Source organism: Maniola jurtina, chromosome 14 (genome assembly GCF_905333055.1).
Source record: "Maniola jurtina chromosome 14, ilManJurt1.1, whole genome shotgun sequence".
Classification (NCBI taxonomy): Eukaryota; Metazoa; Arthropoda; class Insecta; order Lepidoptera; family Nymphalidae; genus Maniola; species Maniola jurtina.
Window position 1 is genome coordinate 1,927,508 of NC_060042.1, and position 138,862 is coordinate 2,066,369.

The 138,862-nt window shown below is 37.1% G+C and overlaps 19 protein-coding genes across 30 annotated transcripts; 9 read left to right on the forward strand and 10 right to left on the reverse strand.

Moving 5' to 3' along the window:
• Window positions 1-4,764: 4,764 nt before the first annotated feature.
• Window positions 4,765-9,382, reverse strand: LOC123871613 (RING finger protein unkempt). The gene is made up of 5 exons (XM_045915521.1): window positions 9,011-9,382; window positions 8,698-8,907; window positions 7,435-7,718; window positions 6,199-6,299; window positions 4,765-6,022 (listed from the first exon to the last, which is right to left on the reverse strand). The coding sequence occupies exons 1-5, from the start codon at window positions 9,067-9,069 to the stop codon at window positions 4,901-4,903; spliced, it is 1,776 nt and encodes a 591-aa protein (XP_045771477.1). The 5' UTR covers window positions 9,070-9,382; the 3' UTR covers window positions 4,765-4,900.
• A 539-nt stretch (window positions 9,383-9,921) lies between these two features.
• Window positions 9,922-11,148, forward strand: LOC123871626 (histone H3.3A). The gene is made up of 3 exons (XM_045915541.1): window positions 9,922-10,091; window positions 10,229-10,516; window positions 10,607-11,148. The coding sequence occupies exons 2-3, from the start codon at window positions 10,235-10,237 to the stop codon at window positions 10,733-10,735; spliced, it is 411 nt and encodes a 136-aa protein (XP_045771497.1). The 5' UTR covers window positions 9,922-10,091; window positions 10,229-10,234; the 3' UTR covers window positions 10,736-11,148.
• Window positions 11,149-12,044: 896 nt separating this feature from the next.
• Window positions 12,045-13,295, reverse strand: LOC123871627. Its single transcript, XM_045915542.1, has 2 exons — window positions 13,163-13,295; window positions 12,045-12,505 (listed from the first exon to the last, which is right to left on the reverse strand). The coding sequence occupies exons 1-2, from the start codon at window positions 13,186-13,188 to the stop codon at window positions 12,121-12,123; spliced, it is 411 nt and encodes a 136-aa protein (XP_045771498.1). The 5' UTR covers window positions 13,189-13,295; the 3' UTR covers window positions 12,045-12,120.
• Window positions 13,296-13,475: 180 nt separating this feature from the next.
• On the reverse strand, window positions 13,476-16,762 carry LOC123871624. Its single transcript, XM_045915539.1, has 5 exons — window positions 16,747-16,762; window positions 16,387-16,523; window positions 15,193-15,395; window positions 14,598-14,860; window positions 13,476-13,632 (listed from the first exon to the last, which is right to left on the reverse strand). Exons 2-5 carry the CDS (start codon window positions 16,484-16,486, stop codon window positions 13,575-13,577), a joined length of 624 nt encoding a protein of 207 aa, XP_045771495.1. The 5' UTR covers window positions 16,487-16,523; window positions 16,747-16,762; the 3' UTR covers window positions 13,476-13,574.
• Window positions 16,763-17,143: 381 nt separating this feature from the next.
• LOC123871618 (UPF0193 protein EVG1 homolog) lies at window positions 17,144-19,871 on the forward strand. The gene is made up of 5 exons (XM_045915530.1): window positions 17,144-17,434; window positions 17,818-18,010; window positions 18,769-18,929; window positions 19,312-19,524; window positions 19,661-19,871. Exons 1-5 carry the CDS (start codon window positions 17,311-17,313, stop codon window positions 19,804-19,806), a joined length of 837 nt encoding a protein of 278 aa, XP_045771486.1. The 5' UTR covers window positions 17,144-17,310; the 3' UTR covers window positions 19,807-19,871.
• A 578-nt stretch (window positions 19,872-20,449) lies between these two features.
• Window positions 20,450-22,575, reverse strand: LOC123871610 (ATP-dependent DNA helicase Q1-like). The gene has a single exon (XM_045915519.1). The coding sequence runs from the start codon at window positions 22,509-22,511 to the stop codon at window positions 20,604-20,606; it is 1,908 nt and encodes a 635-aa protein (XP_045771475.1). The 5' UTR covers window positions 22,512-22,575; the 3' UTR covers window positions 20,450-20,603.
• Window positions 22,576-23,002: 427 nt separating this feature from the next.
• Window positions 23,003-24,507, forward strand: LOC123871686 (N-acylneuraminate cytidylyltransferase A). Its single transcript, XM_045915595.1, has 4 exons — window positions 23,003-23,192; window positions 23,303-23,505; window positions 23,628-23,841; window positions 24,336-24,507. Exons 1-4 carry the CDS (start codon window positions 23,161-23,163, stop codon window positions 24,505-24,507), a joined length of 621 nt encoding a protein of 206 aa, XP_045771551.1. The 5' UTR covers window positions 23,003-23,160.
• Window positions 24,508-24,631: 124 nt separating this feature from the next.
• LOC123871685 (sorting nexin-8-like) lies at window positions 24,632-35,691 on the forward strand. The gene is made up of 8 exons (XM_045915594.1): window positions 24,632-24,925; window positions 25,019-25,141; window positions 25,421-25,632; window positions 31,494-31,719; window positions 32,724-32,829; window positions 33,349-33,481; window positions 33,961-34,186; window positions 34,554-35,691. Exons 3-8 carry the CDS (start codon window positions 25,433-25,435, stop codon window positions 34,707-34,709), a joined length of 1,047 nt encoding a protein of 348 aa, XP_045771550.1. The 5' UTR covers window positions 24,632-24,925; window positions 25,019-25,141; window positions 25,421-25,432; the 3' UTR covers window positions 34,710-35,691.
• Window positions 35,692-37,223: 1,532 nt separating this feature from the next.
• LOC123871645 (raffinose invertase-like) lies at window positions 37,224-38,917 on the forward strand. Its single transcript, XM_045915559.1, has one exon. The coding sequence runs from the start codon at window positions 37,228-37,230 to the stop codon at window positions 38,752-38,754; it is 1,527 nt and encodes a 508-aa protein (XP_045771515.1). The 5' UTR covers window positions 37,224-37,227; the 3' UTR covers window positions 38,755-38,917.
• Window positions 38,918-41,865: 2,948 nt separating this feature from the next.
• LOC123871646 (glutaminyl-peptide cyclotransferase-like) lies at window positions 41,866-52,214 on the forward strand. The gene is made up of 5 exons (XM_045915560.1): window positions 41,866-42,117; window positions 44,141-44,471; window positions 46,129-46,361; window positions 49,373-49,598; window positions 51,776-52,214. The coding sequence occupies exons 1-5, from the start codon at window positions 42,025-42,027 to the stop codon at window positions 51,925-51,927; spliced, it is 1,035 nt and encodes a 344-aa protein (XP_045771516.1). The 5' UTR covers window positions 41,866-42,024; the 3' UTR covers window positions 51,928-52,214.
• Window positions 48,482-66,374, reverse strand: LOC123871643 (MATH and LRR domain-containing protein PFE0570w-like). Of its 8 annotated transcripts, none has more exons than XM_045915552.1 (7): window positions 65,789-66,374; window positions 64,964-65,135; window positions 63,799-63,976; window positions 62,944-63,140; window positions 61,897-62,082; window positions 57,494-61,177; window positions 48,482-48,498 (listed from the first exon to the last, which is right to left on the reverse strand). In XM_045915552.1, exons 2-6 carry the CDS (start codon window positions 65,117-65,119, stop codon window positions 57,518-57,520), a joined length of 4,377 nt encoding a protein of 1,458 aa, XP_045771508.1. In that variant the 5' UTR covers window positions 65,120-65,135; window positions 65,789-66,374; the 3' UTR covers window positions 48,482-48,498; window positions 57,494-57,517. The 8 variants fall into 8 exon arrangements, with proteins under 8 accessions (XP_045771508.1, XP_045771512.1, XP_045771511.1 ...); XM_045915556.1 differs by lacking the exon at window positions 48,482-48,498 and having other exon boundaries at window positions 57,196-58,120; window positions 61,040-61,177; window positions 65,789-66,364; XM_045915555.1 differs by lacking the exon at window positions 48,482-48,498 and having other exon boundaries at window positions 57,196-58,120; window positions 61,010-61,177; window positions 65,789-66,364.
• Window positions 66,375-67,274: 900 nt separating this feature from the next.
• On the reverse strand, window positions 67,275-73,152 carry LOC123871771 (probable enoyl-CoA hydratase, mitochondrial). The gene is made up of 6 exons (XM_045915708.1): window positions 72,909-73,152; window positions 70,876-71,052; window positions 69,248-69,396; window positions 68,539-68,743; window positions 67,927-68,114; window positions 67,275-67,557 (listed from the first exon to the last, which is right to left on the reverse strand). Exons 1-6 carry the CDS (start codon window positions 73,012-73,014, stop codon window positions 67,492-67,494), a joined length of 891 nt encoding a protein of 296 aa, XP_045771664.1. The 5' UTR covers window positions 73,015-73,152; the 3' UTR covers window positions 67,275-67,491.
• A 692-nt stretch (window positions 73,153-73,844) lies between these two features.
• On the forward strand, window positions 73,845-83,004 carry LOC123871584 (nucleoside-triphosphatase THEP1-like). Of its 3 annotated transcripts, XM_045915458.1 has the most exons (5): window positions 73,845-74,023; window positions 74,111-74,367; window positions 75,230-75,427; window positions 76,095-76,214; window positions 82,987-83,004. In XM_045915458.1, the coding sequence occupies exons 1-4, from the start codon at window positions 73,981-73,983 to the stop codon at window positions 76,164-76,166; spliced, it is 570 nt and encodes a 189-aa protein (XP_045771414.1). In that variant the 5' UTR covers window positions 73,845-73,980; the 3' UTR covers window positions 76,167-76,214; window positions 82,987-83,004. The 3 variants fall into 3 exon arrangements, with proteins under 3 accessions (XP_045771414.1, XP_045771413.1, XP_045771412.1); XM_045915457.1 differs by lacking the exon at window positions 82,987-83,004 and having other exon boundaries at window positions 73,847-74,023; window positions 76,095-76,235; XM_045915456.1 differs by lacking the exon at window positions 82,987-83,004 and having other exon boundaries at window positions 73,848-74,023; window positions 75,227-75,427; window positions 76,095-76,235.
• On the reverse strand, window positions 80,825-86,702 carry LOC123871581 (probable enoyl-CoA hydratase, mitochondrial). The gene is made up of 6 exons (XM_045915451.1): window positions 86,459-86,702; window positions 84,426-84,602; window positions 82,798-82,946; window positions 82,089-82,293; window positions 81,477-81,664; window positions 80,825-81,107 (listed from the first exon to the last, which is right to left on the reverse strand). The coding sequence occupies exons 1-6, from the start codon at window positions 86,562-86,564 to the stop codon at window positions 81,042-81,044; spliced, it is 891 nt and encodes a 296-aa protein (XP_045771407.1). The 5' UTR covers window positions 86,565-86,702; the 3' UTR covers window positions 80,825-81,041.
• A 697-nt stretch (window positions 86,703-87,399) lies between these two features.
• LOC123871583 (nucleoside-triphosphatase THEP1-like) lies at window positions 87,400-98,654 on the forward strand. 2 transcript variants are annotated; one of them, XM_045915455.1, is made up of 5 exons: window positions 87,400-87,573; window positions 87,661-87,917; window positions 88,780-88,977; window positions 97,465-97,619; window positions 98,422-98,654. In XM_045915455.1, exons 1-5 carry the CDS (start codon window positions 87,531-87,533, stop codon window positions 98,588-98,590), a joined length of 822 nt encoding a protein of 273 aa, XP_045771411.1. In that variant the 5' UTR covers window positions 87,400-87,530; the 3' UTR covers window positions 98,591-98,654. The 2 variants fall into 2 exon arrangements, with proteins under 2 accessions (XP_045771411.1, XP_045771410.1); XM_045915454.1 differs by lacking the exons at window positions 87,400-87,573; window positions 87,661-87,917; window positions 88,780-88,977 and adding exons at window positions 96,061-96,278; window positions 96,800-96,918 and having other exon boundaries at window positions 98,422-98,638.
• Window positions 90,592-96,650, reverse strand: LOC123871580 (leucine-rich repeat protein soc-2 homolog). Its single transcript, XM_045915450.1, has 5 exons — window positions 96,640-96,650; window positions 93,958-95,326; window positions 93,358-93,443; window positions 91,597-91,874; window positions 90,592-91,320 (listed from the first exon to the last, which is right to left on the reverse strand). Exons 2-4 carry the CDS (start codon window positions 95,040-95,042, stop codon window positions 91,609-91,611), a joined length of 1,437 nt encoding a protein of 478 aa, XP_045771406.1. The 5' UTR covers window positions 95,043-95,326; window positions 96,640-96,650; the 3' UTR covers window positions 90,592-91,320; window positions 91,597-91,608.
• Window positions 98,655-99,930: 1,276 nt separating the features above from the next.
• Window positions 99,931-102,385, forward strand: LOC123871586. 2 transcript variants are annotated; one of them, XM_045915460.1, is made up of 4 exons: window positions 99,939-100,253; window positions 101,154-101,277; window positions 101,935-101,961; window positions 102,235-102,385. In XM_045915460.1, exons 1-4 carry the CDS (start codon window positions 100,172-100,174, stop codon window positions 102,347-102,349), a joined length of 348 nt encoding a protein of 115 aa, XP_045771416.1. In that variant the 5' UTR covers window positions 99,939-100,171; the 3' UTR covers window positions 102,350-102,385. The 2 variants fall into 2 exon arrangements, with proteins under 2 accessions (XP_045771417.1, XP_045771416.1); XM_045915461.1 differs by lacking the exon at window positions 101,935-101,961 and having other exon boundaries at window positions 99,931-100,253.
• A 1,246-nt stretch (window positions 102,386-103,631) lies between these two features.
• Window positions 103,632-105,874, reverse strand: LOC123871582. Its single transcript, XM_045915452.1, has 3 exons — window positions 105,577-105,874; window positions 104,778-105,019; window positions 103,632-103,968 (listed from the first exon to the last, which is right to left on the reverse strand). The coding sequence occupies exons 1-3, from the start codon at window positions 105,660-105,662 to the stop codon at window positions 103,694-103,696; spliced, it is 603 nt and encodes a 200-aa protein (XP_045771408.1). The 5' UTR covers window positions 105,663-105,874; the 3' UTR covers window positions 103,632-103,693.
• Window positions 105,875-107,229: 1,355 nt separating this feature from the next.
• LOC123871585 lies at window positions 107,230-109,337 on the reverse strand. Its single transcript, XM_045915459.1, has 4 exons — window positions 109,303-109,337; window positions 108,762-108,885; window positions 107,919-108,155; window positions 107,230-107,392 (listed from the first exon to the last, which is right to left on the reverse strand). The coding sequence occupies exons 1-4, from the start codon at window positions 109,321-109,323 to the stop codon at window positions 107,238-107,240; spliced, it is 537 nt and encodes a 178-aa protein (XP_045771415.1). The 5' UTR covers window positions 109,324-109,337; the 3' UTR covers window positions 107,230-107,237.
• Between the last annotated feature and the right edge of the window lie 29,525 nt (window positions 109,338-138,862).

Sequence of the window (138,862 nt, forward strand, 5' to 3'; positions counted from 1 at the left end):
TTCACAAAGCCTGCTCTTTAAAAACACAGAACGTTATTTTAGTTTTATATGTAATTTGTCTTTATTTTAGAGCCCTTTTCACTTATCACTCTATGGGTTGTAAATATTTTAGACTTGTTGTTGACTTAAATATTTTAGAAATCAATGTACTTATTGCGCGAGGGATTTGTTAAGAACTAAATTAAATCTGGCTTCAGTTGCATCTTTAGTTGCAATTTCCAAATAATATAACAACCACTAAAAAGGTAAGCTGTCAAAAAATCATGTTGAACCTCAAAAATAATGGATACGCTCAAAGTAAATAAATAAATAAAATAATTTTATTATTCTGTCAATTTATTTATTTATATTTAACTAAAAATGCAGCCCTTCTCATATTCATCTACCACAGTTTAGCAATTGTACAGTTCAACAACGCCGTTGATTAAAGAACTGCCGCTCTCATGTTGGAATTTTTCTAACATTTCTATATGCGTTGTTCTGTGGTCTAAAAAACTACTTTCTAAGCGAAAATTTCTTGAAAATTACCCTTAAGGCTCTTCACGCACTACATCGGACCTAATCCGATCTTAAGCAAATGCCTTACCCTTAGCTAATCCTTGATAATTTACCGAAATCATCATTTATTAGGGTTCCGTACCTCAAAAGGAAAAACGGAACCCGTATAGGATCACTTCGTTGTCTGTCTGTCCGTCTGTCCGTCGTGTCTGTCAAGAAACCTATAGGGTACTTCGCGTTGACCTAGAATCATGAAAGGCTGATAGGTAGCACAAGTACAGGAATAAATCTGAAAACTGCGGATTTGTGGTTACATCATTAAAAAAAAAATTAAAACGTGTTTCAATTTTCAAAGTAAGATAACTATACCAAGTGGGGTATCAAATGAAAGGGCTTTACCTGTACATTCGAAAACAGATTTTTATTTATTTTTATGTATGATAGTTTGCGATTTATCGTGCAAAATATTGGAATAATATCCGAGTACGGAACCCTCATTGCGCGAGTCTGACTCGCACTTGGCCGGTTTTTTTAATTCATAATGTTTTGAGTAGGACTGATGAGTCGCGTAGTAGGACCGTTGAGTTGTTACAAAGTAAAATCGTTACCAGAACTGTTTGATTACTAAACTGTGCTTACTACAGTGAAAAATGAACTAAATCTCTTAAGATTTAATTAGGAATGTAACTTAAAAATGCGCTATGTATAATAAAATGTAACAAAATAAAGAACATAAATAGTAACTTGATTCTTAAAAATTTTTTTGAATGCTCTATACGAACATCAATGATTAAATGCTTAGCTATGAAAGCTATTATTCGTCAATTTTAATTTTTGTTCATAAAGAAAATAATAATAATATGCTTCAAATTGAAATCCCCCGTTTTTAAAGGTGATTAAAAAGACTTATTCCCACGTTCGCGTTAAGACAGTAAAAAATTCAAGGTCAAAAATAGGGTTATTTTCGAAAATGTTAATAATCTCCATAAAAATATCCACTTTCAAAAAGAAAACTTATTTTTTTAGTTAATTATAATATATGTATTATTATTAAAACAGCAAACTTTTCATGTCTCGCAGTTTTTTAATTTGATAGAAATCTTCAAAGTTGAATAAGAATAATGTGAGGCAACATTGATCAAGTATTGGTCCTTAAAAGCCTATTCCAAGCCAGTCTATTGTGCTGTTCAAAGGGTATTTCTACGTTTACTTCTTATATATTTAATATAGTATGATTACTTAGAAATGTAAAAAAGTAACAATCAACAACTTCCGGTTAATGCTTGATTATTCTTATGATATAACATTTATAACCACATTTTATGTTAATAATAATAATTATGGTGTATACATGATTTTTTCAAGACAGCAGTATGGGATAACTGGGGTGGGGTTAGAAAGAGACGGCAGTATGATAGAGAAAGATAGATGTCTAAAGGCGGGAATCATAATGCTATCTCAAATAATATTAATTTAAGCTTCGAATAACGGTACAGTCAAACGAATATATGAATTAATCAAAGGTGAAAATATTATATATTTAATTAATTGTTCAAATTTTTCTACTGCATAAATGTATATAGTACTGACTGAGCAGATTTTTTTATATTAATTAAAAATTAGTGAAGTTGCTCAAGCCATTTCCCAAATATAATTAAATATAATTATGATATAAATACGCGGAAAAATAAAGTTTGAACTTAATTAGAATTCACCTGAATTTCACGCAGGCCGAGGGACAAGTATTTACTAGAAAAATCTATTTTAAAGAAATAATTATGTATGCCAATTTTTCCATCAAAAAATCTAAATACTATTCCAAGTAAATACAACAGAATATAAATTATTCATACTTATATCATGATCAAAGATATAAAACTCCAGGAAGGCAAAGCGCATACTTCACTTTAAGAAAGTTGTCCAATTCGTACACTTGCTAATAATTGCTCGCTTGAGTATTGACTACTTAAATGGCGTCGATTGTGATGTCTTTCTCTAAACTAAATTTATCGTGCCTATCTGCAAATAAATTTTAAACTAGCAACTTAAAATTTTAGTGCTACTGAACTTTAAACGCTTTGCTCAAGAATGGCACTTAAAGTCACGAGGCTAACAGTTTTAAATTAATACAAGTTCGTCTGTCCTTTTCTTATTACATTAGTAAGAAAAAGATGCGAATACTTAAATGCCATCATTTACCATAGAGTATAGACAAATGGCGCGTTAACGCACCTTTGGGTAAAATTACGCAATGGTTTAAAACATGGTTGGGACTTCGTCTGTGATGACGTTTGCTGGCGCGCGTGCTGTGCTTGTTTGGAGTGTTTTTTTTTTTGTTAAGAGTGGCTGGTTTTTGTGTTAGTTGGTGTTTTTTGGTGGTGGAACTGACTGGGAAGCGCTCTAGGGAGGCGCCGCGCGTGTGTCGGCGGGCGCCGGCGCAGACGGAGTCCATACTTGTATAAATTCAATAACTTGAAATTATCTACAAACTTGACATTGGCTAATCAGAGTAAAGCCAGATTTAAAGAAATAAAAAAAAAAACATGGTGACTCATTACCAGTCTATAGAACTATTTGATCATGATAATATGTATAACTTATAGGATCATGCCAAACATTTTGAATATAAATCTATATCTACTGATTTCCATAAATGTCAAGGTCAATGGTCACTAATCCTAATTCTTCAATTCTTTCATCATCATTTTCTTATTTTATTAAAATTATAATTTTTCAATGCAAACTTTGATTGATTAAATTATTTTTTAAGCAAATTATAACTGTACCTATTCAATGCCAATTGTTTATTTAATATTTAATTTCTACCATAAAGAAGTAGAATTAAAAACATATAAAGTTTTATTCATTTAAGATTTCTTGTAAATTGGAATCTTATTTTGGTATAATTTGAGAGTTTTTAGTTTATAGTAAACGAAACATAGTTGATAGAGTAAGGATTTACTTGACTGCTCTTGACTGAAAGTGATGAATGATGACGCATCAAAATCTCTAATAGAGCATGCTTACTAAAAGAACACCTATTCACTCTAATTTTTTTCAAAGATACCTATATTATAGATAGATAGATGCTAACAAAAGAACTGTTTATTGTTCAATATAAGATCTCATAAGTCGCTATATTAGTATCATTTATCAGCCAAAAGCAAGAAGTCCACTAGTACACAATCCTAAATAAAATGTATAAAGAGGGGTCTCTCCGTCACTCGCTTCATACAAACGTAGTTCCAATTTCATTTGAATATTAAGCAACCAAAGTCCATGAAATTTTGCAGACATATTCTAGAAACTAATATCTATGTCTGTGGTTTTCCAGATTTCCGTTAAAATATTCGGTTTCAAAGTTACGCGGTCTTAAAAATTTACATACAAATCTTTGAGCCCCTGTAATTTTAAAACTACATATTTTTAGAAAAATCTAAAACTCCACAGGCACAGATATTAGTTTCTAGAATATGTCTGCAAAATTTCATGGACTTTGGTAGCTTAATATTCAAATAAAATTGGAACTACGATTGTATGAAGCGAGTGACGGAGAGAGCCCTGTTAAACATCAAAAGCATATTTAGATATGAAATGTCAATTCTACAGTGTAATCATGCTCTACATAATAACAATTTATGTATTTGTTTATGAAAAATATTCAGTACTTCCTATATTTTAGTAGACAAATATAAAAACGTATGCATCTATCTGTATTAGACATGCCTCCTTCATCAATTATTTACTTGTGTAGCTTTGGTGTATATAACATTCCATCACCACAATATTAACATCGTTAAAAAGGTTTTGAAGCTATACCTAATAAGATAATGTATATAAACGCCTCTTATTCATTTCGGTTACACATAATTTGCCATTCTATTGTTAAAATATACTATAGAGTAGAAAAAAGTTAAACATTTATTAATAGATTCTAATAATATTCGTTAGAACTTATATCCAATGATTGTTTAAATTGTCTCTATCGTAATAATTTTATCAGATGCATCAGAGCAATGTATCCAGTTCGCTCTGACCCTTAACATTAGATAGAAACGTCAGTGGCAGTAACTTGAAATCCTTTCTCCTGCGCGTCACGTTCTCCACCGGAATAAGTCACGCTCTTTTACTAACGTTAAATATGCCCTACATACCATCGTACACTTCAACATATCCGTATATAAAAATATCAAGGAAATATTTATTAGATTTAGTTTTCATAGGTAGCTCGGAATACAATTTTTAGATATTCATTTGGTTGCTTGGGATGTTTCGCAAAGATGCGCCAGAACAGGTAGAGAGCTATCGTCGGGGGCTCGTCTCATCTCGCGAGCTCGGCCTTCCGACATACGGGGAACAAGTTTACAACAACGGTGTAGTTACGAGTGTACCTCGGGGCGCGCTAGTGGTGGTGCTGCTTGCCGGGCAGCGCGGCCTGGCAGTAGGGGCACTCGCTGGCCGTGGCGGCGCACGCGTCGCACAGCACGTAGTGGTTGCAGGGCGCCAGCGTCACGCTGCGCGGCTGCTCCTCGCACACCATGCACTTGGTGGCCGTCTCCAGGTACAGCACCTTTTCGATCTCCTCCAGCTCGGCGCGCGCCGCCGCCTGCAGCGCCTTGAGCGCGCCCAGCGGCAGCCCGCGCAGCTCGCGGCGGGGTGCGCGCGCCGCGTCCAGCTCGCGCTTGAGCTGCAGCGCGTGCGCCAGCGCGTCGTCGCGCTGCCGCTCGGCCAGCGCGGCCGCGCGCGCCGCCTCGTCCGACTCGCGCTGCCACGCCTCGCACGCCGAGCGCGCCTGCGCGATGCGCTCGTCCCAGCGCGCGGCCGCCAGGCGCGACGCCGCCACCTCCTCGCGCAGGCGCGCGAGCTCGCCGCTGCCACCGGGCGAGGCCGCGAAGTCGAAGCCGCCGCCGCCGAAGCTGCCGGGCTGCGCGTAGCGGAACAGCGGCGGCAGCGGCGAGCCGGCGGGCGGCGGGCTGAAGGGGCGCAGCGCGCGCGCGGGGATGTTAACGGGCGCGGAGGCGGCGGGCGCGTCGTCGCGCAGCTCGCGGTCCAGCGCCGCCACGAGGTGCAGCGGGTCGTCCAGCGCGTCGTCCAGCGCGTTGCCCACCACCTCGTGCAGCACGGCCGCGTCGAAGGGCGCGCGCGGCGGCCAGGCGGCGGCGGGCGGCTTGCCGGCGCTGGAGCCGCCCGACGACGTGGACGCGCACTCGGAGCCGTCGCCCGAGCCGTTGGCGGGCAGCGCGCCGAGCAGCTCGGCGAGCGGCTCGGGCTCGCGCTCGGGGTCGGGCTCCACGTGCGCGAAGGCGCAGAACAGGCCGCGCGGGCAGTAGCCGGCCTGCTGCACGTCGTTGCACTTGGTGCTCTTGTAGATCTCGGGGTGGAACTGCTGCTCGGTGCGCGTGTGGCAGTAGCCGCAACCGTCGCCCGCCTCGCAGTTGGAGGGCTCGCCCCACTCCTCGCCGTGCTTCACGTTGGGGCACGGCGTGCTGCGGTACTTGTACTTGCGCGGCGAGCGCCGCTTGTCCTGCGCCATCACAACACAAGTTACTAATAAAGAACATTTATGAAAGAAACAAAATTAGTTATATTTCTAACAATAATATCAATAGTAAATGATCCAACCGATATAATCATTATGAAATTAGACTTGAAACTCATTGCACTAAGAATCATAAACATAATCACAGCATGTTAACTTACTTTACTATTGTGATATTGAGGGCAGGCATAACCTTGTCTACATAACCTAGGTGGTCTTTTACAGGGCTCAGTTTTATATGATGATAATACATAATTCGTATCTGAAAATAAAGAAATAAAACATTTATTTTTTTACTATTAACATCTCATTCAAACAAACTATCAAATTAATTTTCTTTAATAATAATATATTCATAATAACATATTTAAAGCTGTTTATAATAATCTTAATTCTAGTAAATTTTTAGGGTTCCGTACCTCAAAAGGAAAAACGAAACCCTTATAGTATCACTTTGTTGTCTGTCTGTCCGTCCATTGTCTTTCAAGAAAACCCATAGGGTAATTCCCGGTGACCTAGAATCATGAAATTTGGCAGGTAGGTAGATCATATAGCACAAGTAAAGGAATAAATCTGAAAAACCGTGAATTTGTGGTTACATCACAGAAAAAAAAATTAAAATGTGTTTTAATTTTCAAAGTAAGATAACTATACCAAGTGGGGTATCATATGAAAGGGCTTTGTATGTACCTGTACATTCTAAAACAGATTTTTATGTATTTTTATTTCTTAATCTTTTTCACCTTTAGTCCAATAAAAAATTTTCCACATAAACCATGGATTTTTACGGGATGAAAAATAGCCTGTGTTAATCCATTTATCATCTATCTCCATTCCAAATCCATCATAACCCCACAATCCACAGTTGTATCTATTATCATCATCATTGTGATCAACCCATCGCCGGCCCACTACTGATCACCAGTCTCCTCTCAGCATTAGAATCTCACAAAGTTTTCTTTTACCGTTAAAACAAGTGATATTTAATTGCTTACAACGCACATCGCTTGAAGAAGATTGAACCGCAATCCCGAGGCTCAAAAGAGCTAGAATGCAGAGCTGTAAAACCAGTTAAAAAACCCACCCAATCTCAAGACTGAAAGGCAGATGTTTTAACCATTATCTATTAAGCACCCAGTACTATCCATACTAAGGTTTAAATTCATTCCCTCGAAATGTAACAAAGGTACATAATAGGTTATTTATTTTATTTATTTAATTAAAAAATATTTAATGAAAGTGAACTTTTTACACCAAACTGTGTAGACCAAAGCACTAGATAAAAACTGAAACTGGTGTTTGCAATTTGCAGCACAAATATTTCCCACAGGATTTTTGAAAACCATAGTGAGCAATATCACTTGCTGGCTGGTTTAGAAAATTGGTTTTTGACTAACCTTGCCACTTAGGGTCTTCATTCATTAAATTCCTTTCCCTATCTAATGCATTTGGTGCGGCCACATCCCCATCAGTGCCGTCCGGGTTGTCCAGCGCCTGCAGTTCCCTCATGTCCAGCACGGGAGGGCGCAGGTCCGGGGCTCCGTGCGCGAAGGCGCAGTGAGCCCCGTTCTTAGTGCATAGCCCTCTAGCATCAGTATCGTGAACACACATACAAGTTTTATAGTAACGGAGGTGATATCGTCGTTCTGTGTCGCCTGCTGTACGATGTAGGTAAGGGCACCTAAGGAATAAGTTTTTATTATAACTTAAAATGCAATGTAGCTAATTCTGTGGTACAAAATCTGTAACCTAAATTACAACAGTAGGCATTAAGCTAAAAACCCTTCATACTGTGCCCTGCGGAAAAGGATAGTAGTAGATTTAGGCCTGTCAATTACTTTTTATTGGATTACAAGTTTAGCCCCTGAAATCAAACCTGGTGCTTACATAGAATAAGTGATTATGTAGTACAAGATTGTAGTAAGCTAACTAAGTGGTATGAGAGTTTTATTATCAGTTAACATTAACATCATACAGGAATAGAAATGCAGGGTAGTAACTAGCCACAGCCGAGGCCTCCCACCAGATTAGAATTGTTTAGTTTAGAGATTTTGTACAACAGAATTAGTCACATTGTATTTTGAAAGCAATTAAGTCTCAGCATGAAATATATTCTTCAACTTCAGTGTAGAGTAGTTATTGAAAAGTAGGTAATTATCATTACCAAATATTGTGAAAATAAAGCTACTAAAACTATTGTTTAGTATAAATTGACTCTTACATTAGAACTACTAACCAAATAAATAGAAACTTGGCTTCCTCAAATAATAATATCGTTTTAAAGGTTATTTCTGTGTGAAGTTTGTACACCTTATTGGAATATCATTATCAGCAGGCCTGTTTAACTTCAAGTCTTCAACATAATCTCAACAATACTATTTTAAACTATTTTCATGAAAAGCATAGTGAGAACAATGGAACCTATAAAGATGTTATGTGGATGAAATGCAGAGTACCTTACTGACATGTATACCATAACATTTGTACAGACTTTCTCTTCCGGTCGGATTTTCTTGTTAGTAAATATCTCTATGATTATATTAATACTGCTTTTGCTTGTTTTAGTAACTTTAAATGATAGTTTCTTGTCAGGAAAATACGTGACGAAGTTTGTAGCACAGAGTACAGTGTACCTAACAAAAGTTTCGTAGACTACTCACTCGTCCCCATCTTCGCATATTCCCGATGTCTCGTTATATTTGGTACAATAGTTATCCGCGCTATAGTTAAACGTGCCATCCCTCTTCCGGACGGGCCTTCGTCTTCTTTGATTATTAAAATGCCAATGAAAACATGTGAAAGGCCTATGTTGTGTACATTTGTGTTGTAGGAACGACGGGCACTGCTCTACTCGGAATTCCTTCAGATATCTGCAAAATGAAGTCACCGGACTTAATGAATTGTACACCACGGGAATCTACACAAACTGCACTATCACTTTTCACAAAAACTAGGCTCGTAAAGTATAATTACTTATAATGATTTGGTTTTTCTGTTTGGGCTGTCAACAAAGGCTTAGATTCCGACGGCATTTTTGTGAACTATTATTGCGCCTCTCGCGTCGCGCAGGGCACGCTCACCGATGGCCAATTAAAATTCAATATAGGGTCACGTGATACTAAATATTGTCATTAAAAATGTAAATAGAGGTCATAAAATTGGTAAAATAGCTTCGAAATCACAGCACATTTTAGAATTTAAGACCTTGAACTTAAAAAGAAAGCTTATCTCATAGTCCAACTTTCCAGGCAATTGGCAAACACAAAAACAAAAATGTTCAAAAAGTCAAAACAATCATTAAATGACAGATGTGTCACGTAGTGTTTTCTATTTGTTTCATTCACACAAATGCGTCATGCTTCACACAAAATGAAACGAAAAATAGGTCGTCTTGTCTTCTTCATAGAGAGAAAAATAATGAACGAAAAGCCCTCAAGGTTTTTTAAAATTTCAGATATGAAATAAGAATATGAAATAATTAAAGCATGTGCTTAGCGCAAAATGTATTGCTTTTAGATAATTTGATATTTTTTTTTAGAATAAAACTGATTCTAAAAACAATACCGAACAAAACAATCTTCTAAAATCGATTGATTGAACTCGGTATAGTTCCTCTGGCTCGGTTAATCTACCAAGGAGGATTTCTGAAGGATTTCTGAGTGGATTTTATTTTCTAAACTTCACGATAAAAACTTTTCAAAAGAAATATATATTTTTTTTAATTTTATTTATCTATAAAATAAGAAAGTTGTTGCAACACTGAATTATCAGTCATCCAATAGCAGAAGCCTGTCATGTCATAGTTTCTGTGACCAATCATAAGCGCTACATTTCCACCAATGCTATGTTTCAAATCGAATCGGGGTTAACCAATCCAGTTATCAAAAAATAGCGTCGCTGTTCGCCCGCCATTCTCTCGGCGCCATCTTGAAGTGTATAGTGAGCTCGAGCATATGATCTTTGTTGTTAGCTCTCTGTTTAATTTTTAAATAAATAACATTCCCCTCGAACTTTTTAATAAGAACTGTGTAATTTCGCTAAACCTCTATCCAAGGTAAGTATTTTGATTAGTATTTAAAGTGAAACCTGCGTTTTCAGTCCAAGCTAACAATTTTTAATTACCAATGCCAACAAACTGTCGCAACATTGTTTATGCACAAGCGAATTCTTACTTTCTTTTTGGTGTTTCAGTAAACAATGGCACGTACCAAGCAGACCGCGCGTAAATCCACGGGAGGAAAAGCTCCCCGTAAGCAGTTGGCCACAAAAGCAGCGCGAAAATCGGCGCCAAGCACTGGTGGCGTAAAGAAGCCCCATCGTTATCGTCCTGGTACAGTGGCGCTCAGAGAAATTCGTCGTTACCAGAAGTCCACCGAGTTGCTCATCCGTAAGCTGCCATTCCAGCGCCTGGTGAGAGAAATTGCTCAAGATTTCAAGACCGACCTTCGGTTCCAGTCTGCCGCTATTGGCGCTCTGCAGGTGAGATTATTACGTCATCATTGTTTTTTCATCCCAATGATGTGAGTGAGAATGATATAGTTACTGAATCAATGTTATTTCTCATTCCAGGAAGCAAGTGAGGCTTACCTCGTGGGCCTGTTTGAAGACACCAACTTGTGTGCCATCCATGCCAAGCGTGTAACCATCATGCCTAAAGACATCCAGCTGGCAAGACGAATCCGTGGAGAACGCGCTTAAATTAGCTTTAGTTGTAACTTTAATCATAAATTATTTGTAATCCGAATAGACAAATTCTATCTCTTCTGTTCGTCTCGCGTTTAATTCATTAACGTCTTATAATTAATCATTAGTGTAAGGTGGTATCAGAACTGAATTTTTTTATATATTCTTATTCTGTAAGTTATGTGGTTAAACTATGTTGTGTGTGCAAGATCTCAAACTTTGTCAAAAACAAATTGTTAGTGACACGTCTTGTACAACAGTATACTTAAATCTCGTTTGTAAGTCGTGGTGTGTCTAGGTAGTGTATTAGGCAATATTTTTAACCACATTTGAATGAAGCCCATGTTTCAAGTAAGAATAGTTGATGCACTATGTGTAATGTAATGATATGATTTGGTGTTAATAAATATAATTTTAGAATAACTACACTTGTCTGTATTTTATCTTAACTTCCCTGTCACTAAAATCAATAATTTTGGAAAGTGTGAGTTGAAAAGTGAAATCTATCAGTCATAGGTTCCCTAGTAGCCATAGTCCATGCTGACCAAGTGAGAAATAGTAGACTTCATACCCTTTTGAGAACATTATGGAGAACTCTAAGGCATGCAGGTTTCCTCACGAGCAGCTTGTATTTAAACTTCGAAAGGTAGGTGCTCTGGATCGAACCCCCATCCCACTGCTGCATAACCTAAAAAAATGGCACCCTGCACCTTTTATCTATTTACAATAATTATCTAGTTAGTATAGCACCAGTCCAATTTCTGGATGTTTAATGATATTTTCCAGTATTATTGCTAAAAACAATCCTCTTTCCGCATCCACCCACTCCCCACTATCCTCTTAAGGTTGTCAGTCCAGCGAGTCGGAGGTCATCAGTTCTGCAGCAGACGTGGCCTGCCCAATGCCACTTCAGCTGGCTAATTCGTTAAGCTATGTCGGTCACTGGTTCTATGGATTTCCTAGCTCAGAGAGATCCTCAGGTGGATGCGGAAGGTGGAGGATCATGTATGGTGGCGCGCTCTTGGGAAGCCTATGTCCATCAGTGGACACAAACAGGCCGATTGATTGATTGATTGCTAAAAACAAAAATGATTTATGGTGAGAAACAATCTTGGGTCTCCAGTGTTTGCACAGAGAACCCTGAAGCAGTCCTGCACTCACATATTGGTAAAAATGCACTATACAAGTAGGTATATGTATATATTGTAGTCCCATGTTTCTGTTATCTATAGTCAGAACTCACTGTTATCTATAGTCAGAACTCAGAGTGGACTTTGCAGAGGGCCTCTTTGTTCTGTACTCAGAAGAAATAAAAGCAGTTCAAATTATGTAATTTTTTTTTATATATTCTTTTAAGCAATAAATTATATTAAACCTACTAAATCAACATTTATCTTAAACTATGCTGCAAGTTTTGCCTCTTCTATTTCTATTTCTTTTAGTCTCTTCTCAATATCTGCAACACTTAAGCCATTTTCTTTGTTAAACTTGTAACTGATTAGCAATTGTTCCTTTTCTAAACCTTTGACCCTTTCGTACAATGTTTTTGTAAACTCCTTATCAACATCATTTTCTTCCCGCAGCACACAGAAGTAAAATAAAAAGACAGCAACGCTGCCTACAACGCTGTATGGTTGGTACCAAGGCATACTATCAGCTTTTTTATTTCTAAATACTGAAGGGAGACTCCGTTTTGCTGCATTGCTTGTGGAGAATTTTATTGGTTCATTTTCTTTAATCTCTGTACAGTAGGGCTGATGAAATCTGTTAGGTTTGATCAAATTTCTGAAAAATAAGTTATTTTAAGATTATACATATAACAAGTATAGTAATTATACATTGCATTTATATTGAGACATCTTTAAAGTAAAAAATATGCAGGTGAGATAATTATTTTATCCATGTTAATATTAATATTATAAATGAAAAAGTGGGTCTATCTGCTAGCTTTTCACAGCCCATCCATTAAACCAATTTTGATGTGTATACAATGTACAGAGTTAGCTTAGGTGCTGGGACAGACAGGAGTACTTATTGTCCAAGAAATTCAGAGTTCCCACAGGATTTTTAAGAACCTAATTTCACATGGACGTAGTTGTGGGCATCATCTATTTGTCAAAAAGATAGCTTGCCTGATATAGGCATCTTTTTATTCTGGAAAATCGAAGTTCCCTTGAGAATTAAGCCAAATTAAATAACCTCAGATTGATGACATGAAATAAGTGTCCATGAATTAATTATGGGGTGATAAAATACAACTAGCAAGTGGTTTTTCTGTGTAAGAATCATTTGTTAACTATATGTGTTCTTTATCATTTTATTTATGCAAATAAAAGACAAATTCTTAGTGGCCAAAACAATATTATTATAGAACATCATAACCTGTAATTTAAATTGTGAAATATGTTGCAATAAGTTTAGAATAAAAGCACTGAATCATACCTTAAAATTATAACATTTCTATTCATTTTGTTTAGGTTTAGGTCAAAGTTTTATCCAAAATGTAGGAATAACGAAAATCAAATTATTTACACCATCTCATAGCTGTCAAAATTTGACATAGACAGTTTACGTAATAAAGAGGCACAGACTATTGATAGATCAAAGATAAAAACAATATCATTTTGTCACACATATGCACTGGCCATAGAATTTTTGAGTTCTCATTTATTTAAGGTTCTCATCTCATTCCATAGAGTAGGATGTATATTGTCTCATTCTCTCTCATGGTGGATACTAACTAACTATACTTAAATCTATTTAAAAAAGGAAGGATAATTTTAGCGCTATCATATCAACTGTATAATATCAGGAGTAGGTACCTCGTAGCTGTATAATTAGTGAATAATTATTGTTATTTATTAAGTTCTTCAGCTATTTTGTCCAAGGAATAATGTAAGGCATTCCTTATTCTGTAAAGAGAAAGTTTGAAATGTTTTTATGTTGTAGTTAGTGGTAAGGTACCGCCCAGGAGGGCGGTACCTTACCACTCCTAAATATATGTATAACTAGAGCGAATCCTAAATATATGTATAACTAGAGGATGCCCGCGACTTCGTCCGCATGGATTTAGGTTTTTAAAGATCCTGTGAGAACTGTTTGATTTTCCGGGATAAAAAGTTGCCAATGTCAATTACAGGGACGCAAGCTACCTCGGTAGGTACTAAATCGGCTAAGCGGATGGGTCTTTAGAAATCCCGCGGGAACTGTTTGATTTTCCGGGATAAAAAGTAGCCCATGTCCGTCCCCGGGATATAAGCTAGCCCTATACCAAATTTCGTCAGAATCGGTGTAACGGTTGGGCCGTGAAAAGGTAGCAGACAGACAGACAAACACACTTTCGCATTTATAATATTATAGTAACTAGAGGATGCCCGCGACTTCGTCCGCGTGGATTTAGATTTCTATAGATCCCGTGGGAACTGTTTGATTTTCCGGGATAAAAAGTTGCCTATTTCGATTACAGGGACGCAAGATACTTCGGTACCAAACATACAAATCGGTTCAGCGGTTGAGCCGTGAAAACGTAGCAGACAGACAGACAGACAGACACACTTTCGCATTTATAATATTAGTATGGACTAGTTATGGATGAAATACGAAACAACTGTTCACTACTTCGATTAGTTAGTTAGGTAACTACGAGTATGTTCGGTAGGTAGGCTTTCGCCACTTGTTGTGATATTAATCTTTATATCTAGCTGAGTTTGTTGTAGGCTCTTTTCAGACTTGAGCGCGTTTGGTAGGTACCCTTGTAGCTTAAGTTTTAAGTTATCACCATCATGTTATAAGCCCAACAATTGACAATCAAAGTGTACGATGTAACTAATAGTTACCCTATTTTGAATTTAATTTGACTTTGACTATAGGTACCTACCTCATAAATTCTTCTCCATTTTCAGGTTCTGTAGACAAGCGATCTCGCTCTGCCAATACCTTTATGCGCCTTTCAATAGCGGCCTGCAATCTTTTCTCACTCTCTTGACTAGGCATCTGGACCTCTTTCGGCACGCTCCGAGACGCAGGCTCCGCGCCAACCGGCTTCGTTAGTAGAGTCCAAACATCGCACGCATCAGAAACCGAGTGGATTTCTTTGCAAAAAGACGAACGCATTTCCCAAACCTTGGAAATTTCTTCTTCCTGAACCACGGAATAATTGACAAATAAAATGTTAGGTAGTCTTTGTAATATTATTAGGGGTTTTTTTTTACAAAATGGATAATTTTTAGCTGAAACTACAATAAACGACTTTAGATGCTAAAGTCCGTTTAAATATTAATTTTATTATTAGAAATTTACACAATCCGTTGTTCCCTTGCGACATGGACAAAACCAACAAATTCCATTCCAATTCCAGGTCTGTTATACTAATTTTGGGTTGGTACAATAAGTACTGATATTTTTTGAATTTGCCACGCTTTTGCAGTACTTTTGTTGGACTCTAGTCCTATTAAAGTAGGTACACAACTTACGGATTTAGCTCGCAACTCTTTCAATTTTTTTTGGAACGAGCTGAGCTGTGCCAACAACGTGTCCCGACGGCATTCCGCCAACACTTTCTGTTCATGAAGCGAGTCTGTACTCTTAACTAAATTTTCTTGCACCTTTTCGGATTTTTCAGCCTGTGTTGTAGCGTCACGAATTGCTTTGCTCAGAAATGATATGGTGTTTTCCTCTATAAAAATAAAATAAAACAAAAAATGCATGCAACCCTGCTAACGGGGTGCCATTTTTAGGGTTCCGTAGCCAAATGGCAAAAAACGGAACACTTATAGATTAGTCATGTCTGTCTGTCTGTCCGTCCGTGTCACAGCCACTTTTCTCCGAAACTATAAGACCTATACTGTTGAAACTTGGTAAGTAGATGTATTCTGTGAACCGCATTAAGATTTTCACACAAAAATAGAAAAAAAACAATGTCCCCATACTTAGAACTGAAACTCAAAATATTTTTTTCATCAAACCCATACGTGTGGGGTATGTATGGATAGGTCTTCAAAAATGATATTGAGGTTTCTAATATCATTTTTTTCTAAACTGAATAGTTTGCGCGAGAGACTCTTCCACAGTGGTAAAATGTACATTACCATCCAAACTTCCACCGAAAATTGGTTTGAACGAGATCTAGTCAGTAGTTTTTTTTATACGTCATAAACAATTAAAATATGTTTAAATTTTCTAAGTAAGATAACTATACCAAGTGGGGTATCATATGAAAGGGCTTTACTTGTATATTCTAAAACAGATTTTTATTTATTTTTATGCATAATAGTTTTTGATTTATCGAGCAAAATGTCAAAAATACCCGAGTACGGAACCCTCGGTGCGCGAGTCCGACTCGCACTTGGCAGGTTTTGAAGGTTCCATACAGGAAGAGTGCCAACGAGACTATTACTAAGCCTCCGTCGCCATCTGTCTAATATCTATAAAAACGCATTTCAAAGATATTTTCAAGTAAAACCTGGAGAAACAAAAATAAATTAGGTACCTATAAAATATTAAATTGTCATCGTTAATAGATTGGTAGGTATATGGGTATAGTTACGGTCACTGATCAGGGAAAGAAAAGCCTTATCTGTGGTTGTGAAAGTTGCAGTTCGTAAGCTCTTACATGGGCACTTTGAAACCCTAGAAAGTCAAAAGTTTAACTAAAATCACCTACTTACGTTCTCGTTTTTCTTTAAGTTTAGCTTCTTTCTCTTGTTCCTGGAGTTTAACCTTTTCGAGGGTTGTAATTGGGGTAGAACTATTGACAGGATTTTCCATTTTCTTAGCGGTGCTGTAGCGGTGGTGCGGTGATTTACTAAATATAAAATTTTTACTTGCAAAATCGGTAAGTACTTAGTGTGACAAAAATTGTATTGTAGTCTCAAAAGGTTGAAAAATCCTACTCTTTTGTTTTTCTTTTCTAAAATAGTTCTCTTCTTTTCCTTCTTCAAAACTTCTTATTAGCACAAATTTTATTATTATCTTATACTTTGAATTGAATTCTTAATAGCAGGAATTAAAAGAAATTAAAATCTAACTTTTCCTCGCATCCAGTTATTTGCCGCCTTTTCTCAAAGTCATGTTTTTTGCTTCCGGTCAGCCGTCGGAGCCCGCCATGAGCCCGCGATAAAAGGAAATCCTCCATCGAGTTTGCCTTCTAGAAAAGTCATAGACAATATTATTATCGAGTTCATGCTACATCCACACGTTGGAAATTTATCATGGCTTGGCAAGTGTGTGAATAATGTGTGAGTTGTGAATGTACCAATATTTAAACTACCTATTATATCAAATCAATGATTTATTTAAGAAAAACCAATCTGCAGGATTCATATTTCAGAAACAGTAAGGTGCGCTAACTTTCCGAGAGTGTAGATCATCCCCGAGATTCGCGGCCATGCATGTTGAAACCATCGAGTTCAACAATTTTTTTTAAAATTAATATCTCTATGAATCTATGCCCTTGTTGATTCAATAACGTTGCCCGGGTAATTTGAAAACAAATAATTTGAGTTTTTTTCCTAGCTTTCTTTATTTTTATTGCGGAGAACGAGCAGTAAAACATACATCGAGTTTTAAAATGGTATTAATCTAGATACACAATGGAGACACCTGACGCCAAAGGATTCATCAATATTACTTGGCCCAGCAAGAGCGTGCCCCATGGGGGAATATTTCATTCTAGATTGGTGGAACGCTCTTCAGCCCAACAGGAATTTCTTAAAGGTACGTATAGAGCTCTTGTGAAGTGTTTTTTTGACTTCATTTTAGGCACACGCTGGACCATAATCACACCTGATGGAAAGTGATGAAGTGGCCTAAGATGGGACGCACTTACCTAGAAGACGCCTATTCACTCTTGATTAAAGATGCGTGGATCGTAAATATCCAAATTCCAAACCTTAGCCATTAAAACGACGAAACGATCGCGACGCCGTGCTTTCGTGTCGTGGCTAATGTGAACTTTATCATCATCATCATGATCAACCCATTGCTGGCTCACTACTGAGCACGGGTCTCCCAGAATAAGAAGAGTTTCCGGTCTCTTCATAAGACCACAGCGCTTACCATTGCGCCAAGGATGTCAGCACTGCTCTACTCTTTAACAGTCTTACAAGAAGAATCCAAGTTAACCATCGCTCAGCGTCGCAAAGCAGCGTGGCAACTGCGCGAGGAATCCAGCAGAGAAACTGTAGTGAAACAAAGTACCAAAGCACCGCAAGTGCCTATAGTTCGTCCCCACACTTCTCGGCGCCGCTCGCTGTCTGCTATACGGGAGTCTGAAGCACTTGACGTCAATCAGTATGTTTTGCTTGATCTAGTAAATCTCTATCCACGGAGAGAAGTTAATATGTATGTATAGTACGCGACAGGTTGAGATGGCAATCGGGATATGAAGCGAGTAGACGCCCCGCATACTCGCACGGCACAGGCGTTCACCTGCAACGGGTTTGCGGGGCGTCCCTACCCCGGTTGCCATCTCAACTTGTCGCGCACTATTAAGGCTCTCTCTGTTGCTGGTGGCTTGTCTTTGTCATTTGTATGGGATATACAAATGACAAAGACAAGCCACCAACTAATCACACACGAAACTATGTTTTCGAAGTTTTTTTTTAAAACATGTTTGTGATAGATTGGCAACTCAAAATGAGGATTTTGTTTTTGTCATTTGAATGGGACAGAGAGCTCTATACTAACTTCTCTCCGTGGACGGAGTAGATATTATAGTAAATATCTACTAAGCATTAGACAGGTCATTTCTCATGCCGCACAATAATTTTTGCGGGCTGCAATTCGTTTTTAACCGACTTCCAAAAAAGGAGGAGGTTCTCAATTCGTCGGAATCTTTTCTTTTTCTAGCTTACACCGGATGTCTTACAATGTCATACTACCTAATTTTGATATAATAGAATAGAATAGATTTTTATTCAAGTAGACTTTTACAAGTGCTTTTGAATTGTCAAAGTAATTTACCACTGGTTCGGATACCTATCTTCATATAGATATGAAAATGCCTGGGAAAAGTTTCAAAAATGGGCATAGTAAAATTTGTTTTTCAGCTATCGTCCGCCAAAACTTGGCGAAGACAGGGAGAAGTTGAAAGAGCGACTGGCCAACAGCATGACTTACGGAGACACTGGACAAAACCCACCGAATGTCCCAAAACCCTTAACAAAGCCTGGACCAAAATTACCGACCAAGAAAGAACAGTGGAACGAATGTAAGTTTGTCTTTTTGCTCGCGACTTGAGGTTTTGAAAAAAACCACCTAACTGCCAAATTTCATGATTCTAGGTTAACGGGAAGTACATGTTCCAGGACGGCTGGACGGACAGACAGACAGACAGACAATGAAGTGATCCTATAAGGGTTCCTTTTTCCTTTTGAGGTACGGAACCCTAAAAATTAAAAAATCCTCTGTTCGAGTAGCTCAGGTTTAGAAAAAAGTTCCGTACCATCGTAGAAGAAATAACTTTTATTTGTGATGTAACTACAAATTCAAAGTTTCCAGAATTTCCCCTTTACTTGTGCTTTAAGACATTGCTCATAATTCTAGGTCAACGGGAAGTAGGTACCTGCTCTAGTAGGTTTTCTGGATTCCAGTGGTCACACAAATTCGGGAGCGTGCGGAGTGGCTGGCAGAGATGGAAGAGCTGGGCCACGCGGGCCCGCATCGAGAGCTCATAAAGGACCAGATTGCGGAGCGACTGAGGGGTTTGGACGCTTTGGGTGTGGACAGCCAATGCTCGTCCGCTAGGTCTATTGCTTCTGGGTTCAGCGGACGGAGTGACCACTCTGATAAGAGTGTCAAGTCCAGTAAGTTTTTTTTATTAAGTACGGTCGGCCTCAGAATTCGAGTACCTAGCAATTCTATTTTTTGTTATTTAGTTTTTATACCTCTATCATCAAAAATTTGGTAAGTATAAATAATTTGTTCTATTTCAATTTTCAGCACATTCAAAGGAAAGTCAAGGTTCCCGAAAAGACCGAAAGTCGAATAAAAAGAGAAGCGCAACAAAACACAGAAAAGAGGAAGAGAATGTGGCGGCATATGAGAAACTATCGCCGTTGCAATATTCACCGAGACGTCGAGTTTGAACTACTTAGGTACCTAGCATAATAAAATTTGGAAATAAATAATTTAATAAATTGGTTTTTTAGTAGATGTTTGTTTTCTTTGTCGACAAGCCAAAAGAACTTTAGCTTGGGCCTGAGCAGTGGGCGATTTGTCTATCTATTAGCTGATGCCCGTGACTTCGTTCGCGTGGATGTAGGTTTTTTAAAAATCCCATGGAACTCTTTGATTTTCCGGGATAAAAAGTAGCATATGTGCTGATCCAGGGTATAATCTATCTCCATTCTAAATTTCAGCCCAATCCGTCCAGTAGTTTTTGCGTGAAGGAGTAACAAACATACACACACATACACACAAACTTTCGCCTTTATAATATTAGTGTGATAGTGTGATTCGGTGGTACGAATTAGGACGCGACAATGGAGACTGGAGCTGCCTTTCACTGGACTGTGAAAGACAGCTCCAGTCTGAACCAAAATGTATAACTTGATGGTCAGAGTCGTACTAATTTTACACAGCTTCACAGAACAGAGACTTTTTTCAGAATTACCCCTCTAGTGCGCACTAGGCACCTACATAAAGTGAGAGAGTGCTTAAAAAAAATTTTTTTTTGCAGCTTTCTGAAGTAACGAAAAATTTACATCATTTATGGAATAAAATATCAGAACAATTTAAATAACTATTTATTAGGTACAAATTCAAGCATTGAAGTCAATGATAATAATCTTCAACATGAATTATGCTGAAGATTCCCCCATACATTATGTGAATACCTTGTATTCATAAATGTAAGGATGACGCTAACTTAATTATAGCTAGTTTAATCATCCTCATCATCAATAACAATTGTCTTGGATTTTTTTGGTTTTTGCTCAGAACTGGACTTTCTTTTTTTAGATTGTTTACCTACCTCACTTTTGCCATTTACAACTAATTCATCTTCAGTTGGTGCTGGTCTATCTAAATGGAATTCTGTAAACTTTCTTACAGGCATTTTTAAAACAAAATTTTCATCCTCAATTGCTTCCATATTTGGACCTTTCCTAATGTAGGATATTGTGGAATATGCAGTATAATGAAAATCTTCTATTAAGTACCCTTGAACCAACAAAAAAGCAATCACATCTTCACCTATAGCTCTAGAAAAGTTGGGTTCTTTACCTTTATGCCTTAAAACAACAGGACCTTTTAAGAACCAAGCATCAAGCAGCTTTTGAGCTGTTAATTTTGTATCTTGTTTGTCAGCATTGTCAATAATGCTTGATATAGTCTTACAATGTAGTTCTAAACTTATTTCTCTACTTGAAGTGTTCATATTTGAACACACATCACACATTTTGTTACAGTCAGCATCACCCCAATCTTCATCAAAGTGCTCTGCTATTAGTTGCCGCCTACAAAAAGTTCCATTTAAACAATACTTGACCATTCCATACAAATGATCTAGTCTCCCGACCGAGGAGAAAACCATTGAGCTCACTTTGAATATATCTTGCATTCTGTATAAAGTTACACATTCCGCCCTGCGGCTATCTCTTCCAGCTCTCCCACTCTCTTGATAGTAATTCTCCATGGATTTACTAATTGTGTGATGAATAACAAACCTAACATCTGGCTTATCAATACCCATACCAAATGCAACAGTAGCAACAATTGCTTGATAGTATTTTTGATGCCATTTCAAATGGACCTTTGATCTTGTTTCAGATTCCATATTTGCATGGTAACATCCAACTTTGAGCCCTCTCTTTCTTAACCCTTCTGCAAGATCTTCCGAGTCTTTAATACTGTTAGTATAAATTATACCACTCTCTCCTTTGTATCTATGCTTCAGCAATTTTTCAAGTATAGTTAAACAGTCATCTTGGGATGTAGGCTTTTCTAATATCTTGTAATATAAATTAGGTCTATTAAATGTAGACTTGATAACCAAACATCCAGAGATGTTGAGTATTTTTTGTACATCAGTCAAAACATGTGCTGTGGCTGTCGCAGTTAAACCGAGAATCGGAACATTGGAGAACATATTAGACAATATACCTAGGTATTTGTAGTCTGGTCTAAAGTCGTGGCCCCATTGTGAACAACAATGGACTTCGTCAATAGCGATTCTCTGTAATCTACCATCAGCATGACACTTCTGTAGGTTGGCCATAAAGCGTTTACTTTTAGCTAGGCGTTCTGGTGTGACGTATAAAAGCTTTATTTGTGTATTTTTGTCTTTTAGTGCATTCAATGCGGCAGCAGTGTCGTCTTTGGAGCTAGTACTAGTCATTAGCATTGCTGGAATGTTCTTGTTGGTCAAAGACCTTACCTGATCCTCCATAAGTGATACCAGAGGAGATATGACAAGAGTAATGCCTGGTTTGACAAGTGCTGGGAGCTGGTAACAGAGACTTTTGCCGGCACCTGTCGGCATAACCACTAACGCATGTTGTCCACTTAACGTCGAATTAATCGCACTTAACTGCTTTGGTCTGAATGAATCGATCTTGAAAATATCCTTAAGAGTCCTCTTAACGTCTTCTGACCATTCATAAGTATTCCCTCCCCAGTCGACACTGGCTAAAGATTCAGATTTCAACTTGTTTATAGATTTTTTCAGCGAAACTTTCTTCTCGTGTAATTGCCTCTGTAGATTTTTCCATTTGGCCAACTCGGCGTCTACTTTTATAAGCTCTTTATCAACGCCTTTTATTTCTTTTTCTAAATCTTCAATTGTTTTCATAATTATTTGATAATAATATAAAAAATCAGTAGGTATATAATTCGCCTCTGTGCACCGCAATACATTTACTCTTTGGCACCGCACAGCTGTTTTTTCTTGTTTCATGTCAACCGTCAACGTGATGTATAGTTCCACAGCTGTTAACTGTCAAAACTCAAAAGTACAATATTTTTGTCTATGGTGTTATTGATCCTTTAGATATTATCTGACTCACTGAATAATTTAATTTTCACGCATAGAGATAGTATAATCCTTCCAAGTTTTCACGAGTCTAACTTAATCAGTTAAAGATTATAAAGCCATAATTATTAAAAATAAAAATACCACGTCAGGTGCTTGCAGCCAGCCTCATACACCAGTACAGTACAGAAGCAAAAATAAATAGCATGGTGCACTTGCCTCGAATTAAAGATGAATTCAAACCCACGGCTTCCGCATAGTGCCTACCACTGAGACATCGTGGTCCGTCTTATTGTAGGTATAACAGCAGTAGACAAACACTTTATCTTATCCTGTGCATGTTATATTCTTAGTAGGTAGGTAGGTACACAACTTTCGTTATGTAGTTAATACGGAAACAATTCATTAGCGTCAATTTTCTTGACCCTCGATCGAATGAGGACGCCTGTATTTTTTGTTTACCCATACAATGTGGATGAGGAGTGTTGTGATGTTTTTGCTGTATGTATTAACATAATATTATATTTTAATTAATGTTACTGAATTGAATATGTAACTAAGATCTATTGAATTATATTTGGTACTTTGTGTTTTTATTTTTTTTATTTTAGTCTTTACCAAGTTTCAAATGCGCAAAACACATCAGTTCTTATTCTCGCTAGAGGAGGTTCGAAAGGGATAAGATTAAAGAATCTTAGCATAGTAGGCGGTATAAGTTTGCTCGCTAGGTCCATTTTAACTGCACGCGCAGCTGGTTTTGAAGATATTATTGTGTCTACAGACCATCCTTTAATAGCGCTAGAAGCATTAAAATGTGAGTAGTTTCACCTTTAGTTTAATACCTAGTTACTATATAATTATTATTAATGTTACCTATCTAATCCGATTAAGTTATTTTGCATGAGTCGTTATTGATAGAACTATTTTTATCAATAGATAATGCCAGGGTATTTAAACGCAGTCATGCTACATCTACCGATTGGGCTCCTTCAATGTGGGGAGTATCAGAATATATCAACACAAGAGCAGACATTGATATTTTAATTCTTCTTCAAGCTACTTCACCATTCGTCAAAGCTAAACATCTTACCTTGTCCATACAGAAACTAGATAATCCTAATTCATTTGACTGCATTTTTTCAGTAACGAGGTAAGTGTTACTTGCGATTGCATACAATCTTATTACCTTTGGCCATCGATGCCTTTGGCATTTTAAAAAGTAGCTCTGACATGAACCTGCACAGTGGGTGATTTTCTGCTACACGTTTGGTTTCTTTCATTACTCTCGCAATATAAACGAACCGTGAGCCCTCCAGTGTCATCCAGAGCTCTTTTTACCTGAAACCAACAACCTGATTAATAATAATTTATCTTTGCGTAGGAATATACTTTTATTAACATCATAACCCATCTAGTTAGTCCAGTAACCACAAATCGGACTGGGATTGTCCAGAAATTGGATGTAAATAAACTGTTCAGCCTCCTTTGTGTTTTCTCCAAACAACGCGTCTTTGGCGAAGTGAATTGTGCTATGTGGCACAACAAAAAGCCACTAAAATAAACAACAACAACAACAACTACTACTTCGTACATATTATTTCGTTCGTACGTAGTTATTTGTGAAATAGTTGTAATTTATTTCAGAAGCTACAAACTTCGATGGAATTATAATAAATTGGGTATTTATCCTGTAAATTTTGAATATAATAACCGACCAAGAAGGCAAGATTGGTTTGGTGAACTTTTAGAAACTGGGGCGTTTTACATTTGTCGAAATGAACTTATAAAGAAGGGATATTTACAAAACAACAAGTAAGGCTTTTTCAGAACAAATCAAAAGAAATAAAATTATTAACACATAAGTTTTATTTTTTCCAAAATAAAAATACTTAAATAAAATTAGTTACTTTACTCGGATCTGTAGTAATTTTTACTTTAGTTATTTTCCTTTATTAAAATATATAATTCTCCAAAACTCTTCAGTGTGAGTCTGGAGTCTGGGGCTGGAGCTGCATGATTTCAGGCAAAATAATTAGGTATGGACAAAAATGTGCCATACTTTAGTCTATGGTATTTTCATGACAGTTTGGATACTACATTACTTACTCTGTGGTTTCCGGTTTCTTTCCGGACGTGGCAAAACTTTCCACTTCCACACACAACAACAAGCAAAAATTCCATTTTCCAAAAAGCGGCTTTTCTTCCCACCACAATATTGCGAAACTTTTTTGTGTGTTTGTATTTGTTTGTATAATTGATTACGTAAAAAATGTGGTGTAAGTGAAGTGGTACATAAAATTACTGGCACTTTAAGTGATTATTTACAGTTGCACCGTATGGGAAGTTTCGCAAGCCGAAAGTTTGGAAGTCGATACGAAGTTCGATTTATATTTGGCAAATATTTTAGTGGCGAATAATTTGTACACATAATAAGTTAAACCAGAAAGCAGGTGAGTGTGTATAATTATCTAATTTTTAATGAACAGAATTTCTTTTTATAAGTAGTTACTTGGATATCTATTTTATACAGAATAAAATAAAAAATTATACCTCGAAAAAGGAGGCAGGTTCGCTTCCGCAGTACTATGTTTTAAAGTAGGTATGATCATAAGATCAAAGCAAGATTGAAATACATATTTATCCAATGTACCACAGTTTAACTGTTTGTAATTATTTAAACTAAGGTAGGTATGTAACCTTTCAAATAATTCAATTACCTACAATTTCAGCTATAAACAACAATGAATACAGAAGAAGTAACATTCGAGACTTTAGAAACCACAGATGTTATTAGCGTGGAACTGGTGCCGGAACGCAAAGGACTCATACTGAAGCACTGTGAATACTATGTGAGCTCCCGACGCCATGGAACTACTGTTACTAGGAGATACAACGAATTTGTGCAGCTATATGATGTTCTGTGTGCCAAATATCCTTATCGGTAAGATTGCCTAACCATTTTTAGAGTTCTGTACCTCAAAAAGAAAAATGAAACCCTTATAGGATCACATAGTTGTCTATCTGTCAAGAAACCTATAGGTTACTGCCCATTGACCTAGAATCATGAAATTTGGCAGATAGGTAGGTCTTATAGCTCAAGTAAATGTGGTTACATACCTATATTCAAAACTAGCTATGCCCGTTACTTTGTGCATGTGGACTACACAAATTTCAAACCCCATTTTATGGGTTGAATTTGAGTAACCCGATCCGACCAGTTGTTTGAGCTGTGGGTTGATAGATCAATCAGTCAGTGACCTTTTATATATTTTTTTTTTTTTTTTGAGGGGTTGCCTTATCATGCGATCAGTCGGTGGACTATGAGCAGATTGGTTGGAGGAAGTTGGCGTTCATTAGGAGATAACTTCCCCAGCGGGAAAACTCCATAAGTCTCAGCTAAATGTCTAGTATATGCTTTCTCTTTAGTCGACGGATTGCCTGTGGCATTGTCAGCTGCACTGCCAGGCGATTTGGGTGGTTAGTAAGCCTTGTTTTGTAGTTGCAACTATAAGTTAGAATTTCTTCCTTTACTGTGTTAATGTTTAAGTGCTCATGAATTTCCGATATTTGTAGGAACCATGGCGCGTTGGACAGTTGTTTCAAAATATAATTTTGAGCTCTTTGTATAATTTGAATATTGGAGTTGCATGCTGATCCCCAAAGTTGTATGCCATATGACCATATTGGCTTTATTATTGCTTTGTATATCAGTAACTTGTTGTCTAGAGAGAGTCTGGAGTTCCTTGAGAGCATCCAGTACAGTCCTCTATATCTATGATAGATCTCATCCCTCTTTATTTGGACATGTTTCTTCCAGGTTAGCCTTCTATCTAAGTGCATTCCCAGGTACCTAACGTTGTTGCTTTGTGGTAGCTGATTGTTACGCAGCGAGACCGGAGGACAGTTTCCTCGACGAAGAGTAAATGTTATATGGACTGATTTTGAAGCGCTCGTTTTTATCCTCCATTTTGACAGCCATTTGTCGATCTCATTTAGTCCACGTTGCAGAATAGCTGAAGCTTCTTCAGGAGATTTACTGCGAGCAAGAACAGCTGTATCATCCGCAAATGTAGCCACAGTGACATCGTCAATTTGAGGTAGGTCACTTGTATAGATTGTGTAAAGCACAGGACCTAGCACTGAGCCTTGTGGCACGCCAGCTGTGATTGGGTGAAACGGTGAAGTGTATTCACCTTCTTTGACTTGAAATATTCTATCAGTCAGGTAGGATTTCAATAGACCGAAGAATGTATGAGGTAGTAGCGATTTAATTTTGAATAGTAGTCCTGTATGCCACACTTTATCAAATGCTTGCTGCACATCGAGGAAAGCAGAAGAGCAGTATTCTTTGTGTTCCAGTGCATCTCTTATTGTTCTGCATACCCTATGTACTTGCTCAACAGTTCCATGATGCTGCCGGAAGCCAAATTGATGGTCTGGGATGATACATCTTGAGCAGAGTTCTTTCATAAGCCTGTGCAACACAACTTTTTCACAAATTTTTGATATCACCGGTAATAAACTGATTGGTCTGTATGAGGTTATTTCTTGAACGGGTTTACCAGGCTTTGCTATCATTATAATTTGCGAGACCTTCCACAGAGCTGGGAAATAACCAACACGAATGATGCCATTAAATAAAATGGTGAGGAACATAATACCTTTTCGCGGTAGTTCCGATAGGACTCTTTTATCAATTAGATCAAAACCAGGCGCTTTCTTGCCATCCATACGTTTTATTATGTTAATAATCTCATTTGGGTTGGTTGGCGTGATGGGCAGATCCAACTGGAAAGGCTGACCAAGGACGTCTTCTATATCTGTCTCGTCACTGTCTGGATCAGTTTCATTTGGTGTGAATATTTGGGCCAAGTGGTTTCCAAAAGCATCAGCTTTTTGTTGCTGGCTTCTGGCCCATGTGTTGCCCTCCAATCTAAGTGGTGGCTTGGGGTCTGTAGGCTTATTTAAGTTTTTACACGCACGATAAAGGGAGTAATTAGTAACACTTGTTGCTGTCAACGATTCCAGATATGATTCTGTTAGAGTATCCTTTGATTTAGCTATGGCGTCTTTAAGGTCCTTAATTGCTTTGTTAAGTACTGTTTTGTCTTCTGGGTGTCTACTAATGTGCCATACTCTTCGTAGTCTTCTTTTTTCCATTATTTGAAGTTTAATTTCGGATGGAACTGATTTATGTCTCGGTGAAGAATTGGATATTTCTGGTGTACACTTCCAACAAGCTGACTGAACAGTAGTCATAAACTTAGTAGTAGCATTATCAATGTCTTCCTCAGATTTAAGCGCTATTTGTAGTTGAAGCTCATCATTTACTATACCACGAAACGCCTCCCAGTCAGTTCTTTTGTTATAAAGTTGTAGCCTTTTCATACTGTTTGTTACTTGGGCACTCATGGTCAGTATCACTGGGATATGATTTGAGGAACCATCTAAGGTTGAACTGATTGTGAAGAAGAGTTGAGACAATCCCTTATAAATGAAGAAGTCTAGAACATCAGGCAGTCTATTTGGGTCTGTAGGCCAGTGCGTGGGTTCTGGTGTTGCAATAGTAGTAAGGACGTTTTTATCCACACTCTTCTTTAGTTCCCTTCCTCGAGTGGTTATTAGCCTGGAGCCCCAATGGAGATGCTTGGAATTCCAGTCACCACCAACAACAAAGCGGTTACCAAGGCTACCAAAGAACTTTGAAAATTGTTCCTCAGATATCCTGTGTTTTGGTGGACAGTAAACAGCTGAGATATTAAAAGGGCCATTTTTGTCCGAAATAGATACTGAAGTTGCTTGGATTTGTTCAGTGCTGTATTGGGGTAGTTCATAGTGCTCTATTGTTGCTTTTATGATGACTGCAGTTCCTCCATGTGCAGTTCCATCTGGGTGATTAGTGTGATAGATATTATACCCTTTTATCTTTATCAGACTGTTACTAACAAAATGAGTTTCTGATATGAGGAAAATATCAAGTTTGTGCATATGAAGTAGTATTTCTACTTCATCTTTGTTGGGAGATAATCCATTAATGTTCCAAGTACCGTCGTGTCCCGTTACTTCGCCTGGTTTTTGACAGTTTTTGTCTTCCCGCCTAGAGAGTGTTTTTTATTTCAAGTCCTGCTTTTAATATATGGTGGCCTTTAGACATGACTATAAATTAAGACTGTTACGAAAAGTAATGCAGTTTTTAGAATGCCTCAAAAACTGTTTTGACTGAGCTAGGCGAAGTAAGGGCACAATTCCTAACTTCGCCTAGCAGCGTTTCTATGTTTATTGTCTATAATAACTGTCTCTGAAAAAGCGAAAGACCTATAGATTATGCCGCAAAATCATTTTGAAATGTATATGGCAGAAAACAAAGTTCATTTTAGAAAAAAATTATCGGTAGGCGAAGTTAGGAACCCAACTGCCGTTGTTTCCATACATTTGTTCTTTTTTGCTAAGGGTTGTCAAAAGAAAGGAATAATAAAAAATACATATTAATACTGAACATGGTTTTCATTAAAAAAAAATACAAATCCTTAAAAGTTTTTATGAAATTTTTAATGAGAAAACTAAAACCAAAATTAAATCTAAAAACTAAATCAGTAGAAGTACCATAAAAAATCAGGCTTTTTTAGAAGGTAGGAAAGCGCACAAAACAAAAAATGTTGCAATAACAAATAGAAACAATAATTTTTGAACAAATTAAGTGTATATAACACAATAAAAGTAAGTAGTAAAAATTTTGATTGCCTTTATTTTATATACAAACAGAAATAAATCAATATTTTTTCTTCTTGAACAGTACAAAGTACGAACCCACGAGACAGTTTTTTTTACAGTTTTTTTTAAAACTAAGATTTGTTTGTTCAGTTGTATTGTTGTATTCAGTTGGATAAGTGCCTATTATTATCTATACTAATCTATCTATACTAATAAATAAAATTGAAGTGTCTGTCTGTAATTTCGAAATAAGTACCTCATATTAAGCTCATATGGTTATTTGAACGATACCATAACTGAATTACAATTTTTGAATTGTCTGTCTGTCGGTTTGAACGGGCTGATCTTCGGAACGGCTGAACCGATTTTGACGGGATTTTCATAGACAAGTAGAGGGTTGACTAGGAAATAACATAGGGAACTTTTTAACACACTTTCAAAAAGGGAGTTTTGTTTTTCTACCTATGTACACCGAAATCTCCAAGATTTCTGAACCGATTTGTGTATTTTTTTTTATCAATAGAGGAACTTTGCGACAATGTTTCTAAAAAATTAGCATTCCAACTCCTCAATCCTGATGCTGCAGGGGACCTGACCACCAAAACTGATAGGTACAAATGAATTTATCAAAGATTAAGTGACAACCCTAGGGTTAGGCGAAGTACGGGACCATCATGGTGGCCGCAGTTACCTTGTTGATAAATCTTGATGTAACTCATTATCTACATAAGATATATTGAAAACAATTGTACAACATAAAAGACGATAAAGTAGTGATTTTATTTTACAATAAAATTTTGCCATACTTGTCGTAGATTCTTGGCGGCACGTAAAGTTTTTGACCGGTAGAAAAAAACATCTCACTTCCCGCAGCAGATAAATGGCTCTGGTCGCTATTGTTGTAAAGTTAGTTACAAATGGTCAGGAATAGTATTGCCGTAGATAACACTAGTATTGTATTTGGTAGGTTTTGAGCTGTTCGGTTCCCAACTTTAGCAGATTTTTCGATGTTTTTAAAATTAGGCGAAGTATGGTTTAGCAGGCGAAGTAACGGGACACGACGGTACCTATTTTTAAACCTATTTTGGTGCCTTTGAAATTAACGTTGTTATGAGTTGAAGCAAGGTACTCATTTGTTGTAGGAGAAAATCATTTTTTTCAGATTGCTTGATAAACATGTGTTCTAATGTGTTCTTTTATATATTTAGATATACATAAAACCTATGTTATTTCTGAATTCCTCTAAAATGATTAAAATCGGTTGAGTAGTTTCAAAGTTTACGGATTACAAACAAATAAATAAATCTTTCCTCTTTTGATATGTCTTATCGAATTCGAGATTGATATTCTCTTGTGCATTGTCCTTATAAAAACCTGCTTTTTTATTGCACAGATAACAACATAGTTATGATTAATTATATATAGCTGGTATTATTTAACATGTGTTAAATAATACCAGCTGCATTAAATCTAACAAATGGCCAAAGTAGGTATTCATGTAACTGTTTGACCTTGTGACTTTAATGTTAGTTGATAAAACTTTTAAATTCACATTTCATTTATAATTGTTATCTGAGTTATGAATAGTTTTTATCTCAAATTTTATATGCTCAATTGTTTAATGTTTGATACTGATGTAAGTACATACAATTAAAGCAAGTTTTATTGTTAGAATTTATCCCATGTTTTTTTTTTATTTGATGATATGCTATTATGTAATAGCTTAGATATTGGTTAAAGACATCAGCTTCCTATTCGAGAGGTCTAGGGTTCAATCCTGGACACGGTTCAATCCTTTCGTAGATGCCTACATAATAATAGCTATTTGCATGCCAAACAGCTTGATCACTCCAGTAGTTTGAGCTGTATGTTGATAGATCAGTCGAACAGTCAGTCACCTTTTCCTTTTATATATGAATTAATTAATGAATGAATGAATATAGTTTTACGGTACACGAAATTAGTACAGAAAAACACATACAAAGCAAAACAAAAATATAGGCAGGTACATTTGGCAGCCTTATTGCTACCTAGCGATCTCTTCCAGGCAACCAAAAATATATATTAAGATTCGTTTGTATGAACTTTCAGTGCAGTATGCAGCTTACCTCCTAAACGCGTAGTAGTGGGAGGTGGTAGTCCACTGTTCCTTCAAAGACGGCGTGCAGCGTTGCAACGCTGGCTAACCCTGGTAGCTCGTCACCCCGTGATAGCTCATGATGCAGATCTGAGGACCTTCTTGTGTGAAACCTCACCAAGGCTCGACAAGCCCAAACATGACGAATTTATACTGGCTGGCACTCAGGAAGATAATGCAGTAAGGATTTTAGCTTCTTATCATAGATGTTTCACTCTACAATTCTGGTTAACCCTGGTAGAGATCGGCGATTGTTGCAAAAAAAAAAAACAATCGAATGAATCAAACAAGTGAACAATCGATAGTCGATTTATTCGTCTTCACAAAAGTCAAAAAAGTTAAAAGTCAAAATCATTTATTCAAACTAGGTACAATTGTACTCCTTTTGATGGTCGGAATAGTTAAATTTGTACGATATAGTGGTGATAATTAATTACGTAACTTAAAACTAAAGTTGCGTGGGTTCCAAACGCGCCCAAGTCTGAGTTAAAATTGACAATAAAAATCGACAATCGATCCTACGAATGCGAAGCGCATGGTCTGGAAAATAAAGCAATTGCGCCATTTCAGTTGATTTTCGATTCATTCGTTCCAGATCCGCGCGTCCCTAAGAAACAATTGAACAATTGAAGAGAATCGATTGTTTTACGATTATCAACAATCGAATAGTTCGATTGTTATTCAAATAAATCGCCCATCGCTAAGCCCTGGTAGCTCAACACCTTATAGTTTACGGTAGTCCACGATGCAGATCTTACGACTTCCTGTGTGAAAGCTCACCCAGACTTGATAGTACAATATAGAAGTATACTCGTAGTTTTATAAAAGCCTTAAAAAATATTTTCTTGCTTCTTTCAAACATTTTAAATGCCGAGAAAAGATTGTGAGTACCTACCTAAGTAACTAAAATAATCAAAATTTCATAGTCTTAATTTCATTTATATGTAATACTAGCTGATGCCCGCGACTTCGTCCGCGTGGATTTAGGTTTTCCGAAATCCTGTAGGAACTCTTTGATTTTCCAGGTGTGTTAATCCAGGGTATAAATCTATCTCTATCCGAATTTCAGCCAAATCTGTTCAGTAGTTTTTGAGTGAAAGAGTAACGAACATACACAAATACACAAACTTTCGCCTTTATAATATTAGTGTGATAAATATATTCTATGTTGTATTCTATTGTAGAGAGAAATGAGCACAGATGAGATGCAGGACACCTTCGTCTCGGAACAAGAGCAGCTTAGATTGGCGCAACTTGGTCTGGGAAGGTTGTTCAAGATTATTGAAAAAGGTAGGACCTACCTTCAACTGGATTAAATCTTACGTACCTACCAAGAACTAATTTTTAACCAACTTCAAAAAGGAGGAGGTTCTCAATCTTTTATTTTTATTTTTTATGTATTTTCCCCGATTACTTGAAGATGCCTGGACCGATTTGGTTTTTTTTTGGTTCAAATGGATATACTTCCCAGGTGGTTCCATATTTTGGTGAAGATCTGATGAATATTTTTGGAGATGGAGAACATAACTCCTCAATGGATAAGACTAAATTGCTCCCGATCAGTGTAATAGCTTAGTAAACAGTAGGTTTTTAATAAGCATAGCATATTTTAATTCAGTGGGGCCACCAAAAATTAAAAAAAAACCGACTTCAATAACCATAAACACTAAAAAGTAGAAAAAATATTTTTTATTTTTGTGTTTGTGGTTATTGAGGTTGGTTTTTATTGCATTTTTTTAATGTATTTCATAGTTTTAAGTTTTCAATTTTGTTCGCGGTCCCCGCTGCCATTTTTTTCTTATATTATAGTTGAAAGCCGTTGCGAAGCGGAACGTACAGATATCCGCGAGCTGGGCGCGGCGCTCAACGCACTCAGTTCTCCTTCTCCCGCCGACAGCGTGCGCTGGGCTCGCATGAGAGAGGGAGTACGCGCGGCCGCTGAGTGAGTATACTCCGCCATAGTCGTGAGTCGAAGCGCACATATCGCCTATTGTACCCAATGCTATTGCCTAAGCCTTAAAACAACTATTGTTACCCGACTGCGGCAAAGCCAAAAGGAAGCGTCTTGATTTAGCAGTCTATGTATGTATGTAAATATGTATGCATGTATGTTTGTATCCAGATTCTGTGTGTTCCACCGCAGTGCCTAAACTACTGGGCCGATTTTGATAAATGAGATGTCAATTGATTCATTGCAAAGGTCTGGGTGACATAGGCTATATTTTATACGAAAAAATTGACCTAACGGATATTACATCAAAAAAAGTAGAGGTTTCCAAAAATTTTCTAATGTATATAATTATGTAAATGTACAATAACATTAAAATATACCAAGCGACTGAAAAACAATTTCACTCTAATATTTCGGCGTTTATTAAGACAATCGCAGTCGAGTTTTAGTTTTCAACTTTTTTTATTCAGATTAGCAATTGAAATGGGAGACTCAACGCCCGAGATCACAGAAGACGAGGCCATGGACCGAACTCTGTTAGCACTAGACGCTCTGGGCGCCTACAGGCAGCTGTGCTCGCGGCTCACGAGGGGCTTGCACGCGGAGAGGTCGGCCGCGGCCGCTGCAGCGCCCCACTCTGCCGCGTCGCACGTGCTGCGCGCCAGGCACCGATATGCGCTGCGCTGCGCTGTGGAGGTAAGTGTCCTCAAGGCGAATCACTTGGTGTTAAGTGATTATCGCCGCCCATGAACATTTGCAGCACCAGAGGTACCGATGGGTTGCCTGCCTTTCAGGAATTTGTTGGTCCGCTCCTTGAATAACCCCATGTTGTAATCTAGTGGGAACACCGCCGATGAGAGTAGATTCCACAGTTTGCATGTGCGTGGAAAAAAGGGTCTGGCACAGCGGGCGTCGATGTGCACCAGACACCCAAGTGGTGACAGATTGATCATATTATAGTTTTTAAACTCTCGTGCACAAAAAACCCCCTGAAAATTCCATATCAGATTTTGCATTGATGCACAGGGGTCGATGTTCACTCAAAAGTACTGAACGCTTCCAGGAGGCGCGGATAGCCCGCGCGTACGCACTGTCGGCGCTAGAGATCCTCCCAGAGCTGCTGCGTACGCAGGGCACCTCGCACGCGCGCGTCGCCGCGCTGTGGGCCGACTTACACACTGCCCTACGACACCCCAACTCTAAACCTACTAACAAATGACACCAATGTTTACTCATCTCCATTATGGTACTAACTAAACTATTGTCCATCATCAACAAAACACTACAGCCGTGGGCTTTGGGAAGCAAACTTCTCCATCGAAGCCTGTCAGTATAAAACTCCTCCACGCAATGAATCTCCTGAAAATTCCCAATCACATTTTGCCTTGATTGAAGTAGATGAGCGCTCAAAAGTACTCAAGGAGGCGCGAATAGGATCCCGTGGGAACTCTTTGATTTTCCAGGATAAAAAGAGGCCTATGTCCGTCCCCGGGATGTAAGCTGACTCTGTACCCTAAATCCTTTCATCAAAATCAGTTAAACTGTTGGGTCGTGAAAAACTAACAGACAGACAGGTACACTTTCGCATTTATAATATCAGTATGGATAATGTGTAAGCAGCTTTGCTTTTTAAGGTTTCGCTCTTGTAAGGTGTTCTACGGCAACTCATACACAAAAATAAAAGACTGACAACTCAGCGACATAACGTCACATATGTATGAAAGACAGTGATGACGCTCTAAAAAGCTAAAGCTGCCGATTATCTCTTTCTACACCTCACTGTGAAATATTTAATACCGGGCACTGTAAATAAAATCGTATGTTTATCGTACGCTGCTGTTGTTAGTATTTTATCATCCAAAAGGATCTATTGTAAGTTTGTTTACGTTCAGGAATCTCCAGTGAATACAACCAATGTATTAAGCGTAGATCTTTTGCTAGTACAGCTACGAATCTCTAAAAATGACTGCTATAACTTCTATAAGTATACCGTTTTACTGAGACTGTAGGGTGCGGGTAGCGGGAGTGTGACAGGTTTTTTCTACCAGAAAGAATCATTATACAATGGTAGCTACTGCCGTCTAGTCTGTGGTTTTTTGTATTTGTAGTTAATTTTTTTTAATTACATTACAATTACAAAGGAAACTATGTTTTCGAATTGAATTTCGAATGTTTTTTTGAAAACATTTCCAAATTCAATTTTGAATGTTTTTTGAAAACATATTTGTGATTGATTGGTGAATCAAAATGGTTAATGCCAGCTGAATTTTTTTGGCTCTGTCATTTGTATGGATTTTTTTGGCTCTATCATTTGTATGGGATTCCGCAACAGAGAGAGCCCTATTCTTCTCTCCGTGGATAGAGGATAGAGTTTATATATGATTGATTTCTATAATATATCTATATTCATATATAAATTAAATATTATTTGATTTATTTAAGTGAGAAAACGTACAAATCAAAGAATTCAACGTTGCTGTCACTCTCCTGCAATCCGAACCCACCGCGTGCAGTCTTATTCAAATGACACCACAAGTTATAGTCCGTATAAAACGAGAACTCATTCACCATTTTAGCTCTATGTGCCAACTCGGTCATGTCAAAAGTACGGTTCACCTTTAATACTAAAAGTAAGGACTAAAATTGTACTTTTGCCATGACAGTTGACACAAAATTAAAATGGCGAGTGAGATCTTATTTTGTATGCATTATATAAGCTTACATGCTCTTAATAATTATTACTATTGGGTGCCTCGAATGTTTCTTCTCAATAGTTAAGTATATTTGACCACAAAATATGTAGGGGTACTTTGGGTACTTATGCTGAATTTTACATTATGCTCAAGGATTTCATGGTACATACTTTGTATCTATTTATTTAAGAATAACCAATAACAACACTTCCTTTGTGGTACTGCTATATCTACTAATGTAGAAAATAATTTTTAATAAGTAAAAATATATAAAATGGGTTTTTTGTGTATTTTCCGTTATTTTTTAATGATATAGTCGAATTTTTTAATGATATAGTAATAATTATATCATTCAAGTAAGAACTTAGTTATGTATAATTAACTTGACTGTTACTTTTTATATTTTTATATATGAGTACTTTTTTACCTTATATTTAATTGTTGTAGTTAATAAGTAATAAAAGTTATTGTAAGCATGTACCTACTGACCTTATGAAATAAATATACATATTTTTATGTGAAAAATATACCTTGATAAATAACTGTAGATATATTTTTGTTAATGTATATCGGTGGCAGGTAGGAATAGGACCAAATCGTTCATTTTACTGTGATATGTATGAATTTCTATGCAATTACAATATTGATGCAAAGCAATAATCTAGCATAATAAAATTAAAATTTAAAATGTATTATCTTGTATTTAATATTTTTATACAAAATATACTATTGTATTTTACCAATATCAGATTTTTTTATTTATTTGTTTTATTTGATGATAACCTTCATGACGTTGATATAGGGCAGAAAAAAATTAGGAAACCTATTTAATATGAAGTAGGTACTAGAATTATTAGAAAAGAATTAGAATTTTCTATCTAGAACGGGTACTTATTGTATTTTGCATGAAATGACTGTTTACAATAAACCATTATAGTATCGATCATAATCGTGGATTGTGTAATTGTTATTATTAGACTATTTACAAATATATCTATTGTTGTCCCATTTCATCAAAAACATTTCATCACCTGGTCGTCAGTCATGCATCAACCTCTAACTTTAATGGACGTGTTAAAACTCATGTCGTGGTTCTGCGCGCTCGTCGCCAGTGTCAACAGTGACTCCAGTCCAATAGAGACTTATCTGAGGCAAAAGAAAAGTTTCCTGAAGAAAAAATATCGGCCCATCTACCACTTGACAGCACCAGAGGGATGGATGACCTATCCAGCCGGCATCACCTTGTATAGAGGACAATACCACATGTTCTATCAATTCCATCCCTATAACGGAGCGTGGGGACACGTGAGCTGGGGCCACGCGGTCAGCACCAACCTCATCGATTGGGTGCATTACCCAACAGCACTTATACCCAGCGATTACTACGACAGACATGGGTGCCTCGCCGGTTCCGCTTTAGTTAACAGGAACTTCCTCACGCTCTTCTATACCGGACATGTTATCTCGGACAATGTAACCTTTCAAACCCAAAACATCGCCATGAGTGGTGACGGTGTGATCTTCAAGAAATATGTTTTCAATCCCATCATAAGAGGATCCCCCATTAGAATAGGAGACACAAGAAATCCCAAAGTATGGCGTTTCCAGAACCATTGGTACATGATTTTGGGGACGACTTCGAGACAGGGGAACGGTGAGCTACTCCTGTATACGTCTCCAGATATGTTTAGTTGGAAACTGAACGGGTCTCTAGTAAAATCGTACGGGGATATGGGTTATGTTTGGGAAAGTCCAGATTTGTTCCGATTAGATGGACATCATGTTCTGCTTGTGTCGGCTCAAGGAATAGAGATGGATGGGCTCAGGTTCAACAACCTGTATCAAACGGGATACGTTCTGGGAAGATTCAACTACTTCAAAGGCAGATTTGACGATTTGGAAGTATCAGTTGCTACGTTTCATCAGCTGGATTACGGACACGATTTCTACGCCGCTAAAACGTTCTTCGCTTACGGAAGAAGGAGGGTTTTGATTGCGTGGATGGGCATGTGGGAGAATGACTTCGTAGAGTCCTCGTTAGGGTGGGCGGGGATGACGACAACACCGAGGGAGCTTCGATTGAATCAGTTGGGACGACTTCTCATGACGCCTATTAAAGAAATGATGGATTTACGCGTGGAAATGCTGGAGAATGCCTGGTACACCCCTGGGGAAGCGTTCCAAGCTGGGTCTAAGTCTTTCGAATTACTAGTGAATTCCACAACTCCTTTCTCTGATGTCGCCCTAATATTTGAATGGCGTTCAGGAGGTTTCAGTATCGCGTACTCAGCGGACCAGGGGTATATAAGCGTCGATCGGGGAGGCACGGACGGCGTGAGGCAAGCGTATTGGTCACCCGAAGAACATATTTACCTGCGAGTATTTGTCGATTTTAGTTCTATAGAAATCTTTTGTGGGGACGGTGAGGTGGTGTTTACGAGCCGCATATATCCAAAGTCTATGAAAATCCGAATAGGGGGCAGCTCGAATCTCTATATCATACAGTACCGATTGCGTGCTAGCGTTGGCTTCGACGACAGTCTGACAAATCGGTTGAAGAAAACATATTAGACTTGGCGGAGAGAACACTAAAGAATACGATATACCTACTTACTATGATGGACCTCATTGATTTTGAAAGAGCCACCAGGATTGACCTAGTAGTGGACAAAAGACTTTTTAGTTTTCTAATTTGTTAGTTACCATTGACTTATTTTAAACGTACTAACGTAACTTATTCAACTGTGACGCAAATCGAAATACATATACCTATCGTAAAGATCCATAGGTACCTATCGGTACCTATATGGCAAAATTCTGGGAGTGATGCTTTGCAAACCGCAGTCGGGGTTTTTGAAAACTTTGAATTACTTGTTTTTTTATTATTTATTTATTTTACCAGAAAGACTACGCAAGAAGTACCAGAAAGTTGTAACATAAAGAGAAAGAAAAAGTGAATTGAGTTAAATACATCTCTATGAGACATCTCTACCATGTCTTTACCAGTGACAGTGGGAGAGTGTCCCTACTACTATGGTCCCTTTCAGAATGATAAGGATTTAGGTCAAAGTCCATCACATGGCCAAGTGCGGATTATCAGACTTTACACACCTTTGACGACATTATGAAGCTATCTCTTAGGTTTCTTATGAAGGTTTCTCACGATGTTTTCCCTCACCAATAAATCAAGTTTTGTTTTGATTGCTTAATACGCACTTAACTCCGAAAAGTTATAGAGGAACCTCCGACCTTCCTATTACCTAAGTAAGTAAAACGTAAGGTAATACCTAGGATTAAAACCTAGAATAATCCCTGAACTATCGAGCTTTATAGTTTACACGCTCTCCAATAATAATCTTAGATTAACATGGAAATTAGCATTTCACGGTTACGTAGGCGTTACTTATTTGCATTAGACCCATTACTCACGGTCGACTACTCAGTCGACGACGACCGTTAGAATCTAATTTATATGTTCGCACGTAGTCGTCCAACTCCGTGCGCATAGACCTCGATAGCTCAACGGTTGAGGAGCGGACTGAATTCCGAAAGGTCGGCGGTTCAAACCCCACCCGTTGCACTATTGTCGTATCCATTCCTGGCACAAGCTTTACGCTTAATTGGAGGGGAAAGGGGAGTATTAGTCATGATTAGCATGGCTAATATTCTTATTAAAAAAAAGAATAAAAAGAAAAGACGCGTCCCTAAAGCACACAATATTATAAAGGCGTTTGTGTGTATGTTTGTTACTCTTTCACGTAAAAACTACTAAGTAGATGGATTTGGCTGAAAGGAATGGAGATAGATTATACCCTAGATTAACACATATGCTACTTTTATCCCGGAAAGTCAACGAGTTCCCACGGGATTTAAAAAAGCCTATATCCACGCGAACGGAGTCGCGGGCATTAGCTAGTACTTATATAAATTACTGATTCTAACGGTCGCCGTCGACCGAGTTGCCGGGCGACTTGTCGGCCATGCGTAATGGGTCTAAATCTCATTATAAAACTGTCGCTCGAATATCTTGGGACTTTCGTGTGCTTTCGGTTCCATTTTCCTTGTGACGAGACAAAGGAGGCCGTGGGAAGCTAGTTGACAGCGATATAAATGTCCCACTAGATGCGCCGCTTCATAGTAACATGTTCCAACGAACAGCGGTGCCCGCATTCCTGTCAATCGTATGTACCTAATCCGCTTAAAGCGGTCACACACTCATCCGATCCGAGTTTGTGAAAATACGGATATAAAAACTCGGACTGAACTCGGATATCTTAAGCACTAATCCGATCTCTGATCCAAATCCAAGCTATTCAGTGAACATCTTTGACATATCTAGGTCATATGTCTGATTTGAATCTGAGGCACATCCGAGAATTATTCTCACGGATGACGGAAGTCGGAACTAGTGCGTAAGCTACCATACAAATAGTTCTATGATTACTTCGGAACGTATTTTCACGGATTTCTACAAACATACTCGATAAGTTAGATGTTAGAACAGTAAGTAGGTACGGTCGGCCTTAGAATTCGAGTAGCAATGAATTATGAAGCGCCGCATCTAGTGAAACATTACATAATATCGCTGCTTGTTAACAATTTCACCCACGTAGTCGTGTTCACTGGTTGTTTACTGAAAATAATACAGAATTGCAATTTCATTATTAATTTTTGTTTGTCGTTGCTATATTGCTAGGGGTTAAGATTTATTTTAGTATTTTGAATCTTATTACCAGCTAATAAGGTAAGTTATTAAAACACTTTAAACCGGCCGTGGGGAAAGGGAGAGAACTGAGAAGCCGTTAGGTACGTACGTCACATTTTATGACGTCACTACTCCGTGGCATAGATTAAAAGAAAAAGCAGACAATCAAAATGACTTGGATAATAATATTACTTTTTATCTTATGTATTATTACCTACTTATTACAATAAAATTAGGTAGTAATGATCGATTCCTTTTATTCCTTTGTGAGACTTAGGGCGCATCAGTTGTTTTCCATGTCTCTTTATCTTTGGCTGCATTGTTGTTTATAATTGTTCACATTGTTCCACGAGAGTCCCACTCTTTTAAGGTCTGCTTAAAGCTGCTTATATTGATACAAAAAATTGCTACCGTGTGGACGCAATCAACAGTTATGTCAACATTTGTGGTGAATGTCAGTGTCGTCGTGTATGCTTAGCTTGCCAGCGCTTTTTGTTAGTAAATCAGAGAGCATAGGTAGTTCTGTATTCTTCATATTCTTTGTCTGTCAGTGTTGTAAGCTTATAAATTTACCCTTTTTATGTTTTTACCAAACAATATTGAAAAATTTAAGAAATAGTTGGCGTCAAGTGAAAAGAGCTTTTCAGCCTTATATTTACTGGTAGGTATAGCTTTTACAGCACGTTGTATGAAAGTTTAACTTAAACTAATAGTGCGGGGAGCCCTACCCTACTTGTTGCAAAGCATCTCAGGCTCCCACCAACAACATTAGTGTTTTGTGATTAGTTGTTAGTGACAAATCTTGTCACTAACAGCGACAACGACAAGAGTGTTCTTTAATAATATAATATTATGTAACTAGGTACCTTTAAAGAATTCCCGTTAGCTTTAATTTTAATATTAGGTCGAAAAAGAATTTCTACGAGGGCAACATTTGTGTGGCTGTCAAATTACAAATGTCAATTTTCTTCTCGAGTGTCGACTGTCGTGACATTTCACAGGTTGAAAGTTCTTAGTTCACACATTCGAATTTCGAAAATATGTTGTTCATTTTTTTTATTATTCGTATTTTGTAGAAAGAATAAGAGTCTGTAACATATGTTTAATTTCAGTTAATTAATTAATTGTAAAACAAAATGGCCAAATTAATTAAGAGTTTACTGTTAGCTGTGCTCAGTTGTGCATTCGTAAACACAGATACACCAGTTTTGAAATTCTACCAGGAAAAGGTAAGTTTTGATGGTATTTAAAAGTTTGAAAACTTTTTACTTTTAAAACCCAGAGTTTTTTCCTAAGACAGACAATTAAGTAGGTATAATATACTGTATATGAGTGATTTTTAAATGAACGTACATTAAAAATAAGTTATCAGAGATTGTATTTCATAATATCAAAGGGTTTTAGTTTTTTTTTGGGTTTTCCTAAAGTACGGCTACTGAATCCTTAATAACTCATAGAATTTATCAAACTTATTTTTCTAAAAATTATTAAGTAGGTATGTAATAGTTAGTCTTGTTTAACATGGCTAATATTCTTCAGGGCTCAAAAAAGACTGCATTTTGACCCCAGCCAACTGCAAAATTTCAACGTGAACCACCTGTGTGGGGTCCAGTAGTGGGCACAAGATTTAGAGCCAGGGTAGGCAGTAGTTAGATAAACCTATTTACTAGCCGAAATCTAATGAATAATAAACATTGAGCTAGTACAAGTAGGGTAAGCAGTGCTTTTATGACTCTGTGACTTACACACTACAAGTGTGGACACTACAATATAAACATTAGTTATAGCCAGATATGTTTTTCGGGGTATACAAAAAAGCGGTTATAGCCTAGACTAGTGGCTTCTCAAAGGTGTGTGAAGTCACCAAATGCCAATCCACACTGAGATAGCATGGTGATGGTCTAAATCCTTTTCATTCTTAAGATCTGAGACTCTTGCTCAGTAGTGTGCCGGCAAAGGATTGAGTTGAGATTAGAGAGAAATACAGTTTTGTTTGGATAATGCAAACAACTTTGTACAGCTTTGAAAAGGTTTTACACTGAAAGACAATTCAAGCTATTTATACACTTCCTATACTCTATAAATAATTATTTCTGCTATTATGTATAATTTACTCGCATCATCAAGACAGGGTCAAACCATATTAACAATGCAAATATTTATTCATTGAATACTATCGCTTATCGCCATGGGCTAAAGTTCAATATCCTAAGGATAAACTTTTTCTAGCACAAGCTATAACAACCTTTGATTCAATATGGCATGGATAGGACACTTTCGCTGTTCGAGCCAAGGTTTTATGTAATGGTGATTCTAGTTAACCATGAGTTTGCACTGAAAAATATTAAACACTAGAGAATGCCTGCGACTTCGTCCGCGTGGATTTAGGTTTTTAAAGATCTCGGGATAAAAAGTTGCCTATGTCAATAACAGGGACGCGACGCAAGCTACCTCAGTACCAAATTTCATACAAATTGGTTAAGCGGATGGGTATTTGGGAATCCCGTGGGAACTCTTTGATTTTCCGGGATAAAAAATAGCCTATGACCGTCCCCGGGATATAAGCTAACCCTGTACCAAACGTCGGAATCGGTTAAACTGTTGGGCCGTGAAAAGGTAGCAGACAGACAGACAGACACACTTTCGCATTTATATTAGTATGGATTTAAATGTTTGACAAGTGTATGTGCCTAATCCTAATCAGTAATCTCATTAATTGTTATGTTGAATATCCGTTTGCACTGCACAAATTCAGGTAAATTTTCTAATGGTACAGCTTTACTATTCGAATTCGGCAATTGTTCGGCAAATATTCGAAAATCTCGAATTGTTTGTGGCGCACATTCGCGCTAGTCTGAATGTAGGGTAAAGGCTCCAATGTATGAACAACAAATCACATGTTACTAGTTTATTACAAATATTAAGAGCTGTAATAAAAAACCGGCAGATATACATTTTTACGAAACTGTAAGGGTTCTAATTAAGTACGGAACTCTATGAAGGATTGTCACATAATCTAGATAAAACTACTTACAAAAAAATCGGTTATTGTACAATTTTCGTGATGATATTGAAAACTAATGTGTTTTATTTAACTCTACATTGTTATATGGAAAGGATCCAACCCACATGAGTTAGGTTTTAGATATTAAACCTTAAGTCCAGGCCTTAAAGTTGAAAATCAAAAACTAAACTTGTGTGGCTTGGAAACTTTCCGCGTAACAACGTCCGACTTATCACACCATCTTATAGGCCTTCCACGAAGCACAAGAACTAACGGACAACAACATCAAAGATATAGCAAAACTGTCCGATAGAAATCACTTTAAAAAAGTACTAGACGAAATCTTAATACCAAGAGTGGTAGGAACGCCGAATCATGACAAAGTAGGCGACTATATAGCCAATGAAATGAGAGGACTGGGATGGGACGTAACTGAAGACGTGTTCCCGGACCATACGCCGGTGTTTGGCACGCTGAACTTCAGGAACATTATCGCGACGTTGAACCCCAACGCTGACCGGTATTTGGTGCTGGCCTGCCATTACGACAGTAAATATACGAGGGAACATGTCTTTGTTGGTAAGTTACTCCATTTAAACTTTTTATACAACTGCCCAAAAAAGAAGTGCAATGTTTTCAGGGTTCACGTATGAATGAGAGTTTTTTATTCTTCCATAACTTTTAAATGCCTGAACATATTTGGATGTATGGAGTATAGTTAGAATCCTTACATAATCCTGAGTGGCACTGGTCAAAATTTTTTTGGAAAAAATATGGCAGGGCAGTTGTTTTTAATTTTTTTTTTACTTGTAGATCTAAAGGATCTAAGGCCGTCGTATTACATTGAGGCTTAGGCTACTATTTGTCCCGTGAAATCAAAGAGTTCCCCACAGGATTAAAAAAAAACTGTATATGAATGAATGAGGATGAAGTCGCAGGCATCATACTTACACTGAGTATTATATCCTATGACCTACATTATAATGAATAAAGGGACGAATTTCTGACGTCAACAGAGTTTGGTAAAATAGCCACATTGACCAATGACCTTGTTATCTAGTGAAAGATTGTATAGAGAAGGTTTTTGACACTAGAAAAAAACTGTGACTCAGAAATGTTTATTTTAGCGCGAATGAATTTTTTTAATCGATTAGGTACAAGTTAACTCGATTGTTATCGATTTAAAAAAAACCAGTCAAGCGTGAGTCAGACTCGGACACGAAGGGTTCCCGCTGTATTAGGTACAACAAACTTCAAACTAGTCTTGCAAGTTAATATCGTGTGTCGTAGATATCTTAATGTGATTTAGCAAACCAATTAAGTAATTCCGAAGTCGGAAACCGCAATTTTTTTTTGTGATGGAACCACGAATTCACGGCTTTTGGATATTTCCCTTGACTTGTGCTATAAGTCCAGGCTACATGCTAAATTTCAAGATTCTTGGTCAACGAAAGTATCCTACAGGTTTCTTGACAAACACGACAGACAACGTGAAAGTGATCCTATAAGAGTTCCTTTTTTTTGCTTTTGAGGAAGGAATCCTAAAAACCTTAAACTCGTCCCGCACGCAATTTTATGACCAATCTAGCAGCCGACCCCTTTTTTTTATCGCTGGGGAATGTATTTACGCATCCCTCCCCGGGAGCCAGCCAGCCAGCCGCAGACCAACCAGCCAGCCAGCCAGCTGAGGGAGGGTATGTGGGACGCCGAAGCAAACAACCGCGACCCAGCCAGCGACATCCGCCGAGGCGGATCCTCCACCGGGAACGAGGTCCCCTACCTGCACGTCTGAGGCGCACCCATGAAGTGCGCTTGCCAATCCGGGGACTCAACGGGCGACAACAGACCGATCACCCGGAGTCCCCCTGCCAAGGCGGCAGACGACCATCCCACCCACGCCGCCTGCGTCCCGGCCTTCGTCTTCATCCACTGTGCCCTCTGCTAGTCAGAGGGACACGCGGAAAAACCTCGTCATTAGCCATAGCCAACAATATCCCCGAAGAGAAATTGTTAGCCATGTTACCGGGGTGCACCGGCCCGAATACTGCTCTTCCCCTCGGATGACTTCAAAAGGGACCAGCAGCACCCAAGCACACTGGGAGTTTACCTGGCTGGGCACCCCAGCAGCCGACCCCTTGAAAAACTCTTCCCCTAAGCATTATGAGATATTCGTCAAAAATCTTTCTACCATAGGACCACGTCATCCTACACATTTTTACTCGTAAACTTTCAACAGGGGCCACAGACTCAGCGGTTCCCTGCGCTATGATGATCAACCTGGCAGCCGTGATGGCGAAACAGTTGGACCCCTTGAAGAACTCTTCCCCGAGCCTCATGTTCATATTCTTTGATGGAGAGGAAGCGTTCAGGCATTGGGGTCCTAAGGACTCCATATACGGAGCGAGGCACTTGGCCAAGATGTGGCACGGGACCCCGTACAGGGATGGGGCGAATCATCTGCAGAGGCTGGTAAGTAATACTTACGTAGTAGGCAGTATTGAGAAAAAACTTTTTTTTTTTTAAATCTCGTTTCAAACGACAAAAATTAAAAAAAATGCATTTCTGGAACAGTGCCCATTTATAACCGACTTCAAAAAGGGAGGAGGTTCTCAATTCGTCGGAATCTTTTTTTTTAAATGTATGTTCCCCGATCACTCAAAGACGCCTGGACTGGTTTGGAATTAAAAAAAATAATAAGTTCCAATATAAAAATGCAAACATAATAAAAACCTTAAAATGATAGTTTTCTTTTTTTTAACACGTGTATTTAAAAAAAAAATAGCGCATACACTATAATAATATAATATTGTGAGTACCGTATTCCTACACTAGTTTACGAAATATTTTTATTGCTGCACTGAGTAGGTATTATAAGTCCATGGCTGCACAATAATTATTCGTTCTATTAGGTATTGCATCGTTTAAGAAATGATAAGTAATTAGTAAACATTTTTGTAACTTGAATGTTCGTGGTTTTTTTCATAACGAAATAATTATCAATACCACGATAATAGTATTCGAAAATACCTAATTTATAATGGACTTGTCTCCATTATAAAACAATTATGATTTATGGAGATGTAAATTTTTCTTTTAGAAGGTTTTTCGGGGGTTTCTTGTTTCGAAAGTTTCGGAATAATTTTTCGAATGGCACCACACAATATGATACAAAATGCTTGAGGCATGTTGGGCTTTAGTGGTGGAAACTAGGGATGTTATGGATATATAATTTCGGATCCGGATATGGATATGGATATTGGTAAAAAATAATATCGGTTTCGGTTACGGTTATGGATATTAAATTATTTCGGATTATCCGATAGTTTCGGTTACGGATATTAATTTTTTAAGGAACTGTAAAATGTGAACTGATGAAGGTGTCGCATTCCAGCGGAGTGCACAGTTAATTCGTACGAGTGTAGTATTTAGTTAGACTCCGCCCTATCCGAAACTATCCAAAACTTTTTACATTACACTACATAAATTACGGATTCAGTTACGGTTACGGATATATTTTTATTTCGGATATCCGATAGTTTCGGTTACGGATATGGATATCCATAACAACACTAGTGGAAACGCCGGGATTACCAACTCTTAAGGGCGAAGTGACCGGCCTGCCCGCGAAATTCAAATTTAATTTGGTTTTTCGCAATTTATAAACCAATACGACAACGTACGCTTATGGCATTCTGATTCCGACAGTGGTAGTATCATCCTCACAGGTTTATATAAAAATCTTTACTTGAAAAGGTCCAGTTTAAGAAATTAATCAAAGTATCGTCTATTCTCACAAATTAGTCGATACTTTAATTAATTTCTTAAACTGGACCCTTTCAAGTAAAGATTTTTATATAAACCTGTGAGGATGATACTGCCATTGGCGCAATTTAAGTGCCATAAGCCTACTTTGTCGTATTAGTTTAAAAATTGCGAAAAACCAAATTAAATTTGCATTTTGCGGGCAGGCCCGTCGCATCCACCTTAAAACATCTTATTGTACCTAACTATTGAGCTTAATGTGAAATTTTATAAATTACTCATGTCATACCTACAAGATTTAATTTCAATTTTATATCGAGAAATTGCTCCAAGGCAAATTTTGATAACCTCTAGGTTAATTTAAAAAATTGTATTAGGTACTTTTATGATTCACTTGTATTGAAAAATAAATATTTACTTAGGTATAATTTCGAATAATATCGAAATTGGTAATTGACTTGTATACTTATAAAAAAAATAAGAAAAACGAAATATGTATATTTCAAAGTCAAAATCATTTATTCAAAGTAGGCACAATTGTACTCTTTTTGATGGTCGAAATTGTTAAATTTGTGCGCCACTATATGGTGATAATTAATTACGTAACTTAAAACTAAAGCTACGAGGGTTCCAAACGCGCCCAAGTCTGAGAAGAGCCCACAACAAACTCAGCCGGGTATCAGATAAGGTCAAGATCTTGTTGAGTAGTTGAGATGTTTCTCACACCTATTTTTTTTCTCGACTAGGAAACTTCTACTAGATCATCAAAATCATGTTTATTGCTGAAAAAGCATTCCAAACCAGTGGTAGATTCATTTATTTATCAAAATATATACCTACATTTATCCAAAAGCTGCCTTGAATAAAAAGTCTGCTCGTAAAAAAACGAAGCCCAAGCTTGAAGCGTTCAAATAGGTGTAATAAATATGACCAGAAACGTAATTTCGTTTGTGCATCTGCCTCTTTCTAATAAAATCTAATAAAAGTACGGAGGTGGTCGAAGATATTGAATTAAATATTGTTTTTTGTATAATATTATGTATGAGAGATTAGGTACCGTGTTTTATTTAACTGGGATGGTATCCCAGATCTAAAACCCAAGGAATAATTACTGCTGAGAGAAAACTGCCTGAGACCTGCGCTCGTCTGTTCCTTGGATAACACTATTGTTCTTCACAAACAAACCCTTATTTTACACCTTTAGGGAATGAATTTTCAAAAATCCTTTCTTAGCGGACGTCTAGGTCATAATATGCCTGCATGCCAAACAGCCCGATCCATCCAGTAGTTTGAGCTGTCCATTGATAGATCAGTCAGTCGCTTTTCCTTTTATATATTACTAGAGGATGCTCGCGACTTCGTCCGCATGGATTTAAGTTTTTAAAGATCCCGGGGGAACTGTTTGATTTTCCCGGATAATAAGTTGCCTATGTAATCACAGGGACGCAAGCTACCTCAGTACAAAATTTCATAAAAATCGCTTAAGCGGATGGGTTTTTGGGAATCCCGTGGAAACTCTTTGATTTTCCAGGATAAAAAGTAGCCTATGTCCGTCCGCGGAATATAAGCTAAGTTTGTACCATATTTCGTCAGAATTGGTTAAACTATTGGGCCGTGAAAAGGTAGCAGACAGACAGACACACTTTCGCATTTATAATATTAGTATGGAAGTATGGATTTAGATGAAATCGCTCTAATCTCAATATTTTCTTCCGTAGGATGTATTAGTTCTTCTAGATCTTCTGGGCACGCCAGACCCGGTTTTCTACAGCTACTTCAAATCCACTGAGAAATGGTACATTCGCCTGGCGAGCGCGGAGCAACGGCTCGCAGAACTGGGACAGCTCTCTGCATATTCTCCGGGCAAAGCCGAGCAGACGTACTTCAGGTTGGAAAGCTCCAATGCTGCTATTGAAGATGACCATTTACCCTTCATGAGGAGAGGTAAGACAAGTTTTTGCTAGTACAGTAACTTTCAGGTAATCAAGGGTAAGGAGAATTGGTATTCGCCGGGCAAAGCCTCAATAGCTCAACCGGTAAAGGAGTGGTCTGAAAATCGAAAGGTCGACGGTTCAAACCCCGCCCGTTGCACTATTGTCGTACCTACTCCTAGCACAAGCCTGACGCTTAGTTGGAGAGGAAAGGGGAATATTAGTCATTTAACATGCCTAATATTCTTTAAAAAAAAAAAAAACAAAAAAAAAAAGCCGAACAGACGTGTGAGCCAAGGCTCTATCTCAGGACCCATATTCTTCCTAATTATGATAAATGATCTTCCAGAATGTATTCTTCCACAATGTACTTCGGGCTGGAAAGCTCCAATGCTGTTATTGAAGATGACCATTTACCTTTCATGAGTAGACGTAAGACAAGTTTTTGACGTGACAACGTCTTATAATTCGATGGAGCCGGCTGCACGCACGAAAAAACATGACTCATGCGGCGTTACCTCGCTCTGAGGCGTTCCATGTAAGGCTTGAAGTGCAAGCGAGAGCGCGGAACGAGCGACAAAGAAGCACAATCGGCCTTTGTTGTCACGTTCAACTATCGTCAGTAAACCGACTTTACAGACAACCAATTTTTTGTTAGTACAGTAGCTTTCAGATACTCTAGTCCATTGAGATGTGCTACATTGTTTTTTTATAAAGAATACTAGCCATGCTGATCATCATGACTAGTACTCCCCTTTCCCCTCCAATTAGGCGTAAAGCTTGTGCCAGGAGTGGGTACGACAATAGTACAACGGGTGGGGTTTGAACCGCCGACCTTTCGGAGTTCAGTCCGCTCCTCAACCGTTGAGCTATCGAGGCTCTGAGCCTGCCTGCCTGTACCCAGTGCGGATTGGTAGACATCACACAGATTTGAGAACATTATGGAGAATTCTCAGTTATGCAGTGCAGTTTTCCACCGAGGGGGTTTTAGTCGGTAGAAACCCCATATAACCCGATCCGAGTATCTTAAGAGGAAAGAAAAAAAAAGGTATCACTGATGCCCGCGACTTCGTTCGCGTGGAAATAAGTAGGTGTTTTAAAAACCCGTAGAAACTGTTTGATTTTTCGGGATAAAAAGTAGCCTTTGTGTAAATCCAGGGAATAATCTATCTCCATTCTAAATTTCAGCCAAATCCGTCCTGTAGTTTTTGCGTGAAAGAGTTACAAACATACACACAAACATTCACTTTTATAATATTAAGTGTGATTAGTGTGATATTATGGTATGAGATTTAAAAAAGTTCTAGTAACTCGGTAATTCTAACTAATAAATGATTGACGGTGTTATCAAACAAGCTTATCGTGAAGAGTTTCCGATACCCACTAAACCCCTTTCAGATTTTATGTGATTATCGATAGGATTTTAGTAGGTATGGCCCGCGTGTTTGCTCATAATATGTTTGATTGAACTACTGTCCACGGAATTCTCAATCTATACATAAAAAGTGATCAAGTACGGGTCGGAGTCACACACAAAAGGTTCCGTACCATTGTGCGAGATATAAGGAGTACCTAGGTATTAGACATGATTAGCATGCCTAATATTCTTTATTAAAAAAAAATAATAACACTATGTCCTTTTATGTAACTATAGCGGCAATAGAAATGCACACTAAAAATTTCAACTCTCTACCTAATATGGTACTTAAGATTCAGCACACTGACAGATAGATGGTTTCGTTTAAATCGTTTGAATGGGTGTGCAACCTCAAGTTCAGTCAGATGTTTTATTTGCATCTTATTGTAAACTTTTAAAAGGACTTCGTCTGTGTTGGCGTTAGCTGGTGGGCGTGCTCTGCCTTCTTGGAGTATTTTTTTTGTTAAAACTGACTGGAAAGCGCTCTAAGAGGGTGCCGTGCGTGTGTCGGCGAGCGCCGGCACAGACAGGGTCCATACTTGTATAGTTTAACTAACTTGTTACAAATAACTACTAACTTGACATTGGCTAATCTTTGTAAAGCCAGACGAGAGAAAAAAAATAAAAAATTTAAAAATACAGGAGTTTTTTTCGTGGTTTTTTTATCATATCAGTAATCATCTAGTACTATCACCTGTCTTCGTTCATGTTAGCTTCTGGTTACATCCTGTAGATTATGTACAGTAAAACATATTTTAATCTTTACTTCGCAGATGTTGACATCCTCCACATAATTCCGAACCCGTTCCCAAGCGTGTGGCACACCGCGCGCGACGATATGAGCGCGTTGGACTTCAACACCATCGACAACCTCAACAAGATCTTCCGCGTGTTCGTGGCCGAGTACCTGCACGTCTCCCCCTAGCGCCGGTGGCGGTTCCACACTCTACTTGTCATATAACCACAGATCACGACAGCTGCTATGAAACATAACAAAACGTCGAGGCTGACTTCGGCTGTGGTGGCGTTTGCTGGCGGTTTTTGTGTTTCACTGGTGTTTTTTGGTGGTAAAACTGACTGGGAAACGCTCCTGGGCGCCGCGCGTATGTCGGCGAGCGCCGGCACAGACGAAGTCCATACTTATATAGTTTCCCTAACTAGTAAATAACTACAACCTTGACATTGGCTAATCTTTGTAAAGCCAGGAGAGAAAAAAAAGTCGAGGCTTTACTAAGCCCTAATTCACACGAGCGTTATAAAAACGTTGCGTTAAAACCCGGCGTTGGCGGGCATTAACGTTGTACGCGTTAAAAAGCGTTGTCGTGTGAACAGATACTTGGAAATGCATTTGTTCTATTTGAACGCTTTTTTAACGGGCGTTAAAAAAGCTCTCGTATGAATGAGGCCTTAGGTTGAAATATATAGAGCGCTCTTTGACTTTGCTTAGACTTAAGTCTCAGTTTAAACGGGACAGATTTATGCCAGCGGTATAGTGCTGTCTCGTTTTAACAGTGCATCAGCCTTACACTCGCAGTAGGCGTCAAATGTTACCTATAGTACGTGACAGATCGAGATGGCAATCGGGGTGGGTACGCCCCGCACATCCCCCGCGCTAACCCGGTGCGGGCGAGGTACGGGTGTGCGGGGCGTCCCCCCGCCTCATACCCCGATTGCCATCTCGACCTGTCGCAAAAATTAACGCTAGGTAGGCTATAATACGACTCCGTATCTTTGATTTCACATCACCCCTAGCCTAATATTTGACAGATTGCCAATTCTGAACCAAACTGAGTTTCCTCACTCTGGTTCACTCTTATATAATGCAATGGACTATTCATATTTTTGTTTGGACTATTGAAAATTTTATGGATTTTGATCGCTGCCGCAAGAGCAACGCTGTTTATTACTGAAAACGCGAATAATGTCAGCACTACCAGGACTTTTTAAAATAAAATACCTAGAATAATATTATACCTAATATATGAACAATAGCTACACTTTTTTTAAATAAGATAATTGTTATTATGACTGTACAAACGCCTGAAAAAATTAGAATGTCTCCGATGCGGCCGACTCGTGCTATTGACTTTAAAGTTTAAACGCATTTTCAGTACTAATAATACTCTTGCGGGCTCTTATTCAATATGTACCTAAGTGTAGTGTTATATGTATACTCAATTTATAATGTGATATGTTTGTTAATAATGATAAATAAGTAAGGGTTCCTATTTTCCTTTTGAGGTACGGAATCTGGGAATTATATGAAGTGGCTTATTTTGTTGTACACAATCTGTAACCTAAATTGTCAGGTCTAAATCTTTTCCGCAGCGAGCATTATGATCTCTCATTTTAGTTTAGACTAGATATTTATGTACAACAAAATTAGCCTTAAGAGGGTTCTCTCCGTCACTCGCTCCATACAAACGTAGTTCGTCTCTCATCGGAATACTAACCAATCACATTCAATGGAATTTTGTAGAAACGTTCTGGAAACTAATATCTATGCCTGTGGTTTTCCAGATTTCCGTTAAAATATTCGGTTTCAAAGTTACGCGGTCTTAAAATTCACACACAAATCTTTGAACCCCTGTAATTTTAAAACTACATATTTTTAGAAAAATCTAAAACACCACAGACACAGATATTAGTTTCTAGAATATGTCTGCAAAATTTCATGGACTTTGGTCGCTTAATATTCAAATGAAATTGGGACTACGATTGTATGGATAAGTGACAGAGAGAGCCCTGTTAATAATGTTTTAGCAATAGTATGCATAAAGGTTTCCAATTTTTATTTGTATATTATGTTTGCCTCTTTCCTGTGTTTGCCACGGGATCACTTACATAATATGAAGAAGCAATGAACAGCTTTTTACAGCAAATATGCGTTACCAATTTATTCTACTTGGGGAAAGAGGTTTCATTTAGTTATAATTATTCTTAATTGGTTTGTTGTAAAAGTCTGTATATAAATTTAAACTGTGGTACAAAATAATAGCGTAATTTGAAATTAAACTGCAGGCAATTTTGTTCCTAATAATGTTGATGGTTGTTCGTTGTTTGTAAGAAACATAATTTGATTAAAAATGTTTTTATTTTGAATTTTAGCGTATAATATGGAATTACAATTACGATAATTTAGAATATTTTTTTTACTATTTTAAGAAACACGTCTAGCACATTATTATAGTTGTGAAGTACTTATTGAATGTTATATTTTAAACTGTAGGTAAACTAATAAAATATCCATTATTGTTGTATAATATATTGGACTATTGAGTATAGCAAGTAGTGTACGACCGACCTAATTTCATATTTGTATGGACAATTTTAATGTGGCTATGTGTGTAAGTGGACTAATCTATATGAATTTTATTATAAAACTTATATTTTTAAGTAAAAATATAATTTTACAAAATTACATAAATGATTGATGTCTTGCCTAAGTTTTTATTTTTAACCCCCGATCCAAAAAGAGGGGTGTTATAAGTTTGACGTGTGTATCTGTCTGTGGCATCGTAGCTCCTAAACTAAACCGATTTTAATTTAGTTTTTTTATTTGAAAGGTGGCTTGATCCAGAGTATTCTTAGCTATAATCCAAGAAAATCGGTTCAGCCGTTTGAAAGTTATCAGCTCTTTTCTAGTTACTGTAACCTTCACTTGTCGGGGGTGTTATAAATTAATTTACACTTGTATTCACTGGCATAGTACAAGATTTTAGACATTCCTATGAACTCTCTGAAATGATTAAGATTTTTCTGTTAGATCTATATTTTTACTAATAAATGTGTATAATATGTTAAGTAGATCTAACTATTGTAACAAATATACATTCCTGTATACTGCAATGCTTTATTCATAGTAGCCTAATTAATGAAAAATATATACTTATATATTAATGTTGCAAAATAAGTAGTTTTATTATTTCTATTTCCTTTTAAAAATATATTTTTAGGGTTCCGTACCTCAAACGAAAAGGGGAACCCTTGCAGGATTACTTCATTGCCTGTCTGTCTGTCAAGAAAACCTATATAGGGTGCTTCCCGTTGACCTAGAATAATGAAATTTGGCAGATAGGTAGGTCTTAGGAAAGAGACGAAAATCTCACGTGGGCAAACGAAACTATCACCCGTATTCACAAACGTTACTATGAGGTCTCATAGTGCGCTCGAACGCACAGTGTAGGTTCCACCAATCAGAGTATCACGTCAATTTACAATGATCTGATTGGTGGATGCTACACTAAGGGTGAGATCTATAGAGCGCGCTCTGCCTTTGCTTAGACTTAAGACAGAGTTAAAACGAGACAGAGCTATATCTCTCACATAAATCTGTCTCGTTTTAACTCAATCTTAAGTCAGAGCAAAGTCAAAGTGCGCTTTATAGATTTCAGCCTAAGCGTTCGAGCGCACTGTGAGACCTCATGGTAATTATTGTGAATACGGCCGTATTACTTCTTTATACTTCTTTTTGTTTCTGCTATAAATCTACAAGTAAGTATATGGGGTGCTTAATGAATTAAAAGATTTTTTTCATTTCAATTTTTATTACGAAATATTTTCTTTCACAAACAATCCTTATGACAGTTTTGTGCTTAATATACAAAATAAAAATGCTTGTATAAGCTTCAGGTTAACAAAAAGTTTGGTACAAACTAGACACGTACATCATAATATTACTACTAGGTACCGCAAACGCCGCCAATACGAATATTTCGCGGCGTTTGCGGTTTTGTTTGCGCGGCGCTGAACTCAATAAGTAATTTTTGAGTAAAGGACTGAATCTACCAAGCAGGTATTGAGTTATCGCCAAAAAAATGGAAATTTAGAAAAACAGATAATAGGAATACATATTTTCTAAGAATGTATACTATGTAGAACCAAACAAAGAACTTTGGTCTAAGTAGCATACTTTTTAGAAACATGAGTTTTTCAAAATTCTCAAGGTTTTTTTGCTATAGCTCTAAAACCACTTATTGGGTCGCCGCTTTTTAAAAAAGGGTTCCATACCATTGAACAAGACATAACACAAGGAACCAAAAGCTTAATTTGCTATAATCCGCCAAATCAATGAAATCTGTATGGTACGCAGCACCACACAAATTCCAACACCACTCGACGCGCGTTTCGCCCCGACACCGGAGCTTTGGTTTGGCGGATTATAGCAAATTAAGCTTTTGGTTCCTAGTATATCATGGACTTCCGCAAAATAACGCCTGCTTCTATAATACAAGACATAACACATTTAATGGCGGCAATTTTGAAATTATTAGTAATTGTTGTTATAGCGGCAATTAAAATACACATTCTGTGAAAATTACACTTATATGTATCTGTAAAACTATAAAGCTAATGGATAGAAAAATACAAAAAATATGGCATATTATATACAAACATATTGGGTACGTAAAAATATCAAAAACAAATTATTTAGTTATTAAGATAAAACGTTTTTCTCTTTTAGGAAGAGTCACAGGTAGACTGAAACTAAAAATATAGTTTTAGGCTTAGTACAATATATCTATAGGTATATACTACCTGGATACATTACATTACTTTTTGGTTAGTATGAGATTTTACCAACCAATGTTGACATAATAGGGTATTTTACTCCAATTTTTTTATTACTTTATTATAAACTAGGATAAAAATAATGACGTAAACTGAAAAAACTAATTAAATCGATCAAATAACAAAAAAGTTAGAAGCATTTAAATATTTCAGATTAGACAGAGATAGCGATAATAGCATTGTGATGTCACTCCGTCACTAATGCCATTGTAGCTTCCTGTGGTTTGATTCAAATTTTCGTTTTGCGAGAAAGGGTTAGAAGACCCTCCCACTCCAAAATTAAAATGCCTGTAACTTTGTAAATCTTTGTTGGATTTTGATATTTTTTTTTCAGCGTACGTCATTATTTTTATCCTAGTCCATACTAATATTATAAATGCGAAAGTGTGTCTGTCTGTCTGTCTGTCTGTATGTCTATCTGTCTGTCTGCTACCTTTTCACGGCCCAACAGTTTAACCGATTCTGACGAAATTTGGTACAAGGTTAGCTTTTATCCCGGGAACGGACATAGGCTACTTTTTATCCCGGAAACGGGATTCCCAAAAACCCATCCGTTCAACCGATTTGTATGAAATTTGGTACCGAGGTAGCTTGCGTCCCTGTTATTGACATAGGCAACTTTTTATCCCGAAAAGACAAATAGTTCTCACGGGATCTTTAAAAACCTAAATCCTAGCGGACGAAGTCGCGGGCATCCTCTAGTTTATAATAAAGTAATAATATTTATCAAATTCAAATGTAGGAAAATACCCAATTAGGAATGTTTGTCCTCCTTTTTTGAAGTCGGTTAATAAGGCAGTTATGTTCCATTTTACTTTGAAGCTAAAGTGTTTCGGTGCCTGAATTCTATCAACGTTGATGGATGTAGAATCTCATACTAAGGCTACTTACTATTTACAGTTTTATTTTCGAAATCTATCTACACTCAAACTTTGATGAGACGGTTAGAATATACTATCAAGGAAGGATCCTTTGAATTTCTTAAGCGCTTTTTCTTCCATATCTAAAATCTTACAATCTAAATCTTTGTCAGACTTTCTTTTATTACTTACATTATTTACACTTCTTTCTGTATTCGTTTCATTTCCGTCCTCTGATTCTATTTTAATTTTAATTATTCCATCATCCTCTGGATCGGTAGCAATTTGTTGGACTGCGTTTTGTATATTTTTACTAATGTTATTTTGATCGTCATTTTCTTCATCTTTTATTTCAGGCTTAACATCATCGAGACCCAATGACTCAATCAATTGTTTCTGTAACACGGTTTTGTTATGTAAATCTTTCATTTCATTTTGATCAACTTTAGAATTAGTACAAAGATTTAAAGATTCAGCAGGTTTTTCCTTCAGTATATTTATATCGTTTCTTATTTCGTTTTGATCAACTATAGAATTACTACCTAAGCTTAGTGACTCTGTGGATTCTTCCTTTATCAAAGTTTTGTCGAAATCTATACACTCGTTGAGTTCGTTGTTATTTTCATTTATTGTTTTTTTTATTTCTTCACAATCGCTGTTAAGGCCTAATGACGCGATTAGTTGTTTCTGTAATAAACATTTATTTCTTATATCTTTCATTTCATTCAGATCAACTTTAGAAGTATTTTTACTTTCATTGCGAATAACTTTAGAATCACTGTCAAAACCTAAGGACTCGATCAGTTGTTTTTTTAGATCTTTCATTTCATTTAAATCAAGTTTGGAATTATTTTCAAAATTTAATGACTCAGTTGGTTCTTCCTTTATAAAGGTTTCATCTGAATCTTTTGTTTCTTCTTTGACTTGAGAATTATCTAAATCCAACGACTCTATTAATTGTTCCTTTTTCATTTCATTTAAATCAAGTTTGGAATTATTTTCAAAATTTAATGACTCAGTTGATTCTTCCTTTATGAATGTTTCTTCTGAATCTTTTATTTCTTCTTTGATTTGAGAATTATCTAAATGTAAAGAATCTATTAATTGTTCCTTTAGTAGGTCTTTATCGTCTAAATCATTAATTTCATTTCGATTAACTTTGGAGACATTATTGATGTTTAAAGATGTATTAAAATCAATCTTTTTTAATTTTAATGTTTTTTCTATTGTATTTATATTTAATTCCGTTTTATGATATAAACGAGATAGTTTATTATATCGACTAACAAGTTCTAAGGGTCGCTGATCGCGAATGAAGTTGTCAACGTCTAATTTGAAAGAATCTTGATCATCACTTGTATCTGAATTGTTGATTACACTATTTATCAGGGACTTATGACTACTAAGTTTAACACGATTACCTTTCATATTATCTTTGTCCAAATTATTCTTTTTATTAATCATTGGACCAGCATAAACTCTAATTTTATTGCGTACGTCGTTGTCTTTTATATGAATACGAGCATTTGATTCATTTTTATTGCGATCATTTAAAATGACCTTTTTATCTGATGTGTTTGCAACTATGTTAATATGACCATTCGTTGAAACGACCTTTTTATTCGACAAATAGTTTAGTAGTAACTGTTTATCAGTTAAAATGGGGGTGTGATTAGAAATTATATTTGATTTATGATGGTTCGTTAAAGTAGGGTTTTGATTCAATGTTTCACTTAGTACCTGTTCATCTATCAAACTGACGTTTTGATCAGATTCTTTTACTATTTGAGCTTCCTTTAAAAATATGTTTTGATAAGAATTTCCACTTGATATAATATGATTGTTCGTTAACGTAGCGTTTTGATTCAACGTTTCACTTTGTACTCGTTCATCTATTAAAATGACGTTTTGATCTGACGTGTTTGCAACGACGTCAAGATGACAATTCGTTGAAACGACGTTTTTATTCGACAAATAGTTTAGTAGTAACTGTTTATCAGTTAAAATGGGGGTTTGATTAGAAATTCTTTTTGATTTATGATGGTTCGTTAAAGTAGGGTTTTGATTCAATGTTTCACTTATTACCTGTTCATCTATCAAACTGACGTTTTGATCAGATTCTTTTACTATTTGAGCTTCCTTTAAAAATATGTTTTGATAAGAATTTCTATTTGATATAGTATGATTGTTCGTTAACGTAGCGTTTTGATTCAACGTTTCACTTAGTACTCGTTTATCTATTAAAATGTCGTTTTGAACAGAAAGTTCGTATCCTATCTGATCATCCTTTGAAATGATGTTTTGATTAGAACTTCTATTTGATTTATTAAGGTTCGTTAAAGTAGGGGTTTGATTCAATGTTTCACTTAGTACCTGTTTGTCTATCAAAATGACGTTTTGATCAGAAGGTTCTTTTACTATTGGAGCATCCTTTAGAATGAGGTTTTGATTATAATTTCTATTGGATATATGATTGTTCGTTAACGTAGCGTTTTGATTCAACGTTTCACTTGGTACCTGTTCATCTATCAAAATGACGTTTTGATCAGAAGGTTCTTTTACTATTGGAGTATCCTTTAAAATGATGTTTTGATTAGAATTTCTATTTGATATATGATCGCTCGTTAACGTAGCGTTTTGATTCAACGTTTCACTTGGTACCTGTTCATCTATCAAAATGACATTTTGATCAGAAGGTTCTTTTACTATTGGAATATCCTTTAAAATGATGTTTTGATTATAATTTCTATTGGATATATGATTGTTCGTTAACGTAGCGTTTTGATTCAACGTTTCACTTGGTACCTGTTCATCTATCAAAATGACGTTTTGATCAGAAGGTTCTTTTACTATTGGAGTATCCTTTAAAATGATGTTTTGATTAGAATTTCTATTTGATATATGGTTGTTCGTTAACGTAGCGTTTTGATTCAACGTTTCACTTGGTACCTGTTCATCTATCAAAATGACGTTTTGATCAGAAGGTTCTTTTACTATTTGAGCTTCCTTTAAAATGATGTTTTGATAAGAATTTCTATTTGATATATGATTGTTCGTTAACGTAGCGTTTTGATTCAATATTTTACTTTGTACTTGTTCATCTATTAGAATGTCGTTTTGATCAGGTTTGTTTACTATCTGATTTTCCTTTAGAATGGTGTTTTGATTAGAATTTCTATTTGATATTTGATTGTGTGTTAAAGTAGCGGTTTGATTCAATGTTTCACTTAGTACCTGTTCATCTATTAAAATGACGTTTTGATCAGAAGGTTCATTTACTATTTGATCATTCATTAAAATGAAGTTTTGATTTGAAATGCTTTTTAAAACCTGTTCATCAATGAAAATGACGTTTTGGTTTGATGTTTCATTTATTGCCTGATCATTTGTGAAAATGAAGTTTTCATGTGATGTGTCGTTTACTATTTGATTATTTAATAAAATTATGTTTTGATCTGATGTGTTGTTTGTTAACTGATCATTCATTAAAATAGAATTCAAATTGACATTCAGATCTGATGTTTTGTCAAAATCATTTATGAAAATGAACGCTTGTCCTGATAATTTGTTTATTACCTCATCATTTTGATTTGGTGGTGTACTTACAACCAAACCATCTTTAGCTGTTATTTTTGATCTCTTAACTTTGGTACCGGTGGCATCTTTATTTTTTGAAGGCCCTTTTCTGTGATTTGTTTCATCTTCAGTCAGATTGGTTTCAATTTCCGTGACATTATCGGCTCTCTGTCGATGTAGTAAAATAAAGTATTATCTACTAAAAACTACTTTTACATTTACTACGTTACATTGGACACGCTTCACGCTTGTGGCAAACAACAAACAGCAATCATAGGCAAACACCACAGATGGCCCAGCCAAAGCGTTGACAAGCATACGCAAACATCCGTCCACACGCTTGCTGTTTGCTGTTTGTCACAAGTATTTGGCAGCTCCATCAAATGATTTTCTAAAAGTGTTCCCATATAAATTTTAACATATTAAACACAACTTTGTTACAAAATCAAACTTTTTTCATGTTTCGTTCTTATTAAAGTGTTATAGTATAAAGAAGGGAACTATAACATATTCTAACAAATTGCAATAAAACATGTTTTACAGAACACTACCGTTTTTAATAACTTTATAAAACATTTTAAAACTTTATATGGGGCCGCCATTAGACATTAACCAAGATAATAAATGGCAGGCATGCTAGAAAACCATATTACCATGTCTTGTTTCAAATTTTGTTGTTTTTCTAAATTTGAACCAACTTTCATGAAATTGAATAGTACTTATTGTTATTTTTGATATAAATATACTTATAAACGGTAGGCAAATACAAAATTTTATTAGAACACCCAAAAAATATATAAGAGCTGGCAAAAACTAGTCCTTTATAAATTAGGTTAAAAAAATTAGTTAGCTATCTATATAAAGAGATATTAAGATCTAAAACAAACCTCAGTGTGGAACGGCTTTAAGTTAAGGTATCGTCTAATTGCAACGTCCTCTAGTATTAGGTCTAGTTGTACAGATTTTCGAAATTTTTCTCTAGGATGGTTTTCTTTGGCTACAAAATCATTGATATTTACCTTCGACTTTGGATACAGCCAATTATAAACGGCGGTAAGCAGTGACGCGTCTTTCTGAAAAACCAAAATAATAAGGCTCAGTACTTTTACACAAAAACCGGCCAAGTGCGAGTCAGACTCGCGCAGTGAGGGTTCCGTACTCGGGTATTTATTCCAACATTTTGCACGATAAATCAAACACTTTTATGCATAAAAATAAATAAAATCTGTTTTAGAATGTACAGGTGAAGCCCTTTCATATGATACCCCACTTGGTATAGTTATCTTACTTTGAAAATTGAAACATATTTTTTTTAATGATGTGACTGCAAATTCGCGGTTTTCAGATTTATTCTTGTATTTGTGCTATAAGACTCTACCTGCCAAATTTCATGATTCTAGGTCAACTAGAAGTACCCTATAGGTTTCTTGACAGACACGACGGACGGACGGACGGACGGACGGACGGATGGATAGACAGACAGAAAACAACGTGATCCTATAAGGCTTCCGTTTTTCTTTTTGAGGTACGGAACCCTAAACACTAAAGCTGATCACGTTTCTGTCGTCAGGTAATAAAGTTTTCACACAAGATAAAGTTGAAAACTAAAACCTGACAGTCTTTAATAAACGCTGAAATATTATAGTAAAATTGTTTTTCTGTTGATTGGTATATTTTAATGTTGTAGTAGATTTATATTTATGAACTCTGAATTTTCTTCTCCTTCATTTGACAATACAAAAGCAACAAAAACATTTTGGAGACCCCTACTTTTTTTGATGTAACATCCGTTAGGTCAAATTTTTTCGTATAAAATGTAGCCTATGTCACCCGGACCTTTACGACGAACGGATTGACACCTCATTCACAGCAGACAGACAGACAGATATACTTTCGCATTTATAATATTAGTATGGAAGTATGGATTATATTACCTTTATATCAGTTGCAGTGATACACATCTTGAAATCTGCCTCGAAGGCAAGTTTAAAGACGTCCTTGCTCACAATATTCTCCTTAATAATGATAATACTCCATCGCCGGCGCAGGTAGGAGTACAGGTTTTCACGTTTCTTGAGAAATACCTTCTTGCCTTTAATAAAAGGGTTCGAGGCTTCCACTGCTATATGATCTGAAAATTAAAAAAATAATAATTTGATAATCCATACTAATATTATAAATGCGAAAGTGTGTCTGTCTGTCTGTCTGTCTGCTACGTTTTCACGGCCCAACCGCTGAACCGATTTTGATGAAATTTGGTACAGACATGGTCTACATCCCGGGGAAGGACATAGGCTACTTTTTATCCCGGAAAATCAAAGAGTTCCTACAGGATTTGAAAAAAATGAAATCCACGCGGGCGAAGCCGCGGGTATCCTCTAGTATTATTATAAAAACCAGTGATAGTTCAGTAGTAAAGTTGGCCTGTTGTCAATAGTTTGTGGCTGAAGAAGTTTTTGCATTAAAATATGACTTTTGAAGGCTATTTTTGTAAAAGAATTATAATATCATTAATAAAGTAACAGATACTTAATTAGAATTTTAAAAAAAAACAACAACTGTGGTTTACACTGTACGTTTTTCAGCCTACGTATTAAAGCACATAAAATCCACTATTTCGATTTTTTTACAATTTTATGTACTCAGTAACACTTGCATGATCCAAATGAAGAAAATGACAAATCTATTCAGTTGAGCCATTGAGTAGTGACAAACGGATATAGGAACAGACTTATATAAGACAAAAACTTAATCCTCCTTTTGGTCTGCACCGCAGTACCAGTACCTACCCTCAACATATGAAGACCATTTTAGTAGTATCTCCTTCCAATACTGCAATGCACTGTCATCTTTACAAAGAATCAAGACGGGATTCTTCAACACATTGGTGACGGCGTTCAGGAATATCGCAACCGTGGCCGATTTGCCGCACGAGGGCGGAAAGTTTACTATCACCCCTGGGGATTTCTGAAATTATTCAAATTTCTGATTAGAAATTAGCTGATAACAGTGCATTAATTTCAAGAAAGGTCTTGCCATAGTGTCAACTATCATGTCAAAAGTACGATTTTAATCCTTAATCTAAGTACCTATTACTAAATCCTTTAGTAAAACATTGTTTTCAAAACATATGATTTATAGCTATCTATTTCACGAATACCCTTTGGCTATATTTGTGTGCGCTGCGCAGCACTACTACAATCAAGGCTGAGTGGTTGTCGTTAAAGAGAACAACTATATTTTTGAAAAAGTTAGGCTTTAACTGAAAAATGTACCATCTATTTTTCCTTGCTGATTATAAGGTACTGAGGCCCACAAATTAATCCACATGGATTTGTGTTCTTGTGGGAACCTTATGATTTTCATAGATGAAACCCATCTCTCCAGGTTGTTGATCAAAAACAAATCAACTTTTAGTTCTTTTTTAAAATTTAGTATCAACTTACAGAAACAATTCAATATCAGGTAGCACACTTTGCAAAAACCACAGAGATTTGAGCCTCAATGTGCATGTCTGCGCTTTACTTCTTACCTACTTATCTTAAAAACTATGTTGTTGTGTGATTGAAGTGAATCACCAAACAAATACACTTTTACATTTATATTATGAACTAGCTGACGCCCGCGACTTCGTCCGCGTGGATTTAGTTTTTTCGATATCCCGTGGGAACTCTTTGATTTTCCGGGATAAAAAGTAGCCTATGTGCTAATCCAGGATATTATCTATCTCCAATCCGAATTTCAGCCAAATCCGTCCAGTGGTTTGTGCGTGAAGGAGTAACAAACACACACACACACACACACACACACACACACACACACACACACACACACACAAACTTTCGCCTTTATAATATTAGTGTGATGATGTGCTTTGAGTCCCTATAAGAGACCTATGCCCAGCAGTGGACATCTATCAGTTGATGATAAAGATGAGTAACTTCATGAATTCACCTTGTTAAATTGATTGAAAAGAAACCTAAGCCCGTCAATCTGATGCTGCTCCAGCAGGAAGTTATCCACATAGACCTTGTTATTCTCTTCTGCAAGCAGGTACAGTGGTTCCGATCCATAACATTGAACCACACTATTGGCATCATTTGCACTCATTTTTGTTTACTATTTACTGAAACAAGGGACAAAATTTTTTAGCTTACCAGCTGATGTCCTCGAGGATTTTTTTAAAAATCCTGTGGGAACTCTTTCATTTTCCAAAATAAAAAGTAGCCTGTGTCACTCTCCAGGCCTTTAACTAAATCCATAGAAAAAACAAACACACTTCACATTTATAGTGTGAATAGAATAGAATAGAATAGAACATAATTTAATTCAAATAAACTTTTAAAGTGTTAATGATTTGTCAAATAATTTACCACTGGTTCGGAATGCAGTTCCAACCGAGAAGAACCAGCAAGAAACTCAGCAGTTGCTCTTTTCAACTGTTCAATTACAATAATATGCCATACAAGCAATTGCAGTCCCAGAGTAGTTTGCATTGTGGGTAGTTATGTTATGCATAAAAAATCATGTTTGTCTGTGCTTTACCTATGGGCTATGCTTGCGTATTGGTCGTCTGATTGCACACCGTACATTAGCCAAGTTTATATATTTTTATTGAGAATGGTGTTACCGGTTAGGCACCGCACATAACATTGTAACTGCATTTGAAGAATTTAGGCATTACCATAAATCTCAATAATGTGTGACATATAATATGAAGTACATATTTTTTATTATTGATACTATTAACAAACAACAAAGTTTAGATTGAATACTTACTTAACTAATTCAAGAAGTTAACTGATTCAGTCTGTTCAGAATAGACAGGGTCATGAGCAAAACGTACAGCATTTCTAGATAAAAGAGAGCCACAAATACCGAAACACTAGTCTTATGCACCTCTATGTCTTCAAATTCCTGCATAATATGCCTGTTTTTGTACAAATTATCGAAGAACATTGTCAATCCAAGTGTTCAAAATATCCCAGACTAGTATGTTTTATTTCATTCACGTTTCACTTCATGGTATGACGAATTCTTAGCATTTTTCACTAACTCTTTATTTACGAAAATAAGAATAAACGACGGTAAATACCTTGAATTTTACAGGCAAAACCTACTAATAGTATACGTAATTTATTTCATCTTGCTTTTTATGTAGTTCGTTCCGATTTTATATGTTCACAAAGGAAATGAAAGTTATTTTGATATTGAAAATAGTCAAATGAATCGTAACTGTGAATATTTACTTCGTTTTTTACAGAATATTGCTTCTAAATCTTTGTTTTAATTAATTCACTCGAAAAAAATATTTTCATGTTTAACACCATAGACAATTTACAGCATATAGAAGAAGTAGACCACAGGAAGTAGACAAAGAGTATGGAGTGTGCAATGTGCATTGGGAGTGTTGTACAATGGTACAAAGTAGAATCAAAAATGAATGATGAAGTCTCGACGTATCAGAGACAATAATTAGTTACTCTACTTTTGCCGTGGACTATAATGGTATTAGCAAGAAACAGTTAAAAATTATTTTGCTATAATCCGCCAACAGAAAAAATCTGTATGGTCAAACATGCAGTTACAAGCTAAGCACTGCTTACCTCCCCAACCAAGCAATAAAGCCAAGATCCCAAGCAAGCACTGCCACCACCACTCACATGCACCACCACACAAGAGTTTTCCACTACTCTCGACGCACGTTTCGCCCCGACACCGGAGCATCCTCAGGAGAGCAAGTCAACTTGACAATACAGCATTGTAAAGTCGAAATCTCCTGAGGATGCTCCGGTGTCGGGGCGAAACATGCGTCGAGATTAGTGGAAAAGTCTTGTGTGGTGGTGCATGTGAGTGGTGGTGGCACTTGGCAGTGCTTGCTTGGGAACTTGGCTTTATTGCTTGGTTAGGGAGCTAAGCGGTGCTTAGCTTGTAACTGCATGTTTGACCATACAGATTTTTTCTGTTGGCGGATTATAGCAAAATAATTTTTAACTGTTTCTTGCTAAACATGAACTTCCGCAAAGTAACGCCTGATTCTATCCAATATATAATGGTATTATCTAACGAAGGGTTTTTCAAAATGCAGACATCCAGACTTTGTCTTGATGCTTTTGATTAGACAAAGTCCGCATTTTGACACCCGCACGGGTTAGCGTGGGGTCCATGGGACTGTGCAGGTGTGCGGGGCGTCCCCACCCCGGTTGCCATGTCGACCTGTCGCGAACTATAGGTACATATTATAGGAACGTGGGAATAAAATAACTTTTATAAAAATAACATATTTTTTTTATATAAAACAGTAAATAAATACATAATCAGTAACGGTTTTTTTTACAAAGAGCAATATTGCATTTTCCCTTAAATTCCTCATAGATTTCTACAAAAAGTTCCTTGATTGTAAATTATGATGTTTGTAGCAAAGTGGTTGGCGCTTATACAATATTTAATTCATTTCTGAATAGCAGAGTCGCTAGGAAATCTTAATTATTCTTGAAGTTAGGTGCTCTCTTCTCAATAAATGCAGTCATTCCCTCTTTCTGGTCCTCCTGTGAAGATAAAATATTTTTATGAGAAACCGTCATATACAGAAAGGCCATTCTGAACTAAAACCGTGTATAACACAAAACTGTGACACAGTAGAAATGACACTTGGCCACGAGCTTAAAAGACTTGCACTGAAGTTTATATTTGGGCTGGCCAATTTAGTGTGTAGTGCATAGAGATCATTGGCTACCAAAGATTTCAGATGCAAAATTTCCGACTTGAAGGCAAATATGCACTGAAATGGACATAATATTATTATATGAGTATGCTCGAAAAGGAGTGCCATGAAAATGACAGTTATGATTTGTGCCAATTCAAGGCATCCCACCAAGCTTAACAGATTGTTATGCCACAAAAAACTGCATACTCACCGTCGCAAAAGTTCCATAGAAGATAGACTTTTCAAACTGCAAACCAGACTTGAGGGTAGTTTCATACGCCTGGTTCACAGACTGTTTAGCCATCTTCACAATGAGGGGGGAGTGTGTTCCAATTCTTTCTGCCAACTTGATGGTCTCTTCTAGAAGCTTCTCGACGGGAAACACGCGGCTTACTAGACCTGTGACATTTTAAATAGGTACATTGTGTTGGAAATTTTATAGTTATCGCTGTCTGTAGAGAAATTTTTATTTTTGACTAGGTGATACACGTGACTTCGTCCGCGTGGACTTTGGTCTATAAAAAATCCTGCGTGAACTCTTTGATTTTCCGGGGTAAAAAGTAGTCTAGTATCAGTAATAGCCTGGAGTTAGGAGGTTGCTGAACCACCAATGGTTCCAACCTCGTACCTTAGAGAACGCGTAAAGTTATCGCGTTCTGCGCTTATCCGGTTTCGTCGGTTTACCGTCCCATTGGACTATGGGAGTGAAGGAAGAGGGTTAGCGCACACACTAGTGTACTTTAATATCTCTCACACAGATGGTTAAGCTCTGTGGAGATTGTCTGCCATGGGGAGACTATTATTTTATTTAGTGATATCTCACCCATCCTCTCCGCCTCGATCGCGTCAATGAAGGTCCCGGTGAGCACGATCTCCATAGCCTTGGACTTGCCGACGTATCTGGGCAGGCGTTGGGTGCCGCCTGCACCGGGGATAGTGCCGATGTTGATCTCGGGTTGACCAAACTTGGCCTTTTCCCCAGCATATATTATGTCACACATCATAGCCAGCTCGCAGCCTCCTCCAAGCTGTTTATATAAACATAAATAAATTAGATAAGTGAACGCCAAGAATTCCGAAAGATCCACGATTCAAATCTTTATGCACTATTTGTCGTACCTACTCCTAGCACAAGCTGTATGCTCAGTTAGAGGGGAAAGGGGGGGTATTAGTCATGATTAATACGACTATAATATTCTTTAAACAAATATGTGCACTCATTTGAATTGGTATGGTTGTTAAAAAGTATGCAAGTATTTCACAACAACAATTATCGTACATCCAGATGATTAGATTACTTCATAAATTTCAACTTCCGTGACGAAAACTGAAAATTAGAGTTGTATAGTGCACGGCAAACAACTTGGACCTGAAGAGGTGTAGTGGGAGGAAGTTGGCGAATCCGGGAAGCGAAAGTCGACGTTTCAACCAATCCCGTGCACTTGCGCCAACCGATCAACCAATCGCGTGAACGCGCCACTCGCCAGCCAATCGCGTCAATGCTCAAATTGTTTGCCGGCCACTGTACTAACCGCAAATCCGTTCACAGCAGCTATGACAGGTTTCCCACAGTTGGAGACGGCCTCCCAGTCCTTCAGGAAGCCCTGCCGTGTGTTACCACTGTACGTGTTGCCCTGCATCTCCTTGATATCGGCGCCCGCGGCGAAGGCCTTCTCGTTACCTTAGCGTTTCAAAAATAATGGAACTTAGTTACACTAATACAAGTGTAAATTAAAAATTTATAACACCCCCGACAAGTGAAGGTTACAGTAACTAGAAAAGAACTGATAACTTTCAAACGGCTGAACTGATTTTCTTGGATTATAGCTAAGAACACTCTCGATCAAGCCATCTTTCAAACAAATAAAACTAAATTAAAATCGGTTCACTAGTTTAGGCGCTACGGTGCCACAGACAGATACACAGATACACACGTCAAACTTATAACACCCCTCTTTTTGGGTCGGGGGTTAATTTAGAAAGGCGAAAGTTTGTGTGTATGTTTGTTATCCTTTCACGCAAAAACTACTAGACGGATTTGGCTGTTTGGAGATAGATAATATCCCGGATTAGCACATAGGGTACTTTTTATCCCGGAAAATCAATGTGTTCCCACGGGATTTTTAAAAAACCTACATCCGCGCGAACGAAGTGGTGGGCATCAGCTAGTTGATTGCTTGATGACAGATGATGACCATGACTTCGTCCATGTGGATTTAGGTTTTTAAAATTACAAGGATCTAGATTTTTACTAATTGATCCGCCAGGCTTAGATATTTTAATATACATACAAAGTATATAGTTGTATATTAATTCTGCATAAAATAACTTTCTAATAGTGAAAGCTATCAAAATCAGTTCAGTAGTTTCCGAGTTTGGGTAAGTTGATGACGATGGTGACGTTGTTCTCCGCTATCTCCACGGCGGCCGAGCATGCAACGACGCTTGGATACAAAACCATAGAGATATTAGAGATATTATAAAATATAACCTAAACCCAATTGCACAAAGTTTTAGTATCAGTGGGTACATTAAATATGAAAAAAAATCAGCCAAGTGCGAGTCAGATTCGCGCATCGAGGGTTCCGTACTTAGGTATTTTTTCCAATATTTTGCAATATAAATTTAAAAAAAAACTATTTTGCATAAAAATCTCTTTTAGAATGTACAGGAAGAGTATAATATGATATGATAACCCACTTGGTATAGTCAACGTTTGGTTTTGGGTCAACATTCTACACCAAATACCAAAATTTCAGGTTTGTAACTCATTTCATCGACAAGCTAGAGACATGTGACACACGGACAGACAGACAGACAGCAGAGTGACATTAATAGGGTTCCGTTTATACCCTTTGGGTACAGAACTCTAAAAATCATCCTTATCATGATCAATCCATCTCCGACCCACAAGCACAAGCCTTGTCTCAGAATGAGAAGGGTTTAGTAGGCCATAGTCTTACATGCTGGCCCAGTGTGAATCGGCAGACTTCATACACCCTTGAAAAGATTATGGAGAACTTTCAGGCATGCAGGTTTGCTCACGATGATTTCCTTCACCGTTAAAGTAATTGTGTTAATAAATTACTTAAAACGCACATAACTTAGAGATGCTTGCCTGGGACCAAATTCTCGACCTCCCAATATAAAAAATATTTACCTGTGATAATAATGGCAGCAATCTTTTCATCAGTGTCAAATTCCTCCACTGCTTTACCAAGTTCCTTAAACAATGCACCGCACAGTGCGTTCAGGGCCTTAGGCCTGTTCAGCTGGATAAGGCCTACATTCTTCTTGCTGCCTACTACGTCTACCTTGATGTTCTCATACTGAGGTGCTGTAAAAAGAATAACAAATCTGACAGTGTTTAACATTGCAAAGGCTCGAGCGTAAATTTTGCAGCTGTGCAAAACATACAACTTTTCATTTCACTACAGCGAGGAAAACCCTAGATGCTTGATACAAGAGACGCCAGTACTGTGGAGGTTTCAATAAGAAGTTGCTATATTAATAGGGCGCAGGTAAGACAGTGAAGGAGGTTCTACTTCAAGAAGATTATCTACACTATACTAATAAATAAAATTGAAGTGTCTGTCTGTAATTTCAAAATAACTACCTCATATTAAGCTCATATGGTTATTTGAACTGAACCATAACTGCACCTCACATTTTTAAAATTTTAGTCTGCCTGTCTGTCTGTTTGAACAGGCTAATCTTCGGAACGGCTGAACCTATTTTCACAGACAAGTAAAAGATTAACCAAGGAGTAACATAGGCTACTTTTGTAACCGACTTTCAAAAATGGAGTTGTGTTTTCCTGAATGGAGGTACCTATGTGCATCAATAGCTCCGCGATTTCTAAACCAATTTTCATATATTTTTTAAATTGATAGAGAAATTTTGCAACGATGTTCCATAAAAAATTTGGATTCCAATCCCTCAATCCTGATGCTGCAGGGGACCTAACCATCAAAGCTGATGGGATTTAGAAACTATTGGTTATAAATTGATATTGAAGGTATCTATACAGAGTAAAGACTTTGTTGTTGACCTCGAGGACCCAACTTGTTAACCCTGATGCTGTAAGGAAATGCATTCCTAAATCCTGGTGATCCCATAGGATTTTTTAAGGATCATCCGTTTCAATATTTTTACATGGTGCAGAAACATAGGCTATACTTTTGTCCTGGAAAGTCTAAAGTTCCCACAGGAATTTTAAAGTATTTAGGCTTCGAAAACAAGGCTGATAACAATTATCAAGAAGTCGCTCAAGCAAATATATTATTATTTACTATGTTATTTTGAGAGATAACAAGAATTTAAATAAGATAAGTATTCATAATGTATAACACATATTATGTCATCATACCACAAGATAAAAGATAAAATAGGCTATTTGACTAATTTTTGGGGTTCTCTACCGCAAAAGGAAAAAAGAACCCTTATAGGATCACTTCATTTTGTGTCTGTCTGTCTGTCTGTATGTCCATCATGTCTGTCAGGAAAACCTATAGGATATTTCACGTTGACCTAGAATCATGAAATTAAAATTTGTTTCAATTTTCAAAGTATGATAACTATGCCAAGTGGAGTATCATATGTAAGGGTTTTATTTGTACATTCTAAAACAGATTTTTATTTATTTTGATGCATAATCATTTTTGGTTTATCCTGCAAAATGTAGGGGAAAAAATTGTTACATTGTCATTTTTGCACCTTCTTCAAAACTTAAACTTTATCATTGATTTAATTCTTAATATAAATCTTCCGAAAAATATAAATGCATTATGCATTTATGCAATAAAAATAATTTAAAATGATTTCCAACAATGTCCAAAAAGTCAAAGAGCCTATTAAGCTAAAAAGACACAACATCTTAATCAATCTACAAAATCTACATTTAAAACATCTAATGTTTGTACAAGTCAAGGCAATATTAAGACCTTACAACTTAGCAACACAAACTTCTGTCTGTCTATTTACCAGATTCTAAATTTTTTAAAGATAGTAATAATTTTTATAAGGCATTGTAAGAGTGCCTAATCATTTGATGATAGCAGCGGTAGGTAACTTCTTATCCGGCATAGTTTATAACTATGGGTTTAAGCTATTTAGTTTATAAAATTGAATTAATCATCCCGCAATAATAATTCTAACTTCTAGGTTATGTTAAAAATAAACTTAGTTACTAACCGGTACTGTAAAACTTTATGAAACCGGTATTCGCAGTTGCAACTCTCCCGGTATTCAAAACACTTTTTCCTAATAATGCACGGGTCACTGCAGCGACTGAAGCCATTTTAATATCCTCTGGAACACTAACAATATGCTACCAAAGTTAAATTGACTTGAACTGATAAAACTAAAGTAAAATTCATAAAAAATTGAACTTTGATATCACTTTGTTGATAACGACACGATAAGAAAAGTCACAATTTGTATTGCCATACTCGCGTACCACAATTTCCCCCCATTTCAAAGTTCAACTTTTTGCTTACGAGCATTAAAGTCTGACTAAAAAAGTAAACCACTTCGTTATAATATGTCGGAAAACTAGTGGAACTAATTTACCTATATACGACTATTTCATTAATAAGTACATATTGCAATGAAAAATGCGAAAGTAGCGTCTCCAGAGTAAGTTTTAAGCAGTAAGAGTAACACAATATTGATTAAATTGTGTTTTTTTCCCAAACTATTTTGTTTTGCTTAGTTACTCGTTAGAATAGAGGGAAATTTCCTAATGTGGCATCCCTAACCACAGCTTAAAAATACGAGATAAAAGAACGAAAGAACGCAATTTTTGTCTATGGTCATAACAGATGACAAAATATTGTCAAAGTTTTTGCGAAACTATCGATAGTATCGATAGCGCCAAACAAGTAACATTGCAAGTTTATTGATAAATTTTACAATACTATCGAAAATAGAACTATCGACCGTATATTCAATGTACTCTGTGACTATCGATAGTAATGTAGTAGTTACTGTCAGTTTTTCCTTAACTGTCGATACTATCGATTGTTTTTTGGAACCTTCATAGTACTTGTGTGGTACAATCGATAGTCTATCGATATTCGATATTGGACTATCGAGTCGATAGGCAACTCTATTCTATTTATTAATTTCATAGGTATGTATTTAATTTTCAATTATGATATTGCGAAGATTTGGGTATTCAATTCATAATTTATTTCACCAAATTTAGCAATTATTGTTATAGAACAGTCTGCTGTCTAATGGTTAATTAAACTACAATTTAATAATGGCGAAAAAAATAAATTTTTTCATACTTAGCGGCGACCCAGGTTAGCTTTTAAACTTTGGCTGCAACTCCTTTATAGTGACTGGATCCTAAAGCCAAATTAATTGAAGAATATCCCAAAAATTTACAGGTGTAGGCAAGACAACTTTGACAAAAAAAATATGTTTATTATTGAATGAGAAAGGAGTGAAAACAGTCGGCTTCTTCACAGAGGAGGTTAGACGTAATCAAGTAAGAGAGGGATTTGATGTGGTGTCATTAAATGGAGAGCGCGGGAGATTAGCTAGAGAAAAGAGCTTACTTTCCTCTCCGGCACAACATACTGTTGGAAAATATGATGTCCTGCTACAAGAATTTGAGAATATTGCTTTACAATCTATGAGAATGGTAATATTTTTAACAGACTTAAAAAAAAAAGTGAAACAAGAGTTAATGTAGTTCTAGATGCGATATAATATTATAATTGATAATTAATAAATTATATTTGATAGAGATAATATTTTTTGGAGTCGGTGCCACAAACCATATCAAGAGTAGGTTTGTGCAGCTAATTGGCACTGGCTCAAAAATTTTTTATTATAGAACTACATTAACTCTTGTAAGTATACTTAATATATTCGGTACCTAATACATTAAATTATTTTTACTTTTTAGTGTTTGTTATTGAAGTCAGTTTTTATTTTTTGAACTTTTTATGAGTCTGCATTGCAATAATTTTAGAGTAGTATAATTATTACGACAAACATTAAAGATTTGTTGTTAAAACAGGTAAAGTATTGTTTGGAAACCTAAATATTAAGAAATTAGTTCACAGCTATCAAAGATACAAAAGGATTGAAAACATATTTTGGAGAGTATGCCCTAGAACTTTTGACCTGGTTTCTCCTTCACCTTCTACTATTGTACTGCAAGGCATCATTATGGTCTGGGGTCTGCAATTGACATAGTCGAAATACTGCAGACACATACACAATTTGCTTCCTCGTTTCTAATTCGAACTGCTACCTTCGAACTTCCAGCACCAGTTTTCCCTTCTGATTTTAGTAAAGGTACCTTCAAGTTAGGAGTGAATAGACATCTAGGCAAGTGCACTCCATCATAGGTTGCATCATCACTTGCCAGCAGGTGTGATTGTAGCTAAGCTCTAGTGTAAGATAATATAAGTAAATGAAGAAAAGTGATAGGTAATCACAAAAATGTATGAATAAAATTGGGGTAAGTATTTAATTTTGATGCTTTTTTCCAGAAGCCTGAAGATAATGAAACATGCGTCCTAGTCATAGATGAGATAGGGAAGATGGAATTTTTCAGTACAAATTTCAAGTCGAGAATAAAGGAAATCTTTAGTCCAGCTTCAAAAAATATTGTGCTGGCAACAATACCTGTGAGACAAAGTGATCCTCTTATAGAGTCTATTCGGAACAATAGTAGGAGCAAAGTGTGGATTGTAAGTAGTCATAGTTTAGGTAATATAAACTTGGCACTACACTTCCAATATTGTTATCTACATTTCAAAATAGCGATGAGCGATTCATTCGATAACAATAACAACTGACCAATCGACATTTACAAAAGTTTAAAATATCCATTAAAAGTATGCTCCTGGCAAAAGCTTATTACACAATCGAAGATTATGTAAATGATAAAAAAGCATTTGACTCTTGAAGGTTTGACTCGCTCCAGCAATGCGCGGGGCTGCAATTGCTTGTATAGTATGGAATATTATTGTAAATTGAAGAATTGAAAAGAGCAACCGCCGAGTTTCTTGCTGGTTCTTGGTAGGAACGGGATTCCGAACCAGTGGTAAATTATTTGACGATTCAAAAGCCCTTGTAAAAGTCTATTTGAATAAAAATCTATTCTATTCTATTCTACCGAAAAACTTCTTTTCTATTTGTTCAGTTGTTACTTAGCGCGTGGGCCTGGGAGAATAAATTGTTCAATTCATTCGTTTTTTTTTTTAACAATCACCCATCGCTATTAATTTTAAAAGTACCTGTTGCTTTGGATATCTCAGCACAAATTATAATAGCAAAAAAAAATAAGCACCAAACTCAGAAAGCTCTAATTGCAACAAGGATTAATTGCACTAACCACATCTTACTGTTTTTTAGGTAACAAGGGCCAACAGAAATACAATTCATGAAGAAATAGAAAGAGAAATATATAAAGCAATCAAAATATAATTCCAATTTTTCCTCTGTATTATTTGATAGGTACCTACTTAAATATAAAAACTAAACTAAGAATTACAATCTCAAATTCTATTTAAGTATTTATTCTATTAATTATATTTACAGGATATTTACATGACATTGTTATTATTATTTACGCAATTACAGCCTTTTTACACAAGTCACCGCACGACACGGTAAAATCCGAGTGCCATATATTTCTATGTATCGTTTACTCCATACAATTATCTACTAGGTACTACATTATGGTGGGAACAGACTGACGCAAGATAACATGCAAGGTAATTTGGAAGGAGCACTTCATCAGTGTGGATGTAGCGCGCGCACGAACTTACTACCTACACGCATCGTTTCCGCCGTGTGCTCCTTATAGTGCGTTTCATCGAATCACATCACACTAATATTATAAAGGCGAAACTTTGTGTGTGTGTGTGTGTGTGTGTGTGTGTGTGTGTGTGTGTGTGTGGGTGGGTGGGTGGGTGGGTGGGGGTGTGGGTGTGGGTGGGTGGGTGGGTGTGTGTGTGTGTGTGTGTGTGTGTGTGTGTGTGTGTGTGTGTGTTACTCCTTCACGCAAAAACTACTGGACGGATTTGGCTGAAATTTGGAATGGAGATAGATAACATCCAGGATTAGCACATAGGCTACTTTTTATCCCGGAAAATCAAAGAGTTCCCACGGGATTTCAAAAAACCTAAATCCACGCGGGCGAAGTCGCGGGCATCGGCTAGTAGTACCTATGGCGTTATGTTGGCTCCCCTGTCTGTTGGGTGGTCATTGGCACCATATTGGCATGAGAAGACGCAGATTTTGTCTATTTTCATTTCATTCATTCAGGAAAATCAAATGAAAATAAACAAAATATGCGTCTTCTTATGCAAATATGGTGCCAATGACTTGGACAGACAGGGGAGCCAACATAACGCCATAGATACTATTCGATGAAACACACTATAGATGTGTCCATACTTGGTTTGTGTTCGCGCGTCTCAAAAACCCGTCCACCAAAAGGGCAAATTGCGGATCGCTCTGCGCGCGAATTGGAATGCTTGTTACATAGTCCAACGAATGCATAGGTGAACTCACTTGCGCAGCGAATCAGCTTCGAAGGCTATGCCGCTAGGTCATGAATTCAGCGCACCATCAGCAAGATGACCTCAGACCTCAGACCTCGTCGTCACGCGTGAATTCTACTATTTGGGACTGATCTACGTTTTAATTTTAGTGAAGGCATAAAAACTATGTGAGAGATGTGAAGGAGGCATTCTGTCGTCACACCTCGACAGTTTCTAGTTAGGTTAGTAACTTTAGACCGTTATAATGTAAGACTCTGCATCTAACATTGATGCAGACGTTAGGTTGCGGGCAACTTCTTTCATTGCATGTTACCTTGCGTCAGTCTGTACGCGGTATCACAGATTTTACTCCATAGAATTACAACCCTGTTTACTCATTCAACGAAACCGCACAAGACACTTTTACAGACAATGTCTATGTTGTATTACAGCCAATCACAACAATTGCGATTGTAATAATGATTTATGTAGGTTTTCCGGAATCAACCTACTGATCACTGATTTATATATATCTCTAGAAAGCTAAAAGGACTTCGTCTGCGATGGCGTTTGCTGGCGCGCGTGCTGTGCTTGTTTGGAGTGTTTTTTTTTGTTAAGAGTGGCTGGTTTTTGTGTTAGTTGGTGTTTTTTGGTGGTGGAACTGACTGGGAAGCGCTCTAAAGGGGCGCCGCGCGTATGTCGGCGGGCGCCGGCGCAGACGGAGTCCATACTTGTATAAATTCAATAACTTGAAAATATCACAAACTTGACATTGGCTAATCAGAGTAAAGCCAGATTTAAAGAAAAAAAAAAAAGAAAGCTAAAATAAACCCTCAACTGTCATCATCAGATAAATCATCAAATTGTCCATCAGATTCATGTTCCACTTTTGGGTTAATTTTTCTTGCATATCTTATTTGGTCAGCCATTGGTACGACATGGGCATCTATGGGACAAAAGTTCCCTTCTTCCATTTTTTTCTTGACATAGTACATCCACTGTAATCGAGTTGATACTGATCCACTGTCACGTGACTCATGAGGGACCCAATAATCGTCCGAGTCCCAGTCTTCTTCTGAGCTAGAGCTGACTTTCACATCTGAAATTGTCATAAAGTTACAGGTGAAGCTAAACAAAAACTTTCGCCTTTATAATATTAGTGTGATGATGTGCTTTGAGTCCCTATAAGAGACCTATGCCCAGCAGTGGACATCTATCAGTTGATGATAAAGATGAGTAACTTCATGAATTCACCTTGTTAAATTGATTGAAAAGAAACCTAAGCCCGTCAATCTGATGCTGTTCCAGCAGGAAGTTATCCACGTAGACCTTGTTATTCTCTTCTGCAAGCAGGTACAGTGGTTCCGATCCATAACACTGAACCACACTATTGGCATCATTTGCACTCATTTTTGTTTACTATTTACTGAAACAAGGGACAAAATTTTTTAGCTTACCAGCTGATGTCCTCGAGGATTTATGTTTTTAATAATCCTGTGGGAACTTTTTGATTTTCCAAAATAAAAAGCAGCCTGTGTCACTCTCCAGGTCTTTGACTTAATATAATCCTACTCTATGGACTAAATCCATAGAAAAAACAAACGCACTTCACATTTATAGTGTGAATAGAATAGAATAAATTCAAATAAACTTTTAAAGTGTTTATGATTTGTCAAATAATTTACCACTGGTTCGGAATGCAGTTCCAACCGAGAAGAACCAGCAAGAAACTCAGCAGTTGCTCTTTTCAACTGTTCAATTACAATAATATGCCATACAAGCAATTGCAGTCCCAGAGTAGTTTGCATTGTGGGTAGTTATGTTATGCATAAAAAATCATGTTTGTCTGTGCTTTACCTATAAGCTATGTTTGCGTATTGTTCATCTGATTTCAAACCGTACATTAGTCAAGTTTATATATTTTTATTGAGAATGGTGTTACCGGTTAGGTACCGCACATAACATTGTAACTGCATTTGAATAATTCAGGCATTTCCTTATATCTTGATAATGTGAACATAATATGAATGACATATAATATGAAGTACATATTTTTTATTATTGATACTATCAACAAACATCAAAGTAAAGCGCTTAGATTGAATACTTACTTAACTAATTCAAGAAGTTAACTGATTCAGTCTGTTCAGAATAGACAGGGTCATAAGCAAAACGTACAGCATTTCTAGATAAAAGAGAGCCACAAATACCGAAACACTAGTCTTATGCACCTCTATGTCTTCAAATTCCTGCATAATATGCCTGTTTTTGTACAAGTTATCGAAGAACATTGTCAATCCAAGTGTTCAAAATATCCCAGACTAGTATGTTTTATTTCATTCATGTTTCACTTCATGGTATAACGAATTGTTAGCATTTTTCACTAACTCTTTATTTAGGAAAATAAGAATAAACGACGGTAAATACCTTGAATTTTATAGGCAAAACCTACTAATAGTATACGTAATTTATTTCATCTTGCTTTATAAGTAGTTCGTTCCGATTTTATAAGTTCACAAACAAAATGAAAGTTATTTTAATATTGAAAATAGTCAAATGAATCGTAACTGTGAATATTTACTTCGTTTTTTACAGAATATTGCTTCTAAATCTTTGTTTTAATTAATTCACTCGAAAAAAATATTTTCATGTTTAACACCATAGACAATTTACAGCATATAGAAGAAGTAGACCACAGGAAGTAGACAAAGAGTATGGAGTGTGCAATGTGCATTGGGAGTGTTGTACAATGGTACAAAGTAGAATCAAAAATGAATGATGAAGTCTCGACGTATCAGAGACAATAATTAGTTACTCTACTTTTGCCGTGGACTATAATGGTATTAGCAAGAAACAGTTAAAAATTATTTTGCTATAATCCGCCAACAGAAAAAATCTGTATGGTCAAACATGCAGTTACAAGCTAAGCACTGCTTACCTCCCCAACCAAGCAATAAAGCCAAGATCCCAAGCAAGCACTGCCACCACCACTCACATGCACCACCACACAAGAGTTTTCCACTACTCTCGACGCACGTTTCGCCCCGACACCGGAGCATCCTCAGGAGAGCAAGTCAACTTGACAATACAGCATTGTAAAGTCGAAATCTCCTGAGGATGCTCCGGTGTCGGGGCGAAACATGCGTCGAGATTAGTGGAAAAGTCTTGTGTGGTGGTGCATGTGAGTGGTGGTGGCACTTGGCAGTGCTTGCTTGGGAACTTGGCTTTATTGCTTGGTTAGGGAGCTAAGCGGTGCTTAGCTTGTAACTGCATGTTTGACCATACAGATTTTTTCTGTTGGCGGATTATAGCAAAATAATTTTTAACTGTTTCTTGCTAAACATGAACTTCCGCAAAGTAACGCCTGATTCTATCCAATATATAATGGTATTATCTAACGAAGGGTTTTTCAAAATGCAGACATCCAGACTTTGTCTTGATGCTTTTGATTAGACAAAGTCCGCATTTTGACACCCGCACGGGTTAGCGTGGGGTCCATGGGACTGTGCAGGTGTGCGGGGCGTCCCCACCCCGGTTGCCATGTCGACCTGTCGCGAACTATAGGTACATATTATAGGAACGTGGGAATAAAATAACTTTTATAAAAATAACATATTTTTTTTATATAAAACAGTAAATAAATACATAATCAGTAACGGTTTTTTTTACAAAGAGCAATATTGCATTTTCCCTTAAATTCCTCATAGATTTCTACAAAAAGTTCCTTGATTGTAAATTATGATGTTTGTAGCAAAGTGGTTGGCGCTTATACAATATTTAATTCATTTCTGAATAGCAGAGTCGCTAGGAAATCTTAATTATTCTTGAAGTTAGGTGCTCTCTTCTCAATAAATGCAGTCATTCCCTCTTTCTGGTCCTCCTGTGAAGATAAAATATTTTTATGAGAAACCGTCATATACAGAAAGGCCATTCTGAACTAAAACCGTGTATAACACAAAACTGTGACACAGTAGAAATGACACTTGGCCACGAGCTTAAAAGACTTGCACTGAAGTTTATATTTGGGCTGGCCAATTTAGTGTGTAGTGCATAGAGATCATTGGCTACCAAAGATTTCAGATGCAAAATTTCCGACTTGAAGGCAAATATGCACTGAAATGGACATAATATTATTATATGAGTATGCTCGAAAAGGAGTGCCATGAAAATGACAGTTATGATTTGTGCCAATTCAAGGCATCCCACCAAGCTTAACAGATTGTTATGCCACAAAAAACTGCATACTCACCGTCGCAAAAGTTCCATAGAAGATAGACTTTTCAAACTGCAAACCAGACTTGAGGGTAGTTTCATACGCCTGGTTCACAGACTGTTTAGCCATCTTCACAATGAGGGGGGAGTGTGTTCCAATTCTTTCTGCCAACTTGATGGTCTCTTCTAGAAGCTTCTCGACGGGAAACACGCGGCTTACTAGACCTGTGACATTTTAAATAGGTACATTGTGTTGGAAATTTTATAGTTATCGCTGTCTGTAGAGAAATTTTTATTTTTGACTAGGTGATACACGTGACTTCGTCCGCGTGGACTTTGGTCTATAAAAAATCCTGCGTGAACTCTTTGATTTTCCGGGGTAAAAAGTAGTCTAGTATCAGTAATAGCCTGGAGTTAGGAGGTTGCTGAACCACCAATGGTTCCAACCTCGTACCTTAGAGAACGCGTAAAGTTATCGCGTTCTGCGCTTATCCGGTTTCGTCGGTTTACCGTCCCATTGGACTATGGGAGTGAAGGAAGAGGGTTAGCGCACACACTAGTGTACTTTAATATCTCTCACACAGATGGTTAAGCTCTGTGGAGATTGTCTGCCATGGGGAGACTATTATTTTATTTAGTGATATCTCACCCATCCTCTCCGCCTCGATCGCGTCAATGAAGGTCCCGGTGAGCACGATCTCCATAGCCTTGGACTTGCCGACGTATCTGGGCAGGCGTTGGGTGCCGCCTGCACCGGGGATAGTGCCGATGTTGATCTCGGGTTGACCAAACTTGGCCTTTTCCCCAGCATATATTATGTCACACATCATAGCCAGCTCGCAGCCTCCTCCAAGCTGTTTATATAAACATAAATAAATTAGATAAGTGAACGCCAAGAATTCCGAAAGATCCACGATTCAAATCTTTATGCACTATTTGTCGTACCTACTCCTAGCACAAGCTGTATGCTCAGTTAGAGGGGAAAGGGGGGGTATTAGTCATGATTAATACGACTATAATATTCTTTAAACAAATATGTGCACTCATTTGAATTGGTATGGTTGTTAAAAAGTATGCAAGTATTTCACAACAACAATTATCGTACATCCAGATGATTAGATTACTTCATAAATTTCAACTTCCGTGACGAAAACTGAAAATTAGAGTTGTATAGTGCACGGCAAACAACTTGGACCTGAAGAGGTGTAGTGGGAGGAAGTTGGCGAATCCGGGAAGCGAAAGTCGACGTTTCAACCAATCCCGTGCACTTGCGCCAACCGATCAACCAATCGCGTGAACGCGCCACTCGCCAGCCAATCGCGTCAATGCTCAAATTGTTTGCCGGCCACTGTACTAACCGCAAATCCGTTCACAGCAGCTATGACAGGTTTCCCACAGTTGGAGACGGCCTCCCAGTCCTTCAGGAAGCCCTGCCGTGTGTTACCACTGTACGTGTTGCCCTGCATCTCCTTGATATCGGCGCCCGCGGCGAAGGCCTTCTCGTTACCTTAGCGTTTCAAAAATAATGGAACTTAGTTACACTAATACAAGTGTAAATTAAAAATTTATAACACCCCCGACAAGTGAAGGTTACAGTAACTAGAAAAGAACTGATAACTTTCAAACGGCTGAACTGATTTTCTTGGATTATAGCTAAGAACACTCTCGATCAAGCCATCTTTCAAACAAATAAAACTAAATTAAAATCGGTTCACTAGTTTAGGCGCTACGGTGCCACAGACAGATACACAGATACACACGTCAAACTTATAACACCCCTCTTTTTGGGTCGGGGGTTAATTTAGAAAGGCGAAAGTTTGTGTGTATGTTTGTTATCCTTTCACGCAAAAACTACTAGACGGATTTGGCTGTTTGGAGATAGATAATATCCCGGATTAGCACATAGGGTACTTTTTATCCCGGAAAATCAATGTGTTCCCACGGGATTTTTAAAAAACCTACATCCGCGCGAACGAAGTGGTGGGCATCAGCTAGTTGATTGCTTGATGACAGATGATGACCATGACTTCGTCCATGTGGATTTAGGTTTTTAAAATTACAAGGATCTAGATTTTTACTAATTGATCCGCCAGGCTTAGATATTTTAATATACATACAAAGTATATAGTTGTATATTAATTCTGCATAAAATAACTTTCTAATAGTGAAAGCTATCAAAATCAGTTCAGTAGTTTCCGAGTTTGGGTAAGTTGATGACGATGGTGACGTTGTTCTCCGCTATCTCCACGGCGGCCGAGCATGCAACGACGCTTGGATACAAAACCATAGAGATATTAGAGATATTATAAAATATAACCTAAACCCAATTGCACAAAGTTTTAGTATCAGTGGGTACATTAAATATGAAAAAAAATCAGCCAAGTGCGAGTCAGATTCGCGCATCGAGGGTTCCGTACTTAGGTATTTTTTCCAATATTTTGCAATATAAATTTAAAAAAAAACTATTTTGCATAAAAATCTCTTTTAGAATGTACAGGAAGAGTATAATATGATATGATAACCCACTTGGTATAGTCAACGTTTGGTTTTGGGTCAACATTCTACACCAAATACCAAAATTTCAGGTTTGTAACTCATTTCATCGACAAGCTAGAGACATGTGACACACGGACAGACAGACAGACAGCAGAGTGACATTAATAGGGTTCCGTTTATACCCTTTGGGTACAGAACTCTAAAAATCATCCTTATCATGATCAATCCATCTCCGACCCACAAGCACAAGCCTTGTCTCAGAATGAGAAGGGTTTAGTAGGCCATAGTCTTACATGCTGGCCCAGTGTGAATCGGCAGACTTCATACACCCTTGAAAAGATTATGGAGAACTTTCAGGCATGCAGGTTTGCTCACGATGATTTCCTTCACCGTTAAAGTAATTGTGTTAATAAATTACTTAAAACGCACATAACTTAGAGATGCTTGCCTGGGACCAAATTCTCGACCTCCCAATATAAAAAATATTTACCTGTGATAATAATGGCAGCAATCTTTTCATCAGTGTCAAATTCCTCCACTGCTTTACCAAGTTCCTTAAACAATGCACCGCACAGTGCGTTCAGGGCCTTAGGCCTGTTCAGCTGGATAAGGCCTACATTCTTCTTGCTGCCTACTACGTCTACCTTGATGTTCTCATACTGAGGTGCTGTAAAAAGAATAACAAATCTGACAGTGTTTAACATTGCAAAGGCTCGAGCGTAAATTTTGCAGCTGTGCAAAACATACAACTTTTCATTTCACTACAGCGAGGAAAACCCTAGATGCTTGATACAAGAGACGCCAGTACTGTGGAGGTTTCAATAAGAAGTTGCTATATTAATAGGGCGCAGGTAAGACAGTGAAGGAGGTTCTACTTCAAGAAGATTATCTACACTATACTAATAAATAAAATTGAAGTGTCTGTCTGTAATTTCAAAATAACTACCTCATATTAAGCTCATATGGTTATTTGAACTGAACCATAACTGCACCTCACATTTTTAAAATTTTAGTCTGCCTGTCTGTCTGTTTGAACAGGCTAATCTTCGGAACGGCTGAACCTATTTTCACAGACAAGTAAAAGATTAACCAAGGAGTAACATAGGCTACTTTTGTAACCGACTTTCAAAAATGGAGTTGTGTTTTCCTGAATGGAGGTACCTATGTGCATCAATAGCTCCGCGATTTCTAAACCAATTTTCATATATTTTTTAAATTGATAGAGAAATTTTGCAACGATGTTCCATAAAAAATTTGGATTCCAATCCCTCAATCCTGATGCTGCAGGGGACCTAACCATCAAAGCTGATGGGATTTAGAAACTATTGGTTATAAATTGATATTGAAGGTATCTATACAGAGTAAAGACTTTGTTGTTGACCTCGAGGACCCAACTTGTTAACCCTGATGCTGTAAGGAAATGCATTCCTAAATCCTGGTGATCCCATAGGATTTTTTAAGGATCATCCGTTTCAATATTTTTACATGGTGCAGAAACATAGGCTATACTTTTGTCCTGGAAAGTCTAAAGTTCCCACAGGAATTTTAAAGTATTTAGGCTTCGAAAACAAGGCTGATAACAATTATCAAGAAGTCGCTCAAGCAAATATATTATTATTTACTATGTTATTTTGAGAGATAACAAGAATTTAAATAAGATAAGTATTCATAATGTATAACACATATTATGTCATCATACCACAAGATAAAAGATAAAATAGGCTATTTGACTAATTTTTGGGGTTCTCTACCGCAAAAGGAAAAAAGAACCCTTATAGGATCACTTCATTTTGTGTCTGTCTGTCTGTCTGTATGTCCATCATGTCTGTCAGGAAAACCTATAGGATATTTCACGTTGACCTAGAATCATGAAATTAAAATTTGTTTCAATTTTCAAAGTATGATAACTATGCCAAGTGGAGTATCATATGTAAGGGTTTTATTTGTACATTCTAAAACAGATTTTTATTTATTTTGATGCATAATCATTTTTGGTTTATCCTGCAAAATGTAGGGGAAAAAATTGTTACATTGTCATTTTTGCACCTTCTTCAAAACTTAAACTTTATCATTGATTTAATTCTTAATATAAATCTTCCGAAAAATATAAATGCATTATGCATTTATGCAATAAAAATAATTTAAAATGATTTCCAACAATGTCCAAAAAGTCAAAGAGCCTATTAAGCTAAAAAGACACAACATCTTAATCAATCTACAAAATCTACATTTAAAACATCTAATGTTTGTACAAGTCAAGGCAATATTAAGACCTTACAACTTAGCAACACAAACTTCTGTCTGTCTATTTACCAGATTCTAAATTTTTTAAAGATAGTAATAATTTTTATAAGGCATTGTAAGAGTGCCTAATCATTTGATGATAGCAGCGGTAGGTAACTTCTTATCCGGCATAGTTTATAACTATGGGTTTAAGCTATTTAGTTTATAAAATTGAATTAATCATCCCGCAATAATAATTCTAACTTCTAGGTTATGTTAAAAATAAACTTAGTTACTAACCGGTACTGTAAAACTTTATGAAACCGGTATTCGCAGTTGCAACTCTCCCGGTATTCAAAACACTTTTTCCTAATAATGCACGGGTCACTGCAGCGACTGAAGCCATTTTAATATCCTCTGGAACACTAACAATATGCTACCAAAGTTAAATTGACTTGAACTGATAAAACTAAAGTAAAATTCATAAAAAATTGAACTTTGATATCACTTTGTTGATAACGACACGATAAGAAAAGTCACAATTTGTATTGCCATACTCGCGTACCACAATTTCCCCCCATTTCAAAGTTCAACTTTTTGCTTACGAGCATTAAAGTCTGACTAAAAAAGTAAACCACTTCGTTATAATATGTCGGAAAACTAGTGGAACTAATTTACCTATATACGACTATTTCATTAATAAGTACATATTGCAATGAAAAATGCGAAAGTAGCGTCTCCAGAGTAAGTTTTAAGCAGTAAGAGTAACACAATATTGATTAAATTGTGTTTTTTTCCCAAACTATTTTGTTTTGCTTAGTTACTCGTTAGAATAGAGGGAAATTTCCTAATGTGGCATCCCTAACCACAGCTTAAAAATACGAGATAAAAGAACGAAAGAACGCAATTTTTGTCTATGGTCATAACAGATGACAAAATATTGTCAAAGTTTTTGCGAAACTATCGATAGTATCGATAGCGCCAAACAAGTAACATTGCAAGTTTATTGATAAATTTTACAATACTATCGAAAATAGAACTATCGACCGTATATTCAATGTACTCTGTGACTATCGATAGTAATGTAGTAGTTACTGTCAGTTTTTCCTTAACTGTCGATACTATCGATTGTTTTTTGGAACCTTCATAGTACTTGTGTGGTACAATCGATAGTCTATCGATATTCGATATTGGACTATCGAGTCGATAGGCAACTCTATTCTATTTATTAATTTCATAGGTATGTATTTAATTTTCAATTATGATATTGCGAAGATTTGGGTATTCAATTCATAATTTATTTCACCAAATTTAGCAATTATTGTTATAGAACAGTCTGCTGTCTAATGGTTAATTAAACTACAATTTAATAATGGCGAAAAAAATAAATTTTTTCATACTTAGCGGCGACCCAGGTTAGCTTTTAAACTTTGGCTGCAACTCCTTTATAGTGACTGGATCCTAAAGCCAAATTAATTGAAGAATATCCCAAAAATTTACAGGTGTAGGCAAGACAACTTTGACAAAAAAAATATGTTTATTATTGAATGAGAAAGGAGTGAAAACAGTCGGCTTCTTCACAGAGGAGGTTAGACGTAATCAAGTAAGAGAGGGATTTGATGTGGTGTCATTAAATGGAGAGCGCGGGAGATTAGCTAGAGAAAAGAGCTTACTTTCCTCTCCGGCACAACATACTGTTGGAAAATATGATGTCCTGCTACAAGAATTTGAGAATATTGCTTTACAATCTATGAGAATGGTAATATTTTTAACAGACTTAAAAAAAAAAGTGAAACAAGAGTTAATGTAGTTCTAGATGCGATATAATATTATAATTGATAATTAATAAATTATATTTGATAGAGATAATATTTTTTGGAGTCGGTGCCACAAACCATATCAAGAGTAGGTTTGTGCAGCTAATTGGCACTGGCTCAAAAATTTTTTATTATAGAACTACATTAACTCTTGTAAGTATACTTAATATATTCGGTACCTAATACATTAAATTATTTTTACTTTTTAGTGTTTGTTATTGAAGTCAGTTTTTATTTTTTGAACTTTTTATGAGTCTGCATTGCAATAATTTTAGAGTAGTATAATTATTACGACAAACATTAAAGATTTGTTGTTAAAACAGGTAAAGTATTGTTTGGAAACCTAAATATTAAGAAATTAGTTCACAGCTATCAAAGATACAAAAGGATTGAAAACATATTTTGGAGAGTATGCCCTAGAACTTTTGACCTGGTTTCTCCTTCACCTTCTACTATTGTACTGCAAGGCATCATTATGGTCTGGGGTCTGCAATTGACATAGTCGAAATACTGCAGACACATACACAATTTGCTTCCTCGTTTCTAATTCGAACTGCTACCTTCGAACTTCCAGCACCAGTTTTCCCTTCTGATTTTAGTAAAGGTACCTTCAAGTTAGGAGTGAATAGACATCTAGGCAAGTGCACTCCATCATAGGTTGCATCATCACTTGCCAGCAGGTGTGATTGTAGCTAAGCTCTAGTGTAAGATAATATAAGTAAATGAAGAAAAGTGATAGGTAATCACAAAAATGTATGAATAAAATTGGGGTAAGTATTTAATTTTGATGCTTTTTTCCAGAAGCCTGAAGATAATGAAACATGCGTCCTAGTCATAGATGAGATAGGGAAGATGGAATTTTTCAGTACAAATTTCAAGTCGAGAATAAAGGAAATCTTTAGTCCAGCTTCAAAAAATATTGTGCTGGCAACAATACCTGTGAGACAAAGTGATCCTCTTATAGAGTCTATTCGGAACAATAGTAGGAGCAAAGTGTGGATTGTAAGTAGTCATAGTTTAGGTAATATAAACTTGGCACTACACTTCCAATATTGTTATCTACATTTCAAAATAGCGATGAGCGATTCATTCGATAACAATAACAACTGACCAATCGACATTTACAAAAGTTTAAAATATCCATTAAAAGTATGCTCCTGGCAAAAGCTTATTACACAATCGAAGATTATGTAAATGATAAAAAAGCATTTGACTCTTGAAGGTTTGACTCGCTCCAGCAATGCGCGGGGCTGCAATTGCTTGTATAGTATGGAATATTATTGTAAATTGAAGAATTGAAAAGAGCAACCGCCGAGTTTCTTGCTGGTTCTTGGTAGGAACGGGATTCCGAACCAGTGGTAAATTATTTGACGATTCAAAAGCCCTTGTAAAAGTCTATTTGAATAAAAATCTATTCTATTCTATTCTACCGAAAAACTTCTTTTCTATTTGTTCAGTTGTTACTTAGCGCGTGGGCCTGGGAGAATAAATTGTTCAATTCATTCGTTTTTTTTTTTAACAATCACCCATCGCTATTAATTTTAAAAGTACCTGTTGCTTTGGATATCTCAGCACAAATTATAATAGCAAAAAAAAATAAGCACCAAACTCAGAAAGCTCTAATTGCAACAAGGATTAATTGCACTAACCACATCTTACTGTTTTTTAGGTAACAAGGGCCAACAGAAATACAATTCATGAAGAAATAGAAAGAGAAATATATAAAGCAATCAAAATATAATTCCAATTTTTCCTCTGTATTATTTGATAGGTACCTACTTAAATATAAAAACTAAACTAAGAATTACAATCTCAAATTCTATTTAAGTATTTATTCTATTAATTATATTTACAGGATATTTACATGACATTGTTATTATTATTTACGCAATTACAGCCTTTTTACACAAGTCACCGCACGACACGGTAAAATCCGAGTGCCATATATTTCTATGTATCGTTTACTCCATACAATTATCTACTAGGTACTACATTATGGTGGGAACAGACTGACGCAAGATAACATGCAAGGTAATTTGGAAGGAGCACTTCATCAGTGTGGATGTAGCGCGCGCACGAACTTACTACCTACACGCATCGTTTCCGCCGTGTGCTCCTTATAGTGCGTTTCATCGAATCACATCACACTAATATTATAAAGGCGAAACTTTGTGTGTGTGTGTGTGTGTGTGTGTGTGTGTGTGTGTGTGTGTGTGGGTGGGTGGGTGGGTGGGTGGGGGTGTGGGTGTGGGTGGGTGGGTGGGTGTGTGTGTGTGTGTGTGTGTGTGTGTGTGTGTGTGTGTGTGTTACTCCTTCACGCAAAAACTACTGGACGGATTTGGCTGAAATTTGGAATGGAGATAGATAACATCCAGGATTAGCACATAGGCTACTTTTTATCCCGGAAAATCAAAGAGTTCCCACGGGATTTCAAAAAACCTAAATCCACGCGGGCGAAGTCGCGGGCATCGGCTAGTAGTACCTATGGCGTTATGTTGGCTCCCCTGTCTGTTGGGTGGTCATTGGCACCATATTGGCATGAGAAGACGCAGATTTTGTCTATTTTCATTTCATTCATTCAGGAAAATCAAATGAAAATAAACAAAATATGCGTCTTCTTATGCAAATATGGTGCCAATGACTTGGACAGACAGGGGAGCCAACATAACGCCATAGATACTATTCGATGAAACACACTATAGATGTGTCCATACTTGGTTTGTGTTCGCGCGTCTCAAAAACCCGTCCACCAAAAGGGCAAATTGCGGATCGCTCTGCGCGCGAATTGGAATGCTTGTTACATAGTCCAACGAATGCATAGGTGAACTCACTTGCGCAGCGAATCAGCTTCGAAGGCTATGCCGCTAGGTCATGAATTCAGCGCACCATCAGCAAGATGACCTCAGACCTCAGACCTCGTCGTCACGCGTGAATTCTACTATTTGGGACTGATCTACGTTTTAATTTTAGTGAAGGCATAAAAACTATGTGAGAGATGTGAAGGAGGCATTCTGTCGTCACACCTCGACAGTTTCTAGTTAGGTTAGTAACTTTAGACCGTTATAATGTAAGACTCTGCATCTAACATTGATGCAGACGTTAGGTTGCGGGCAACTTCTTTCATTGCATGTTACCTTGCGTCAGTCTGTACGCGGTATCACAGATTTTACTCCATAGAATTACAACCCTGTTTACTCATTCAACGAAACCGCACAAGACACTTTTACAGACAATGTCTATGTTGTATTACAGCCAATCACAACAATTGCGATTGTAATAATGATTTATGTAGGTTTTCCGGAATCAACCTACTGATCACTGATTTATATATATCTCTAGAAAGCTAAAAGGACTTCGTCTGCGATGGCGTTTGCTGGCGCGCGTGCTGTGCTTGTTTGGAGTGTTTTTTTTTGTTAAGAGTGGCTGGTTTTTGTGTTAGTTGGTGTTTTTTGGTGGTGGAACTGACTGGGAAGCGCTCTAAAGGGGCGCCGCGCGTATGTCGGCGGGCGCCGGCGCAGACGGAGTCCATACTTGTATAAATTCAATAACTTGAAAATATCACAAACTTGACATTGGCTAATCAGAGTAAAGCCAGATTTAAAGAAAAAAAAAAAAGAAAGCTAAAATAAACCCTCAACTGTCATCATCAGATAAATCATCAAATTGTCCATCAGATTCATGTTCCACTTTTGGGTTAATTTTTCTTGCATATCTTATTTGGTCAGCCATTGGTACGACATGGGCATCTATGGGACAAAAGTTCCCTTCTTCCATTTTTTTCTTGACATAGTACATCCACTGTAATCGAGTTGATACTGATCCACTGTCACGTGACTCATGAGGGACCCAATAATCGTCCGAGTCCCAGTCTTCTTCTGAGCTAGAGCTGACTTTCACATCTGAAATTGTCATAAAGTTACAGGTGAAGCTAAACAAAAACTTTAGATGTAACAGAAAAACCTAAGAGCGTAACATAAATATACAAAAGCCTTCAATCATCCATACTAATATTATAAATGTGAAAGTGTGTCTGTCTGTCTGTCTGTTACCTGCCTAACTGCTGAACCGATTTTGATGAAAGCTACAGACTTGGGGAACATCCCGGGGAAGGATATAGGCTACTTTTATCCCGGAAAATCAAAGAGTTCCTACAGCATTAAAAAAAAACCGAAATCCACGCGGGTGAAGCCGCGGGCATCCTCTAGTAAGTCATAATCATCACACTTAATATTATAAAGGCGAAAGTTTGTATGTGTTTGTGTATGTTTGTTACTCCTTCACGCAAAAACTACTAGACGGATTTGGCTGAAATTTGGAATGGAGATAGATAATATCCAGGATTAGCACATAAGCTACTTTTATCCCGGAAAATCAAAGAGTTCCCACGGGATTTCGAAAAAGCTAAGTCCACGCGGACGAAGTCGCGGGCATCATCTAGTAAAACAAAAAGTTCCTAGTGTAACACAAAAATAAAATCGATCATATTCATAACTCATAATATAAAGTGTATAAAGCCCTTTCCAACCACATATTATGCTTTTGTCAGGCTTTTGGAGCTCTGGAGTGACCAGGCCAGGTGCCCCTCCAGACATGCTATCCGTTACACATAACAGGAATATCCGTGCTATATTCCAGCAAATGTAATGCACTTGCTTAGTTTTAATTTTGCTATGTCTTACAAGTTCTATTTTTTTTACATTTTAATTTTGACACTTATAACAAGATAAAGAACAATACTAAAACCTGACCTGTAAACTGCCAATAGATAGCACTAGTTGTATACAGTAAGTATAATAATTGTTTTTCTGTCGCCCTGTGTTGGACTAACATTGGACTATATTTATATTTATAAACTCAGATTTTTTCCTGGATCATTTATCTGATTTCCCATTCACGCTGACAAAAAAAATCTTTGGAAACCCCCACTTAGTTGGATGTAACATCCGTTGGGTCGATTTTTTTGTATAAAAAAATTGCTTATGCCACCTGGACCATAATAACCAATCGATTGACACTTCATTTATCAAAATCGGCTCAGTAGTTTAGGCGCTACAGGGGAACACATACATAGACTGCTAAAATGATAACTCCTCCTTTTGGCTTTGCAGTAGTCAGGTAAAAAGTAGTCTTTGTTTATTGTTTTGTACTAAAAATCATCCTAGTGGTGTTAAAAATCGGACAACACTGGCGCACCGTGCATACATGTTAGAGCATGCTCCAGGACATTGATGGAGATGTGTAAGTACATGTAAAATGTTTTTTACCATCCTTGATGGAACTCTGAGGTGGGTATATTAGTGCTTAAGAGTTTAATCTAGGTCTTCTAGAGGTAACTATTTACATTGATTCCCAAATAATTTTAATGTTAGTGATTTCTATTACCTTCATCCTTTGTTGAGCTGAACAATAGTTCATCGTCAGTCATATCTTTAGAATGCTCACTATCAGATGTTAGTTCTTCCTCTTTTCTGTAAGAGAAAATTTTAGTTTTACAACCATGATTAATAAGAATCATTTTAGGCTGACGCACAGCAATGTAACATTCTTTAAATAAAAGATTTAAAAAGTAGTAATTCTAAACTGATACGAGCATTTAGGCCTCGTTCAGGAAGACAAGAACCCTGCAGCACCCAGCACACGCCAGGGGAAACAGCTGCAGTGTCAGTCACATGCTACCAGCAAAACCATGCCACCAGTCCATTTAGTATGATGCCAAATAGAAACCGACATGGGTCATGGGTGTTTAATAAAACTGCCATACCCCTTCCAAGCTAGCCCGCTTCCATCTTAGACTGTATCATCGTCTACCACCATGTGAGATTGCTGTTAAGGGTTAACTTGTAACTAGGTAAGTACAATTATATTACACCCATGTGAAAACAAACCCATCCCACTTTTATCCAGAGGTCTTTCTACATAATATCAAGTATACTAGGCGCATGCTAGAATGAAAAAGTAAATTCTTAGTTACGTTTAGTTTACCTGCCATCAATTCTGTAGTCATTAGTAGCTCTGACTATTTTTCTTTTCTTTAAGTACTCCTCATCATTAGGTTCTTCAAAGTAGTTTTGTCCCAAGTCAACTTCTAATAAGTGTTCAAAACCATCTGGTATTTCCTTTAAGTAATTGTTATACACGTCCAATCTTCTAATATTTGGTAATTTACATATTTCAGTAGGTAGGATGCAAAGTTTGTTATAGTCTGCAGAAAAGCTTGTTATTTTGCTCAGATTACAAAAACTTTCTGGCAAGCTGATTATGCAGTTGTAGGACAGAATGCATATTTCCAAGTTTTCTAATAAACAAAACTCTTCAGGCAGACTATCTAACTTGTTATACGAGAGATTAATCTCCTTCAGAAGTCTATATAATTGTATATTCAAGTTTACATTATAAACATTTGTGTTACTTAAATTTAAATATTCTATATCACAGCACTTTTCCATTCCACTACAAGGCACATCTTCTAATTGGTTTAAACTGTACAAGCTAATATCACTTGTCCCTAACGTTAGGGACTTCACATTCGGAAAGGTACCAATGAATTCAGTATGATCAGTTAATTTACAGTTATAAATTATTACATTGGTAACTACAGTTTTGTACTGGAGCATTTCTTCGTAATAGCCATCATGGAAAGATTTCGTTATTTGAACATTGCAACTTAAATTAATTTCATTTAAATGTGCTGTTGCTTTTGACCAAACCCAGTATGGAGGGCCATGTAAATCGTTATTGGATAAATTTACTGACTTTATTGTATGGCAAAATTTAGGTATATCGTCGAAATAGATTATGTTATTGTGCGACAGATCCAAAACTTTCAAGTTTTCTAGATTTAATACTGGAATTGGCACTTCACTTAGTTTGTTGTGTGAAAGATTAATTTCGGCTAGATTTTTAGGTATTTTCACATTTTCATCAATAGCTGTGAGATCCCTGTTACTCAAATCTAGGATCGTTAGGTGTTCTAAAAGAACTATGTTTGAAGAAACACCATTTTGGGAAAATTCACATCTTTTTTCATCAGCCTTGTCCTCGTATTCAATTTGTTTGGTCTCGTCCATTTATGATGTGGATGGTTAGGTGTTCTAAGAGAATTATGTTTGAAGAAACCTTATTTTGGGAAAATTCACATCTTTCTTCATCAGCCTTGTCCTCGTATTCAATTTGTTTGGTCTCGTCCATTTATGATGTAAGTAAATTCAACATATTTAAATATTACGAATTGGGAAATCATGACAAACTATCTACAAAATTTTATTAGATTCCAGTAATCAATTATATTTTTTTAAAACAACCTCAAAAATAGTAAATACCATCAATGAAAAATACAACGTGAAACAATTTTCTTTCTAGTTAGTAGTTTCTACTTCTACAGACTAAAAAATTCAGTTCGCTTATGTCAAAACGTTGTGTCGGCGTCGATTTCAGTCATTCGATTTCAATGTGTCACAGTAGTCACGGGTAACTTTAGAAACAGAAATGGCGGTATAAAAAATAGTCAATCAGTCACTAACAGCTTAGGTACAAGTAATGAGGGCAAGCGAGATTATTATATTTAACTAGCAGTTGCTACTGCCTTATAGCCTGCGACTTCATCTAGTGATTTCCCATGAGATTAACCAATTTAACGGAGAGTAGGTGGTACAGAGCTCTGGTGCAGAAATAACTTACATCCTATCCAGGAACGGATCTGTGCAGGAAGATCAAAGAGTTTCCATGGAATTTTTAAAGATCCATCGACAAAAGGTACACAGATACATTACATCCTGGAAATGGACATAGGCCATTTTAGTCCTGAAAAATCAAAGAGGTCTTCTAGATTCTTAAAAACCTAAATCTACGCGGCTGAAATCGAAGGCATCATCTAGTTATTAATACTTAATCGTCATCATGAATTAAATTATCAAAGCTCGGGCACATAGGATAAAATTATGTGGTAAGTATAGTTTGGTTTTGCAGTAGGTACCTATACACGACCAAACGTGTACCTACCTACCTAGTGGGTACCTACCTACTTATTCCTATTTCTAAATATTTCAAAAATGTTTACAAACTTAATCTTTCTCTCGGTCCAGGCCTAATGTTTTCTAAACTTTCTACCTGAATTCTCAAACGTTTTGTTTCTGCTGGCCGAGAATCACGGCTAATAAGGATCACTAAAATGAATTTAAAAAAATATTTTCGACACTTGTTTGTTTTTGCAGTTTTAAGTGAATGTATAATGTGTAGTAAGGCTTCGGAGGAATATAGCAAACCCGATATAGCTAGAGTAGGAAAAACGAGGCGGGACAAAATGCGTATGTATCTATCTACTATCCATAATAACAATGAATTTCGGCTACGGCGCAGGCCAATCTCCATGGAGATTATCCAACTGCGCGGGAAATACTCGTATTAAAATGTACAAGAGTGTCTGCAAACACTTTCCCTAAAGCCGAATTTACATTACGAATTTAGTGGCATGAAATTAGTTTCATTAACATTAATTTCATAAGCAGTCTGATTTCATACGTATTGACATTAGTTGCGTGACAATAATCTCAACATTCATGAAAGTAATTTCGTAATGTAAATTCTCCTTTACTCTCATAGTCCGATAGGACGGAACTCCGACACGACCGGAGAGGGATCAGGATCGATCATTTTATCCCCTTTTACGGATTGAATTTAAAATATATACTTTTTTAGCGGACGTCTACGTTCATAACGCTGCATTTATTATATGCCAAATTTCAGCCCGATCCAGCAGTTTGAGCAGTCAGTCAGTCAGCTTTTTCTTTTATATATTATTTAGATTTTTTTTGTTGTTTTGTAACAGGACAAAAGACAGCAGTGGGCACATTTTCAAACGTTATAGCACAGATACAAAATTTACCCAACATGGATTTGGGAAGGAAATTCAGGACCCCTTGCAAATCGGGTAACAAATGCGGAAAGGTGAGTATTCAATAGCGATTATTTTCTTGTGGAAGTAAAAAAGATATGCCTAATTTAAATGGTGCTCAACGTTACAAAATAATCAAAAGTCTTTATAAAAAACCGGCCAAGTGCGAGTCACACTCGCGCACTTGGTATAGTTATCTTACTTTGAAAATTAAAACATTTTTTATTTTATTTTAAAAGATGTAACCACAAAGTCGGGGTTTTCAGATTTATTTCTGTACTTGTGCTATAAGACCTACCTACCTGCCAAATTTCATGATTCTAGGTCAACGGGAAGTACCTACCCTATAGTTTCTTGACAGACACGACGGACAGACGGACAGACAGACAGATCGACAATAAAGTGATCCTATAAGGGTTCCGTTTTGTCCTTTTGAGGTACGGAATCCTAAAAAATGTGTTCACGAAAAATTTAATTCACTAAATCACATATAGATGGCGCAGACCGTTATTAACTTGCAGAATTCTAGGTAAAGGCGTTAGGTTAGGTTATCTTGTACGATGGAGTCGACTCGCACTTGACTTGTTTATTGGTTCCAGGTAATAAAAAGGCTGATGGTGCCAAAGCTAGCTCAGCTCGAGAATACGATAATGGGAATAATGAAGGAACTGTCCAAAATGCCCCCCGGCTCCCGCCTCCCGGACAAGTATACCAAAACCGAACCGATCAAGCTGCTGTTCGATCAGAACTACAAGTGAGATTATTTTTTTTAAACTATAAATTATACAGGATGTACCTATCCAGGAATTCCAGGACGCTAGCAAAAACGAAGACAGGTGATAGTACTGACAAAATATGTACTATAAAAAACACGAAAAAAAAAAATTAAAAAATTCTGTATTTTTAAAAGTTCATATTATTATATTGCAAATAAAACATCTGACTGACGCTAGAGGTAAACGAACATTGCGTAAGCAGACCACTTGGAGTCAATGCCGCGTCGTAGCTGGGGCATTGACTCGAATTTTGCACGCTATACATTGCGGCTTTGAAAAATACTAAATCACTAATACTACAAAATAAGGTAATTTAATTAATAAGTTTATTGGCATTGGATTGTGTTAAGGTAATATAATAACAACGCTGAGTTTTCGCTAGCGTTCTGGTTACAATCTGTATTATTTTGTCACTAGACATGGTGTCTATGGTGCAGAGCACACACAGGCGCAGGATAATAGCACTTTGACTTTGCTTAGATTTGCGACTCTTTAAAAAGAAGCAGAGTTATTTAGGAACTCTATACAGGGTGTTATATACTTATAACCAGAACGCTAGCAAAAACTTAGCGTTATTATTATACTACCTTAACACAATCCAATGGTAATAACCATTTGCCCTATCTTGTAATTTTAGTGATAGGTCAATGGGAAGTACCCTATAGGTTTTCTTGACAGACACGACAGGCGGAACGAAGGACAGACAGATAGACAGCAAAATAATCCTATAAGAGTTCCGTTTCTCTTTTTGAAGTATGGACCCCTAAAACATTGTTTCAGGGAAGACGTGTGCATGGATAAGCTGGAGTCGTGCCTCAAAGAGGACAAACGCCGGAAGCGCATCCTCAAGAAGCTGTTCTTCAAGAAGTACAACTCCTTGCGACAAGAGCTCATCGGCTACGGCGGGAGGCGGCTTTGGGGCGGGGAGGGCAACCTTTTCTATAGATAGTTTTAAAGCGAGCCTCGATAGCTTAACGGTTGAGGAGCGGACTGAATTCCGAAAGGTCGGCGGTTCAAACCCCACCCGTTGCACTATTGTCGTACTCACTCCTGGCACAAGCTTAACGCTTCATTGGAGGGGAAATGGGAGTATTAGTCATGATTACCATGGCTAATATTCTTTAATTTAAAAAATAATAATAATATTTAAATAATAAAATCGATAAAAAACTATTTAGCGTTTACTTTTCCCTCAATATAACAAAAGTTAGTGTTGTAAGGTAGGGTTTTTTAAGTCAAGAGAAAAAACCGCGATAGACTAGTGGTTAAGAAGTCCTCTCGGGAGGTTGGAGGTTCGATGCCAGACATGCACTTTCCAGAGTTATTTGCGTTACAGCAGTTACAGCTGAAGCTGTTATGAAAAGACGTGTTTTAGTCTAAAATTGCAGAAGAATCGATGCGTTTTTACCAGAGATTTAAACTATGATGACAGAATGGCTACCTACCTACTAGGATGGACTAGCTATTTATAAAGTACCTAGGATTTCGTCTGTGTTGGTGTTGGCTGCCGGGCGTGCTTTACCTTTTTGGATTGTTTTTTTTTTTTGTTAAAACTGACTGGAAAGCGCTCTAAGGGGGTGCCGTGCGTGTGTCGGCAAACGCCGGCACAGACGGGGTCCATACTTGTATAGTTTAACTAACTTGTTACAAATAACTACAAACTTGACATTGGCTAATCTTTGTAAAGCCAGACGAGAGAGAAAAAAAAATAGGGTACCTAACTATAGTACGCGACAGGTCGAAACCCGCACATCCGCACAGTCCTGGCGCTAACCCGTGCGGAATAGCGCGGGTGACGTGTAGGTGTGCGGGGCCCTCTTCCATCTCATACCTCGATGGCCATCTCGACCTGTCGCGTACTTAACTAATACTTGTGCCTTTTGGCGTTGATACTTGGAACCGTGGGGCCCGGGGGCTTGAGCTCTTTCTGAAGAAATTTCGAAAAGGGTCATCGAGTCAACCGGGGACCCGAGAGCTGGCAGCTACCTTGGGCAAAGAATTAGTTTGGCCATCAGGGGTAATGCTGCCAGCATCTGGGGTACAATACCTCACTGCGGTGGTCTCGATGACATTTAATTTAATTTATTTTAGTTTTCAATTAAAAAAAATTTTTTTTTTAGTTTTTTTAAAAATTTAAGTTTATGTTATGAATTATCAATTACTATTATACCTAATTCTGTATGTAAATACTTTATTATTGACTTACTCCAGATGTTAGGGCACGTGACTATAAGTAGGTACAAACAAATTGTTAATAACAACCATAACAACATAATCACGTGTAAGCAGGGTTACAACAATGGTATAGTTTGGATCAACATTTTGATGTTTTCTAAACTTTCTGGTTACGGAAGTTTTCAGAACTAGGTCTGGTTTAGCCAAATCTAAACTAGTAACCACTGTGAGAATTAAAAGTTAAGCCTGGCAATGTCTAGACCTAATTAGATATCATTAACGTAAAAGAAGAAGTACAAAAGTAAAGAAAACAATCATAGCAGTAAAAGTAATTTTGTAAATTGTTAATAGCAAAATGTGTGAAAAACAATTGAAACTTCAGATTGTCATAGTAGTTTTATGTGTAGTTGTTAAAGGACTGCATGCTTTTGATGATAGTAAGTAGTTTAATAGCAATTTTTAATCTCTCCTCATTCTTTTTTAATTATAATTCAGATACAAGTTAGACCTTGACTGCAATCTCACCTGGTGCTAAGTGATCATGCAGTCTAAGATGGAAGCGGGGTAACCTGGAAGGGTATGGCAGCTTTTTTTTATTAAATCCAAACCCCTTTGGTTTCTACACGGCTTCATAACGGAACGCTAAATCGCTTGGCGGCACAGCTTTGCCGGTGGGGTGGTAACTAGCCTCGGCCGAAGCGAAGCCTCCCGTAAAATGACCCGTATGATTGGCTGGTGATTGATGGTGATAATGAGTATACTACTCTATTGAAACTTTTTTTAACCCCCGACCCAAAAAGAAGGGTGTTATAAGTTTGACGTGTGTATCTGTGTGTCTGTGTATCTGTGTATCTGTCTGTGGCATCGTAGCGCCTAAACGAATGAACCGATTTTAATTTAGTTTTTTTGTTTGAAAGGTGGCTTTATCGCGAGTGTTCTTAGCTATAATCTAAAAAAATTGGTTCAGCCGTTTAAAAGTTATCAGCTCTTTTCTAGTTTTCTTTTAGAAAAGAAGGTTAGATAACCCTTAGCTTCATAATATTCAAGTGTCAATTGACAAATGTCAAGCTGTCAAGATGGACGTTGCCTAGATACATAGGTAATTATTTATTTGAAAATGATGTTTTGGAAAACTCAGATACTTTGGACCGTAGGCGCGGAATTGTCCAAGAAAATCGGTTCAGCCGTTTGAAAGTTATCAGCTCTTTTCTAGTTACTGTAACCTTCACTTGTCGGGGGTGTTGAAAATTTTTAATTTACACTTGTGGATTCTGAATGTATCAGAGATTAGCTACGTTGCTTCAAAGTTGTTTCTAATTTGAATTTTTCCCTTGAAGGTCTTCTTTTTACGGTGACACGAGCACCCCGCTATTTTGGAATTTTACAAGACCATCGTGGACAACCGCTTTCAGTGGAGATTTCCGAAGAGTACATGGACCAGGATTATATTGCTACAAACAGGTGGAATTGATTCTTTGAACTTTTCTTTTGCAGTCATTGAGTCTTTTGAGTCTGAAGTCTGAAATTTGAATTCGAGGTCTATATAGCATACTTTGATTTTGCTCAGACTAAGCTCCAGCTAAAACGGGACAGATTTATGCCAACGATATAATGCTGTCTCGTTTCAACAGTTTTTTAAGGTGATGCGACGGGTGACGGGTCTGCCCGCGAAATTAAAGTTTAATTTGGTTTTTCGCAATTTGTAAACTAATACGACAAAGTAGGCATAGGGCACTTTAATTGCACCATTTTATTTTTATACTAATATTAATATTAGTTTACAAATTGCGTAAAACCAAATTAAATTTGAATTTCGCGGGCAGACCCGTCTCATGCCCCTTAAAGGTGCCCACGCACTTGAACTGAACTGCAGCTGAACTGCGCGTCGCGGCAGCGCCCCGCACGATATTCTCTCCAGCCGCGACGCGTGGCAGTGACTCGCTACGCGGTACGCGCGTCGCGAGTCACTGCCACGCAGTTCAGTTGCAGTTTAGTTCGAGTGCGTGGGCACCTTTAGTCTGAACAACGTCTTTGTTATAGATCTCAACTTGAGTCATTATAAACATAGCTAGGTACATTTCAAATTTACTAGTATTAAAACATAGTATTTTTTTTCAGAAAGAGGCATAAAATCAATTGGAACAAGTAAGTGGTTAACGATTTTTTCTACTATATCATCTTAAAAATCTAATAATTCTGACCATCAAAAGGAGTGCAATACCTACCTACCTACCTACCAAGTACCTACCTACTTTGAATAAATACGTAATAATTTGAGTTTTAGTTTGAATTAGTAGTAGGTGTAGGTATACCTATTCCTTGCGAGTCACATAATATTCAGTCAATTCTTCAAAAAAGGGACCAGGACAATAATCAACCAACGATTGTAATTTCATGTATTTTCTACATCTTTTTCAGAAATCCTCTGGATATGGATGACTTTGACGATGATGAAACAGATGAAGCATTTGATGAAAAGGACAAAGACGTAAAATTACCTAGCCAATTTAATTTACAGGCAGGCCCAGTGTAAACTATTTTAGAAAAATAAAACTTAGATTATATAAGTTACAGGTATTTTCATTTTCCCACTGCTAAGTAAAGATAAATTAAGTTCCAAGTTGTAAATGTGGTGATGCTAAAATTAATAATTGTAATTTCTTTGTTACCCTGCATTTAGAGCAAATAAATGATTGATTTGATTTGATTAATGACGCAAGTGGCTGACGATGTTGACGATGTAAGGTAATGGACATTAATTTTTGAGAAGCTTTTCAAGTGCAGATGACAGACACTACGGACGGACGGACGGACAGACAGACAGACAACAAAGTGATCCTATAAGGGTTTCGTTTTTCTTTTTGAGGTACGGAACCCTAAAAAAAGGCGAACTGTAAAAAATGGGCAGATCATAGATCATGTGAATTTCAGAGAAACACTACAAACTACTAGTAAATAGTTCAACTGCAAAAAAACAACAGTATATTTTAATAAATAGTTTCCTTTAATAAACCAATAATAATTAATGTATTTTAAAAATAATAATTAATGTATCATTATCGGAAAAGGAATCTGGGTATTGGCTTCATGCCTTGCCATCCAAGAATCTCGGCACCCTTTTAGATAATGAAAGTTTTCGTGTGACTCTAGGTCTCAGATTGGGAACACCGCTGTGCCATCAGCACAGATGTCCGTGTGGAAAAGAGGTTGATAAATTTGGAATCCACGGACTCTCTTGCCAAAGGAGCGCTGGTAGGCTATTTAGGCATGGCTCTCTTAACCACACGATCAAAAGGGCTCTTGCCACCATAGACGTTCCTGCGCTCATTGAGCCGGCAGGGATTAGTCGGGATGATGGCAAGAGACCTGATGGATTGACGCTGGTTCCCTGGGAACGGGGACGGGCGCTAATGTGGGACGCAACGTGCGTTGTCACATTGGCCCCGTGTCATATCAGGGAGACAGTATCAAGACCGGGAGCCGCAGCAGAAATGGCTGAAAACGGCAAGCGGCGCAAGTATGCCTCTCTTATTGAGAGTTACATTTTTGTTCCGTTTGCCGTGGAGACCCTGGGGCCATGGAGTCTTAGTGCAAAGAAATTTTTACGAGACATTTCACCGCGTTTAATAGCCTCATCGGGTGACAGAAGGGCTGGCTCATTTTTTGCGCAACGGATCAGCCTGGCTGTCCAACGCGGAAATGCAGCCAGTATTCTTGGCACCATTCCACGCGGGCATGATTTGTATAGTAATTAGATAAGGCTAGCTTTAAGTTTTATTGTAATATTTTCAATAAAAAAAAATTGTTAAAAAAAAAAAATGTATTAAAAAAGATACACAAAGTATAAAAAGTATCAAAATGCAGACAATGAGCTCAATTATTTGTCCATGTCATCGTACATTTCTTTCAAGTGATCTTCGATTTCTTTCTGCTTCACTGAATTTGCGGGACCGATCGGCATTTTAGCCATTTCTAAAGACTCCTCGGAATAATCCGTGGTCTCATCAGAATACATTTCCTGTATGTGATCCTGATAGATTTTCTCGCATTCACTGGGATGCTCACTCTTCATGGTGCTTGGATGATAGCCTATGGCTTCTATTGGACCCAGGGTGAGGTATGGAACTTGAGTCGTCACTTGAAAATGTTTGTCTGTTGGCAGAAAAATAGTAAATACTAGTTAATACCCGCAACTTCGTTCCCATGGATATAAGTTTTTCAAATCATGTGGGAACTCATTAACTTTTCGGGATAAAAAATAACCTATGTGATAATTCACGGTATAATCTATCTCCGTTCCCAGCTAAATCCGTCCAGTATGTTTTGCGAGAAAGAGTAGCAAACATCCATACATCCATCCATACATCCATCCATACATACAAAATTTCGCGTTTATAGTATTAGTAGCATGTCATTAGCAGTTACCTTAACCAGAACCAGAGTAAAGAAAAGCGGGGATTTGATTTCGGGCACGCACCTCTATAGTTTTTCAGAATTATGTGTGTTTTAAGGAATTTTGTGAGGTAACCTGTATGATTGAGAATTCTTTACAATGTTCTCAAAGGTGTTCTTCGAATCTCTAATCGACTTATTATAACAAAATTTCTCGACTCGATTTATTATAACAAAAAGCCCATTCGAAAACTACTCTGTAACTGGCTACTAATTAAAAATTTTCTCTTTTCTTGTTAAGCTTATAGCTTTTTCTTCAATTTAATTTAACAAGTGTAAATTAAAAATGTATAAAACTCCCGACAAGTGAAGGTTACAGTAACTAGAAAAGAGCTGATAACTTTCAAACGGCTGAACCGATTTTTTTGAATTATAGCTAAGAACACTCTCGATCAAGCCACCTTTCAAACAAAAAAAAACTAAATTAAAATCGGTTCATTACTTTAGGAACACGTCAAACACCCCTCTTTTTGGGTCGGGGTTTAAAAAACACTGGTAAAATAACTTACAATCAATATGATCCGGTATGATCACAGTTGCAACAGTCTTCGCAACCCTTTCGTCATAATAGTCCCCGATTATATCCACCTTCCCGCCCTCGTACACCTCCCTATAGTGTGGTTTTTGACTACACTCGTCTTCTAGATGCCGTCTCCCGGACCTGGAGTGTGGTATGTGTGGTGGTGGGACTTCTGTCAGTGGTACGAATCTGGAGCCTAGGCTACGTCCAACTGGTTTCACTTTTGTTAATCTGGGGAAGTTAGAAAAAGGTAATATTATACCTATGTGTCAGCCTGTGTCAGCCAATTCCCAAAAATATTCATGAAAATCCAATTAAAATCTGTAACACCGCTAATTAATTATTTGTTAAATACATAAAACTAAACTATAAAGCAAGTAATTTTAGTTTTGTAAATCATAGATGCATCAGATCTTAAGGATATTTAAAACAGAAATGGATGAAAATTTTCATTATTTTATGAATCAATGTGAGAAATTGGTCCAATTGGAAGATGATAGATTGTTTTATGTAGAGGAAGCTGCAGACAGAGGCTAAGAGTTAATCGCTTATGCCCTAAAACAGTCACACTAGGATATATTATATCTCGGACTAAAAGACAGACACAATATGATTCCCAGTAATACACCTTAGGGTAGGAATAAGTCTTGATAGATAATATTGATAGATTAATATGTAGATTTGATATTAAAAATCCTAGGGAAAAAAATGAAAGGTTAGAAAAGCTTAAGAATAAGAAGAAAAAGGCAGCTGTACAAAAAGCTAGTTATAATATGATGTATACTCACATGTTCATCATAACACTACCCTTTATCTCCGATGTAACACGTCTACAAACTAAAACTAATGGAACAAGATATACTAAACACTTCATTTTCACCTATACTCCCTATTACGCATACATTTTCCGAACTGTGTCAAAGGAAACCAAGATCTGATCGAAATTTTGAACTTAAACGCTTTATAGTTTGTCTTCAACATTATGAATGTATAAAAGTGCATTGTTTTAGTACAATGCAACAGGTGTGCACCTTTTTGATTGCTTTTTAATTGATATCGGGTCTATTACATAAATCGGTGCAAGAAAAGTGTGCATACCTAATAGATTTGTGTCGTTTGTTTGCTGTGTGGTAATGTAACCCTGTATCTACTTATTTTTCCGTAAATTTTTATACTAATGCAGAGAATATTTTGTTGCTTCCAAAATTGCTCATAAAAATATTTTGATATCTCTTTGTGTAGCATTTTTAACCCCCGACCTAACAAGAGAGGTGTTATAAGTTTGACGTGTGTATCTGTGTATCTGTCTGTGGCATTGTAGCTCCTAAACTAATGAACCGATTTTAATTTAGTTTTTTTTTGTTTGAAAGGTGGCTTGATCGAGAGTGTTCTTAGCTATAAACCCAAGAAAATCGGTTCAGCCGTTTGAAAGTTATCAGCACTTTTCTAGTTACTGTAACCTTCACTTGTCGGGGGTGTTATAAATTTTTAATTTACACTTGTATTTATGTCATGATTTTTTCATTTACCCCAATGGATGTCGATAGAGCTGGAATTTTTTTCTCAGCTGTGTGATAACATGATTGTGAGATGAAAGAAGTGCCGAAACGAGCAGCGAGTGAGGACGATTTTTTTAACTAATACATGATGCAACGCATAATGCAGTTGGGCAATAAGAATGTGAAAACTTCCTGAAAACTCACTATGCCACTAATCCATACTAATATTATAAATGCGAAAGTATGTCTGTCTGTCTGTCTATCTGTCTGTATGTCTGTCTGTCTGCTACGTTTTCACGGCCCGACCGCTGAACCGATTTTGATGAAATTTGGTACAGACTTGGGATACATCCCGGGGAAAGACATAGGCTACTTTTTATCCCGGAAAATCGAAGAGTTCCTACGGGATTTCGATAAACCTAAATCCATGCGGACGAAGTCGCAGGCGTCAGCTAGTGCCTAATAAAAAGCAATGATGAGGTCTGGGTTGGAGTGTGTTTGGCTAGAAGATGCCTATCCACTCTTGCCTTGAAGGTATTTAGATTGTACGTAGTAGGTATAATGTAAGCTGTGATAGCCTAGTGGTTAGAACGTCCGCCTCCTAATCGGAGGTCGGAGGTTCGATCCCGGGCACGCACACTAATTTTTCAGTTATGTGCGTTTTAAGCAATTAAATACCTATCACTTGTTTTAACGGTGAAGGAAAACATCGTGAGGAAACCTGCATGCCTGAGAGTTCTCCGTGTTCTCAAAGGTGTGTGAAGTCTGCCAATCCGCATTGGACCAGCGTGGCAGACTATGGCCTAAACCCTTCTCATTCTGAGAGGAGACTCATACTCAGTAGTGGGGCGGAAATGGGTTGATCAGGTATAATATGAATATGGTGTGATTCATATCGTGTGAAATAAGTGAGTAGTATATGGGGAAATAATAAAGATTTCTAAGTAAATTCAGTAATATTTGTTTTTCTTCTTCTTATAGAGCACAGGGTCGAGGTGCCAGGTCTGGTTGCCGCCGCAGGAGATGAGCGTGAAGCAGCCTCCGTACACGATGGGCGGGTCGGTGTCCGGCACACAGATGTTGTCTTGGCAGAATGTTGCTGTGCCTGTTGAAAAGAGAGATAGGGTAACACCACGCGTCACGAATGTTGAAACTAGGCAGAGATCAACGTTTAGTTTCGTCCATTCCGTCTGTTTGTGTATCACAGCAGAATTTCAGCACAGTTATAGAAAATCTGCCAGGTACATACAGAGGCATAGGTACTTATATTTTAAAATTTGAATTAAAAAAACAGGGTAGTTACGTACCTCCTGAGACCAGGACGTGAAAAGCGAGAGCCGAAAGATTTTTTTTTACTGTCTTGAGTGAAATCTCGTCTTAAATTACAATTCTTGAATTAAAAATCCGTTCATATACTTACCACTAGCTCATGATGCCCACGACTTCGTCCGCGTGCATTTAGGCTATGAAAATCCCGTGGGAACTCTTTGATTTTCCAGGATAAAATGATTTTGTTTGCTAACAAATTACCTTCTTTCTTAAAACAGTATGGGTCAATTTTTTTGATAATTCTTTCATTCCACAAACTTGTAATTTCTAGTGCTATTTGTAGGATGTTAGTTTCTACTTACCAACGTAACCTGTAGGGCGCGCTTGCCTTCTATTCTTCACATAGTCAACAACAGCTTTGGACAGCGCGTAGAAGTGCTTGCTGGCTTTGTAGCGCATCTTCGCGAGGGCCGCATCGCAGTCGCCCTTGTCCGCACGGCAGTGGTAGGCCAAGTTGCGGGTGTTCGCCTTTATCATCTCTTCCCTTAGGACTTTGTATTTGGTGTCGCTTTGGAGCATTTGGGCAAAACGGACGTTTACTGGAAGAAATACATATAGATTAATTTCATCGTAGATCTAGATTTCTTAAAATATAATAAAATAAGCTTATCCCCCCGATTTTGTCGGCGTGGATTTAAAGAATGATTCTTCTAAAAAAATCTCTAGATTGTAGTGTGGTGTAGGCTATGCGCTATCTGTCAGTCAGTCAGTCACAGTTAAATATATTAATATTTTTGGTCAAGGTATACCTAATGATTCTGTATCTAAAAATCTTGTGGTAGGTAGTGAAATGAACATTTCGATAAATTGGTGACTTTTTGTAGCTAAGTAACTTACTTGCCATAGATATTGTAGTCTAGTTCAAGGAAAAATTTTGAGATGTTAAATTAGTTTTTAACTAGCCGATGCCTGCGACTTCGCCCGCGTAGATTTAGGTTTTTCGAAATCCCGTGGGAACTCTTTGATTTTCCGGGATAAAAAGTAGCCTATGTGCTAATCTAGGATATTATCTATCTCCACAGCTAAATCCGTCAAGTAGCCTTTGCGTAAAGGAGTAACAAACACACACACACACACACACACACGCACGCATACACACAAACTTTCGTCTTCATAGTATTAGTGTGATAGTGTGATTAACTTACACCCAGCTCCAACGAGGTAAGCCTCGCTATGCGTTGCATAATGTAAAATGTTTAATAGAAAATAGCCCAAAGCCACTCTCCACATAACTGCAGTGTCGTACTGGGTTATAGCTACATCGTTAAACTGAAAATAACAATTTCAAAGTTGTTAAAATTTTCAAGCAATTAGTTGGCTTTAAAGTTATTTACGAGGAAAAAGATAAGTTAAAAAAAAGGAAAATATGTATGGCGTGTTTAGGTATTTTTTAGTTTAGCAGAAACGCAAAAAGACAAGTGAAGGTTACAGTAACTAGAAAAAAGCTGACAACTTTCAAACGGCTAAACCGATTTTCTTGGATTATAGCTAAGAACACTCTCGATCAAGCCACCTTTCAAACAAAAAAACTAAATTAAAATCGGTTCATTAAATTAGGAGTTACGATGCCACAGATAGATACACAGATCCACAGAGCCACAGATTAACAGATACACACGTCAAACTTATAACACCCCTCTTTTTGGGTCGGGGGTTAAAAAACAGTCAGAAAATATGTATAGTTACATTATGTAAGACAATAAACATTTTACATACATACATCTATACCTACGTATAATAAAACTGTAACTGGACGATTTCTGTACATTAAATATATTTTGAAAATTTTATTCGGAGGAATATATTATATAAATATAATATAAACCAACGATATACCTAGACGGTAAATTGTACCAAGATTGTACCGTGCTTTTCTATTTCATGAAGAATTTAAAGTAGGTTTATTTACCCAAGAATTACATATTCAAATTTCAAAGTTACTTAAGTATTGTTTTTATAGTTTTCTAATAATGGATTTACAAAAGACTTAGACTTTCAATTTGGAGCCTTAAGAGGGCTCTCTCCGTCACTCGTTTCATACAATCGTAGTTCCAATTTCATTTGAATATTAAGCAACCAAAGTCCATGAAATTTTGCATACATATTCTAGAAACTAATATCTATGTCTGTGGTTTTCCAGATTTCTGTTAAAATATTCGGATTCAAAGTTACGCGGTTTTAAAAATTTTCATACAAATCTTTGAGCCCCTGTAATTTTAAAACTACATATTTTTAGAAAAATCTAAAACACCACAGACACAGATATTAGTTTCTAGAATATGTCTGCAAACTTTCATGGACTTTGGTTGCTTAATATTCAAATGAAATTGGAACTACGATTGTATGAAACGAGTGACGGATAGAGCCCTGTTAAGTTACACTACTCGTCTAACCCATTTCGAATAATTACAAACACAGATTATTTTGTTCGAATGCCACTATATTACCACACAGGCTATGGTCAACCTAAATACACTAAGTTTATCATCATTCCGCATGTTAACATTTAGCCAAGACAATGCAGTGAAGGTAAGCTGATACCAATTAACAATAGGAACCATTGGCAGTCGGCTCGCACTTCAAACAATGAAATTCCTTAATTACTTCAGCGTGACAACGTACGAGAGATAGCTCCGAATTTTAATCGCAATCCACGCTTTAGTCCAAATTACTGCATCACCTTTTAGGGGATTTCAGTCAATAGAATTGACTCTCTCCCTGCTCTACCAAACCTACCTGCGTATATATTATATCCTACTAGCTGACGCCCGCAACTTCGTCCGCGTGGACGAATCCCGGGAGAACTCTTTGGTTTTCCGGGATAAAAAGTAGCCTATGTGCTAATCCGGGATATTATCTATCTCCATTCCGAATTTCAGCCAAATCCGTTCAGTGGTTTTTACGTGAAGGAGTAACAAACACACACACACACACACACATACAAACTTTCGCCTTTATAATATTAGTGTGATCTATATTGTCCCAATATTGTGCCTAAGCGGTCAAAGTTTGCAAACGCGTAATCTAACCTCGTAGATTTATTTTTCAGTTCACGTAATTAGTAATCCCACCAAAAACATTTCATGTAAAAAGTTAGCCAAGACTCACAAGTTCATAATGTTTTCACTGTTAAAAAGTTATGAGATCTCTAGTAGAGCCAAGCCCCTAGCTGAGCTTAGATTTGTGCTGGCCATGGGACCTATCCCAAGTCCAAAGTAATATAGCTCTTAAATGTTCTTGACTATATCACATTGTATAACAATAAATAACAAATCACTCTACTTACAAGCTCTGATTCTACAAACCCTACAACTTGGTAAAAAAAAGACGGCTTGGCCGTTTAATAACTTTTAACGTTTAATATGTTATGTCATGTAATAGTTTTACGAACATTAAACGGCCAAGCCGTACTTTTTTTACCAAGATATAGGGTTTGTAGAATCAGAGCTTGTAAGTAGAGTGATTTGTTATTTATTGTTATAAATGTGATATAGTCAAGAACATTTAAGAGCTATATTACTTTGGACTTGGGATAGGTCCCATGGCCAGCACAAATCTAAGCTCAGCTAGGGGCTTGGCTCTACTAGAGATCTCATAACTTTTTAACAGTGAAAACATTATGAACTTGTGAGTCTTGGCTAACTTTTTACATGAAATGTTTTTGGTGGGATTTCATTTCTTTTTGACAGGTGCCCTAAATTTTTTTTGGATCTATTTCTTGTAGGTACATCATTTTCATGGCCCACTCTCTATCGTTACCTCTTTTTTTAAAAGCTTTTATTCAACTTGCAATGTACTCGTATGTAAGTATGTTTGTTCGGGTGGAATCTTGCAACTCAATTTTGAAGCAGATATACCAAATTTCAGTCTTTTAGGACTTCAGGAAACACAGATACATGGTACGTTAAATAAATCTGCCACGGACATCTTATCCTGTAAACTTTAGTATTCGAGCAACAGATTTTACAGATATGCATCTCATATACGAGGGGATGAAGGGGGACCCGATTTCTTAATTTATCTGTTGTTCATAATTCTTGAAATTCCTACTTAATGCCAAATTTCAGTCTTCTAGGACTGAAGTCCTAGAAGTTTCTGAAGAAAGTACCCTAGAATTTGTGACTAGAGGTTTTGAATGTCGATAAATCTGAAACTATAAAAGCTAGACAATTGATACTCAGTACGTTTAATGAATCTGCCAAGGACATCTTATCCTGAAAATATCAGCATTCTAGCGACAGAATTTACAGATTTGCTTTACTCATAAGAGTCGTAGAGGGGGGGCATTGCCAATTTCTTAATTTTCCTGTAGTTTGTATGCAATTTCTAGTCTACATACCAAATTTCAGCCTTCTAGGACTTCGGGAAGTACCCTAGAATTACAGACTAGAAGTTTTGACTGTCAATAAATCTGAAACTATAAAAGCTAGACAATTGATACTCAATGCGTTTAATTAATTTGCCAAGGACATCTTATCCTGAAAATATCAGCATTCTACCGACAGAATTTACAGATTTGCTTTTCCCATAAGAGTCGTAGAGGGGGGGCATTGCCAATTTCTTAATTTTCCTGTAGTTTGTATGCAATTTCTAGTCTACATACCAAATTTCAGCCTTCTAGGACTTCGGGAAGTACCCTAGAATTACAGACTAGAAGTTTTGACTGTCAATAAATCTGAAACTATAAAAGCTAGACAATTAATACTCAATGCGTTTAATCAATTTGCCAAGGACATCTTATCCTGAAAATATCAGCATTCTACCGACAGAATTTACAGATTTGCTTTTCCCATAAGAGTCGTAGAGGGGGGGCATTGCCAATTTCTTAATTTTCCTGTAGTTTGTATGCAATTTCTAGTCTACATACCAAATTTCAGCCTTCTAGGACTTCTGGAAGTACCCTAGAATTACAGACTATGAATTGTGATGATCATCAGTGAGGGACGAAAACGGCGTATTTTAGGTATCAATAAATCTGTAACCATAAAAGCTAGATATTTGATATTTGGTATATTTGGTAAATTTGCTGAGGACACCTTATACTGAAAATTTCAGCTTTCTAGCGTCATCCAGACCGAAGTTATGACGGGTCGAAAATACGGCGAAACACTTCGAGAAAAAGGTACTACGTAGCGCCCCGGCCGCCGTTTGGCTCGTCTTGGCGGGGGCACTGCCGTGCCCCCTGATCATCACCATCACATTATACTTATGATTTTATCTTACAAATCCAACAATTGACAATCAAAAAGTGTACAATGTTACCTATCCATACCTACTATTAATATTATAAATGCAAAAGTGTGTCTGTCTGTGTGTCTGCTAGCTTTTCACGGCCCAACAGTTTAATCAACAATTTTGATGAAAGGTACAGAGTTAGCATACATCCCGGGGACGGACATAGGCTACTTTTTAATCTGGAAAGTTCCAGATTAAAAAGTAAGTAAGATAAGAAATTTTACCGCAAAAAATCTTAGAGGTCTTCGTATCAATCCTCAATTCATATTAAAATTATAAATGCGAAAGTGTGTCTGTCTGTCTGTCTGTCTGCTACCTTTTCACGGCCCAACAGTTTAACCGATTCTGACGTTTGGTATCTTATATCCCGGAGACGGACATAGGCTACTTTTTATCCCGAAAAATCAAAGAGTTCCCACGGGATTCCTAAAAACTCATCCGCTTAACTGATTTGTATGAAATTTGGTACCGAGTTAGCTTGCGTCACTGTTATTGACATAGGCAACTTTTTATCCCGGAAAATCAAACAGTTCCCACGGGATCTTTAAAAACCTAAGTCCACGCGGACGAAGTCGCGGGCATCCTCTTGTAAGTAGTATAGTAACAGGTAGTAGGTAAGGTACCGTACATTTTATTCACAGAAATGGGATCACGTTTGCAACTTTAGCCGTTAGCGAATAATTAAGGGATTAAAGTTGACAAGTGGATGACAAGAAAATCGGCGCAGTTAAGCGACTTAACACAGCACGCATGCTTGCTTTAGGTAAGCGCATTTACGATGTGTCAAGCTAGAACATTATTTTAATGAAAACTAAGAATAATTATTGCTAACTAGAGGATGCTCGCGACTTCGTCCGCGTGGATTTCGGTTTTTAAATATCCCATGGGAACTGTTTGATTTTCCGGGATATAAAGTTGCCTATGTCAATTGCAGGGTCGTAAGCTACCTCGGTTCCAAATTTAATGCAAATCGGTTAAGCGCATGGCTATTTAGGAATCCCGTGGGAACTCTTTGATTTTCCGGTATAAAAAATAGCCTATGTCCATCCCCGGGATATAAGCTAACTCTGTAGCAAACATCAAAATCGATTAAACTGTTGAGCCGTGAAGAGGTAGCAGACAGACAAACAGACAGACACACTTTCGCATTTATAATAATTAAGTATGGATAGTATGGATTTGTAGACTAGATTAGGTATGTGTCTTCAAAAGAAATTGCGAAATTTCATTTCCTTAAGAAGTTAAAGAAATAAAATATATTAGTGACCTTAGTGAGCTGAGATGACAGATTTTTTATAATCATTATCATAATCATCAACCCAATGCCGACTCTGCGCATGGCCCTCTTTTAACACGGATCTCTCTCTCTTCTCAGACTAAGAAAGGACCATCATTATTATCATCAACTGATTGATGTGCACAGCTGGACATAGGGCTCTCGTAGGGACTTCCGTCTTGCGCCGCCTGAATCCAGCGGCTCACTACGACTCGTTTTTTGACGTATACCTACCTAGTGAGGGGTTGTCCAATGCTGCGCTTTCCGGTACGAGGGCGACAATCCATTCTATTGATGAAGGAATCAATATTATGGTTGTGTCCACTTGCGACAGTTTGCATTGATTCTTCTCTTTTATCGTCACACTCTTGGCAGAGCGGTTTTGGTCATTACAAAGATACATTTTTGGGGGCAGATGTTATACGTCTCACGAGCATTCGCCACTTATCCCTGCTGGCCGATAGTCTGGTACACTCGTGCACGGCACCGCCCACAGCCGACTTAATTTGGTCGGTCCATCGCGTAGGCGACCTTCCTCGCCCTCTGGCACCCTCCACCTTGCCCTGCACTACAAGACGCTCAATGGAGTCACTCTCACGCCGGGAGACATGTCTGAAGAACTTTAGTATGCGACTCTGTACTGTCGACAAACGTTGTTCAATGCCGAGCTTGCATTACAACACCCTGGACAAGTGTAAATTAAAAATTTATAACACCCCCGACAAGTGAAGGTTACAGTAACTAGAAAAGAGCTGATAACTTATTAACGGCTGAACCAATTTTCTTGGATTATAGCTAAGAATACTCTCGATCAAGCCACCTTTCAAACAAAAAAAACTAAATTAAAATCGGTTCATTAGTTTAGTAGCTACGATGCCACAGACAGATACACAGATACACACGTCAAACTTATAACACCCCTCTTTTTGGGTCGGGAATTAAAAACGTTACATAGTAGTGTATCTGCACCTTAAGCCAGTTGAGAAATCCATACAGCCGTATATCCTTATGGTAGTATCGTGCGCACTAATTGTGCGACAAAATAATACATCAACTGCTTATCGTGGCATTGTCGGGCGTACAGTGGCGCCAATTACAAATAACTGCCATTTCCAGCTTTATTGTGCTTCGCTCCCATAACTACAACCATTTTATGAGGTTACACTGCGGTTATCAATTTCATTTTGGATATTATGTTATATTGCGTGCGATTTGGCCTTGGTTTTGCGTACAGCTCGCACTCTACTTAATCATGAAACTTGAATCATTCATACGGAAAGAGTTAACTTTATGGTTTACAGCGATAGTTTGTTTGGTTTCTACACGGCATTGTAACGGAACGCTAAATCGCTTAGCAGCACGGCCTTGCCGGTAGGGGGGTAACTAGCCACGGCCGAAACTTCCCACCAGACAAATGTTATAGTTTTTAGGGTTCCGTACCTCAAAAGCTGTGATAGCCTAGTGGTTAGAACGTCCGGCTCCTAATCTGAAGTCGGGGGTTCGATCCCGGGCACGCACCTCTAACTTTTCAGTTATGTGCGTTTTAAGCAATTAAATATCACTTGCTTTAACGGTGAAGGAAAACATCGTGAGGAAACCTGCATGCCTGAGAGTTCTCCATGTTTCTCAAAAGTGTGTGAAGTCTGCCAATCCGCATTGGGCCAACGTGGCAGACTATGGCCTAAACCTTTCTCATTCTGAGAGGAGACCCGTACTCAGTAGTGGGGCGGAAATGGGTTGATCATGACCTCAAAAGGGAAAAAGGAACCCTTATAGGATTACTTCTAGAGGTGAAAATTTGTTTTTGTGTAAAATTTTACACAAGAAGCAAAATGGCTAAAGTAAATCACATCGAACGTGCACTATTCGCCACTGCATCGGTCTAATCTCGAACGTGGTTCCGAAACAATGCTGTTATAAGATGCCCCTAATCCCTATATCGTCCAATACTGCAACAATGGCCGTGATAACCGTCTCACCCCATTAGAGAGGCACGAGACTCTAGAATTTATAACCGAAACCATTTTGTTATATAAATAATGAATTAGCCGCAACTAATTCTTGAAATTACATGTTTGATAAATTGCTATTTATGCATCGGATCTTTGTTGTTTAGTATTGCGGATATTTCGTACAGCATCGCCGTTTGAAATTGCTCCACGAGGAATTAAAAAGTGCTAGTCAGACTTGCGCCCCGAGAGTCCCGTACACGGGTATTTTTCTGACATTTTGCACGATAAATTAAAAAACTATTATGCATTTAAAAATAAATTAAAATCTGTTTCAGAATATACAGGTAAATTCCTTTCATATGATCTTACTTTGAAAATTGAAAATACTAATTTATTTGTTCATGAACAGATTTAATTTTTTTTTGTGATGTAACCACAAATTCACGGATTCCTGATTTTTTATTTTACTTGTGCTATAAACTGTCTAGGTCAACGGGAAGTACCCTATAGATTTTCTTGACAGACGCGACAGATGGACATACGGGCAGACAGACAGACAAACAACAAAGTGATCCTATAAGAAACTTTTTACTGAGATGTACGAGCTAGAAACTCGACGGTTGCTCTTCTCTATTTCAGAATGTCATTAGCAGCATGATTGTTGGTTCTGACTTGATGGCTTCATTTCGGGAGAACGACTTTTTTGAATCCATAATTTAATAAAGCAGCAAGATTGTTGATTCTGACTTAAAATTATCTACTATAGAAATAAGTGAAGCAAAAACATTAAATATGCATGAATGTATCTAATATGATTTTAATGAATATCGCTACTGCATTCTGTTGACATTTCGAGCTCTAATCCAGGCAGGGCTCCTAGGATACATATCGCACCGCTTAATATCCACGTCCCAATTTGAATGGCTTATACTTTGATAGCAATCGGCACTTAAACGTTTATATTTGATTTATGGAGATTTATGTCCAGGAGCCTCGGCCTCTGACTCCAATCGATATACATTGACTAACAGATAACGTTCTTTACGCAACAAATTCACAAGCATACTTTGCGACTTGGTTCTCGAACCTTCGATGTGTCTACTCTATCTAGGAAAATCTTTGGGGGCATGTCATAGCGCCTTCGAATGCAATATCCATCTATACCTATCAATACTAATATTATATGCGCGGGGCTGTAATTGATTGTATAGTATGGCATATTATTATAAATTGAACACTTGAAAAGAGCAATCGCCGAGTTTCTTGCTGTTCTTCTCGATTGGTCCGAGATAATTTTTTTGGGATAAAAACTACCCTATATAAAAACTATTCGGGTTATTACCCGGAGTATCAGCTACCACTGTACCTTTGATTTGAATCCGTTCAGTAGTTTTCGCGTGATGCGCGTACAGACAGATAGACTACCAGTGGTAGATTTTTTTGACGATTCAAAAGCACTTGTAAAAGTTTAATTGAATAAAAACATTTTGAATTTGAACAGACAAAAATTCAAAAAAAATTGAATTGGGGTCTATATCGAAAATAATGTTTTTTCCGATTAAATCAAAATAAATTGAATGTACAGGAATCATCCAGTTACAGTTTTATTATAAGTATAATATGTATAGATAATATTAATTTTAGTGGTAACGGTAAATGGTAGTGGTACATGGTTTTTCAGCACACCTAAACGATCTTTCTATTTTTAAACCTAAGTATATTGAAAATATAATTGTGATTAGATGGGTAAAATAAATAAAGTTAAAGTAAAGAAATTTATTTAGCTTAGTCATGAAAGGTTTCAATATACTTAATTATTAAAATCTAAATATTATAATATTGGCGTCACTCAGAAAAACAGGTATTATTTAAATATTTTTATCGAATTATTGGAATGTCCTCTCCAAAACCAACACAAAAAAAACACAAGTTTAATGTGCAAGGTTATCCGAGAGTTTTAATCTAAACGAACTAATGCCAAAATAAATAATTTAATTAGAGCGTGATTGCTATCACAACATCTAATTATTTAGTTCACAATCCAAATACCGAAAATATGCGATATCGCTCCGAATCTCAGAAGGAGACTGAACTAAAACCTTAAAAACACCCGTATTTATGCAAGTTCAATCTAGTTGGCCTCCTAGCAACAGATTGTATGACATCGAATGAGCCAAATATCGATTTTATCAAACTACCTGCATTAGATAAATTAATAATTTTATATTATTGTTGACAATTCAAATCAATTTTTAAAAGTAACCTTACAATAAGTAGATCATACTCACGCATCACATCGACATCATACTTACATCGACTAAATACGTCAGTATAGCCTTTACATTATACTTATACTTAAAATGGAAATCAATCATGATAGTTCGAACATTAAAATCACACTTCACACTATCACACTATCACACTTCACACTAATATTATAAAGGAGAAAGTTTGTATGTGTGTGTGTGTGTGTGTATGTGTGTGTGTGCGTGTGTGTATGTTTGTTACTCTTTCACGCAAAAACTACTGGACGGATTGGGCTGAAATTTAGAATGCAGACAGATTATACCCTGGATTAGCACATAGGCTACTTTTTATCCCGGAAAATCAAAGAGTTCCCACGGGATTTCAAAAACCTAAATCCACGCGAACGAAGTCGCGGGTATCAGCTAGTAGATCATACTCCTTGTCAATAGTGTCCAGCCTGAGCTAAAGATCTAAATATCAATTTCCTATCGATTACGACATACAATCAGTACAAGTGGCTTTACGTCTTGATAGCTGATATATCAAGATAGCACCGGCCTGTCATACTTATCCGTACGTTTTAGCATACAAGCAAATCTACCGCTGTTAATAATTTATTATTCTACTAGCTGATACCCGCGACTTCGTTCGCGTGGATGTAGGTTTTTAAAATTCCCGTGGGAACTCTTTGATTTTCCGGGATAAAAATTAGCCTATGTGCTAATCCAGGATATTATCTATCTCCATTCTGAATTTCAGCCAAATCCGTCCAGTGGTTTTTGCGTCAAAGAGTAACAAACATACACACACACACACACACACACACACACACACATACAAACTTTCGCCTTTATAATATTAGTGTGATTCTATGATTTGTAAATAACAATTTACGAAATATAAAAGCAAATGCCGAAACAGTATACGTATGAGTATTACAAATGAAAATGAAAGTTTGTCTACATGTTTTGAAGTTAATTACTCCTTCGCCATAATGACTGAATCAATTTGGCTAAGATTTGGAATGGAGATACCATAATATATACCAACTCTGAACACGTAGGCACACACATACACTACATAGGTTACATAGGCACCTTTTTATCCCGATAAATCAAAGAGTTTACACGGAAAAACCGGCCAAGTGCGAGTCAGACTCGCGCACTGAGGGTTCCGTACTCGGGTATTTTTCCAACATTTTGCACGATAAATCAAAAACTATTCGAAAACTATTATACATAAAAATAAATAGAAATCTGTTTTAGAATGTACAGTTAATAAAGCCCTTTCATATGATATCCCACTTGGTATAGTTATCTTACTTTGAAAATTGAAACACGTTTTAATTTTTTTTACCTAACTACAATTTGCGGTTTCAGATTTATTCCTGTATTTGTGCTATAAGATCTACCTACCTGCCAAATTTCATGATTCTAGGTCAACGGGAAGTACCCTATAGGTTTCTTGACAGACATGACGGACATACAGACAGGCTGACAACGAAGTGATCCTATAAGGGTTCCGTTTTTCCTTTTGAGGTACGGAAAAACTAAAACCTATATCCATGCAGATAAAGTAGCGACCTACCTATTAGCTGCAATAATTAAATTTATCAGTTAGAATAGGGATTGTGATCTACTTTACAATATGAATCAATGCTTATGGTAAACTAAGTTAAAGTCAGATAATAACAATAAGCTTCGATTGTTAAACCCCATTGCAATTTTCTGACCATATCTGTTCGGTTTGAGATGAAACACAAAACCATTGTTTTCTCGATCCCCTTTGTTGCGTTTATGGTTAATAAGCGTTCACAATCAGTGTTGGAATGATATTAATTAACATTATCGTCTTGTAGGTGCCATCAGATTTGTGTTGGACCATTCATTTGGTATGTTTAAACGCACGACATTGTAAAATTAGAACAGAACAAGAATGTTTTTCTTAGCTCTTACTAGGTGATGTCAGCGACTTCGTTCGTGTGGGTATAGATTTTTTGAAAATCGCGAATTCTTTGATTTTCCGAGATAAAAAGTAACCTATGGTATGATATATTAATTCAAGGTATAAGATAAAGCTGTCCAATCGCAACCCATAGATCAAAACTGTTTCAACTTAAAATAAAAAGTACATTTTCCAGAAACTAAAAAAAACATGCTGATAATACAGAAGATATTAAAATTTAAAAAAAAAAATTTTACTGTGTTTTAAAATAAAGCTTATAGCTACTACAATTTCATTCTTGTATCATCTATATATTCCGTAATAGTTTAAAAAATGAAGCTTGTTTCTTCTCTGGTCTGGCTTTACACTGATTAGCCAATGTCAAGTGTGTAGTTATTTACAAGTTAGGAAAACTATATGTATAAGTATGGACTTCGTCTGTGCTGGCGCCCGCCGACATACACGCGGCGCCCCTTTAGAGCGCTTCTCAGTCAGTTCCTCGGTCAGTTCCACCACCAATAAACACCAGCGGGACACAAAAACCGGCCACTTCTAACAAAAAAACACTCCAGATAGTCATAACACGCGCGCCAACAAACGCCACCACAGACAAAGTCCCCAAAAAATGAAGCTATACTCAGGTAAAACAGTTTTGATCTAGGGACGCCAAATCACGATTTACTATGCAGTTGAAATCCACAACCACTTTGCAACTGTAACTCAAAGTGAATCATCGGGGCTCGCAGATGTGACAATTCAGAATGACGAGTAGCTGTGTAAGTAGTTTTTAACCCCCGACCCAAAAAGAGGGGTGTTATAAGTTTGAGTTCGTATCTGTGTATCTGTCTGTGGCATCGTAGCTCCTAAATTAATGAACCGATTTTAATTTAGTTTTTTTTTTGTTTGAAAGGTGGCTGGCTTGATCGAGAGTGTTCTTAGCTATAATTCAAGAAACTCGGTTCAGCCGTTTGAAAGTTATCAGCTTTTTTCTAGTTACTGTAACCTTGACTTGTCTGGGGTGTTATAAATTTTTAATTTACACTTGTCATTCTTGTCATGTTAGTACACCCTTACCCTTTTGTCACTGTACATAGCGTCCTCCACAACATTGTTGCTTGATAGAGATCGCTTTTCAGAGATAAGGTCTCTAATGGTACTAATTGCTTTGTACATAATTAATTATCTACGTCTGTTCTTGTATTTTTTGCAGTAATAAAGGATGTTCCATTCATTTTCATTAATTGAGCGCTAATTTTATCAACCTTATTTGGTTTTGATAAAAAAACGATGGTATGAGAATTTGGAATACCATGGCAATAGAATGCTACTGGGTAATGAATGTGAGTGAAAAAAAAAAAAAAAAAATTGATGTTACTCGGATGCGAACTACCTACTGACCATGCCAGCTTGCACGCTAGCTCGCACTGTGTGAACCAGGCATTCAAAGGGTTTCGTCCATAGTCACGAACAAGACTGAAGATTTACGAGTGTGGAGGGACACAGTTCACGCGTGGATCGCGGCATACATTCACGGCGTGAATAACGGCGCGACTTCACGTGCGAGTGTAGAGCCGGCTTTACGCTGAAGAAAAATTTGTGTAGTGTGGGAGATGGTAACACACGATACAAATTTTTAGCCCATCAGACAAAACTGAAGGTAGGCCGTGTATCCATCCATCCATCCATCCATCAGCCTGTATGCGTCCACTGCTGGACATAGGCCTTTCCAAGAGCGCGCCACCAAACACGGTCCTCCGCCTTCCTCATCCATTCCTCCTGCCCGCTGGACCGATGACCTGAAGAAGGTGGCGGGGAGCGGGTGGCCGTGTATGAGAGGCCTAAAATATTACTTACGATAAAAGACGAATTATAACGTCATAATAAACAGACACAGTCCCCGGCAGCGGTAAGAGCGTAATATCTCAATCTGGTCTCATATCGGCATGTGTCGTACCGCATCGCTTAACCCGCAGGTTGCGGCCGACAACATCGCTACATTTAAATTTCCCAGCGGCTGAATGTAAACAGCTGATATCTAATTAAGGATGGAGGTCGATATTGGTGTTGTAGGACTACTATTTGTTCTCGAACGTCTACGTGGATACTTATCTTTCCATGTATAGAGAATAGAATAGAATAGAATAGAATAGATTTTTATTCAAGTAAACTTTTACAAGTGCTTTTGAATTGTCAACTAAATTTACCACTGGTTCGGAATGCCGTTTCTACCATAGCAAGATTCAGTAAGACATAATACTGTGAAAATAGGCAAAATATACAATTTTTGCAATTTCCACGCCAGAAAGGTAAGTATCGAAAGGTAAGATTTAGGGATTTGATTGAATCTCTTGAGTCCATCCGACCGCTTTCAAAACACGCGTTAAATAGTATGCGAGCTACTATGATATACGGGCATGTGACGTCGCAGTGATTTGACGTGGTTTTTAAGTATAATCGATTATTTACAAGTGTAAATTAAAAATTTATAACACCCCCGACAAGTGAAGGTTACACTAACTAGAAAAGACCGAAAAGACCTGATAACTTTCAAACGGCTGAACTGATTAATTTCTTGGACTATTCCGCGCCTACGATCTAAAGTATCTGAGTTTTCCAAAACATCATTTTCAAATAAATAATTATGTATTTAGGCAACGTCCATCTTGACAGCTTGACATTTGTCAATTGACATAATATTAAGAACCTAACGGTTATCTAATCTTCTTTTCTACAAGAAAACTAGAAAAGAGCTGATAACTCTTAAACGGCTGAACCAATTTTTTTGGATTATAGCTAAGAACACTCTCGATCAAGCCACCTTTCAAACAAAAAATAGTTAATTAAAATCGGTTCATTCGTTTAGGCGCTACGATGCCACAGACAGATACACAGATACACAGAAACACAGACACACAGATACACAGATACACAGATACACACGTCAAACTTATAACACCCCTCTTTTTGGGTCGGGGGTTGAAAATGGTTAAATACACTTAAAAAATCCTCGCCCTTTGTTGGTTACAAAGGGCGTAGATTTTACGTATTTCGGAAGAACCTATCGCACATAACTCCGAAAAGTTAGAGATGCGTGGCCGGGAAATCGATAAAATAGAACGCCATGCTAATCATGACTGATATTCCCCTTTCCCTTCCAATTAAGCGTTAAGCTTGTGCCAGGAGTGGGTACGGCAATAGTGCAACGGGTGGGGCTTGAACTGCCGACCTTTCGGAATTCCGTATGCTCTTCGACCGTTGAGCTATCGAGGCTATCGTTTTGATCGTGTACCAATAGTAACAACTTCTGGAGCAACCTGCACTATCTCATCTGCCGGCGAGCCGCATTTGTTTATTCAACCACATTATTTTGCAAATATACTATTTATAGACGATTGTCTATGCATCTCAACGGCTAAGGGCCAAAGCAAACATGATACTTAGGTACTTCGAATAATTTAAAGAAAAAAAGAAAAAATTTCCTTTTTTTACTTTGAGTAATTTCGATCGTTTCTTTCTCTTTCGTGGTTTTTGGAAGCTTATCATTATTGGAAGCTTATTTGGTGATCAACTAGTTTGCGGAGATATAAATTATGATCAAAATTTTAAAATAATGAGTTGTAACTGTAACTTTTTGGAGTTATGTGCATTAAAATATCACTAGCTTTAACGGTGAAGGAAAACATCATGAGATAACCTGAGAGAGTTCTCCATAATTTTCTCAAAGGGAGATTTTTACGAAAGCCAATCGACACTTAGGCGGCGAGGTAGACTAAGGCATATCTGTCACGCTAGGCCTGGCTAGTCCATTCATTCTGAGAGGAGCCGCCTCAAGGTCAATCGTTCTTTGCCCGGGCGTATCCTACCAGGGGACTTGGGTTATTCACTTCAGCGCTTTTCAAAATGGACTGAGGCCGCGCCTGAATTCGACATCGGCCTCGAGATATATGGATTTTTAACCCTCGACTCAAAAAGAGGGTGTTATAAGTTTGACGTGTGTAGGTATCTGTGTATCTGTCTATGGCATCGTAGCTCCTAAACTAATAAACCGATTTTAATTTAGTTTTTTTTTGTCTGAAAGGTGGCTTCATCGAGGGTGTTCTTAGCTATAATTCAAGAAAATCGGTTTAGCCGTTTGAAAGTTATCAGCTCTTTTCTAGTTACCTACTTTACTTGTCGGGGGTGTTATAAATTTTTAATTTACACTTGTGATATAGTACAATATTTAAAATTATTGTGAAAAGTATAAGGTATGCTCAAGGCCTAAGATCTATCGAAGCCGGTCCGGCGGGCTCGGATACAAATCTAATAGGAATTGTGGCTTATCGTGCTACGAATAGAATTGTATTTCCGCAATTACCGCCAGACTGTACAGTTACACTTTGGCACTTCAGTGATTGATACTACTGCTTGTGGATATTTTAACATTTTTTAGGTAGGGTTAGTATGAGTACATAGAATTCGAGACTCGAAAGCCAAAAACGTTAGAATAAAATGGACCTAAAGGTCCAACCAACTAAAGTGTTATGGATTCTGTTGCAGGTAGGTACATGGGCAGGATACATAATTTGAATAAAGTTAAACAGCACTAAAACCCGACTACTACCCGCAAACTGCCAATAGATAACGATAAATGTAGTAAAATTGATTCATATTTATGAAACTCAGAATGTTTAGGGTTCCGTACCTCAAAAGGAAAAACGGAACCCTTAGAGCATCACTTTGTTGTCTGTCTATCTGTCTGTCAGACGAAAGTGCAGTGCTGGCAGACCACCCAATGGAGAGACGACATCAAACGAATTGAGCGAACCGCTGAATTCTGGCGGCGCACGACCTTGGCGTGTGGAAGTCCCTACAAGAAACTTTTGACCTTTGAGTGGACGTCAATCGGCGCCCTAAATAGAATAATAATTAATCATGATTAAACATAGGTACAGTCAGCAACAAAGCTAGGCATGCACCCGATAATACAAGCGACTACGGGCGGGTAAAAAATTAAGCTTTGTTGCTGACTGTACTACATTCTTACAAAAATAATTAAATACATTATGTATTGGTAACTACGTACTGTAATCAAGAAGGAGTCTTACGTGCGAGTCTATTAGTATTTACATCCGTATGGAAAATGTTACTTTTCTGTGATCGTTAGGTAAGTAAAACTGTTGAATATACAGCGCTGATCTCGTTAGACAAAAAGCTCTGGTATTAATTTAATTTCAACCTACGGATTTCAATACTAATAATATAAATGAAAGTGTTATCGTTTGTTTGTCCTTCAATCACACCGCATGTGAATTGTGCTTCAGCTGATGTGCCTCATTTTTAGGGTTCGTTACCTCAAAAGGTAAAACGGAACCCTTATAGGATCACTTTGTTGTCTGTCTGTCTGTCTGTCTGTCCGTCCGTCTGTCCATCCGTCCGTCCGTCGTGTCTGTCAGGAAATGATCTGTCTGTCTGTCAAGAATACCTATAGGGTACTTCCCGTTGATCTAGAATCATGAAATTTGGCAGGCAGGTGAAGGAATAAATCCGAGAACCGTGAATTTGTGGTTACACATCTAATTAAAAAAAAAATTAAAATGTGTTTCAATTTTCAAAGTAAGATACCAAGTGGGGTATCATATGAAAGGGCTTTACCTGTACATTCTAAAACAGATTTTTATTTATTTTTATGCATAATTGTTTTTGATTCATCGTGCAAAATGTTGGAAAAAATACCCGAGTACGGAACCCTCAGTGCGCGAGTCTGACTCGCACTTGCCCGGTTTTTTAAAGTTCGGTACCCGAAGTGTGTCAGTGGGACTATTAATAGGCCTCCGCTGTGTTCGTTCGTCTTAATCTTGTACGATGTGCATTTATTAGGGGTTATAGGTGACCTATATGCCAGCCTCATCATTACACACTAAATTAAAATCAAACCTAAAACTCCAACAATTTAAAAAATCTCTAACAAATTCCTCATAGTTTCTTGTACTAATTCTACACGCGTACGTGCGCTTAATATCTTGCAGATTTGCCATCGCACACCGTTTTCAACATAGATCCAGGCCTTCACTTGGCTTTTTTAAACTGACTTTACATGGGTCTGAGTTCTGGTCATTTTGTACCTTCAATTGAGACCCGGAAAATGCAATCGCAAATATTTTTCATAGATAAAAATCTTTCCTACCGTACAGTCGGTACCGCAGAACATTAGACGCGTAGTCTAAAAGCAAACGACAATAAAGAAACCCCATAAATGTTAAAGTACGGTGGTACAGCCATAATAATAATGTAGAACAATATCTATCTGATAGAGATATCTGGGTATTCGCGCAATCTATGCTGCGTGTGTACTAGATTGTATCCAAATAGGAAAAGAGCCCATATGTTGGTATCAGTTCTGTTGTTCACAATTTCGATGACAGGTCCACTGATATTCTTTTCACTATGTTTTTGCTGTAAAAGAAATCATTAGTTTTAGATCTACTGTCAATTCAGTTGAGTTTAAAGTTTGTGTATATTGGTACCACTGGTAAGTATATGACTTGACATCAAAAAAATATTAATAAAGTTTTGGAGCACATTTTCTCACGTAGTGAGCTGTGGCCAGTGCGAGTTTCGCGAATTTAGATAGACACCTACCTAGATTGACTTTACCTACAAAAAGCAACAACAATCTATTATTCCTTCCTTTTACATTCACAGATTGAGAAAGGCTTTGATAAACTCGAAGATGTTTTAAAATATTTATCGCTTCGGAGGTATCCGAGAGATTTATATTTTCCTGTATTTTCCCAATTTTTTTTGTAGTCTGTGTCACTTGCAACCTATTTTTTATTACTTTCAGCTTATTATGTGAACTAAGTATTTAACATAGTCTGTTAAGAATTTGACCGTAAATTAATTAACGAGTATAATTTTTCTGTCCACCGGATCATAGCCTACAAAGGTCTTTCGGATCAGGATTCCAGAGTCCCACACTAACAAGATTTGAAATGTTCACTTATTTGCATTAACATTGGCAGTTCCGTTTTTTTCGTATTTCATTGCGTATGGTAGAACGTGATTCAATTGTTTACATTATAAATTATGAAAAATATAAAAAATATTTTCAACTTCGTTCCAACTAGACTCGAAAATAAGAAACGGTTTTTCAGAAATAAAACCATTTACATATATGATAACTTTATTTCATGTAGTATATTATACAGCTTGTGCAAAGTAAGCTATATCAGGAGTCAGCCACCTACCTCTATTTTTTTTTAAATAAATACAAAAAAAAAACATGCGTAATTATTGATACAGTAGGTATGTATTAAAATAGCCAATAATAAAAAACATTATTTCTATAGAAATATTACTAAAAGATTTAGAACTACAGGTTTTCAGCATAGATACAAGATTTCTCAGTAAAATATATCTAAAGCCGATTCTTTCAGGATTTCTGTAAAAACAACTGAAAGAGCAATTTTATCATTTTCATTCGCGCTATTTTGACTGAGTACGGTCTTGTTCTGTTTTTAAATGAAAGGTGTGCATTCAAAACACCTAATTTACGTTAGTGTAGGCACACTTAAAGAACCTCACTAATACATAAAACTGTCCAGCTTTTTCCATTATTGTTGACTAGCTGACGCCCGCGACTTCGTCCGCGTGGATTTAGGTTTTTTGAAATCCTGTGGGAACTCTTCGGTTTTCCGGGATAAAAAGTAGCCTATGTGCTAATCCAGGATATTATCTATCTCTATTCCGAATTTCAGCCAAATCCATCCAGTAGTTTTTGCGTGAAGGAATAACAAACATACACACACACACACACACACACACACATACAAACTTTCGCCTTTATAATATTAGTGTGATCAAATGTCGTGTTGGAAATTGCTGGCGTGTTTTGTTTTATTTAAAAACAATGAACAATTTCCCAGCAAGTGGGAGAAAAGTGTATTTTCATTCCATGAGTATACTCATACTTCCTTACAAAAAATCCTGTAGCTATATTTTACAGAAGCAGAGGCAAAAGTCAGCGATGTTTTACCTCGGGGGTCTTTAGCATAAAGTTAGTGTTGTGGTCTTTTGACAGATGCCTCGATACGAGGCTAAGTTGCAATTTGTATGCGCCACATAATGAACGCGCGAACCAAACTCCTGCGCATCGCAGACAATTTTTAGAACAGCGCACCAGCGGAGATGACTTTATATTAATTTATTTCTTAAAAGCGACCAGCCCCGCTTCTCATATGTATCTTATATCGTTTGTTTTATATTCTTTACTGTACACCATTATAAAAAAAAATGTAAAGGTAACACAAAATAGAAGTACAAATTAGCGGCTTTATCAGTTTGAAGCTCTACCAGGCAACTAGGTGAGTGGGGTTATTTTGTTATATTTCAAAAGAATAAGACAGTATTTTCGATGGAATCTCTCAGTCGGCTTGATTTCTACCGACATCTTAAACAATTATCGGCATTGGCATATTTCACCAAATTAACACAAAACAATATATAATTTAAAGTAAGGGTTGAGTAAGTTTCATTAAACCAATACTTGTATGAATTGTCGTTGGCTGTTTAGTCATCTGGATCTAAAAGAACGTACTCGATATGCTTTATTATAAGACTAGCTGGTGCCCGCGATTTCATCCGCGTGGATTTAGGTACCTATTTCTCCCTCCCTCCCCCTTTTCGAAAGTCAACAACTCCCTTTTTGAAAGTCGGTTAAAAAAGTAGTCTATGTTACTCCCTGGTCAATCTTCTACTTGTCTGTGAAAATTCTGTCAAAATCGGTTCAGCCGTTACGAAGATTAGCCTGTTCAAACAGACAGACAGACAAAAATTTTAAAAACGTGTGATTCAGTTATGGTACCGTTTAAATAACCATATGAGCTTAATATGAGGTACAGACAGACAGACACTTGAATTTTATTTATTAGCATAGTATTAGTATAGAGAAGACTGGACGGCTCCACGTCACTTTGTCCCGCGATGACATCGGGCGGCGTGAAGTAGGTAGGTTCGTCCGCGAACTATCGCCACTTCGTTAGCCCGACACATTGTATCTCTCTCGTTACACTAAAGGCCACTATCCCTTAGCCGCAATCCGTTTCCTTTTACCCTTTATCACGCAAACTTGACCTTTGCTGGGTGGTTGCCTTCAATGGTTTGATTTATCAAACTCCTGCCCGCTTAATTGTGTGAGAAACTAAATAGGAATCAATAAAAATAAAATAGGCGCTAAAGCTCAGGCTTATAAATGTATAAACTACGTAATAAAACGATTAGGTGAGAGAACATTTTAATACAGTTGAGAATTTTAAATTAGATAACTACCTTTTATCTTTGTAATTACAGTTTAAAATTTGATTTATTATGACATTTATTTAAAAAATATTAATTAAAAAAGACACAAAGGTAAGTAAATGAATTCTATCGTCTTTATAATGATACTCTTATAATATTGTAAAAAGTAAAGGTAGGTACTTAAATAAAAATACAAAAAAAAAAAATCTGAGTAGTATGTACATTTCTTATTCTTCTTAATCTTTAATTGAAGAAAGGCTGCTTTAGAACCGAGTAAATTAATGAGAAATGTAATTCGTTGGCTGTGATTTCTTGATAGAAATCAACGATCTAGAACCATTAAACAGTCACGACCATAACAAATGTGGTGGGTTTAAAAGGTAAATATGTACAGGGTAAAGTAGTCGGTAAATACAGCGTGTACCCAGAACGCTATCAAAAACGAAGACTGGTGATAGTATTGATGATTACTGATTAGATACCATAAAAAAACTACGAAAAAAACCTGAATTTTTTGAAAATTCACAATATATTGTAAATAAAACATCTGACTGACGCTAGAGGTCAACGAACATTCCGTAAATAGGTTACTCGAAGTCAGTGCCGCGTCGTAGGTGGAGCATTGACTAGAGTTTTGCAAGCTATACAATGTGGGTTTGAATACTGGATCACTAAAACTACAAGATAAGGCAAATGATTATAAATTGGCATTGGATTGTGTTAAGAGGGCTCTCTCCGTCACTCGTTTCATACAATCGTAGTTCCAATTTCATTTGAATATTAAGCAACCAAAGTCCATGAAATTTTGCAGACATATTCTAGAAACTAATATCTATGTCTGTGGTTTTCCAGATTTCTGTTAAAATATTCGGTTTCAAAGTTACGCGGTCTTAAAAATTTTCATACAAATATTTGAGCCCCTGTACAAACTACATATTTTTAGAAAAATCTAAAACACCACGGACACAGATATTAGTTTCTAGAATATGTCTGCAAAATTTCATGGACTTTGGTTGCTTAATATTCAAATGAAATTGGAACTACGATTGTATGAAACGAGTGACGGAGAGAGCCCTGTTAAGGTAGTATAATAATAACGCTCAGTTTTTGCTAGCGTTTTGGTTACATCCTGTATGTAGGACTGTAGGTATAAGACAAAGTAGTCATTACCGATTAGTTTCGTACACGGTTATGGGCGACATGATCGCTTTATTAAGACACTACCACTCCTCCGGTTTAGGTCGGCTATGATATTACCGAATTCGGTTGCGAACTCTGTGCAGCTTAGCATGATGCCAATAAAAATAAAACCGGTCAGGTGCCAGTCGGACTGGCACACGAAGGGTTCCGTACCATTTACGTGATATAGGTCCCTACCTAACTCTTTTATGTAGAACATTAGATTTAGTAAATGATTTTTTTCGTGAACGTTTGTGATTTTTTTTTTGTGATGTAACCACAAATTCAGGTTTTATCCTTTATTTGTGCTTGAAAATCTACCTGCGGCCAATCTGCCTTTCTTGATTCTCGGTCAACGGGAAGTACTCTATAGGTTTTCTTGACAGACACGACAGACGGACAGATGGACAAACGGACAGACAGATAGACTGACAGACAACAAAGTGATCCTAGAAGGGTTTTCCTTTTGAGGTACGAAACCATAAAAATAATAATATTTATCGGCTACTAAAAAGCTCAGAGTTACCTACTTAGGGGGCGATGAAGAGAGCTTGGAGTTTCTCTGCGTGATAAAATTAGAAATGAGGAGATTTGTAGGAAAATCAGAGTAACCGACTAAGTTCAACGGATTCCGAATTCTGAAGTGGCAATGGTCGGGACACATGTTTGAAAAATCTTTGCTTTAATAAAAATTAAAAACTCCTTGGTAATTATAGGAAAAAACTTTTTTTTCCTAGTTGCGTCGCCATGATAGGCGAAGACCTGGCTTGCTGGGTACCTACCTACTTGTTATAAAATGGAACCGAAATAAAACTAAGAACATTACTAGCTCCTGGCACTCCTGGTCTGATGTTACTTAGGAGATTTTATTTCTACGTTTTAAGGAATTTCAAAAATGATCATAAAGTAGATTTAAAACATCGGTTGTTTTCAATTGTAGCTAATGAAAGTTCCATGTTGAAAGTTCGTAATGGGAACAGAGTGCTGTAATTATAATAAGGTTTAATTGCTCAGTTCAGGATTACAAAGAGCGTTTTGTAATTACAGAAAAGATACTATGTGACTATGAGTTTCATTACGGGTCAAGTCGCCATAATAATAAGAGTCGTTGTTTTTTAAAACCATTTCCATAAATTAAAAAGAGTTTGACAATCTGTATCCAATTGAATAATAATTTAACTAAACAAAAAAAAAACACAAAAAATGTAATTTTATTACTAAAAAGCTCTTACGAAAAATAAGAGCTGTGGTCTTATTAGTGGGAGGCTTCGGCCGTGGCTAGTTACCAGCATAACATTTATGTTAGCGATCCGGTTCGATGCTGTATAGTTAGTTACCACAGGAGTATGGGTTTCAAAAACTGCCATACTCCTTCCAGGTTAGCTCGCTTCCGTCTTAGACTTCATCATCACTAGCCACCAGGTGAGATTGCAGTCTAGGGCTAACCTATGTCTGAATAAATAAATAAAAACTTAATAATATTCTCAAAGGTCTGTGAAATCTGCCAATCTGCACTTGGCCAACAGGGTGGTCTAAACCCTTATCATTCTGAGAGGAGATCCGTTCTTATTAGTGGCCCGACTTTGTTTCGAGATAACATGATGTCTAGTTACCAATTTTTGCTAGTCGAAGAGTTGCCTCAAGAAGAAAATGTAGGTACCTATAGCTACAGAGGCTGCAGAAAATACACAAACAATTAAGAATACCGGCAATCTCTTATCTCGTGTAGTTAAATGAATAGCTTGGACATAATTTTGCCGGGCATCTAAAATATTTCTCTTCGTAACGATTTTATACTAGCACTTATGCTAGCTATATTGTTCATAGCACCGCCTAAGGCCACCACAGAGTGCCTACCATGGAATTGGAGAGGCTAGATACCGCAAAATGTCTGTCCAAGGGCGTGCCCGAAGGAGCCAAGTTCTTTGCCTCTACTGGATTCTAAATCTAAATCTAAATCTACATGGATGAAGTTGCGGTCATTTATTACAAGTGTAAATTAAAAATTTATAACACCCCCGACGATCCAAAGTATTTGAGTTTTCCAATTTCAAATAAATAATTATGTATTTAGGCAACGTCCATCTTGACAGCTTGACATTTGTCTATTGACATAATATTATGAACCTAACGGTTATCTAACCTTCTTTTCTACAAGATAACTAGAAAAGAGCTGATAACTCTTAAACGGCTGAACCAATTTTTTTAGATTATAGCTAAGAACACTCTCGATCAAGCCACCTTTCAAACAAAAAAAAAAAACTAAATTAAAATCGGTTCATTCGTTTAGGCGCTACAATGCCACAGACAGATACACAGATACACAGATACACAGATACACACGTCAAACTTATAACACCCCTCTTTTTGGGTCGGGGGTTAAAAATTGAATCGAATTGAAATATGCTTTATTGTACACCATCATAAAAATAAACATAACAAGTGTAAATTAAAAATTTATAACACCCCCGACAAGTGAAGGTTACAGTAACTAGAAAAGAGCTGATAACTTTCAAACGGCTGAACCGATTTTCTTGAATTATAGCTAAGAACACTCTCGATCAAGCCAGCTTTCAAACAAAAAAAAAACTAAATTAAAATCGGTTCATTAGTTTAGGCGCTACGGTGCCACAGACAGATACACAGTTACATAACACACAGATACACAGATACACAGATACACACGTGTAACTTATAACACCCCTCTTTTTGGGCCGGGGGTTAAAAATAAAACATTATACAGCAAAAATAATAAGTAGTACAATTTACCATACTTGGTACAAGATACCTTGTATACCGGAGCCAAAATAGACGAATTTTTATTCTGAAAAAAAAAAACAATGAGATTTCCCACGCCATTTTTAAAATCCTAAATCCACGCGGGCGAATTTGTTGGCATCAGCTTTACCCTATTCGGGGAATGAAGTTAGCATAGCGCTCTATCTGTTCCATACCAACAATGACTTTTGCATACCAATGATAGAGCCAAAAATCTCAGTGGATGCTAACCATTTTGAGCTACTAACCAATCACAAACGACTGTTCCCAATTGAATTTCGAATGTTTTTTGAAAACATTTTTACATACATGTTTATAAAACCAAAGACACGCATTCGGTTTTTTTAGATCTTATAATTGCTTTTTTAGATTAATCAAAATTCCATGCAATTCACTTCAGAGTGGTTTTCTCGGCTGAAATGCATGGAAGGTCGTATTTTAAGTAAATATTTAAGTATATAAGTACTATTAAATAAATATTTAAGTGTTTAATTAAGTATTCCAGTTTATTTATAATTATTTGTATTTTTTCTGTGTTGCTGTGTTTTATTCGATGTACTGTGTTTGCGCCATACCCCAAATAAAAGTATTTGTTATTTATTAATTTTTATTTAAAAGGTAGATGGATAGAAGTCTTTATTGCACACAAAAACACATGTAAAGGAACACAAGAAAAAATTTCTAAAAAGAAAGGAAAAGATTTCTATTCTAATGAATGTGCCACATCTAGCCAATCCACGTTCGTAGCTACTACCGAAGTATGAATTATTCGCACAGGGATACGCTACAGCATCACTTGATTCTAATTCATAGCCAGTTTGATTAACCGACGACGGCTCATAAAGTAGGGTAGCCTGTAAATTCCGAGTATAGTGGTAAACTGTGCGTGGATAAGACAGTATTAGAGCGCGTCCGAAGCTCTTCTTCATTAATGGTTTGCTTGGGTTCGTTTGAAGAAAGTCGTAAAATAATTTAGTTCTTTGAAACTGCACCGGTTTTACTTGACTCTGCTTGACGTCCTAGATGGCACCTGTATCGTCATGGATTAAAAGCCAGCGCGTGCCAGACCTTCCTCATTTTATAAAAGCAGAAAAGTGCTCTGTTTTGTTCCCATAGATTTATTTGGATTTCTGTGGTTGTTCCCAACACAGGGAGGAACGATCAGTGACTATGAAGTTTGGGTTATAGTGGCTTTGGGAGATAACGGGTAATAAAGGTGTAACCCCCTGCTAGACACTCTTGAACTTTTAAAAAGGGCGTCTAGCAAAGGGTTGCCACGACTCTAAGTGTCTGCCAATGCATGACGATGATTTCTAATAGATTCCGGGACGTGATTCCGAAGAAAATATAAAAACATTAGACTTTATACTTTGACGCAAGATTTTTTACACCTTTATTACCTGTTCGATTCAAACTTCATAATTGCTGATCGTTTCTCCCTGTGTTGGGCACAATACGTAGAGAAACTTTCAGTTTTTATAAAATAACGGAGGTTTGGCACGTGCTGGCTCTCTCTCTCTCTGTCTCTATCAATCAAATACTAGCGTATAATAAGGTAAGGCTAGGATTGGGAGAAGGTTGACGCAAAGCGTTTTGTGCCCGTGTCGTGCCCGTAGAAGAAACGTCGATGATGTAGGGGGGGGGGGGGGGGGGGGGGGACGGGACTCGTAGGCGTACGAGTATGTATGTGCACCGGTATGATACCTAGGTTATATAAGACCGAAGTCTTAAGCACTAGGCTATCACCGCTTCAGATATCACCGCTTCTAGATATTAAGTGTCTCAAACAACAAAGCAATGATCGCAATGTAATCAGTTTGGCAATAGCTGCTGAGTAGGTCTTGTCGTGCAACCTGATAATAGCAATATCGGCTTTTCTCCTCGTTTATTGAAATCCGAACGATAGGCATTTCTCAGACTGTTAAGGCTCGCCATATTAGGCGGTTATGGGGCGGCCCCGCTTTGAGCCAACAGTATTGTCTAATTGTATTCGTTGCGCTGTAAACAAAACTTATCTAGCATCTTTAAATCACTACTAATATCAATAGATTGTGAGGCGTGTTTGTACATTTGTTGGTGGGGAATTTATTTTATTATTATTTTTAACACGATAGCCTCTTCAAGATTTCCTACAAGAATGTTTTTGTAAGAATAAGAATATGTTTGGTGTGTTAGTAGAACAGCTTTGCTTTAGTTTTAATTAAAAGCAGGCTGGAGAGAAGTCCCAAGATTATCCTGAAGGTGATAGCAGACAGACAGGACAGCGCTCTCAAAGCGCACTGGATGTCTGCATTAGTTAATATGTATATTAATTATATTAACTAACATAGAATAAGTTTCTTACTAACATACATTACATTATAATTTAGTTACTAACATAGGTTAAGATGTTTACTAACATAATATTGTGGGCCTTTGTTGCTTGAATAAATAAAGATATTATTATTATTATTATTATTAGGCACAGGCTCTCATATCATTAAAGTACTAGTGGTTGAGAGCGAGACTAGGTCTCTTTTTCAGGGGTCCACGGTTCAATCCCAGGCACGCTCTCTAGATCTATTTGCAATTATGTGCTTTATAGCTGGTTTTATCACTTGCTTTAACTGCTAAGTATTGGAAGCTTGTATGGGAAGGCACTGGCCCCTATAATACGGGCTGTCCAAGTTTAGGGGCCAGGACTCCACGAAACGGTTATACCTACTTAAATTAGATAAATAAATAAATTTTCAATTTCAATTTCAAATTTTCAATTTTCAATTTCAATGGAAATTAGAAGTACTTTAGGTACTTAAACTTTCAATTCGTAAGCATAGAGTTGTTAAGTAGGTACAAGTCTTCCTTCATCCATGTTGGTAAGTATCTATATGTACTACGAGTATGTGTTAACTGTAACCGCATCTAGTCTTTAACACGTTGACAGGTAGTTTCTCGCACCTGCATTAGCTGAGACACGCACTTTGAGGAGGCGGGTCCGCTCAATCAATCATTGACTCCGAGACTCACAACTATTAACAGTTTGTATGGTTTAAGTGAAAACAAGTAGCTGAATAAAGATTTACTTTGTGAGATATTATAAGATTATTATAATAAACGAATTACGACTGATGTTATGGGCTTCTTAGAAGTTGACATAAATACCTTTAGCCTACGGTATACTACGGGTCTTACCGATGTAGACGGAAACGCTTTCCAAGGATTAAAAACCTTAATTTGCTATAATCCGCTGAAAAAGGCAAAGTATGCAGCAAGCGACATACACCGCCCGCCCTTCCACCGCTAAGCATGCAGAAAAAGCCAGCCACCAAGCAAGCCCCAACCACGCAACACCACACAAATCCACCACAACACACTCGATGTACGTTTCGCTCCGACTCCCGGAGCATCCTCAGGAAATGTAGACCTTACAATGCACAATTGCAAAGCTAATTAATTGCTTTACAATTGTGTATTTTGTGACTTAGTTTTCACGATTTGAAAAGAGCAACTGCTGAGTTTCTTACCTGCTTTTTTCAGTAGAATCTGTGTTCCGAACCGGTGGTAGAGTTAACAGGGCTCTCTCCGTCACTCGTTTCATACAATCGTAGTTCCAATTTCATTTGAATACTAAGCAACCAAAGCCCATGAAATTTTGCACACATATTCTAGAAACTAATATCTGTGTCTGTGGTGTTTTAGATTTTTCTAAAAATATGTAGTTTTAAAATTACAGGGGCTCAAAGATTTGTATGAAAATTTTTAAGACCGCGTAACTTTGAAACCGAATATTTTAACAGAAATCTGGAAAACCACAGACATAGATATTAGTTCCTAGAATATGTCTGCTAAACATGGACTTTGGTTGCTTAGTATTCAAATGAAATTGGAACTACGATTGTATGAAACGAGTGACGGAGAGAGCACTAACTGTCCTACCTGAAATAAACTTTGAGTTTGTTTTTATATAAATCTAATACTGGTTCGTGGATTCTGGCCAGGACTGTTTAGAAGTCAATACAAGAGACCTAAGTATGTCCAGCTGTGGACAGTAATTATCGGTTTTACAAGGACGATGCAGTTGTAGGCTGAAGTGGTCAACATGTCTGCTTCAAGTTTGATTCTATATACTTTTCCTTTGACTGCTAATAAAAAGAGGTTTTTATTCGGTGCATATTTACTACCATATGTATTATAGCTACTTCAGGCACCCTCACAGCGCTGTAAGGGCCGCGGCGCATGCGGCTCGCAGTCTCAACCGCGACGCGCAGCGATCTGATTCCTTATGAAAACCGACCAAGTGCGAGTCAGACTCGCGCACCGAGGGTTCCGTACTCGGCTATTTTTTCCGACATTTTGCACGATATATCAAAACTATCGTGCATAAAAATAAATAAAAATCTATTTTAGAATGTACAGGCATATGATACCCCACTTGATATGGTTATCTTACTTTGAAAATTGAAACACGTTTTAATTTTTTTTACATAATAAAACCACAAATTTGCATACCCTATAGGTTTCTTGAGAGACACAACGGACAGACAGACAGACAATGAAGTGATCCTATAAGGGTTCCGTTTTTCCTTTTGAGGTACGGAACCCTAAAAAGTACTCCAGATGGGTTCGAAACTAGTTTGGCTTACATCGAGTAAATTCGACTTGCTAGCAGGTTTGATTGCAGCCAAGCGCTAGTCTATATAATTAAAGAAAAATACTTTAGTATAGCCGTTACATTCTATACTTAAAATCGAAATCAATCACGATAGTTTAATCATTAAAAAGATGTTATAAAATGTATAGGTAAGTATAGCTTTTCACTTTAAAAGCGCATAGGCCCTATTCAATATTACGTAGCAACTAGCAAGCAATTTTGTTAGATTAAGAATTTTGTTGTATTGTTGTATTTAATTAGATTATAATAGGGCTGACATGTACTTTTAAATGTATCAAAGCCCTTAAATAAATAAAGAAAAAAAAAAAAAAAAACTAGCAAGCAAATCGCAAGTGAGTAGGCCCATTCTATAAAGGTGTCAGGTATAACGGGAGCAGTTTCTAAGTAGCGAGTAATTTGCGTGGACACTTTAAGCGAGCATGTGCTTTCGATCAATCATGGCTGAGTGTGGGCATTCGCTTAACGAGTGTGTGGCGCAAGTAAGGAGTGGAAGCGATAGATTGATGGAATATAAATTCTTTGCTACCACATAACATATAATTAGTCTTCTTCTTCTTTTGTCGTTACGCTCTTGACAGAGCGTCGTGGTCGTCCAGGCAGTGTTGTGGCTCTTTTTCTCTGAAGACTGCATTACCAGTGCACTTATCAACACATTAGTAGATACAAAGAAAATAAACTAATTAACACCATTATTATCAATGCAAA

Excerpts from the sequence above, each read along its gene's own strand:
- LOC123871580 (XM_045915450.1), bottom strand. The coding sequence starts at position 95,042 with ATGGACGAGACCAAACAAATTGAATACGAGGACAAGGCTGATGAAAAA. Across the intron at positions 93,444-93,957 it reads GACTACAGAATTGATGGCAG|AAAAGAGGAAGAACTAACAT; the intron begins GTAAACTAAACG and ends TTTCTCTTACAG. Across the intron at positions 91,875-93,357 it reads CAGCTCAACAAAGGATGAAG|ATGTGAAAGTCAGCTCTAGC; the intron begins GTAATAGAAATC and ends TGACAATTTCAG.
- LOC123871645 (XM_045915559.1), top strand. The coding sequence starts at position 37,228 with ATGCATCAACCTCTAACTTTAATGGACGTGTTAAAACTCATGTCGTGG.
- LOC123871610 (XM_045915519.1), bottom strand. The coding sequence starts at position 22,511 with ATGAAAACAATTGAAGATTTAGAAAAAGAAATAAAAGGCGTTGATAAA.
- LOC123871586 (XM_045915460.1), top strand. The coding sequence starts at position 100,172 with ATGTGTGAAAAACAATTGAAACTTCAGATTGTCATAGTAGTTTTATGT. Across the intron at positions 100,254-101,153 it reads ACTGCATGCTTTTGATGATA|GTCTTCTTTTTACGGTGACA; the intron begins GTAAGTAGTTTA and ends TTTCCCTTGAAG. Across the intron at positions 101,962-102,234 it reads CATAAAATCAATTGGAACAA|AAATCCTCTGGATATGGATG; the intron begins GTAAGTGGTTAA and ends CATCTTTTTCAG.
- LOC123871581 (XM_045915451.1), bottom strand. The coding sequence starts at position 86,564 with ATGGCTTCAGTCGCTGCAGTGACCCGTGCATTATTAGGAAAAAGTGTT. Across the intron at positions 84,603-86,458 it reads CATAAAGTTTTACAGTACCG|CACCTCAGTATGAGAACATC; the intron begins GTTAGTAACTAA and ends TTCTTTTTACAG. Across the intron at positions 81,108-81,476 it reads TCTATGGAACTTTTGCGACG|GAGGACCAGAAAGAGGGAAT; the intron begins GTGAGTATGCAG and ends TTATCTTCACAG.
- LOC123871618 (XM_045915530.1), top strand. The coding sequence starts at position 17,311 with ATGGAGACACCTGACGCCAAAGGATTCATCAATATTACTTGGCCCAGC. Across the intron at positions 17,435-17,817 it reads CCAACAGGAATTTCTTAAAG|TCTTACAAGAAGAATCCAAG; the intron begins GTACGTATAGAG and ends ACTCTTTAACAG. Across the intron at positions 18,011-18,768 it reads GAAGCACTTGACGTCAATCA|CTATCGTCCGCCAAAACTTG; the intron begins GTATGTTTTGCT and ends TTTGTTTTTCAG.
- LOC123871585 (XM_045915459.1), bottom strand. The coding sequence starts at position 109,323 with ATGTTTATTGTCTTACATAAT. Across the intron at positions 108,886-109,302 it reads TGTTTATTGTCTTACATAAT|TTTAACGATGTAGCTATAAC; the intron begins GTAACTATACAT and ends TGTTATTTTCAG. Across the intron at positions 108,156-108,761 it reads TTACCTCGTTGGAGCTGGGT|TAAACGTCCGTTTTGCCCAA; the intron begins GTAAGTTAATCA and ends TATTTCTTCCAG.
- LOC123871643 (XM_045915552.1), bottom strand. The coding sequence starts at position 65,119 with ATGAGTGCAAATGATGCCAATAGTGTGGTTCAATGTTATGGATCGGAA. Across the intron at positions 62,083-62,943 it reads TCACTGCAACTGATATAAAG|AAAGACGCGTCACTGCTTAC; the intron begins GTAATATAATCC and ends TTGGTTTTTCAG. Across the intron at positions 61,178-61,896 it reads TAAAGCCGTTCCACACTGAG|AGAGCCGATAATGTCACGGA; the intron begins GTTTGTTTTAGA and ends CTACATCGACAG.
- LOC123871584 (XM_045915456.1), top strand. The coding sequence starts at position 73,981 with ATGGCGAAAAAAATAAATTTTTTCATACTTAGCGGCGACCCAG. Across the intron at positions 74,368-75,226 it reads CTTTACAATCTATGAGAATG|AAGCCTGAAGATAATGAAAC; the intron begins GTAATATTTTTA and ends GCTTTTTTCCAG. Across the intron at positions 75,428-76,094 it reads GTAGGAGCAAAGTGTGGATT|GTAACAAGGGCCAACAGAAA; the intron begins GTAAGTAGTCAT and ends ACTGTTTTTTAG.
- LOC123871582 (XM_045915452.1), bottom strand. The coding sequence starts at position 105,662 with ATGAAGTGTTTAGTATATCTTGTTCCATTAGTTTTAGTTTGTAGACGT. Across the intron at positions 105,020-105,576 it reads GGTAGTGTTATGATGAACAT|ATTAACAAAAGTGAAACCAG; the intron begins GTGAGTATACAT and ends TAACTTCCCCAG. Across the intron at positions 103,969-104,777 it reads CATACCGGATCATATTGATT|ACAAACATTTTCAAGTGACG; the intron begins GTAAGTTATTTT and ends TTCTGCCAACAG.
- LOC123871583 (XM_045915455.1), top strand. The coding sequence starts at position 87,531 with ATGGCGAAAAAAATAAATTTTTTCATACTTAGCGGCGACCCAG. Across the intron at positions 87,918-88,779 it reads CTTTACAATCTATGAGAATG|CCTGAAGATAATGAAACATG; the intron begins GTAATATTTTTA and ends TTTTTCCAGAAG. Across the intron at positions 88,978-97,464 it reads GTAGGAGCAAAGTGTGGATT|GTAATAAAAAGGCTGATGGT; the intron begins GTAAGTAGTCAT and ends TATTGGTTCCAG.
- LOC123871626 (XM_045915541.1), top strand. The coding sequence starts at position 10,235 with ATGGCACGTACCAAGCAGACCGCGCGTAAATCCACGGGAGGAAAAGCT. Across the intron at positions 10,517-10,606 it reads CCGCTATTGGCGCTCTGCAG|GAAGCAAGTGAGGCTTACCT; the intron begins GTGAGATTATTA and ends TTCTCATTCCAG.
- LOC123871771 (XM_045915708.1), bottom strand. The coding sequence starts at position 73,014 with ATGGCTTCAGTCGCTGCAGTGACCCGTGCATTATTAGGAAAAAGTGTT. Across the intron at positions 71,053-72,908 it reads CATAAAGTTTTACAGTACCG|CACCTCAGTATGAGAACATC; the intron begins GTTAGTAACTAA and ends TTCTTTTTACAG. Across the intron at positions 68,115-68,538 it reads GATCGAGGCGGAGAGGATGG|GTCTAGTAAGCCGCGTGTTT; the intron begins GTGAGATATCAC and ends AAAATGTCACAG.
- LOC123871613 (XM_045915521.1), bottom strand. The coding sequence starts at position 9,069 with ATGCCGTCGGAATCTAAGCCTTTGTTGACAGCCCAAACAGAAAAACCA. Across the intron at positions 8,908-9,010 it reads GAAAAACCAAATCATTATAA|ATATCTGAAGGAATTCCGAG; the intron begins GTAATTATACTT and ends TTCATTTTGCAG. Across the intron at positions 6,300-7,434 it reads TGAAGACCCTAAGTGGCAAG|ATACGAATTATGTATTATCA; the intron begins GTTAGTCAAAAA and ends CTTTATTTTCAG.
- LOC123871627 (XM_045915542.1), bottom strand. The coding sequence starts at position 13,188 with ATGAATAGAAATGTTATAATTTTAAG. Across the intron at positions 12,506-13,162 it reads AGAAATGTTATAATTTTAAG|AAATTTGATCAAACCTAACA; the intron begins GTATGATTCAGT and ends CTTATTTTTCAG.
- LOC123871685 (XM_045915594.1), top strand. The coding sequence starts at position 25,433 with ATGAATACAGAAGAAGTAACATTCGAGACTTTAGAAACCACAGATGTT. Across the intron at positions 25,633-31,493 it reads TGTGCCAAATATCCTTATCG|TGCAGTATGCAGCTTACCTC; the intron begins GTAAGATTGCCT and ends ATGAACTTTCAG. Across the intron at positions 33,482-33,960 it reads GGAGTACGCGCGGCCGCTGA|ATTAGCAATTGAAATGGGAG; the intron begins GTGAGTATACTC and ends TTTTTTATTCAG.
- LOC123871624 (XM_045915539.1), bottom strand. The coding sequence starts at position 16,486 with ATGGAAAATCCTGTCAATAGTTCTACCCCAATTACAACCCTCGAAAAG. Across the intron at positions 14,861-15,192 it reads AAGAGTTGCGAGCTAAATCC|GAAGAAGAAATTTCCAAGGT; the intron begins GTAAGTTGTGTA and ends TCCGTGGTTCAG. Across the intron at positions 13,633-14,597 it reads AATGGAGAAGAATTTATGAG|AATAAGGAATGCCTTACATT; the intron begins GTAGGTACCTAT and ends TTCTCTTTACAG.
- LOC123871686 (XM_045915595.1), top strand. The coding sequence starts at position 23,161 with ATGTGGATGAGGAGTGTTGTGATGTTTTTGCT. Across the intron at positions 23,506-23,627 it reads AGCGCTAGAAGCATTAAAAT|ATAATGCCAGGGTATTTAAA; the intron begins GTGAGTAGTTTC and ends TTTTATCAATAG. Across the intron at positions 23,842-24,335 it reads TGCATTTTTTCAGTAACGAG|AAGCTACAAACTTCGATGGA; the intron begins GTAAGTGTTACT and ends AATTTATTTCAG.
- LOC123871646 (XM_045915560.1), top strand. The coding sequence starts at position 42,025 with ATGGCCAAATTAATTAAGAGTTTACTGTTAGCTGTGCTCAGTTGTGCA. Across the intron at positions 42,118-44,140 it reads TGAAATTCTACCAGGAAAAG|GCCTTCCACGAAGCACAAGA; the intron begins GTAAGTTTTGAT and ends ACCATCTTATAG. Across the intron at positions 49,599-51,775 it reads TTTACCCTTCATGAGGAGAG|ATGTTGACATCCTCCACATA; the intron begins GTAAGACAAGTT and ends TTTACTTCGCAG.